General features: G+C 38.9%; 3 protein-coding genes and 1 pseudogene across 3 annotated transcripts; 2 read left to right on the top strand and 2 right to left on the bottom strand.

Moving 5' to 3' along the window:
* Positions 1–8,337: 8,337 nt before the first annotated feature.
* On the top strand, positions 8,338–11,891 carry LOC139718999 (alpha-ketoglutarate-dependent dioxygenase alkB homolog 7, mitochondrial-like). Its single transcript, XM_071630439.1, has 4 exons — positions 8,338–8,673; positions 9,896–10,069; positions 10,639–10,763; positions 11,762–11,891. The coding sequence occupies exons 1-4, from the start codon at positions 8,353–8,355 to the stop codon at positions 11,889–11,891; spliced, it is 750 nt and encodes a 249-aa protein (XP_071486540.1). The 5' UTR covers positions 8,338–8,352.
* Positions 11,892–17,775: 5,884 nt separating this feature from the next.
* Positions 17,776–33,746, bottom strand: LOC139718998 (dnaJ homolog subfamily C member 21-like). The gene is made up of 17 exons (XM_071630438.1): positions 33,641–33,746; positions 33,109–33,237; positions 28,680–28,768; positions 27,898–28,023; positions 26,284–26,457; positions 26,046–26,096; positions 25,343–25,422; positions 24,292–24,413; positions 23,864–23,945; positions 22,975–23,226; positions 21,956–22,087; positions 21,271–21,385; positions 20,876–20,885; positions 19,995–20,145; positions 19,100–19,261; positions 18,581–18,626; positions 17,776–17,973 (listed from the first exon to the last, which is right to left on the bottom strand). The coding sequence occupies exons 1-17, from the start codon at positions 33,744–33,746 to the stop codon at positions 17,776–17,778; spliced, it is 2,025 nt and encodes a 674-aa protein (XP_071486539.1).
* Positions 33,747–50,612: 16,866 nt separating this feature from the next.
* On the top strand, positions 50,613–60,040 carry LOC139718934 (uncharacterized). Its single transcript, XM_071630382.1, has 4 exons — positions 50,613–50,691; positions 55,040–55,462; positions 56,525–56,624; positions 58,395–60,040. Exons 1-4 carry the CDS (start codon positions 50,631–50,633, stop codon positions 58,429–58,431), a joined length of 621 nt encoding a protein of 206 aa, XP_071486483.1. The 5' UTR covers positions 50,613–50,630; the 3' UTR covers positions 58,432–60,040.
* Positions 60,041–64,977: 4,937 nt separating this feature from the next.
* Positions 64,978–110,693, bottom strand: LOC139718997 (zonadhesin-like; annotated as a pseudogene).
* Between the last annotated feature and the right edge of the window lie 17,295 nt (positions 110,694–127,988).

Genomic DNA, 127,988 nt, shown 5'->3' with positions numbered 1-127,988 from the left:
GGATGAGAAATAAGAATGATTTCAAATTTCATAACATATCACAGCAAACAGGGATGATGATTAAAAAGTGGCATTGTAGTGGAATTATACTACACTCCTGAAAAATGTCAGCGTGGTGCATCCTATACCCTTTTTCAGTGTAATATGTTTGGGGTTTTCCAGAATATTAGTTTGTCTGCTCAGGGACCGCAATAAATTCAACAAATCTATACATGGCACTATCAACTTACAAATGTACTACATAATGTAAAGTTATATTTATCTGGAATGTCCCTGAAATCAATAACATCTGCAGAATAGGCATAAAACTGAGGATGGTGCAGTTCCAGAATGTTCATTGCAAGGATATTCAAATGAAGTTTGAATACAGTCGACTATGATACATAAGCTGATCTTGACAGGACTGACCAAAAAGCATCACATATTGTGTAACAATGTACAGTACTATTTAAGCGATAATCTACCGTAAAACGGGGTGAATAGGGACAAATTTAAAGTTCTTATGATTGTATTTTTTTTTCATGCAGCCCAGAGACTCAATCTTATGTGGGGATTTTATGTCCACCTAAAATACCTTTAATTTGGTATTGTGAAAGAAAATAAATATTTGTGGGAAAAGTATGTTTTTTGATAAAATGATGCTGTCCCTATTGACCCCAAATTTGGGGTCAACAGGGACAACACTAATTTTGATTAAAAAAAAGCTGTTTGGAGGCATTTTTTTTTTATCCATCCAATGAATTGGATTAAGGGAACAACTACAGAGTTTAAAAAATGATATACAAACATTTAAGAGCAATCTATTCCATTGTTAAATCAATCTTTAACAAAAATTTCAACAGCCCAACAAAATGAGCTGATATAAAAAAATACGACCCATAAGGTCAAAGGTTAAGATTGAAAAGTAAGTCAAAACTTTACTAATCCATTGAATTGCACTCAAATATTAACCCACTTCTTCTTCAAGTGGCAAATCATGATGTACAATCTTATTCATACACTCTAAATTCAGTGTAACTTGACTCTTATGATGTCGGGGACATTTTGGGAGTTCTTACAGCAATTATAAGCTGGCACCTATTGTATGGGTCTGACCCAAACAGATGTGTTATTGGCATTAAAACATGCAGAAGACAGAGAAAAGGGTCATGAAATACAAGTGGAAAAGTCCTAGCCTGTCTTAGGCAGTGAAAAAAATTCCCAAGAGGGTGGGTGGGGCAGGGGTTCCCAGACCCTTCCTCCCCAAGTTAGGGTTAAGACAGCAAAGTTCACTCTCAATTATGTATACAAAAGTGAAGCCACATATCCAAAGATCTTATTGCTCTCTTGTCAAGAGATTTAGAATGAAAATTCACACTTTTGGAAATAGCCTGACATAACAAACATTTCAGAGTAATTTATGACATTATAATAGTTAATCATACAGAAAATTTAAAGGACCAATCAAACGACACCATGGTGTCCCTATTCACCCCAGTCTAACTGATTTTTTGCTCAAGGGAAGAAAAAATGTGCTGTCACAAATTCCTGTTGAAATAATTATTTCAAATTTAAAGGTGTGTTGTAGGACCTAATGGGCTAGATTCATGAACCTTTTTTAGCGACTTTCATTAACCAATGGCCACAGGAGCAGAAAAGTTTTGACCGCCCTGATTTTTTTGTGATTTTTTGAAAACTTATTATTTGGACCTCCAGTACCCTTTACAAAATTTTTCACATCAGGAGGACCAATTTCTGGACACTGTTGGATGGTCCTTCCATCCTGTGATAAAAATAAGAAAAAAAGTTCAAGCAAATTTGAAACATGAACATTCAAAAAACTTTTCTCGGTTTTGTCCCTATTCACCTCGCCGTCCCTTTTCACCCCGTTTTACGGTACTTATTGAGGAACAACACATGTAAGGCTATGAAAGCTACAAGGGTTTTTTTTTAAATTGACCTTTGGGAGTATGGATTATTTGAGTTTTGACACACTGAATGTGACATCAACTTGGAAAAGTGGATTTAAGTGTCAAGCTGTTACCTCTTGGTCTTTGCTTTTTACAGGAAGTTTAGGGTTGACTGGGAAGCAGAGCTGTTTCATGACTCAATTGCATTTTTTTTTTCAACCCGTTTGGACTAAAAATATTTATAAATACATTGCATTTACTGCTGTAAGTATAAGCTGTTATTTTCGCGATGGTGTAATTTTGCGGTTTTCAAGAATCACAGTTGGATTGCCAACATAGAAATGTCACCATGCACTAGGGTAATAATGCATACTACAATAGCGTCAGTGTCAAAGACGACATTTCGTGAAAATTTCTGTGACCTCCTCATTCGCAAAAATATCTGCATGCAAAAATAACAGCTTGGAAATAATCACAATCCCTAGATCCACCATTGACTCCCACAAGTATTCATTCTACCCAAGAGCCATAAGACTATGGAATCGCCTGCCGGGACCCATAGTAAGCACTGCCAACCCAACATTATTTCAAGGAGCTGCTTTAACCCATCCTCAGGGCAATGCAGCCTCCTGCTGGATCTGCCACTGTGTAAGAGGATGGACGCTGTTTTTACTTGCACTGAGCACCTATACTCACATTTTTTTTGTACGATAGTGAGACACTTGTACATACACTGAATGACACCCCCTCATGACACACAGCTCGAGTTCATCCCAGTATAGCTTCATGTACAAGCTGCTTCAAGGGATTACTACATCAAGGTATCAAGGTACAGTAAACATTACCACACCAGAGTCCCGTTTCATAAAACTTGCTATCAGTGATAACTGCCACATTTCTATGACAAATTTGCTCTCCGCCAATCATAAAAGATGCAAGGATTTCAGTAGCTTATAACAAATGTGACAACTTGTCACAGATAACAAGTTTTATGAAATGGGCACCAGGTACACGTGTACGACGTCTTGTAAATGTTGTCCGATTCTTTTTCTTCTTCTTCTTCTTCTTCTTCTTCTTCTTCTTCTTCTTCTTCTTCTGTGCTTCTGTGAATGTGCATCCTTTATAGTTATAATGTAGTTGAAAATAACTTGAATGAAGTTCAATGCACTAAAGACTGGTGTGCTGTCATGACTGTAATTTATCTAAACAGACTTTTAATTGCAAATCTTTCTGTTGAATAGATTTCTTTTCAATTGAATTCTATTCATTGAAAACCAAATAGTCACAGTAACGAATGAACATAAAAGAAAATGGATATCGAGTCCCCAAGAAGCAGAGCTTGGAAGTGGGGCCCATTATGAAGGGACTTCTCAATCCTAGCTGACCAGCAATGAGACCCACAACATGTAAACATGTAATAATAAAAAAATCCAACCACTGTGCAGAGTCCCAAGAATAAGCAGATAGATCCCAGGGCCAGCCAGCCAAAATTGAGAAGTACATATAGGCCCTACATGTACAACAACATGGAATAAACAAAGCTAAAAAATGGCAAGGTTTAATGTGCAGTGCAATCCAATACTAGAAAGGAAACTTCATAAAATTTCAAGATTTCTAGATGTCATGATCCACTCGCTGACATTTTAATATAAATACCATTACATTCTCCTCAATACATCTAGAAACGTTTTTAGATAGAAAAATCTGTCTGTCCTGAGGAGTCTTCTATCATTTTTATCTTTTTTTTCATCTTTTTTTACTTTTACGGCTCTCCTCTGTAAATCAAAGGGGACTCTGTGAAGCCAAACACAGTCTCCGAGCAAAACATGCATGTATCCCCGACAAGATACAGACCGATCTTTCGGTCAGAGGACATTGACATGATTTTACACTCTCTAATCACGCTATTCCATCACGATATTGACCAACTTACTACCCACAAGTATGTCTAATTCCGCGAAAAACTTCTCATTCACAATATTACGAAGTTAAATTTAGCGCTTGAACAACTTTACTTTAGTCAATAAACGTAAGTGTACCGATATAGTGGTTGTATGGAGCATTTGGCTTGCCATAGACGTTCGTGTGGTCATTTTTCAAACGAAGGCGGCGATGAATTGGGGGGCCCTGCAAAGAAGTGGAGGAAACAACCAGAAAACAGGAGGAAACGGTGCAGTGGAAGAGGTGAGTCAGAATGTTTACTGACAAATCCTGTATATATTTTTGAAAACCAAACTGAAAAAAAAAAATAATAACTATTTTTATGCGGGGGAACTGGGTCGAAGTTGCGTTTCAGCCAGAACGGTGGAAACCGTCGCAATGGCGTATATGTATCAATGGTGTCTGTCTAAGAAGCGAAAAACTGACCCAGCAAATGTCATTAGGGGTCTACTATAAATGAGAAGTTTTTCGCAGAATTAGACATACTTGTCAGTCAAATCATGACACTGCTCTGTACAGACAGCTATCTTGTGCAGGCCAGATGCAATCTGACATCTATGTTTACTAGATGATGATGGTTGACTAAGCTCAGGACTCAGGTGTGTCCTTGAATGAGAAGTGTTGGTGTCGACTGTTGTCAAAAATTATTGACCGAAGCTAGGTCTCGTGTAATTGTTTTGATCATGTAGAACCATTATTGGTTTTGATCCAGCCCATAATCACGAATCTGTTCGTATCCTGATATTATGAGAATAAACTAAGCGTTAACTTACCTTTTTATTCCGGATGCTCGCTGATGATGATGGATGGTGTGTGTGTGTGCGCGCCGCCTCCAGTAGTCCTACATCATCATGGCTGTGCTAACACAGGAGATTTATTCCGTCGTCGGCAAAGAGAGGAGGATCGAGTACTAGTACCTTGTCCTTGCTTGTCAGACGCGGCTGGTTGACTTGTTTATCGTCCATACGCACATTTCAGGCTATTGGAGCTGCTAGCTGTACTAGTACGATTCATATTGCGTTGGAAGTAGTCTTATCTAAATCTAGATCTATTTGACATGTATGAAAATATCGTATGTCTGATTAATGTACACTCTAGCTATGCCCTGTATAAAATGTATTATGTGTGTAGAGCATACACAACGGCCGCATATTACTGCACTGCATGCATACAGCACAGCAAGAACAGTACACGGTAATATTATGGCTTCTATGGTCGTGTAGGAGACGGAATTTTCTGTTCTGCGCAGATTGTACTGCGCATATAGATTTCTAGTACACAGTCGTAGACTACACTGGTATATACACCTGTGTCGGTAACGAGTGCACCCGTGTGTCCATCACACACAGGTAAGCACACAAAAGGTAAGATCACTGATTTCTGATTGCGTACGATAAAACGCGCGCGTTTTGCTTCTTGCTTTCTTTTCCTCTGTTACAGACAAGTTGTTTTTTTTTTTCTTCCCAGAGTGGCAAAATACAACAATTACAATAATGTAACACTGAGATCTTCTCTAAGTATGTAATTTCTGAAATGGCTGAACCTCTTGTGCATATATTTAACCCGTCACTAATCTTTGGTATTGTTCCTAACTAGATGAAAATTGCTAAAGTTATAAAAGCATTTACAAAGGACCATCCTGAAGAAATAACAAATTACAGACCAATCTCTCTCCTCCCACATTCTAAAACTTATTGAAAAAGGTGGTATGTTCTCATGTTGATGATTATATATATATATATATATATATATATATATATATATATATATAGGCCCTATATATATATATATATATATAATCATCAACATAAGAACATACCACCTTTTATGATATATATATATATATGTATATATATATATATATATATATATATATATATATATATATATATATATCTCGGTATTCATAGATATGTGAATCTCCATTTGGCTTTCAAAAGAAACATACAACTGCCCATGCCATTTTAAAATCAGTGAACACGACAGTTCAAGCCACAGATAAATTTTCTCATACAGCTGGAGCAAATAGATCTTTTTTAAAGCCTCTGATATCGTATATCACGATTGTTTATTACATATGTTATCTCGATACAGAATAAGAGGTGTCAGTCATTAAATTGGATCAGAAATTATTTGCATAACAGGAGATAATTTGTTGTTAATGTCTACAAACCTGACATAAAGTCTATAACGTGTGGTGTACCTCAGAGGTCACTCCTTTGTCCACTGTTGTTCTTGGCTCTTTTTAAAATGATTTTCCGAAACTGAGTTCTTGACTTTCCTTAACTCTTTTTTGCTGATGACACAATTGCGTGTTTTTATTCTCACCAGAACCGTAGGGCCTACTCTACTCTTCAATACTTTGAATTCTGAAGTGACAAATGTTATGAAGTGGTTATAAAAGCAAACAAAATGTCACTAAATATTTTCACATTCACATTGATTTTTATTTTTTTTATTTTTTTTAGTAAATGCAGCATCCATTTACCTTCTCCAGTATAAGTAGGCTATATTGATTGGACTGAACTAACCATAATTGATTCTACCAAATTTCTTAGAATAATCGTTGATAAAAATTTGTCCTGAAAGACATGCACACATAGGTGTCTTGACAAAGTTATTATCCAGGAACACTGGTACATGTAGCATTATCCATAAATTGAAGTCTTTTATCCCATCCAATATCTTAGTTAGGCTATTTTGAATTCATATTTATTTTTCGCCCGGCAACTTAGAGAATTAAGCACATCAGGGAATAATTAATATTTAATAATTTTGTATTTTTATATGAGCTCCCTCGTGGAGACTTTATGAACTCCTTTGCGGAGACGTTATGAGCTCCCCCGTGGAGACATCATGGTACATCTAATTAATATTCCTGTTAAATACTTTAAAGATTTATTATATTGTTTTATGTTAATATTGTTTGGAGCAAATTATTTGTTGCATAGGGCCCCCAATTTCTTTCTCTCTCTTCTATCTTTAAAACACAACATCAGGGAATCCCGATTTCTGTTATTTTACATATGTTATTTCATAATGTTGCAACTTCTGCAGTGTCATCTGGAAATGCCGATCAAATGAATAAAGATTATAATAACACTATTCTTAACTCTAGCCCTACTACTTCAGCATCATCTTCTCACTGTTCTTATACTCCGTCTATTTTCTTAAAATGTTCACTTTCCTGTTTTATTCTTGACCACATGGATATGTGGAGAATTTTATACGAATTAAAAAAAAAATAAGTCATCATGACAATGAACATCAACGCATAGATCAAAGTAATTTTCACTTATCATTTTTTCAAACGATAGGGCCAAACCGGTCTCACTCTCCTTTCCGAAAGCCTTTGAAAAGGTGAAATGAAATGAAATACTGAAGGCCCTAAAATAATTCTTGAGACGACATCACTCCATACACCAGTAATCTGTTCATGCCTAAGTTGCATTGTAGGATACCGCAAGATGGCGCTATAACATTTTACTCTGATTTTACTAATTGTTTTGCAAGTTGTATCAGCACCAGCACTCACAACGAGCAATGCATACTTCGCAGGGATCTTGACCAAAGCTCCCATCGACCCGCGGCCCGTAGCCGCCCGGTACGTAGTTAGTAGTGATATGAGATCCGGGACGATCCCACTCACCTGCCTGCTTTTCAACAGTATCGGTATGTAACTCCGATTAGAGAGTGGTTGTTTAGGCGTTTTGAATTAAATTTTGATAATGTTCCAATATTCACTCGACTCCATGATCATTGACAATGATTAAATTGATCGCACAAGCAGATTTAGGCGTATGATTAATCTACAAATGTACATAATGCACCCGGTTGTAGCTGAAGAAGTTGACCGAAAGATCGGTCTGTATCTGGTCGTCGGGGATATGTTCCGCGGAGACTGCGTCTGGCTCCACGGATCCCCTCCTATGTCTACGGAGGAGAGTGATAACGTCAAAATAAAAGACCCGGCACTCCTCCGGACAAACGGATCTAGTTTCTGTCTACTGAAGAAGGTGCACTAGTTGTGAGTGTATCACACAACTGCTGTGCTAGGAGGCTAACTGTATTGGTCTAATACAAATAGTCACACTTATCTTATGCTGTTATGATAGACAGAAAGATCCGTCTGTCCGGAGGAGTCTTTTATATTTCTGACGTTATCGCTCTCTAGTGGATCCGTGAAGCCAGACGCAGTCTCCGCGGAACATTCCCCGACGACCAGATACAGACCGATCTTTCGGTCAAGTGCTGTTAGTGTTATTGTTACTTTGTTGTCTTGGTATTCTTAATGTAGGAGTCTAGGACACCTTCTGGAGTATACTGGTAACCTGAGACGTTCCTTCACACAGTTATACTGTTCCTGAATGCTGTGGCCATTAAGTGTGGGTGCGGGCGGGCTTGCTGCATCAGTTACTTCTGAAGTTCTGGAGGAGACCTTCGCAAGTGCAAGCTTTCTTGTTCATCTTTCGTGGGAATTAAATTTCATGGTCGAGGAGAACCCATCACTGACACCGACACAATGTCCAGGCTTTGGTCGGGTGGCCTTCTGCAGCTAACTTTGAGAACACTATCTCCCGTCGCGAGATGTCCAAGATGTATGCATACGCTAGCAGTAAGCACCACTGGCACTGCTCGGTTTTCATCTACAGCGTCAAATTTGTCATCAGTGATTGAAAGCTCTGAATTGTTGGACTACAGTGACGAGGAAACGAAAGCTGTTGCTGGAAGAGACTTTAGGATCATACCAGATTTCATCACAGAGGAGGAAGAATCAGCGTTGCTGAAAGAGGTTGAGAGATTCCTCAAGAAAATACGCTACGAGTATGATCACTGGGACAATGTGAGTGCAATGGACAGCATGCAGCAACCTAAAAGTGTTAAAAGATATATTTTCCAAATCAATGATAATTAATCAATCTTCATAACAAGCCAGAAGAACTTTTTTTTTTCTTTCATGAAAATGCAACATTAGTGAACAAATTGAATTTTCAATTACCTTATATTAGGGGGAGAGGTGATAGATATTGTCAATTTTTATTATGCGCCGTTATCTAGTGGGCTAGTCATAGGACTGCATTCAGCCCCATATTCATGCATCCAAAGCTGCACTATAATTTTCCATAGCTGGAAAATGAATCGCATTCAACTTGAAACCTTTGGCTTTGCAAAAATGATTGCAGTTGAAATGGAATTTCAAAGCATATTTTTCTCTTCAAAAATTGAATTAAAAGTTAATGATTTCATGTTTGCCACTGTGATGAAAACAGCCTTTCTGCCCAACAAAAATTGTGTTGGAGATCAAGTCTACCATTGTAATTCAGAAACAAATGCAAGCTTTCTATGCATTGAGGCTGCTTGTTCAGTATGTCAATGAATTTTAAGGATTTGGGAATATCATGATGTGGTGTTGAGACCTATCTTGTATATGTCTTTGAAATTTATGCCTAAGCACTGCTGAAAAAAAAAAAATCTTTACATAAGGAAAAAAACTACTGTATACGCCGAATATTTCGTGAGATTTTTATTTTCGCGAATTTCGTGGGTCGGGTGCTATTCGCGAAATTAAAAACACGCGAGAATATTGACTCTTATCCTGATGTGGATGTGACGTACATGTACATTTCTCCGTTCAGTGCAGGACTCCACGATCGCGAATTTAACCACTCACAAAATCGTCGGGAATTGCCGATTTGCGAAAATTTAGACTCGCAAAATATATGGCGTATACAGTACATGTACATGTATATGAAAGAAAGCAATTTGAAGTGCTAAGGGAATCCACCAAGACTGCTGTTTCATCATGTATTATACATGTACATAGGTGTACTTAAGGTCAAATGTAACTGCAATGGCGACCCCAACATACAGTAACAGCGCCCCGTAACGGGGTTAGGTCAAATGCAGATGAAGCCAGTGGTTGGAGAAGTTAAATGAACTTTCACTTGGCAGAAGAACAGAGTATGTATAGTGTTGATTTGTTGAGGTTTGTTGACGTATTCTAGCTTGATAACACTTTGGAGGAGGAATCTGACTTGACTTGTCATCATCTTTTCATTTTAAAGGCGATTCATGGATTCAGAGAGACGGAGAAGTCCCAATGGTCCGAACTCAACAGTCCCGTCATTCAGAGGATCCGGGACACTGCGTTCTCATCAGAATCCTCACAGCTTAGTCTGGTGCACGTCTTAGACCTTGCGAAGAACGGCTACATCAAAGCTCATGTAGACAGTGTAAAGGTGAGGTAGTACATTGTACATGTATACATCCCTACAATATCTCCTGTCTGCAATCATCTGTACAAGCTTGTGTGTATTTCCCTCTTCTTCTTTTATCTTTTTCAAGGTATACAGACTTGTAGACTTGGCAGACAATATCATGCAGTAATTCTAAATTCTTCAATGCGGTGGTAAACTGTCTCTATATACTATAGGCTTGGTATTTTGCACGATTTTTATTTTCACAAGACAGGTGCTATTCACAAAATAAAAGATGCGCAAGAATATTAATTCTAATCCTGACATGAATGTGACATGCATGAATACGTTTCACTACTCAGTACTGTACTCTGTACACTCATAAAATTGTCGGAAGGTCTGGATTTGTGAAAACTTTAGACTCGCTAAATATATGGCCCATACAGTAATATTCTGTCAGCATCGTTCCACTTGCAATGGAGCTCTGCTTACCACTGAATATCATTGTACAGTAAAACAAAGTGTCCTGAGCTGAGCGAGATGATTACATTTGGTTTGACTCAAATGGTCAGTGATATGATTTCTGATGCTTCTTCCCCTCTGTCGTCCAGTTTTGTGGATCAACCATTGCTGGCCTGTGCCTGCTCTCTCCGGCGGTTATGAGGCTGGTCAACTGTGCGGACAATGCTCGATGGGTCAACGCACTCCTCCTTCCGCGGTCTCTCTATGTTATGAGGTAAAGGTGACTTCACAATCAAATGGACTTGTATTTAGCACTGAGAGCAGTATGATTTCTTCTCCTTGACTGCTAAAGGCTTTTAGGGGCATCATACGTACTGTACTGGTGCGGGCAAGTGTATAGTTTTAGTCCATATGGGCACTGTGATTTGCATAATATTGTCTATTTTTATTTCAAAAAGATTAGAATACAATGCACCAGTCATATTGTTTGACTTTTCAATATTTAAATCCTAATGACAAGCAAAATGCTGGTACTGCTGGAGTCCTGATGGGGATGAAAGCTGTACACAAACTTGTTCGTGACACTGGTCCATTTGCATTTCATTTTTCAACTTAGTCATGAAACACCTGGTACAGGTGTCCCATGCTGAAATTCTTGATGGAGATTTCTTCATATTTAGAATTTCCTTTTGCATATAATGTTTGCATTTTTTGTTGTTGTTGTGATTTTACTATTTCAAATATCAGTTGCAGTGGTGGTTGACTTCTCTGAATGCTTATTCAATCCATTAATCAAATGATGAATTGAAACCAATGTGTCGTGAAAACATGTTAAGATAGATTTCCTGTTTCAGTCAATAGTAAATGTGACATAATACTAATGATTTACTTCCAAGAAACAAGTTCATATTAATAAGCCAATTTACAGTTCCAATCTGAGCATGTGCAGATAAATGTCATTGCAGGCTTTCTCTTGAAATGGATTTGCAACTGAGGTATTCAAAACCTAGATAGGGCTTCATGACAACTGTGTTATAAATGAACCTAGTGCAGATTGGTATTTACAGGTGAATGTGCATTCTTTTCAGCAACATTGAACAAAAGCCATTCATGCAGCACTGGCATGTAAATTACCACTTCCTGCATGGCTGTTTTCAAGTGCTTGTCTTGAAGACTATTCTATGTTTTGCATAGTCTGTGGTTGGAGAGGTCATTGCAGACTTGTGCTAACTATGAACTGGCTTTACTGCATGTCACTCTTTTTCTCTTCAGAGACACCATACGGTATGACTACACCCATGAGGTTCTGAAGGAAGAGGATTCTATCTTCAGAGGCAAGCCTGTGCCCAGAGACAGGAGAATATCCATTATGTGTAGGAATGAAGTTTCCACTCCACAGTGAAGACCGCTGGATGATGCAATAGTTAATAGACTCCTATAAGTTGTATCATATAAATTGTATGTGCAAAGCAGTTGATGCCCCATCAATGCAGTAAGGTCATATTTTCATGCATAGAGACTACATCACGCTATCGTATGGTATTATGTGTTCTAAGAACTGATTATTATTATTATTACATTACTTTTATTATATTTTCTTAGTTTAGGGCAGCGAGGTGGCTTAGTCAGTAGCGTATCTGACTTCTGGTCGAATTACTCAGGTTCAGGGACGGGTTCGATTTTTTAAGTTAGCCTTACTAAGCAATATTATTATGTTGTGTGTTATGCTGTCTTCTCTAGTAGAGGCAAAACACTCTGTCTCTTGGATAGGACATAAAACGAAGGTGCAGTCTGTGAGAGAGTCACAACCCATGTACGGAAAAGATCCCGCTTCATTCATTCATTGCATAGAGCAGGATGCATAACCCTGTGAAATGGTCCACCTCAAGAAGGCCTACCCACAACCGCACCCAGTGGAAGACCGGCTGGTGCAGCTGAATATGGGCTCTCCAGCCATCTTGTACAGATGGAAAATGAAAACAAACAATTTTTTACAAGAAGAATAAAAAAAAAACCAGTATGTACAAGGTCTTTCTCTGATTGTCTTCCAACCTGAAATTTTGTGCTGATTGCATGTCACAGTAACACCAAATGTAGGCAAGACAATGATTACTATTTATATAGTGCTCTTACAAACTACGTATTTAGATGTTTCACTGTGCTTTACATCACATCATTGTCTGTGGTGCAATTACTGTGTCGTATATACTGTGTTATCTTTTGGTATTTTTGTGTACTTGTATTTTGTGTTCCTCAGAAGAGAGTGAAAGGAACATTCTAATTGCACTGCAAATCAAGTCCAGCAGATTAACTTGTACTGGAGGCATTGATTTATGTACTGAAGGCATCTGAGGTGAAGGCATATTTTGGTCATTCATTCAAGCAAAAGCTAGAAACAGGCTGAGCAAATGGAAACAAGTTTGTTGTAATCGTATGATTTACTGGTCATGTGTTATTTTCTGTGATGGGAATACATTTTTACACGTCACCATGTAAGACATACTAATGTTTTAACTGCCTCGTATCATTCAAGGTTTCATTAGCAAAGCGTGATGAAAGCTCTCAAAAAATATGTATCAACTCACTGTATCATAGAATAATGATCTTAAATGAAAGAAAGATATTATTCAGAGGGATGAAGGTTCAGGTGCGAGTTTCTTTATTTTGTCTCCCTCTACAAATTAAATTTGTTAAGATCCCAACTGCTGATCTGTAAATCAACAAACATGTCGGAAAAAGAACCAGTGGGACTCAAACCTGTCATCTACTGCTTTCCGGGCAGCGACACTACCACCAGGCTGTCCCTGGTTGCCGGCAGTGACATGATGAATTTACAGATCAGCAGTTGCGATCTTAACAAATTTAATTTTTAGAGGGAGACAAAGTGAAGAAACTCGCACCTGAATAATGATCTTGTTTAGACGCGCAACAGCCCTTGATTTGGGATCATATAACACACTGTTAAGAAAGCAAACTGAAAAGTTAAAGACGACTAGTAAATTGTAGACCAATAGATAAAACAAAGCTTTATAAAAACTCCCAGGAATATTCTTTTCTTCCCCCTTTCCTTGTACATGTGCAATGTATTTTATTGAAGCTCATATAATGCTTGCAGATGTTGTCTACAAAATCCCGGCATCAGAGTTTAAGGCTGTTGAGGTAATTGTAAATTGTTGAAATAGAGGCTGGTGCCCAACTCTTATCAGTGTGTTGTTATGAGCTGCAATGAATCTGGTGATTTTAAAGGGATGGTCAGTTGGAAGAATTTTTTTAAATCAAAATTTGCCGTATTTTCCAGCATGTCTTGATCCATTAGATTACTGTATACACCATGATATAATAGTGAGTCTTATTTTTCGCAAATTGTAGGGACTTTCCAGTAATTTTATGAGTGGCTTCATTTGCGATGGGGGAAGTACAGAAATGAACGGAGAACTGTATGCGTGCATGTTGCATTCATGACGGGTCAGATTTAATATTTTCGCTTGTTTCTAGATTTGCAAATAGCATGGGACTTGCAAAATTACAATAAAAACCTTTCAAAATATATGGTTTATAAAGTACTAGCTTGAAGCTGCTTCTATACATACAGTAGAACACAGCGATGTAAGGAGCTCATTTATTCCGTTTACTCAAATTGCTTATCTCAGTTCTATGTTAGCCTGTTGTTCCTTTCTCTTACTCTCTTTCTATTTCTTGTTTATTTAGTCTTCATAATTGGAAAATTGACCTAAAGATGTCATCGATTGCAGGGAATTGCATTTTGCATCAAGTAGTCGTTTTTGTTGTTTCTCTAAGGAAGAAAACAGATATACTTGGAATATAAGAGATATTATTTTGTCATATTTTGTTGCAACCATGAAAAGTGTTTGATCACACATACCATTTGGATCCTTTGAATCTCTTAATAGAAAATTTCCATTCTACATGTATAGGACAAAATAAATTAAACCCAGAAATTCAAAGCAGGAGGCCATCTGCTTACAGTTCATCTTGAGAATTGAAGGCGATACATAGGGGAAGTGGCAAAGAATGGGAAAAGTATGCATGCAGTTGCCTGCTGATAGTACACATGTAATGTCTTGCGCAAATTAGATGGTAATTTGTGGGACAGTGTCACTTACGGATGTAAGTCGAAAGAGCAATTTTGAACAACTGACCTATTTTAGTACATTGTACAATCTTTCATACTACATGTATGTATTATTATACATTGTCACTGATGTGATAAGTGACTTTTCATTAAAAATTATTCAGTGGGAGAAAATCGTCAACTGAAGTTATTTTGATGTGAGACTACACAGTTTCTGTGGCAGTGATTTAATGTTGACTGTTGCCATTAAGACCCTAGTTTTACAAAGCATCCATTCTACAGAACACTCATACATGTATACATACTTCCAGGATTGTTACAAATGTACAATTACACAAATTTGTAATGCTTGGTAAATTGACACCCCCTTTCTGTGCATTTGTCTACATGTATAGGTTGAATATACAGTACATACATTTTACTGTATACGCTATATATTTCGCGGGGGTTTTATTTTCGCGAATTTCGCGAGTCGGGAGCTATTCGCGAAATTAACAACACGCGAAAATATTACCTTCCAAAATGAATCCCTTGCTTTGATATACGAACATTTCAGTACTATACCATGTCACGGCTTACCGAACAGACCATACTGGCTAAGCTTGTTTACGCTCGTCCACGTCTACTTACGAATACTGTAGAGAGCCAATCCATTATTGCAAGGGGACCACTCGTCAGAAATCTAGCGCGATGGACTTAACCACTTCAAAAATGTTGAATTCTAACTTACTACTTTGCAGAGTTTGGTACCGGTAAGTTTTTTTTCATGCAGTGTATAACTAGTATCATTCTTATTTGCTAGTAAGTTGAAAATTCACACTTTCTTTGCCACTTCATATTTTCTCTGATCCCCCAATCGCGAATTTAACCACTCGCGAAAATGTGTGACAGCGGCAATTCGCGAAAATTTATGTACGCGAAAATTATAGCGTATACAGTATTTCTTTCACATTCTAAACAGATATTCATCCGGGAAACACACTTTCACTTTCACTCGACCATGACTGCCAGAATTTCATAAAACAATGATGCTACAATCGACATATCATACCTGAGGAAAAGTTCTTGTGAAGACAAATGTTTGTGTCATTTATTGGACTTTGTACCCGTATACATAGACCTACAGCATCATACACTGCTATAGTACAAGCACCTGTACACAGCATATTATTAATCTGTTGACGACGGGCTGATTTTGCTACAACATGCATTTCTCACAGACACTTGGCTGGAGTATACTTGGGATTCGTCCTCAACAGGTTACAGTGGTGGAGGACACAATATCCTGATGTTCGTAGTTACTTTCCAGGGCTGCCAACATTTAAACATAAAAATTGAGGATATCTCCAAAGCTTTATGGGAGACATTTTCTGTGTTACCTGCACCTTAATAGGGTAAAGTAATATCAAAAGGGTAGCTACTATGTTCTTTGTCACCACATAGACAGATATTTCAAGACATATGTATTCAGGGAGTGCCTGTAAAGAATCGGGAGACTTGGAAGCTCTGGGTTTGCCCATTTTGCCCAAAGGAGATGCTCAAACTACGCTGTAAGATCAAAATCAACAATACCAGAATGTGGACTACTGGTAGCATGCCAAAGAAAAATGCAGTGGAAACTCAATATAACAAGATCTTTGGGACCAAGACAATTTCATCTTTATATCAGATATTTTGTTATATCAGTAGTCAGTAATTAATACAAAACAAAGGAAATAAATTAATTGGACAGGAGAAATTAGCTTGTTATATCAGTTACAGTGTATTTTGTAACATCAGATCTCTTTATATCGAGTTTCCACTCTGCTGTGAAATTGAACAGAAGCTTTGACTTGTAAGACAACTAAAAACCAATCTGCCTCTGGCAGCCCCTCTCTTTGGCATGTTGATCAAATGACACAAGTGTATGATGGGAAAAAAAAATATATTCTTGAAACTGATTATTGCATAAATGTTGAATCGTCTCATCCTGTCCACATCCAGAAAAGCTTAACAGGATGTTTACAAACTGATCATAAGAGATTATTGTTCGTGTTTAATCTAATACATTGAATTCAATAGTCTTTGGAGGCCTTGGTGTCCTGAATCTCAACTTCCACGCAAGTCACTGCATACAGATCTTCACATGCAATAGTCCCTCATGTTCAAAATGATGCAGGATGTACTATGCCTTCAAGTTGACTGTGGTAATTATTACAATCAGGCTGGATACTGTAGTGACAGTTCATTATAATTGAAAAAAAAAAGTGTGCAGAATTTTGTTGAGATTTTCATGTGTTAGCACAAAACAGCCTGATATTTTGTCACCGTCACTGTGCAAATTAGACAGGATTTCACTGCATCATGATTTTCCCATTGATTGTTCCTACAGTATATATATATAAATCCGTGGCTTTCTCTGTACTTCAACAGATTTGCCTCCCTCACAACATAATCACTGCTCAAACCCCTACAACAATTTCATGTGGAGGACATAATTTCATCTTCTTGAATTCATTTTAAGCCGAATGGCATTTCAGTGAACATTTGTTGGCAGATCAAAGGGGAGCCCTCTGGGGCTATGATATCATCTCATCTAATTTGCATATATGACTGCCACTCCAGATACTGTTCCCAAAAGCATGGGAAGATTTGAAATTCCTTAACTGCCTTACTTTCCATTGTCCAAATTTTGTGAAAAATGTCTTATGTACTGTTTGTTTGAATTCACTTTTCATTGGGTCAACTTCCGTGGAGTGAACTTTCATTTGGATGTTTGGATTGAGGCATACAGGGGATGAGACTTCAAAGGGATGGTATAGTTTTGCTTGAGATGGGGATTCAGATTTCAACTTTTTGCAAAGTAATTAGAAACCACTTATATGAAATATTAAAGAGCACACAATTGTAAGAGGAATTAAATGCTTTCTTGATGAAAATCAGTTTTGAAATGGCTGAGATATCCAAAAACAAAGTAAAACAAAGTGTTCCTTATAAAGGTTGAGTCCTACCTTTAATTAGGACCATTTTGTTCTGCTTTGTTTCTCAACCAAAACTATTCCATCTCTTAAACTGCAGTGTGGCTGATGCTCTGCTGTTCTTTATCATAAATATTTGAAAGAGTTTGATGCTGCAGCAACCAAACTACCAGCTTGGCAAGTCAGCAGACACCAATTCAATATTTTGTATAAATATGGCAGGTTTGTGGCATCCATTATTCTAGTTCATATCTCCCTCTCTGTCTTTTCTTTTTCTTGGAGCCCTTTGGGGCAGAGGGGTGATTTGACGCGCCGACTTCGGTGGGTAGCCGGAGAGCGTGACCCGTGGCATTGACGTGCTTGAACAGCTTGTTCCGCGACGAAAAGTGTGAAGAGCACGTGTGGCAGGTGTGCTCGGCTGAAGATGTGGAAGCCTGTAGCGAAAAGTGGAGAGCAGGAAAAGGAGTAGTGAGGCGAAATATAAATGTAACCGGATCTTCTTTAAAGTTAATGATAGCACATCTCATATGTCATATATATGTACAGTGCACTCCCGTTATAACGAACACGATTATAACAAAATTCCGGTTGCAACAAAGTAAGAATTCAGGCCGCAACATTATCCACTATATGTATTTTCATTGTTTATTTGTTCAGTTACAACAAAATTTCAATACAACGAAAGAAAATTGCCGGTTCCGAGGATTTCATTATAACGGGAGTCCACTGTACATGAAGAAAATCATCTGAAGCCCGTGGCATTTTGTGGTGTAAACTCATCAGAAACAAAGTGGACTCTGTGTTGTTGACTTATTCGGACACCATCAACATTCAACAATACTTTATAGTGATCATCTGCACTTACAGTATATTGTGAGGAAAAATAACACAAACTGGTAAAACAAAGAAACACTGATGGAAAACATGCATGATCATACAACAGAATTGTGAACACTGTCAAGTTGTGAGGTGAAGAAAAAAAAATTCTCTCTTTCTCCCTATTAGTAATAGCTTCTGAAATGAAAGATTTGTGATGCTCACCTCTGTTGTCTTGTGAACTTGATTCCTCTCATGATTTGTTTGATGTCTGGTGGATTGAAAATTAATAAAACAAGAATCAAACATACAAGACAATAAAATGAACAATATATAACATCTGTAATAATCAATTATATCAAAAGTCAGTCACCTACATGTATGTTTATGAAATAAAGACCTGGGTGCAGTTTACCTCAGAGGGATAGAGAGAACTCAAAGTTCCTGGACAGAAGTATGTAAAGTAAGTTTCAACATTATCGCTACTTTATGACGCTTGCTTATATGTTCGTGCAAGATTACAATAGCCCTCATTTCCTTTAGACTGTTATGGACAGTGAGATACAAATATTAATGATTCATATGTTAATACTGCTTTTCTAATCTAATCCATGTGTTGATATTCATATACAGTGAAATCAGCCAACCATGTAATAACAGTAGGCATGGCTTCAATACTAAAATCATTCTGAACGGGGTAAATGGACTAATTTGGAGTGAAGATAAAGATGCATAGAATCCCACCTCGACTGTTGTTGACTTGGATCTCGGCAGCTTTCATCGGCAGGTTCCCCAATGTGCAACCTCTCTTGCACATCAGTCCCAAGACTGTCTGGATCCAGTGTCTCCTCTGGTATCTTCTCCATATCGTCATCTCTTTGATTGTCTTCTTCTACTTTCCCCTTCCTGGGACAAGAAAATTTTGAAGAAGAGAAAACGATCTAAAAATGTGACCCTCTCCTTGAAATATAATCACCACTGCTTGATCAGGGTGACTCATGGGTATTAGGTCTTTGTCCCAGTTAAGCAACTGTCTATGCTACACCTACAAGTGCTCGGCTAAAGTTTAGGTGTGGCTAAGTCCGGCATGCTGGTGGACTATGCAATGCATTGTCCAGTTATACAGTAGTTGTTGTAAATCCCATGTTCCATATCTCTATGTCTCTTTGCACGTAGATTGTGGGATGTAACTGGTCACATGTTTGTAAATACTATTGGCAACAGTGTGTCAAATCAATTGAACTTGATTCATTCAGTAATATGAATTTTATACAAAGTTTCTATTTTGTACGCGAGTTAGTGAATGCGTCCTGTTTAACCAATGTTTTATTCCAGTCAAGTGATTTCACACTCAGATTCAGTAAAATTTACATTTCACAAAGCAAATTTCATGCTGTCTCACTATATCATATAGTCACTGTTAGGGCCTTATTTGTGAAATCATGCATTAAATGAAGCTGAAGTTGCCTTTTGTTACTACTGCCATCAAGAGGCAATCAAATTGAAGAATTTATGAAACAGCTGCAGCTCATTATGACATAGAAATATGCTATTCTTGTAAGCCATCTCTTTCTGTTACTTGAAGCTATACAATTTTGCTTGAATACGATGAACATCTCACACGAATGTGCATGCTTACTTGTCGTCTTGCACATTGTTGAAAAGTTCCTCCCCATTTTCCTCCTCATCCTCATCTCCCGGCATCTCACGCTGTTGCCGCCTCTTCTTCTTCTGTTTCTTGGAAAGCCTTAAGATGACGAAAACGGACACTTTGGTAAAGAGTGAATTGTCTTCCAGGTCATCACACATTTTTCTTGGGTATGATTATATGTAATATACAGTGGACTCCTGTTATAACGAAGTCCTCGGGACCGCCAGTTTTCTTTTGTTATACCAAAATTTCACTATATCCGAACAAATAAACAATAAAAAGCATAGATCGGATAATGTTGACGCGCGAATTTTTATATCGTTGTAACCGAAATTTCGTTATAACTGTGCTTGTTAGAACTGGAGTGCACAGTATAATCATATTATATATCATTTTGGGGTATATTATACATATTTATAGACACATGCAAGGGAGCACCATGGTATTGCAGACAAGACCAAGGATTTGAAAACAGAAGGCCAGAATTTGAGTCCTGCCTGGTGCATTTACCTTTGGACAAAATGTTTTGTTGATAATTTTCCCTTAGACTTAGGTGTATAAATGGGTGCCTGACAATGCTGTCAGAGGGTAATAAAAGTGGTAGGATCTTCTGGAAGAGCAGTGTTAACACTGTAGAGGCTACCCTGGACAACTAAAAGACAATATCATTATCATCATTCTGGCAAACTCTTGATACTAGGTAAAGTATCACATAGACTTCAGGTGTTTGATATCATATCATGGTCCATGCTACAGTAGATACTGGAGTTTTGCCAAACATTCTGTACCTGTTTGACTTTGTACAGTATAACAACATTCCTTACATTAAAAACAAATAAACCATTATTAAACATCTTAATCTCAACAACCAACATGTTTCTTAGCAAAAGTGTAAAATTATCCATCTGATAGAGTTTTCCCCTATAAATGTTAACCCTTTCCTCCCGCAATTCTGCGAGAGCCTCCAATGCCCCCAAACGAGATCCTTTTTATAGGTCGACAGAGAACAGACAGGTGGTAATCCACTTGTGTGAAAGCAGTCAAGCGCTACATGTATTCTCTTTCCACAGTCAACTACATGTGTCATAAACAATGGACAAGTGTTTCATGGTAATTGGAATAAGCTTTCAAATCATTGCAAGTTTGGACAAAAAGGGCCCAGATTAAAAAGAACAATTATGTGTATTTCTTATCATAAACATAATATTTGTGAATACGCTAGTGGACATATGGGTGTATTCCTTGATTACTTGGCCTTGTCAACATTGTTAGCATCTTCTTTCTCGTCAATTTTTAAAGGTCCAGCCTTTTCATCCTCGTCCTCCTCCATTCCTGCCTTGGCCTGTTGCCTTCTCCTCTTCTTCTGCTTCTTAGACAACCTGAACAAAAAGAACAGAAACAAAATCAAACTTTGAAGAAAAAAAAAATGATCATAGAGATCTGTAAGTGACACAGTTTCTTACTTCATTACACCTGCTGGTGATGGGCAACAAGGAACATGATTACCTCTGAGATTCAAATTCAGATTTTGGACAGTAAGTTTCTGTCAAACCAGTATATTTGTAAGTGTTTAATGACAGATACATTTCTTCATGTTTAGTTCAATTTTACAACTGAATAGAAACATACATAAAGCACACAGACAAAATGCATAATACAAAAGCTATAGATGCACACACCTACAAACCTACAGTGGTTTGCTGTGCACTGCACTGTGCTGTTTGCTATTCTATCTTGGATGACTGCGCTCCTGAAAACAACCAACTCAGACCTGCCACAAAATGAGTAAGTCTTTTACAGGACCATACTCGGCCAAAAAAGAATACTGATGCACCTCAAGCCAACAAAGCAAGAACATCAAACATGCAAATTTTCAGAGAACACACACACATACAAACACCACAAATATACAACCACAACAACAAACAATGCGGTGAAACTAAACATACTTAGTTCTGGAGTTCTCCAGTTCTTCATCGGCCTCCTTGTCATTGTCAGGAGGGCAAAGGTCAGGTTCCACTTCCTCTGTCTCGTCTGCCTTAGCCTGCTGTCTCCTCTTTTTCTTCTGCTTCTTGGTCAGTCTGTGATGAGAGAGAATTATTGAGTAAAAACGATTGGGCTCGATCATATGAATATCTAAACAACAAAAGTCTTGTCTCAGAGGATTGACAAACAAGAACAAGAGTTTACATGAGTGCAACATTTCCAAACATTACATTGAGATACAACATAAAGTGAGAGACATCTAGTTAAATTATCTCAGCACTGCAATATTAATTTTTTCACGAAAATCAATCAATTACTTTTTAAAGAATAAAGTATACTTTACAAAAAAAGTGCCATGCCTGCATTTACATGAGAAATCAATATCATGTCCAACAGGATTTGATCTGTTACTTGTGACATGTATCTCGGCGATGCTCCATTAGTAAACGTCAACCATAATCAACATCAACTTGCCACAATTGCAGAAACTGCACTTCATTAAGAATCTTATTACACTTCTACAAGCCTAAAACAACAATTAGGAAAACCAACTGTGGAAAGCAACTCTTTTATGAAAACTTTATTGAAAAGTTGAATTCTCTCTCATCTTAAACTGGAAAGAAACCTTATCAAATTGATTTAGATGGTCCAGGTTGAATTAATCTCTGGAGGATTAAAAAATATATAGTATACACTTGACTCCCATTATAACAAAGTCCTCAGGACGGGAAGTTTAACTTCATTAAATCAAAATTCCATTATAGCTGAAGAGAATTTTACACCATAGACTTTAACCGGTTGGGGACGAGTCCCGAGTATACTCGGGCAAGCGTCTATGGGAAATGTGTGTTGTAGCAAAATCAAACCGTCCTCAACGGGTTAATGATGATAACTTTGGGACCTTAATTTTTACTGCGTTGTAACAAAATTTTGTAATAACCATGTTCGTCGTAGTGGGAGCGCCATTTATACAGCAACTCACTTTTTCCTCGGTTGTCCTGAGCCATTCACAGATATCTCTACCAGCTCCTCATCATCGCTGTGAAGTCTCTCCTCTGCTTCTTCCCCATCTCTTCCTTCCAAATCTTGCCCATCCCCTTCTTCTTCTCCTTCTTCCTCCCCAATCTCCACTTCCTGCTCCTCTCCGGCAAACGCCTCCTCCTCCGCCTCCATCTCAGCTTTCAGCAGGGCCATGTTCTCCCGGTGCTTCTTGGAGTTCTCGTGGTTAGAGAAACTGCAAGAAAGGAGTAAAAGAAAATGTGGTAAGAAAAGAGAAAAGAAATGAAAAGGGGGTTGAGGGCACCATTCCTTCAATGCCCAGAACATCCACAAACTGATGTCCAGGGGCCCGTTGCATTAAAGTTACAATTATGGTAACTTTGCCATCCAATGGTAACTTCATTGGAATTCTTGATTTTGATTGGCTGGTGAGTATTGTTGCCATGGTAGTTACCATTGGATAGCAAACTTACCATAATTGTAACTTTTATGCAACGGGCCCTAGATCTGTTAAAGTTAGCAGTCAATAGCTTTGGCACAGCTCTACAACTGACACACACCACTGCAACAGTACACTATCTTCGTATTCATACAATACCAAACCTTTTCAAAAACCTCACAATATACCTATGCTTCACTGTTGTCGTTTTTTTATAATGCACCAAATATATTTTGAGAATGAGAATTTTAGCTTTGATGTGAGATTAACTTAAAAAAGAAAAAGTTCATCACCATTGATAGAGCAGGATTAAACTAAAAACTGCCCAGATACTTAGTAAAAAATTTACATCTGTCTAACATATCTCCTATAACTAACATTACAAGTGTGACTGATAATTGAATGATGAATTTGCTTGATGACTTGAACTTACGCTTTGGGGCTTTTAAAACTCTTGTTGCACGCCACACAGAACAGGTCATCAAGATCCTCTTCAACCTCCTCTTCCTGTGAGTCTGTTTGTTGAAAATGATCATGAATAAAAATTAACTCGTGTATGGATGAAAAATAATAGAGTGATAAATAAATAAATAAATACACATATATCAATAGTCAATTAATACGAATTAATAACCAAATACATAAAATGATATTAGAAAAAAAAAGAATAGGAAATGTGTCACTTATAACAAAATTTTAGTAATTCTTGTTTCGAAGCAGAAATTGTAAATTTGAATGAACATGCAGTATTCATTGCCATGAGGGATCAGAACTATCACTGGCAATCGGGCCCAAGCTTGGTGGTGCAGTGGATGTGATGCCTGTCTAGCAATCAGGAGGTCGTGGGTTCAAAACTCGTACCTGTGCTCTGGTCCTCACTCTCTGCCCCAAATTCGTCGTCCAGCGTCGCTTCCATTGCCCTGAACTCCTCCTCCATCTCCTCCATAGCCTTCTGGCCCTCCGCAGCCAGCTGCTCATACTCCCTGTGTTGACAGGACACAAAAAATGCTACTGTTGGCATGTAGAGACCCAGACTCACAAACGGAGAAGGGGGGGGGGGGGGGGTGGGAGGACCCAAAGATAGAATCGAGGGCTTACTCAAACTGATTTATTTTCTTTATTTAACTAAGAAAGAAGAATTGAGGACTACCACTGACTGATTTTTTTTAAACTTAACAAAAAAAGATTTGAGGACTAACACTAGCTGATTTTTTTATTAACTGAAGAAAGAAAGGATTGAGGACTACCATTAACTTATCTAATAAGGATAGTAATGTGATTATCATTTCAATTTCAAAGAATTCTAATTCTATCCATTCTTGGTGTCGTATATACTGGAATTGTTTGGCTTTCTTTTGGTCTCCTCATCATTAGTTGACTCATTTGCAATTTGTTTCTTTTTTAAATACTGTACTGTACATATTTTTAACTTAAAATTTTTGTATTTCTACATTGTTCTTCGCAAGTAAGCCTATTGGCTGCCATGGCAGTAATATTAATAAACCTGATTGATTGATTGACTGACTGACTGACTGACTGACTGACTGACTGACTGACTGACTGACTGACTGACTGACGGACGGACGGACGGACGAACGAACGTACGAACGAATGAATGAATGGTCCCTTTCTTTGCGGGCTCAAATAATTTCTTGTATTTGATCTTCATACAAAAATTTGCAACAAAACGTCATGCTTGTCAACTTTTCATCAAAATGACGAAATGTCATCCAGATTCCCTCCATGTCTCCCACCCCCCCCCCCCCCCCACGAAAAACAAGATATCTATAGTTTATCATAAAATAAAGTCTTCATCTGCATCAAAGACAGATAGATACAGTATGACTGAAGTCTATTGACAGTGAATATGTCATCAATAGACACCATAATGAAATGAGAGAATGCAGCTCACTTTGCCCTCTGCTTCCGCTGTTTCTCTCTGCGTTCCTTCTCAAGTCGCTCTCTTTCTGCTGCTTTTTCTCCCATCAGTTTCTATCGAAAGACAGAAAAACCCAAAGAAGCATTAGCATAAAAAAGGCACAGTTGTGTAACCAAAGTTTAGCACATCATATGCAGATAAGATATCACATTTCACTTGCATACCTTATCATATCATTTTGTACATTTTGTAAAGCAATTCATAACATCATTTGTATTATTGAATTGAAAGTGAAATATGCTTCTATGTATTTATATTGGACTCCGATACAGATGGCTGTTGGGTATAATACACTTTCACTTTCACACCAAGTAATTCACACTTGTAATAGAAGCGATATCAAAGAAGTGAATGACATCTGTCCAACAATCATATCGTTTGGTTTATAGTCGGACTCGACCGAGGTTGTACAAAATACCCACATTCATAGTTCATAAAGGATGTGTGTTCATGCATCAAATTAGACAACTGATCGCACATGTACAGAACTTAACCTATGGAGAAGGGTGATGTGCGAATGATATGAGCAACACAAAGAAAGGCATACTTTTTCACAAATCTGCACCTCACGCACGCATGCACAAACACAGGTGGTTTATTCATTTTCACGAGAGGCAACATGGACTGGTTTGGGAGCTAAAGAGTTAAAGAATTTGTGACTGGGTACAGCGCTTACCTTGTGTGCTTGCACTCTCCTGTCCTTCTTCCGTATGTAGGACACAAGAAGCTGCAGAGATAAGAAAAATCAAAACTTTATACTTTTTATTGGCTCCTCTTTCCTCATCAAAAACAAAAAGGATGAAAGACTTTGTTACAAATACTTTAAATGCAAACATTTCTAAGGGCAAAAGGATGAATTTAGTGATGTCATACACACATGACGATGGTAATCTTTGCTTGCAAGAGTGTCTCACCTGAACCTGCTGATTCCATGCCTTCTTGGCCGCCTCTCGCTTCTTCTTGTTATCTTTCTCCATGAGGCGTGCTACGCGTCTGTTCGGAGCGTCACGCGTGTCATACTCTTCTGCCCACACAAAGGATCTCGCTGTACGGTAACTCTGCCAGTGGGCATAGAATGGACGGACAACCTGGCGGCAAAAAAGGCAACACCAACTGAATTCCCTGCGTAATTTGCTTAAATCTATAACAGATTGATACTCAAGAAAGTAAACTTCAATCAATATTTGATATGCTTACAAAAGAATCAGTACTGTCAGTTCATGGTCAGTTTGTAAGGGAAATGTGTGCTGACTAAAAATTTAGGAAATTTATTTGTGAACTGAATTTCACACATACTGTATACAGCTTCGTTCACAGGTACGAATGTTGAAAGAATCTACATCATGCTGCTCCTCTCATTATTGTTTGATGGACAGTGAAGAGAATGCAAGGCCATTTCTTTTTACCTCCAGCAACATAATGGGTGCAAGCCGTAAACCTCCATCCCAATATTTCATCATTTTTTTGTTTTTGTTTTTGTTTTAAAGGACAAGTTCACCTTCATAAACATAAGGATTGAGAAAATGCAACAATATTAGTAGAACACATCAGTGAAAGTTTGAGGAAAATTGGACAATCGATGCAAAAGTTATGAATTTTTTTAATTTTTGTGTTGGAACCGCTGTATGAGGAGACTACTACAGCTTGTGAGTCATATGCGTACAACAGTATAAAGAAAATGTAAAAGAAAATTCAACATATTTTCACTTTTTTGCATAATAAAAGAGCACTTGACTTGCCTCTTTCTAAAGGCAGGGGGAATAATATTACCCATACTATTTGTTGGTAACGAGTCAGGGGAATGTGTACTTTTTTCAAAAGATGGAATTTTGTGAAATTCTCTTTATATTTTCCTTATATTGTTGTACGCATGTGACATCTAAGTTATTCATACACTGCAGTAGTCTTCTCATCCAGCGGGTACTGCACAAAAACTTCAAAAATTCATAACTTTTGAACGGATTGTCTGATTTGCCTCAAACTTTCACTGATGTGTTCTACTAATATTGCTGCATTCTCTCAATCCTTATGTTTATGAAGGTGAACTTGTCCTTTAATCAAAGGTGTACATTGGCATTCAAACATCATTTGTCAAATCTTCAAACAAGTCCTGCCTGGTTTATTAAGAATCCAAAACACTTCATCCATGTTCTTATGTTTTTTGATGGCATCTTCAACCAAAAATGTGATGAATGAGTTTATAACAATTTTCCCAATACTGATGGTAATCCTTACATGATGGTAACTTGAGACTGTGCCATGCTACATAGACAGGTATTTGATTCTTGATAAAGCCATAATGAGCGGAGTCTTTTTTTAAAGACTACAAAATGTGTGCGAGTAAAGGCTACTTCAGGATAAACAGAAAGCCAACACTGGGGTGTTTACTTGCATGGGGGCCTCATCCTACACACTCTTTTGAAAACCAGAATGTTACCCAAAGTCTCACTGCACAAGGCACTTGCTACAAACGTACACAAGTGAAAATGCTAACATTCACAGCATCACATATAAATCATTGTCGCTACCTCATCATAGTCACTCTGAGAGTCACCGAAGCTCGGTGCATTAGCCTCTGGGTCACCCTCCTCCATGTATCGACGATCCTCTTCTGTAATCTTGAAGAAGATGTCACGGTATACTGCATAAAATCCCTGGGAAAAAAAACCAAACAGACAGAGAGCACGCTGATTGTTGAAGTCGGACACAACTCAAGAGAAATCATCCTCAAATGGAATTAAACTTTCATGTCTTTACGACGAAGAAAAGAACTGAAAAGGAACGTTTTTATTGTAGTCTGTTTAAGGTTTTACACTACCATGGGCAAGTATACCCTAATATCCCAAAGGACTTATTCCTACTGACATCAGTTACTACCTTGAGAGAATAGCAAAGTTTCAACTTCAATTGTCCGAAAGTACAATGTAAGCTAACTTTTAGTTTAACGGCATAATACAAATTTACATTGTTTCCTAGATACCTTTTTACTGATTAGGTAATGAAATGCCATTTCTCCCATTCCATCATCACTAGATATTAAAAATATATTTAAAAAAATAAAAAATCCATTCAAATGACACCACAATGCAAGAAAAATACTGCAACAGTGTACAACTTTTTTACCAGGATAGTGTCAATACGATGTCAATGTAACTTTAACAAAATGAAATCTCCCAGAAATGCCTTTATATCATAATAAGACATTGATGAACAGCTTGCAATTTATATGACTGCTTGGCAAAAAGATCCACCTATGCTAGTTTGAAACCCAAGCCTGCCATTGAGCTGGCATACGTCACAGTCCACTTACATCTTTGCCATCTCCGAAGCCAGTGTAGGCCGAAGGGTTCATGAACTCCATCACGTTAAGGAAGTCATCTTCATAGTCCTCACCAAATCCTATAACCAATAAGATGAAAGAAGAAGGGAAGAAGAGAGGGTAGAAAAGAAAAGATGAACGACTCTACAGACTGCTCAAAGCCAAAACAAGGAAATCAACTACATGTATGCCAATTTTAACAAGGAAAAGTAGAAATTATGCGATGTGTAATATATGTCCCCGCCGGAAGTTTAAATCTTTGGACTGGCATCAATGAGTTTGTTGCAGCGGAAATCGGGTTAGAAATGGCGAAGGAGTAGCATTTTGTAGTAAAATGTACAATAAGGTCAAAAATCAAGGTCAAAGGTCAAAGAAGTCAAAGGTCAAAATTCTGTGTAAAAGTTTTGAAGCCATCACATAAAGCAAACGGAATCGAAATCGGTTAGAAATGGCGAAGGAGTAGCATTTTGTAGCAAAATGTACAATAAGGTAAAAAATCATGGTCAAAGGTCAAAGAAGTCAAAGGTCGAAATTCTGTGTAGAAGTTTTGAAGCCCTCACCTAGTGCCATCACATAAAGCAAACGGAATCGAAATCGGGTTAGAAATGGCGAAGGAGTAGCATTTTGTAGCAAAATGTACAATAAGGTCAAAAATCAAGGTCAAAGGTCAAAGAAGTCAAAGGTCAAAATTCTGTGTAGAAGTTTTGAAGCCCTCACCTAGTGCCATCACATAAAGCAAACGGAATCGAAATCGGATTAGAAATGGCAAAGGAGTAGCATTTTGTAGCAAAATGTACAATACAGGTCAAAAATCAAGGTCAAAGGTCAAAGAAGTCAAAGGTCAAAATTCTGTGTAGAAGTTTTGAAGCCCTCACCTAGTGCCATCACATAAAGCAAACGGAATCGAAATCGGGTTAGAAATAGTGAAGGAGTAGCATTTTGTAGCAAAATGTACAATATAGGTCAAAGGTCAAGGTCAAAGGTCACAACTGAAATTCTGTGTACAAGTTTCAAAGCTCCCATGTGGTGCTATCATATAAAGCAAACAGAATCAAAATTGGCTCATAAATGAGAGAGAAGTAGCAAATTGAACATTTTGATCACACACGGACGCACACACATACACACACACACGTACGGAGCCCGTTTCATAGTCCCCTGCTCGAACTCGTTCGGCAGGGACAAATATGATCTTAACTCTTAATGTGCCAGGCCCAAAACCCCTAACGTGCCAGAGGTTTTTACCTAATGCCAGAACGTTTTGAAACTGGACTAACAATGAAATTTAAAACCGCCATATCTCTGAAACTATTGACTTTTTTGTCCCCGCCGAACGAGTTCGAGCAGGGGACTATGAAACGGGCTCCGTACGTGTGTGTGTCCGTGTGTCTGTCCGTCCGTCTGTCTGTCTGTCTGTGCGTCCGTGTGTGATCAAAATGTTCAATTTGCTACTTCTCTGTCATTTATGAGCCAATTTTAATTCTGTTTGCTTTATATGATAGCACTACATGGGAGCTTTGAAACTTCTACACAGAATTTCAGTTGTGACCTTTGACCTTGACCTTTGACCTATATTGTACATTTTGCTTCAAAATGCTACTCCTTCGCCATTTCTAACCCGATTTCGATTCCGTTTGCTTTATGTGATGGCACTAGGTGAGGGCTTCAAAACTTCTACACAGAATTTTGACCTTTGACTTCTTTGACCTTTGACCTTGATTTTTGACCTATATTGTACATTGGCTACAAAATGCTACTCCTTCGCCATTTCTAACCCGATTTCGATTCCGTTTGCTTTATGTGATGGCACTAGGTGAGGGCTTCAAAACTTCTACACAGAATTTTGACCTTTGACTTCTTTGACCTTTGACCTTGATTTTTGACCTATATTGTACATTGGCTACAAAATGCTACTCCTTCGCCATTTCTAACCCGATTTCGATTCCGTTTGCTTTATGTGATGGCACTAGGTGAGGGCTTCAAAACTTCTACACATAATTTTGACCTTTGACTTCTTTGACCTTCGACCTTGATTTTTGACCTATATTGTACATTGGCTACAAAATGCTACTCCTTCGCCATTTCTAACCCAATTTCGATTCCGTTTGCTTTATGTGATGGCACTAGGTGAGGGCTTCAAAACTTCTACACAGAATTTTGACCTTTGACTTCTTTGACCTTTGACCTTGATTTTTGACCTATATTGTACATTGGCTACAAAATGCTACTCCTTCGCCATTTCTAACCCGATTTCGATTCCGTTTGCTTTATGTGATGGCACTAGGTGAGGGCTTCAAAACTTCTACACAGAATTTTGACCTTTGACTTCTTTGACCTTTGACCTTGATTTTTGACCTATATTGTACATTGGCTACAAAATGCTACTCCTTCGCCATTTCTAACCCGATTTCGATTCCGTTTGCTTTATGTGATGGCACTAGGTGAGGGCTTCAAAACTTCTACACAGAATTTTGACCTTTGACTTCTTTGACCTTTGACCTTGATTTTTGACCTATATTGTACATTGGCTACAAAATGCTACTCCTTCGCCATTTCTAACCCGATTTCGATTCCGTTTGCTTTTTGTGATGGCACTAGGTGAGGGCTTCAAAACTCCTACACAGAATTTTGACCTTTGACTTCTTTGACCTTTGACCTTGATTTTTTACCGATATTGTACATTTTGCTACTAAATGCTACTTCCGGCGGGGACATATTTTACGCACCGCGTAATTTCTACTTTTCCTTGTTTAATTGAGTTCTACACAACATATATCAAGAAATGTTTGTTCTTTCGTGTCATGCAGTCAGTTTGCCACAATATCTATCTGAACCTGAAATATTGCAGAAATAATTGATACATCAAAAAAAATTATTGAAGATTTTCGTGTAGTATGGAAAAAAAGAGTCAGTCGTGTTTTTTCTTCAATGGAACGCTCCCTTGACTCTGTGAGAAAGTTTTAGAGCAACATCTCCTCTTTCAAATGATAACAAAATTGTCTTCTAGAATTGTATGATTCCAAAGATACTAGCAGTTTATTTTGTCTTGGCAATTTCTCTTTTTGCCTCAGTAATTCATTCCCAAATCTGAGTCCTTTAGTCCCAGATCCTGTATTTGCAACTAAAGCAATAGTCCCGGGTTCTGGAATAGTGTCTTTTGTCCACCTGAGAAGGAAGAACCTGCTAATCCTCCTTTTGTCTAAGCGGACTGCGGGCGGGCGTACTCTATTGAAATCGGCAGGCCTTTGTCCACGTGCAATTCCTTTACTAGTGTGGGGACGATTAGTTACATTCACCAAAACAAAAGGATGAAAGACTTGACTGACGAACCTAAGCTGACCCTCTGTGAGGGACAAAATCAAAGCAGCTTCCCGCAGGACAGCGTCCAAGCGGAACAATGCAAGTGGAACCGCATAGACAATACACGCAGATTCAATAGCACACACACGCGTGGTTTACCTATGAGACTTTTGACCCATACACATCTCGCAGAGGGTGCGCCCGCTGCGGATTTTCCCGACGCGAAAAAAAAATACAACTAGCTGAAAAATCGTGTATTTACTCAAAACTTTCCAATGTAAGCATGCTCATATTTTTAGTGGAAACGATGGCTATACTAATCAGCTACCAGTACATATCATTGGCAGTTGCTTGGTGTAACACATTACAGTACCACAAGAACTTCAATGATCAATGCTTTTCTTGTTCTTTTTAGTCGCCGATCGGCGACCATGGCACGTCAGGACTAAGGTCGCCGTTCGGCGACCATGGCACGTTAAGAGTTAAAACGGTAATGTCTCACACTGTTCCTGAGCTGCAACTGCTAGTATGATGTAATTTAGTCTAGTAGTAAATTTCACTTACAGTTGCCATATCAGTCATCACAAAAGATCACAATGAATGAGGATCGATATCCCTCATTTCATTTTGTTTCCTTTTTTGGACATCTACATTTAACAAAGTGTTAGAAAATGAATGGGAGCACCCTTTGTTTGATATCATGCCATACCATGATAACAATTGTATTCATATGAATCCAAGTGAGAAATGATAACCCAAGTTGGGTAGTTTGTTTTCACTTCATGTGTTTGTTTGTCTGCTTGTTTTTTCATTGCAAAGATGGGTAAATGGGCAAATGCAGCGATGTGCAACTTTCAAAACTGAAAACAAGAAGTGACGAACATTGACATTGAGATACTGTGAAATTTTTCTCACTGATGATTTGTAATTTTATCACAATACCACTGCCGAGGTAAACCTGCAAGTGCTTTTATCAAACACTTCTGGAGTTGTGGAAATGGATCACATATTACATGAGATTTCATGCGCATCAATTAGCCCTCCTATGGCCAAGGAAGGGAATTGTTTATTTCTATCCAACTGAGAAAGTCTTATTCGAAACATCAAAATGTAGTATTACCTCCTCTGATGATGGCCTCCCGATGTTTGTCATACCAGGCCCGCTCCTGCTTGTCTCCAAGTACATCGTAGGCTCTTTGGATGACAGCGAAATAGCGCGTGCACTCCTCCACATTGTCTGGATTCTTATCTATTGAGACAGTTGGAAGAAAATGAAGTGGCGTGACCTACTAGCACTACTATGCAGTACAAAGACTTCAAATACGGTAAAATTAAAAGGCGTACAGTTAAGCGCGAAGCGCAAGTCAAAATCATGTTACGTGTAAAATGAACATGATGAAAAACATCATAAGATAAGCAAGATAAGCAGAGCCAGAGGGTGACGATATGAGGTACGAGTTTTCTTCAATTTGTTGGCCCTCTCTGTACAAGTGAAATTTGTAAGATCGAAACTGCTAATCTAGCTTGGGCATTTGTTCCAAGTTTATCATGACACTTTCATACCACTTGTACGACATTTTATATTTCCAACATAAAATAACACGAGTGGGACTAGAATTTCGAATGACCGGTTTCTTGTTCAGCCAACATACCAGGATGCCATTTCAAAGCCAGTTTACGGTATGCCTTCTTCAGTTCATCATCTCCGGCGTCTCTGGAAACACCAAGAACCTCGTAATAACATTTTGTTTCAGGCATCTTTCCTTTATTTCCTCACAATAGAAAAAAGAACGAAATTCTGCAATCAAGTTTGCGGCGCACATACACAGTTCCGTGTGCCGTCGTCGTCTTGTAGTATAGTGAGCAGTCAGTACACATCGAAACTTACACTGCGTGCAGTGTACTTTTTCCCCCTTTGCTCGAACTGCGCACATGGCTTTGCGACATCGCAGAAATAGATTGCGAAATAATGATCTATCGAAATGCGATCACAGTATTTTTGAGTTGGACCTAGCTCCATTGTTGGATTTAGGTGTGGATTTGTAATACAATATAATAACCACACTGAGAGTATCGAGACACACGAGCAATCTTATTATGCTACCTGTTTAAAAATGTCAACAGGAGATATCATTTCCACCACTGTTACAAACGTTTTCTAAGATAATCATGTTTGTGAAGATATCGATATGAGTAAGAAAGAAAGAAAAAAAAAACACTTTGGCATGAAAATAAGAGAAAACATGGACGGGTAGACCTACAATCATTACATAAACCATGACGTTGGTAATAAGAATGATACTTATTGTAACATCAGCACACAAGTGTACTACCATAATACATTCCTAAGATATATGTCATATACCGCTGGATCAATACACCACTGGAATATTGCACTACAGAATATATCCCTAGAATATTGTGATCGGAATATACCACTAAAATTATATTACTATGATACTACTACAATGCACCACTAGAATATATAACCAGAATATACCACTGGTCACTGGAATATACCCGCCTATTGAATATACGACTGGAATATATCACTGGAATATACCACTTGGATATACCACGCGAATATACCAAGTGAATGTAGGCCTGCCAGCGTCCATACCACTTGATGCCACTGTTATACCACGTGGTTATCAGTACACTGCAAGTGAAAGCACCACCCTAAGACAACCAGAATATATACTATGATAGAATATATCACGAGAATGACTTACTTGACTTAAGTCGGGTAGTATTCCCGAGCAGTGGATGATGGATGATATCTAAGTGTTATAATCATGTCTAAGTGGAATCAGAATCACTATCACCTTATTATACCAATTGTAGTGGGGAGCTATACAATAGTCATGTATACCACTAAAATATAGCCCTTGGATACTACATATTGTATAGCATATCAATGAAATACAGGCCTATACCACGTGGATATATCACGTGATTGTTCCAATAGAATTTAACACCATGTGGATACACCGAGTGTATGTACTACTATAACACTCGACCAGAATACTAATACCACTTGTACCACTAATACACCACTATAGAATATGCCTATATCACTGGAATATATAAAAACCACTTGAATATTATACTACCAGTTGTATGTACATCGCGTGGACGTAGGTCTACAATTTAGGCCTATACCACTGAAACATCATAACACTTGGATACTGTGTCACTAGAATATAATACCATGAATATATCAATAGTAATATTCCACGTGGATACACCACGTGAATGCACCGCTAGAATATACCACTTAGACATACCAATTTTGCATACCACTTGCAGTTTTGCATACCACTTGATACCGTAGTATGTATCTGTAGACTATAGTATAACACTTGACTAGACCACTACAATATACCAAGCAGAATATACCACTTAAATAATTGGATATATACCGCTAGAATATACCACACGTATCTGTCATTAAAAAGTAACACTTGAATAAAAAATAAACCACTAGCACTATGACTAGATTATATCACTATAAGAAGATAATAACTTGAATAGCCCACTGATGGAATAGACTTCTGATAACACTTGAATATACACCTGTACCACCAGACCACTAGAACTCTTCACCAAAATATACCACTTGAATGTATCACTAGAATACATGTACTCCACTAAAACTATATCACTTAGGAGTGTCATTGTATCACTATGTACTCGGCAAATTATACAACTTGAATGCATCACTTAACCCTCTGTGTACCAGTGATACTACCTGCTCGTATAGGTTTACGTGCGAGAGTTGTGCACATTCGACTCGTTGGCACATAAAGGGGTTAACCCGTTGCAGCATGATTAGAATGACCTGTGCTTGTAACCCTTGAAATTTATGTTATTGCACACAGTTGATTATCACGCAGAACGTTTAAATCAAAAGCAGTATCGGGTTTCAAGCAAGGAAACCAGTACAAAAGCAAAACAACAGATAAACAAAGACAAGATCCGGTAAACAAATGGACAAGATAGAAGAAAACAGGGAGGTCCACCTCCCTGAAGAAACTTCAAGCATATTACTAGAATACAATCTGTTTGACAGTGTCTGCAATAACTATGTTTGCTGCCTCTTAGTGCCCTTTGAATGAACTATCGATATCATCAACACACAAGCAAGAAAAGAAAACAACAACAACAACAACATACAATTTCTTTAGTTGCTGTCACTAAACAGTACAAATAGCCTCATGCGTGAACCCTAACACTTCTGTGCTTACTCAGTAGACCAGAAAATGATTGATGGTCATGCTTTCATCTTGTTCTCTCTTTGTTACATTTATCATTTTCATGACGAAAAATTATTTGCCAACAAAGATACAATAATGAGAACGAACTATTTTACCATGATGGGAGTTAGAATGGTAGGATATGACATATGAAATGGCATCTTTCAAAAAAAAAAAACTGATGTTCGTAACTTGATAAACTAATTCACTTCTCGACAAATTCAAAAGAGTGCAACGTTTCAATTTAGTATTTACACTGTATCTTTTATTTCGTATGAAAAGAAACCAGAGTTACTATAATATACACTGAAGGCCGCCTTTTTGGACAACTTGGGTTGATTACATTGTGTGTGTTTGTTTGTGTGTGTGTGTGTGTTTGTGCATTTTTGTTTGGATATATGTTTTTTGCGGAGCTCTCGGGCTAAGGCATTTGACGTCCAGTTTTTGTTTTTGTTTAATCGTTATTGTAATTTTACTTCACTCTTCATGTTCTCTAGTCATAAAGCGTCATGGTGGAAAAAAAAGAAAAGAAAGGAGAAGACACAGGATCTTGCAGTTTTTACCACAGTCCGTGAACAGACAAGTGTTAGGCCAATATTATCTTTTACAAGGACTATATGCCATAAATATGCATCCTCACGTTAGTTTTTATTTTCCCCTCTCAAAAGGGATGCTCAGCGTTTATGAGATGTCGTCGATTAATCGTATTCCGCGTTACCAGGGAAATGCATATGACGTATATGGAGATAGTGAATTGGTATAATTACACAGACGGGAGGGAGTTATATTTGACAAACACGAACGGACGAGTGCACTAACAGCAAGGCTATGGAAAGACATTGAGAGAGTGAAGTGTTTCCTCAATGTCAATTTATGGAAGCCTTCCCCAATCTACTGATGGATGGAATACAGTCGGATAGATCAAGAGATTGATAGATAGATTTAATCTAATTTTATTATATTTCCTTCTCCTCCTTCCCCAGACCCACATAATTTAGCTTTCATACGTTACTGCCTTTGTAAGGTTGGTTCAGGGAGGTGGGACTTCTCTTCCCACCTCCCTGGTTGGTTGCAGACCATTTCAGCTCTGTGGACGCATCTTCATTTTTCCTCCTTTTATACGCTTCTTCTTGTCAATCTATCTTCTTGATTTAATCTTGAGCAGATAAATCCGAGTTGGAAAGGGAGCATACTAGTAACAAACGCCTGGAAAACCACGGACAACGGACTGTCAAAATTCAATTACTGCAAATCCTCACTTTTATAGCTATAAATGACTCCCCCAATCTCCTAAGCCACTGTTAGTACGGAAACTAAAAAATACTAATATTGTGTTGTGTTGATTGAAATCTATAAGTTGATCGTGAATAGAGATGGTTTAAGAGAAAGCAATTAAACGAACTCAAGGCAAAAACAAAAAACAAAAAACGGGGCACCACTAATAAGAAAAAATAAAACATAGATGACAGGAAAGTATGATCTAAATGATATACCAATTGAACTATGATTGACTTTTTATCGACAGAATTGAAAGAATAAAGAACGAGGAATTACACAGGACCATGGTGAAAGAGAATGGAATATAGTTATGACGAAAGACAGATTACAAGACATCCAGTGTATTTGCATAGATACGTTTAAAGACGGATGGATATAAGAGAGATTAATTATTGTATAGATAGAGAGGAAGAGATACAAGTGTAGTGTAGTAGTTGGACGAAGAAGATGAATGGGGATTGAGGGAATCCTGAGGGATATACAGACAGACAGATAGAAAGATAGATGGATAGATAGTTAGATAAATAAATATATATAGATAGATGGGTAGATAGATAGATAGATAGATAAATAGATGGATAGATGGTAGAAAGATAGATAGATAGATGGTAGATATATAGATAGATGTATAGATGTATTATATAGATAGAAAGATAGATAGATGAATATTTAGATAGGTATAGATATAGATAGATAGATAGATAGATAGATAGATAGATAGATAGATAGATAGAAAGATAGATAGATAGATAAATAAATAAATAAATAAATAGATAGATAGATAGATAGATGGATAGATGGTAGAACTATAGATAGAAAGATGGGTAGATATATAGATAGATGTATAGATGTATTATAGATAGAAAGATAGATAGATGAATATTTAGATAGGTATAGATATAGATAGATAGATAGATAGATAGATAGATAGATAGATAGATAGATAGATAGATACTGGATAGACAGACAGAGAGGGAGAGAGGGGAAAGTGCAATGGGAGGGAGAGAGAATAATGAATAAACTTTGAAGTTTTGTATGATATTTGAAGGTACTATAACAGCAACCAGAGACTGAGGAGTGAGGTCGTAATAGCATCATTAAACACTTCACTGTAATCATTTCCTTTAATCAAGTATGCTGTTCCTACAATATTGACCAGTGAGGGCTGTTCTTTCACCATTCAGTCTAATGAAGTTGAAAAAAAAATATACAAAATGGTTTTGTCCTAAGATTACATAAAATAAAAGTGTTTTCTTCTAAATCGTATATTCCGTCAATCATGATAACAATGCCAAGGTGGTTCTCTTTGCCAAGGGTATTAAGCCCCTAATTCAGTTTTATTACATCTTACCTTTTTTTTATAACGTCAGGTGATAAACATTTCTATGCTCAAAGCTAGAGTTACAGCTAATGAGTATAGCTACAAAAGTAAACATCCCCTCAGAATACGTTTGGGTCATACTTTCACTTTTAGAACTTGTAAGTGAAAGGATATGACGCAACTTTTTACAGGAAATTCGCGCGTTCTCACTGCAAAATCAACCGGTCTGCAACTTTGCTTTTGTTTCTACTTCTTCTTCTTCTTCTTCTTCTTCTTCCTCCTCCTCCCCCTCCTCATCGTCTTCTTCGATCTTCTTCTTCTTGAATGCTCCACTAATTTACTGAACTAAAACTTTCCAGGCCACTACATTTTTTTTTTTCAAACTCACGCACGCTGATTTAAAAAAAATGTGATTTTCTTTGTCTTGTTTGACGAGAAACGAAACAAACCGATTGAAGGAACTCGTGGCTTCAATTTGGAGCCCTTCTTTGAGATGCATGAATAGGTTTTATGAAAGGACTTTTCCGACTTTTCTATTCATACGCGCCATTGTATTCGAAACGATTGGATCATGAAAAAACCGCGTGTGAGAGCATGGATGTGGGAGGAAGACCCTACAGTCAATGTACAGAGCGCGAGCGGGCGTACTGAAAGCGCTGTGCTAGAGAACACGGGAACCGCGTGTTTTCGCCGTGTGCACAATCAGGCTCAATTGATCTTCAGCATTACCAGCGTGCGGTTGTATCCTGTAGCACAGGCGTGGTGATCTATACCAATTTCAGCATTCCTCTGCATGCACCTGTCCTAAGTACGTGTAAAGGTACGTAGACTATCTCTTCTTTCTCTAGTCGATTTCAAAAATGTAGAACGAGATGTAAGCATTCCATTCCATTGTTACTCATTCAAAAACGAAGTGAAAATCGACCATGGTTTTATGGTATAAAATGTGAAAATCATTGCGTTGCATTTTGTGCATATATACAAGAGGCAGTGTCTTTTATACCATTGTATGCGCACTTGTAGTGTCAGGATGTGTAATGGTAGTGGAATATTACCAGGGGGTCGCGACCGGTCGTATACTGATTCGCCGGTTCACTTTTTCTCTCATCGGAAACTCCCCACTTGCGTCTATATATACTCGTGATGCAACCGTTGATGTCCGGCAATATTTATGAATGAATTCGTCCATTTTCGCTGTCTACATTCGTGGTGAATTAATCCTATGATTGCGATTACATTATAGCACCAAACGTTATTATTCCCCGTAAGAGTATATCTATATATCTGTCAAGCTTTTAAAAGCAACTGCAGTATATTCCACAAGGGACGGCGGGGAATCCCTTAGGAAACAGCAGTTGTTACACTATAAATGACTGAAGCTAGTCTTCAGTAATCGGAAGTGCGTCTGTTCGCCAATAAGAATATACTGAATCACCATGATCACTGTGTGTGTATGTATATGCAGCTACCTTTCCCTGCAGTCTGTCTGTCCGTCTGGAAGTTTAGTTTTAAATGATGCGAATTGGTATACCACAGATGCCTTGATGAATCTGTTCGTATTGCCAAGGAGCTATTACACTCGTAATAGCTCCTTGGTTTTGCATTGCCTATGTATGATACACGGTTCTCTTTACACATACAATGCAGTGTACTTCAGTGTCGTGTCCATCTCTGCCGCCCCGCTGATTATATGAATGCGTATGATGTCATGGACGGACGGCTCCATTGCTGGTCTTTACTATCTAAAATTATGTGCAAAAATTATCTACGTTACATACGAGTTACGTTTAAGTGCATCATTGCCATCAATTCCATAGGCCTATAGCTATACCGACGATCTTCGTGCTTTTCTCACACAGTGAATCTCATCTCATTATCGTTATCGTTCATCGAAGAACCCGTGCATATCATTCATTGAATAGCGCTATACTCGCTATCATGTGTACATCACTATAGCAGAATGCATCATTGGTATATATACTGATGCTGCTAGTGATGTTAGGATGAGATGGCTTCTAATCAGATGACGCTAAGAAGCATGACGCGTATTTACAGAGGAATTTTCCACTCCGGTGATGATTTTGCCTTCTAAGATTAAGAAATGGAATCCTATTTTCTTTGCTCATTTTTCCACTAAAGATTAAGAAAGAGTAAGATCGTGAGAGTATCACAGAAAACATTTTGATAAAAATATTAGGGATCGACGCCATGGTAATTACTGCTCATTTCACAGTTGATATGAATATGCAAATGAGTGCACTGATAACCTCACAATTCTCACTATTTGTCGAGTAAGTTGTGAGGGGATGATCATCACTACATTATTTGCGTATTCATAACGACTGCTAAATTGCTGTTTCCTGAAAAGTAAGTGAAACTTCAAAATGTCATTTATAACTTCCTTATTTTCATCCGATTTTGATCACATTGTCATTGTCGCCCTAAGGAAATGTTATTCCTTCTTTCCAGACTAAGTTGCGACTGCACTTTAATCCCCCTTTAATGACCTATACAATCATGTACGTCAGACTGTGTTGTAGACTGTCGTAGTGGAGGATGCATGAGTTGCACTCTCTCATTATGACGTCAGCTTCCGCGAATGACCCTAACCAATTATCCGCAGCACAGGCGGATGTGATTTTTTTCCTCTGACCATGTCCAAGTGTGACCTTTTTACTCTTGTCTACGTATACAGCGGGGAGATCTTGTTTGCCGAAAATAGAGACATGTATTTTACAAAGACTGTAATGAAAGACACCGAGTCGATTCTAAACGGAAATTGTTTCATGCATGATGTCATTCAGGTAATAATAGCCTTTTAATCGAATGTATTCGATATACTAATCAAATTAAAGGGTGACTCGAGCTAGGATTTACCAACTCAAATTTTACGTAAACGTATGATGAGACATAGTGATATTTGAGGAGAGCAGAGTAACTTTAATGTTTGACTTCGCTAGCGTACACTGACATACATGTACGTACGATTTATATAGGTAAAACTCATTTAGTATTGTTTAATGTTTAATGTTTTTATTCTATGTCCAACTTTGGTGAACCCTCACCCTTCTATTCGTCCGATTTTCCGCCATACACTGTGACTGCAAAACCAGGAACTTTCGCGAATTTCGAGAGGAGCCAAGATTCGTGAAAGCATAAAATACAGGCAGATGTGTTTGTCTTGCAAAATACAGTGCATTTAATACCAGTGACAATTCGCGAAAGTTTCGTTCCGCGAAAAATGCCGTGGGCTCCAAGTCGCGAAAGATTCATGCCACGAATATATCTGGTTTTACCAAGGACGGGAGAACATGTCACCTCCCTGGTTTTACAGTAACAGTATACTAAACATAACATGGAGTTACACTTTATACGGACCTATTATGATACCCAGGGATTCTATCCCTCCACTTCCCCGTCTACGTCTAGTATTCCAACCCTTCTAATTATATTTGTATATTCATTAAACAGTAATCAATCGATGATATGCACCTGTGTGTATCCATTATTTATTATGTATACGTACATATCTCTTTCTGTCCATATATCATTCTTTCTGTTGACATCTACCTATCTTTCTTTCTATTCATTTATCACACTATCAAATTATAACAAGTTACAAATGTAAATGTAAATCCCTTTTTTATAGTTCCTTAAACTATGTCTATCAATCTTGTTTTCCTCTTATTCATTGAGTTCACCTAATATCCTTGTTATGCAGTATAGGCCCTATATGTATGTAGGATCCTATATGTGTGTATCTGTCTTTCTGCAGACTGTTAACCTGAAGCAAAGCCTATACACACAAAATATTGTTCCTAATGTGTTCCTTTTTATGACTTATATCTTGCATAGCATGATGTCCACTTCATCCGAGTATATGCGTTTCATGCTATCGCTAGATATCACTGTCCCTTCGCTGGAGTAGTAAATAATTGCTGAATATTGATAGGATATTAGTATTATACGATGAAAACTTCCAAATTCACTGGCGCCTTTTAAGTCTCATTTTCCACTGATAACCTTAAATGAGATATCAACGGCGGAGGGCATGTACTCAGACGTGGCTGTACTTCATACTATAGGACACATAGGACTGTCTGCGTGGCCAATTATCCGAATCCCGTCGCGTCTAATTAAAAGCCCAACGTACCACGCTATATAGGCTATCCCCTCTGCAATATGGCAACACACATTTGCGCACATGTCTCCTTTGTGATTTGTGGCTTTCTTTGATGTGTGCACCTATTATCTCATTGTGATGGCACTATATACTGCGGAGACAGAGAGACGTATAATGCCAAGGAGAAAAGATCCGAGACATTTTCAAGCTGTGCGTGCATGCTTTCTAGGGGGTCTCTATCTGTGATACAATATGGCACTAGTATAGGTTTAATCCTTGCCAAAGCCTCATAGATGAGTGCACTTGATCAGTGCAGTAAATAGATAACCCTCGGTAAGGGCAAGGAGTTGGTTAGGGGTGATGTTGTTCGCGGTACGACATATAATTATGTTGTAGGACTCGAGCCATGCTCAACGTGAATTCAGCTTTGGCATTGCGTAATTCATAGAAGCTATGCTATTAAAAGTTCTGAGAATATCTTGTAAAAAAAAACACGATGTCGTGATTTATCTAGGGCCTAATCTGTTTATGATAATTACAAAATTGTTCATCAAGTATAGTGAAATACTGAGGTGAGTTTCGTGCATCTTTTACACACACGCATGAATGCCAACATTTTTTCTTCAATTCCTGCAAAGCTCAATTTTTCATCACGGTTTAAAGGGATGGTATACTGGTACATTGGTTGAGGTGAGGATTCGGCTTTTAACGTTTTGCGAGATACTTAGAAACCGCTTTCTAAGGAATTCAAAGTTTTAGTTGAGGAAAATCAGTTTTGAAATGGCTGGAATACAAACTAGGTAAAACAAGTGATTCTTGTAAAAGATGGGTCCGCCCTTTTATTAGGATCGTTTTGTTTTGTATAGCTATTTCAAAACCAATTTTCATCAAATAATCTTTGAATTCCTTTTAGAATTATATGTTCTTTCATATTTTATCATGTAAAGGTTTCTCATCATTTAAAAAAATCTTCGTCAAAAAACGTTGGAAACCTGAAGCCCCATCTCAACAAAAACTGTATCTTCCCTTTGACTGTTCAAGCATGCACTCGATCAGACAAATGACGTTATGATTGTCACTGTACAGAAGCTGCAAGGGCCTGTATAACTTTCTTCTTTTCTGGGTGCATAATCAGGGAACTTAAAATTTGAGCATGTTGCAAGCTCTGAATGTGAGAATATTGTGGAAGTTGTACGTGTGCAGAGCTGACATCACAAGCACGTAGACCGTTCATGTGATATTTTGCGACTTACTTCTCGTTGTCCCGCGTATGTTTGATGTTCTGTCTCACGTTTTGCGCACATATAGTTTGATGTTTCTCAAGTTTTGCACGTGTTTCACATGTTTGAATACATGTTATTTTGAGCATGTAAGAGGATGTTGCAGAGCTTGTTGCTGCATGGTTTTTGAGGATGTTGCGCAAGAATTCGAGCATAACTCATAACTACAGAGACATGCTCAAACCCCTCATGGACCTCCTTGCATACAGTACTGTAAATATGATCAAAAACTGTATGATGATTATAGGGCCTATAGCTTTTGCGCCATGACATTCATGCTCGAAAAAAAGAATAACAGGAACTACAAGGGCCTTTTCGGTTGGAGGCATATTCATTCATTCATTCATGTATTTCCATATCAAAACATAACATTTACAAATATCAAAACACAATTGCCTTGGTACATTTATTTTGAATGGAGGGATCATAGATGAGAAAGCACACATGAGGCTTGTTGGAAATGATCCCCTAAAAACAATTATTAATACATTTCAACGAAACAATTATCATACAAATTCAATTGATGAAACAAAGGTGGAAGATACAATGAAAAGAGAAGAGAAGATGCAGAGGTGGAAACAATGCATACTTCTACTTACAGTTTCAGATACATTTCATCAAAAATATATATTTTTTTTATACAGCCTTTTAAATTGACGTAAAGTCTTACTACTCTTGACTGTTGGAGGAAGAGTATTCCAAAGAATAGGGCCATGGTAAAATATGGAGGAATGAGTTTTTGAAATCCGGTTTAATGGTGTGTGAATATACGATCTGCATGATGATTACATATCTTTGTCGCGATTACATGTCTTTTGCGCCATGGCACTCATGCTTAAAAAAAACACCAGGAACTGCAAGTGTCTGTGCACCTTTCTTCATTTTGGGAAGGGTGGGGGGGGGGGGGGCTTATATGAACTGCATGATAATCTTCTGTTTCATGACATTCATGCTGAAAAAGTCGTAGATTCAAATTCACAAAGATTCGGGTTCCTCGAAATAATATGACGCCCTCATGAGACTCGTTATACTAGGCAAACTGTTCTCGAATGACAGAATATATTATTTCACTTTTTTTTTTTCAGCAGCAGCTGTGTATAAACCTCACATTGCTGAATTCTCAAGAGGTAGTGCGTATGAACGGCTAGACTCTTTCATTATTTCATTTTTTTTCCTGTTCTTTTCATGTGAATGTTGAGAAAATCTTGGAAAAGCGTTGAGATAATGGTTTTTAAGGAGAAATATATTTATTGAAACTGGCATGCATTTGTATCTAGCATTTTCAATAGCCTTTGTGTTCTCCAATTATCATACACTGCAAAAAGTCCGGTGTTAAATAGTGAACACCTAGCTGGTTTTAAATTTTCGGTGCTCATTTATGGTGTTAAATTAACACCTCCGGGTGTCATTTTCAAATATAAAACTGTTTTTTGAAGAGTTTCTTAGTAACTGCACTTCTTGTTGATTTTTAATTTAAACAAGACGATCAAGAATTTTACATTAAAATACTAGATTTTTGAAAAAATGTGAAAATAAATTTACACCACAGTAACACCAGCTGGTGTGGTCTCTTATTGAAGCTGGACGGGTGTTAAACCATTGATATTAACACCAACAAATATCAAATCAACACCATGTGTTGTCATTTTTGAATTAACACCAGTACAGTGTCAAAATATCACCAGGTACAGTGTCAACTTAACACCACGAAGTGTCAGGTGAACACTTTTCAACACCATCACAGTGCAATTTTCTACACCTGTGGGTGTGGTCCTCTATTAACACTTGATCGGTGTTAAATTTAACACCCGTGGTGTTAAATCTAACACCGATGTTTTTACAGTGTACATAATAACAAAAAGATGAGCGAAACCTTCTTGTATTAATATTGTTTTATATTGGTGTTGAGACACTCCCTCCTTTGCAGGTTGTAGGTCCTATATATAGGCTGTGACTAACTCGAATTTCTTCACGTTTTTCCGGCAGGACCTATGATATAAGTTGGCCATCAATGAGTGATTCGTTTGTTGTAAGTTTCGCAACGGATTTCTTAACCTAGTCATCAATCCATAATGACCATGTAACAAAAGACTCTACAGACATACATAACATCCGCCGCGTTCAGATTTGATAATATGAATAGTGCACGAAAATATGCCCTACATTCACCAACATGAACGCGTGATCAAAGAAATGACGACGAAATAATGGTTGTGTTTCCTCATCAAACACATCACGTCTCTTCTGTGTTTTACACATCATTGACTGAATAGAGTATAATACGTTTATCAGTCTGTGTGTATTGGGGGGGGGATGGTGGGAAGTAAATAGTGATACAGTTGAAGTGTACTATCAACGAGGTACTAGTCATAGTGCCGTCTCGGTACACTCGTTTAAAGGGATGGTATAGTTTCTTTTAAGACCTGTCTTCAGGTTTCTAACCTTTTTTTTTTGTGAAATAATGAGAAATATGAAAGAGGATGTAATTCCAAGAGGAATTCAACGTTTATTTGATGAAAATCGGTTTTGAAATGGCTGAGATATCCAAAACAAGCAATATTGATCAAAGATGGGACCAATCTTTTAAATGTTTAGGATCTTCCCGAGTCACTGTTTTTGTTTCTTTTTTTAATGTGTCAGCCATTTCAAAACCAATTTTCATCAAAAAAAAACTCTGAATTCCTCTTAGAATGGTATATGCTCTGTAAAATTTCATAAGTAGTTTCTTAGGACATGTATCTTGCAAAAAAATCAATCAAAAGTCAATTCTCATCTCCACCAATGCCATACATCCCTTTAAGCCTTACCTCGCCGTTTTCCACCATGACAAATTAGTCTATAAGAGGTCATGCGGTGTGGACTATAAACTAGTCTGGCTTCAGACCCTCTGCCCTTACTATTTCGCTATTCATGATATTGACGCCCTCAACGTCGAAAACTAGTATAGTTTAAGTTGATTTTGTCGCTTGCATTCGGCAAAGGCAGCGACTTCGTCGCGTGGCGGCGACTTCGTCGCCGCGGAGTCCAGTTGGCAAAGGGTCTGGAAACCAGACTAACTATAAACCTGACCCAGGAGGCCTGACCAGAGGCAAGGTGCTCATAAGAGGCCAGCTGTAAACGAGTATCCTGTCGACCGTCGATGAACTTGGACAGTTTCTTTACAATGGATAAAAACACACGAACAGGAGGTGCAATATTGACTGTGACATCACTAGTCTCATCTGACTGTTAGAATCCTATCATCTTCCCCTCTCAGTATCATGCGAATTTTACTTGATGCAGCCTCTTATCCCTTCATGTGCCAATGAGTCAAACATGCACAAATTTCACACTTGTTGTTCTATTTTAAAGGAAAAAGAAAGAGAGAAGAAATTGAGGCCCAACACAACAACTAATTTGCCCCACACTTAGTGCAGACATTATAATAATGACAGACGAAAAATTAATGTGGTATGCAGACCTTATTTCATTCACACGCTCACACACACACTCACAAAGAGACAGACAGACAGACAGAACAGCAACAACAACAACCATTTGATATCATCATCGCTCAACATCGTAGATATTTCGTGATGGAAGGTGGAACGAGACAGAAAAGAGTTAATGCCACTTTAAAAGCGACCAATTTACAGAAGCTTTGTTGACCGTTGCATCAAATAAGTTCAGCCAAAACCTATGTATGGCTAGGCAATAGGTGATCATTATTTTTGAAGGGGTAGCTGCTTAGCTGACCAAATAGCGCTCTAATACATAGTCGTATTTATGTGTCCATGTCTCATGCATGCGAGTATCTGGATGTTTGCAGATAAAGCATTATATCGTAGATACGCTGTGCACGTGTAATAAAAAGAATAATAGATACCACCCCCCCCCCCCCCCCCTGTTATCACTATGGCCACAGCATGGAACCTGTCTACAACGACCACGGCACCACATTTTGGCGTTTCCTTTGAACAGTCTATCGATGTAGACAAGTTTAACTGTATTTAATATCACAGTGTATGATGAACCTGTGTGGGTCATCGTGTGTTATATTCTACAGCGTATTGGACATAGTTACAACAAAATAGAATGACCTTGTGTGAATGGAAACATTGGTCACGTGATCTTTTTTCCTTCCTCAACTTGTAAATTCTGATTAAAGCGGAGATAATCATTTAGGATCTCTCTTCAATGCCCCAAATGACATACCATGTTTACCGTGATGTTTTACAAAGCATTTATAAACAGACTAGAGAGAAAATTGTAGTGTAGCTTGTGGAACAATGAAAGTGTTTTCCTTATTAGCACACATGATGGGTAGGGTATTTCATTTTGCGGTTATCATTATTTAACCATTCATGAAGCAGAGCCCAAGGTTGCGAATAGGCTATACTAGTCACAATTTCCATTATTTTCCTTTCTTCCTAAGTGTAAATACAAATGAGTGCTATGTGAATGCCGCTTTTACGTCTTCATGTTTTGCCTGAGTTTGCCTGCCAGTTTGTCTGAAGAAAAATAAAATCGCAAACAAGAAACGAGATGTAATATAGCTTTAGTATGTCGCGTAAGAAAAAAAGAAACACGGGATTCTATTTTGAATATTGAAATCTGAACTGCCACGTAAAATGTGTGAGAGTTTAACTGTCTCAGAAGAGAGCAATTTCAAGATGTTTTCTAGTATGCATGGAGATATAAACGACTCGTTTATGGCATCACGTTTTCCAGTTTCTCCCCCAGGAGTTCAAGTTAGCAGATACGAACACAAACGAAACCACGGAAAAGGTTGTTCTTTTTTTTTTCGTGTTTTTTTTTTATTGCGAGTTATCGTCTCACTCCGCTTTCAACTCTTCCAGCTGACAACATGAATTATCCACTTTCTTTTTCTTCTAAAACTGTCTCAAGCAGAACCTGCGGAGAGTATAGACCTATACCCTCTCAGGAAATGATACAGTGTATAAGTTTATCGTCAGCCTATCATTTCTTATTTACCCGGAACTCCAGTAGAAACTCATCTCCACATAGCATCAAATATCAGTCTTATTCGGAGAAGACATATTCATTTTCTTGTCTTCGTCGTTATTTGTTATGTGGTTAGAGTACGGATTATGACGTCTATATGACGTGATGTTTAGAGAGACTCGGATATGAGCAAGGAATGAAAATAAACAGAAGTGTTGGCACACGGAACTACGGATATGAACATGATCGGTGTAAGGGGAATTCTCAATTGGCTTTTCAGTATATATACTGTATAACGAGATTACCTTGCCACAGTATTACGCATGTATGATCGTGGATGCTGCGAGAGTACGGTATACCGTGTGAAAGGAAGAAACTCATGTATGATGTATTTTGTTGTCCGACAAAATGAACGTAGAATTTGCTTTCGATTTACATCAGCGCCTGTATTTGCTTCACACACTCACACGCAGAAGCTGAACGGTGCATATTCGCCAGATGTGTGATTTCTGAATCTGCAAGACATCGTGTCTGTGAAGGGATAGGCCATAGGGCAGTAAATTTCAGAATTTGTTCAGGCTAAAAGAATGGATTAATACATACATTACTGCATCATGGGGCTGTTCTTGCCATTATCTCTCCTCTGCTTTGACTATAGCCCGACCAGACGCCGTGCAGCGACTAGGCTGTGTATATAGTCAGAGAGGTGACCTCCCTGGTATAGTATGCTTTGACCTGGCTGTTTATACTGTCTTCAGAAAACATGTAAAATTTAGCTGAGGCTATCACCCACAAAAACCAACTGAAAAGTGAAGTGCATTACATTATACATGCATTCTATCCAAGGAAAGGTTTGTTTTAATTGGAGCGCGTGATGTGATCGTTATTATGACAGAAAGCTGTAATGTGTTTGTACAGTCTATGACAGAAACGATCAGTAATATTATGATCCACTCTGCTTTTCCATCTTCCAACGTGAAATACTATAGTTTGGAAGTATGTAATGTTTTCTCTTATTCGTGAAAACTATAGCCACTATTTTGTAGATGAGATAAAATGGTGGTGAGGAAGCACCATTACAACAGTGAATATTATGTACTGTTCAGCCGACGTGTTTCACCCGCCTGCTTTCAGCGATTCAAATTTGGGACGAGGTGCCAGGACATATCAGGCATGATTTTAGTTGAAGAGCCTGTACCACATGTTTAGCACCCCTGAACCCATCGCGCTCCCCCGTGGAGGTCGCAAGGTCATTTATGAATCTACAAAAATAAGCAAGCACAACGACTGTCTGTATGTCTATCTGAAGAATATATAACTGTATATGATTTGTATACACGTACAATGCCTTGTATTTGATACTTACGTTCATGTTTGTTTGTTTGTTTGTTTGTTTTTCTCATATTTCCGTCATTCAGGTTGAATTATCTTGAGTCAAAGATGGCGTTTCATCATGTGGCCGTCCTCGTCGTCTGCTTGGCATCATTAGCAGCCTCTCAAAGTACGTATTGTTTGATGATTCTTGTAACAAGTACACGTATATACTGTCTGGTGCACATTATCAAGTGGTGTTTACCAAGATAGCTATACGACACTCTCTCATGACATTTTGTGGGACCCCGATTTCTAAGATGACGACTATGGGCGAATGGTATGAGACCCTTGCGTATCATCCATCTTGTCCTATATTGACGAAATCTACACGAAGTTATCATTATTTTGTAAAAGTTGACTTCCAATTTACAGTACTAATACCAGGGAAACAACGTCAACTCCTGATGATCCCCCCCCCCCACCTTTCAAACAATAATCTTGTGGCGCGTGCACTGGCCTCCATCGTTGTTGTATTTACCATGATTCAATGTGATCCGTTCTTATTGCACTGAGCTCATGCCACAATTTTATGAATTTGTTTCTTTGATTTATCTTTTTTATGGGGATGGGAATAATATCGGTACGTTCTCAAGATAAACCCTTCGTGTTTGAATTTACAAGTAAAGATTTCAGGTGTAGCTATATAGCTTTCCCTTTGTTCGTCTGTGTATTCCCCTATACCATGATGTATTTCATTCACGCACTTTTTTTTTAATGTGAGAAACTCCGACTGTGACAGGTGTCACCATGATGGAATAATAGTGAATGAAAGAATTGTGTCAAAATTCCCAATAGCTGTTTGTTTTTTTTTTTTTGATAATATCCTTACCATGTATCATTTCTTGCATCAGAAGAGTCAAAGATTGTCGAATTCACAATAAACTGTGGACCCTCGCAAATGAAAACTGAAAGAAGGTGTTTTAAAAGTAGCACTGGTCAGGGATAATCATGCGCAAGAATGCAAAGTGTGGTATCGGTAAAGTCATATACATTGATTAGATAAACGCCGGTTTGACCGCTGTAATACGGGTAATGTTACCAGGCACATCTAAGAAGTTACGTAATGAGCCGTTTGTATTCTTTGCTACAACTCTTATCTGAAATTCGACTTGAAGTATTGGTCTAGTTTCCCTTGTGTATTCCCATTCAATCCTGCTCACAGATGTGTTAAAATGCGATTCCGGTCACACGCTTTTTTTTAATGGAGGGGGGGGGGGGGGGATGTGAAATTCTGTAAAGTGTACATGAACAAGTTTAATACTCTCGCTTCGGATGTACTGAAGTCATCAATTTCCTTGCTGGCGCTACAGAGTCTGCTGTAGTTTACTATCAATGTATTTTCAAAGAAGATGGCGGGAAGGGAGGATGAAGATAGTCAAGGCTACTTCGAGGCTTCTAAGAAGGAAGAGGTGTATCAGTAGTCTTTTTCTCTCATGACTTAATTTTACGGCTATGATGGACAGCAGTATTGTTCCGTAATTTGAGACGAATGACTGGTAATTAGCTGATCAATTTTCGTCACTTTTGGTCTTGAGGAATTTAAAAAAAAGTAACGCAATTCGACCTTTCTCCTTGTCGCTACGTTAAGAACTAACTTATATAGGTTATATACGATATATGGGCCACCTATAATCCCAATACCACCTATTTTTCATGGACAGTGCTGCTGTAAAAAAATAAAACAAAGCAAAACACGTCGGTCACCCGATGTGGTGTTTTACAAATTCTGTGGGGATTTCAGAATTTCGGAGGAAAACGAGTTGATCACCAAAAGCATCAACTTACAGATTTAGAATATCGGTTGGAGTCTTCTCATCCATGCAGCGATGGCGGCACCGAAACTTAAAAGAAATTCACAACTTTTCAACAGATTGTCGGATTGTCCTCAAACTTTCACTCATGTGTTCTACTGTTACTGCTGCATTCACTCGATCCACATAAATATTTTGGCTTCACATCCCATTTCATCAAAGTTATATACAGACAAGTGATATAATTAATACTCAGCTATTCCAATCGTGGATGCAGATCACGATGAATTCGCCCCCCCCCCCCATTAGAAAGAGAGAGAAAAAACAAAAACGTACACACATGGATTTTTGTTGCCTGTTTCATAAAGACTTGCGATTGATCTTACGCCTGATTTATTGAGAGTAACTCAGATAATCGAGCATAAGATGCAATCAATACTGATCGTAAGTCTGTTCTATAAAGATACTTCAGCTGGATTTACAGCACAGATTTCATAGCAGTTCGAGCGTAACTTTTTTTTTTTTAATCGCATCAATCGTAAGATAAATCCTACGATCAATCTTTATGAAACGGCCCCTGCAGATCTGCCAATGCGAGATGACTGCGTATGTCGATCTTTATACGGGACATGCTTGATCACTTCGAATTGACTTCGGCACCTTTTTGGTCACATTCTTTTGAAAACCTAACCGAGTGGACAATGGTATAGCGCGGGGGGCTATTCACCGGGTACAAAGTCCAATCAAACGACTTGGACGTTGGTGCAAGAAGGCATGGCGATTTCAAGATATCAATGGCTTTGATAATCGGCGTTTGCTAATTCTTTCAGCACACAACCGAACAATGTAGCCTACGCTGATAAATTGAAGGGCAGGGATGCACACATAGCCTTTTCAAGAGCATCCGCAAGAGTAAACTGTGCGGTTAGAGTGCTCGAGGGACACGTGGGTTGACTTGAAGAATTTTTCAGAGTCAGATTTGAAAACTCTTTTGATACAGTGACGTCATGTTGCTGAAGTGAAGTCAGATTTGAAAACCCTTTTGATACAGTGACTTCATTTTGCTAGAGTGAAGACTTAGGAAAAAATTGATTATTTCATTCTGAACATGTTTTTCAGAAAGTCTTCATTTGTCAACTTCTATGTTCTGGGAAAAGTGTTATGGAATCAAGTCGCATATAGTTCATTAATATCATTTACACCAAAATATGATGATTAAATCGTACGGCGACAGCAGGACGGCCTATAGATATTTACAAGATATAACATCACGAAACACTGCTCATTTGATTAGTCAATAATTGACGTTGCGATAATCGAACTGCATTGAGGGACATTTTGAAAATATGAAACTTGAATTCTACATTTCTTTTAAGTTGATAATGATATCAAGTGCCATAAGGGAGGATGGGGAGGGGTGCTCAACTTTTCAAGAGAACTCACACAATATAGGCCTAATTACAAAGGCGTAATCGGTCACAAGTAACGTATTTCGGGAAATCAAAGTCAGGAACTAATATACGTATCAACACCTTATAGAAAGTTGATTATCATGTACCTCCTCCCCCCCCCCTCCCCCCCCAAAAAAAAAAGCAAAAACAAAAAAGCAAAAACAAAAACAAAAACAAACAAACAAACAACCAAAACAAAACAAAAAGATAACGAAATCGGGAAGATTTGAATGTAGTAAGGAGGTGTAGTGTCATACCTCATTTCGTCACCCTGTCTGTTGTAGAAATTTTACGAACCTGGTATCGTATAAGACGTTTAATCACCTTAAAGGTGTACGGTCGAGGATCATTCTATAAATATTGTGTGGATAATTGGGTTCTACCTCAGAGCATGGATATAGTACAGTACGTCCATGCTCGGAGCAAGCCAACGGCCAAGGTTTTCCCTCAACCACCTGACCAACATTTGACCTTCAAACAAGGTTAATGATTAAATTCATTGTATAGTTTGGGTGACGGGAAACATCCTAACTTCATGAGAAGGTTCCACTACTGTTTGAGATGCTGAACGTTCTTATTCTTGTACATTCTTCATACTGATCCGTGCTCTGTGTCAGAGATTCTCTTGAACTATTCTTCATTCTGATCCGGGGAGAGAATAAATGACGAAAAAGTACCCCAAAATAGAAATAATATCTCTGACGGGAAATATATTTCTGCTGTATAAGCAGATAATGTTCCCTTCAACAAACTCGATCGTTGTATGAGGAAGAGACCATCACCAAGCATCCTCCTCCATAATTATTATATAGACCTTGTTTGGAATGTCTGAAAATGTTTAATGATTAAACTTTCATGAAGATAGTTCGTTATGATTTGTAATTTGTAAACCAGATGAATTGTGATCTACCCATGCAGTCTCGGGGTCTAATGTACTAGTTTTAGGTACGTCACTGTTGCTCTTTGTATGTAGATTGCCCATTATTATTCTATTTCTAATGTACTTGTGTATTATTGCACACCAATATTACTATATACTGTATCATATTTATATATTGATGTATATTGTTGCTGAAATAATTTGCTGAATGAAATCTTACATTGATAGAGGTGCGAGAATCGAGTGTTGATAATTTTCTGGCTCTTTTCTCTTCCTTCTTATGTTCATGCAATGAACATTATGTGTTGATTCTTTATTTTGTATACTGGTAATAAAGTTCAGATTCAATTTAAGTTGAAGTACTGAAAGACCCTTTGCCTATTTCTTCTGCAGCAACTACGCAACAGCCGGCGAACTGCCCCGCCCTAGTTCCCCCTGCAGACGGATCCTTGGATGTTGTCGAGACGACAGCCACGTACAGCTGCGACCCAGGTTTCACCCTCAGTGGCAGTGAAGTGCGCACCTGCGAGTCCGGCACGTGGACGGGGACCGAGGGAAGATGCGACCCCACACCTACCTCAACTCCTGCCGCTGCGACGCAGAGTATGGCCCCCACCCAGAGCCCGTCGATGCCGATGGATGGTACCAATGCCCCGACCATGGGCGGTGGCGGTTCGACAGCCATGATGGGAAGCGAGGGCCCGGCCACCACTCCAATGGGAGACGGTGACGGTCACGAAGGCGATAACGAAGGTGGTGATAACGATACACACATGGGAGGTGATGATGATAAAGATGAAGATGTTGTAGATGAAGGTACGTCTATCTGTCTGTCTGTATGTATGTATGAATGTATACTTTCAGACAACTCTCCTATGGTTTCTTGGTTATATTCTGTCCCTCTCTAATTGATTTGTTTAGATTTCTTTTTTTTCCCAACCTGCATCTTTTACAACTATTGCTACTACTGCTTTACCACTACTACCACTACTACTACTACTACTACTACTACTGCTACTACTACTACTACTACTACTACTACTACTACTACTACTACTACTACTACTAGTACTAGTACTACTAGTACTAGTGCTACTAGTACTACTATTACTATTACTACTACTACTACTGCTACTACTGCTACTACTACTACTACTACTACTACTACTACTATTACCACTACTTCTGCTGCTACTACTACTACTGTTACTCCTACTTCTATTTATACTTTTAATACTACTGCTGCTGTTGCTACTACTACTATTATTCATACCACTACTACTACTACCACTACTACTACTACTACTTGTAGTACTACTTGCGCTACCGTACTACTAGTTCTGTTACTATTGATATTGTGCCACGACTTATTCTTTTTCTTTTTCTTCCTCTTGTAGCATTTTAACACAACACTTATACGTCATTTTTTTTCTTCTTTATTCTTTTCTATGCTTTCTCCTCCTCCTCATCTTTGTATTTTTTTTTTTTTTTTGGGGGGGGGGGGTACTTTTTACGGTTTTGTCTCATGTCTTTGTCTTTCCGAGTATGTCATTTCTTTCCATTTTGTGTGTGTGTGTATCTGAGCTCCGAGTATGGTAATAAGATGGTTAATAAAATGTACAATTATTATTAAATTATCTCATTATCTCATCACTTTAGACGTATATAGACCTTTGTTTCTCCTTTCCCCGCCCTTTTCCCAACGGTCTCATCCTCCCGCACCTTCCTAGCTCCCAGGAACGCGTTTATATATAGCCACTTTCGTCACCCGTTTCAGGTTGACACTCAATCCCTATTGGGGTTATTTCTTGTTCAAAGTCTTTGCTATTCATTATGAAAAAGGTCCATTATCTTAACTTTGTTCGTTTCCCACTCCAGGTTTGTCCCGCGGTCAAGTGGCACTGACCATTCTGGCCACGCTGCTTATATTGATGACCATCACCGCCTTCGGAGCTCTTCTCTGGTGGAAGTACCACGGGTGAGGAATAACTTCCGGGTCACTAGTTTTCACCCGGACCTTCTGTTGATATGCATTCCCTCTGTCATTTCCCCTCCCCCACGTTAAAATTTGATGAGATCCCAGCCCCCGTGATTATAAAGTAGCCCTTAAATACAGTTAGCAAGTTATTTTCACCTCAAGGCATCGAGTAAGTGTATATGCTTACCAAAATGGTAGAAGAAGCTCTTTTGTCAGCAGATCTTTAACACATCACAGCCGCTGATTGGTATTATTTTGCCGCAAGGTTTAGGTAGTCAAATATCAATGCGTTTGTCTTGCGCTGAAATTGTCAGAAGTATTTTTTTTTCACGGAGCTAATTCAAGAATAATCATATCTTTCTTTTTTCTAAAAACCTGCAAGATCGCAATGTCCTTCACATCTTGAGCAAAGTCCTAGAGATTTATAAAAAAAAAAACCACAAACAAACTGGGTATTAATGACGTTTACTGACAAAAGGTATGTAGCGCAGTTCAAAACGGAACTCCATATCATGATAATATAGGTGAAATTACTTTTGTATATTCGGCAGAAAATATCATTTGAAAGTAATCGGAAATTTGCAAGTATAACTCTTGAAAAGCCCACGTACATGTAAACTGTACATGTTTCTTGATTTTACTTCTACGATTGGCAACGCTTATGGCTGTCTTCGATGTGTGTAGAGACTGATGATTATCCCATAAGAGATTCGCCGTAATTGGCACATAAATAGGATTTACTTAAACGAATAAGGAACCCATCTCCTGATCATTTGATTCCCGTTAATGGTGGTGCCGTTTTGAGAAAAAAGAAATGACAATGTAATTTTGAGTGATTCGTAGCATAACGCGTCAGTAGCCCAACAATGACTGCCGGAAAGAAAACTAACATAATTACATAATTACAGTAATATAATTTATGGATGACGGGGCGTTTTGTTTTGTTTTAATCTCATTCTGCCACGTGCGTACATAATTATCTGCGGATTTTGGCCAGTATTCACGTAGATATCAATGTGTTTGAAAGTGATGCCAAAGTTACGGTAAAGCAACGTATCAAGTCTACGTTGCGGTTTGTTTCTTCAGGAAGTATTAACTCTAGATGCAATACTGTCATTTGAGGAAGTGATGTTGCAAAAAATGGCAAAACAGTTTGGTTGCTGGATTGTAGTTACGAGCTGACACTTTTTTGGTGTGTCATTTCACTTTTGTGAAAATGTACCAGTATGTACAACCGTCAATATCGAATGTGCGCACGGTCTCATTTTCATTTACATGAAACGGGCAGATAAGTTGGGGGCATTCCAAGGAAAATATAAATTGCTGTGTTAATGTCTAGCCAAGTAACCATCAGTGCTATTTCGAGAGAAGGAGCGAAGTACAGGGGCGGATCCAGGAATTCCGTAAAGAGGGGGCGCCTTAAAAAATTAGAGGGGGGCTCACGCACCCCTCCCCCAATTTTTTCCTTTTATTTCTTGTGTTTTAACAAAAAATAAAGGGGGGGGGGGGCGCCCGGTGCACTCCCCACGGATCCGCCACTGAAGTATAATGCATGAATAAAATGAGTAGGTAAAATGTATTCATTATTTGAATATTTTCATGATGATGAAGATGATTTTCATTTTCACGAATGTCTATTGTGATTTTTATTAATTATTGTTATTGCCCCCATCATCACGTTGAGCGTTACATTCCTAAGAGGAGTTGCCGATGAAATCGTGATATCAGAATATGAAGTTTGTATTTTTGTTTTTCCTTTCCTTTCGACAGAACATCTTACGTGGAGGTTGACGTCAGTCATGCGTAACGCTGCTCGGTCACGTGACACAAATCAATCGGCGTCGTCTGCTGTGGCCGTCTTTCAACGGGGAATTTCTCAGGATTACCATCGAGTCTATACTTCCTGTAAACTGTTGCTATGGAAAAAAAAAATAGAGAGCAAAATAATGTGTGAATGGGCAGACGACAACGATAGAAAGAAAGAAAAAACCTCACAAACACTCTGTAAGGGGACGCACGAATTAGTCGGAGCAAGCGCGCCAACGAGTGAAAGAGCGTGTGTGTGAGTGTGTGTGCGTGTGTGTGAGTGTTAGAGAGAGAGAGAGAGAAAAAAAAAGAAAGAGAGAGAGAGAGAGAGAGAAAAAAAAGAAGCGAAATGGATATAGCTTGAAATGAGTTATGGCCAATAATCGGGATTTGTCTGCATTTCGCGCCAAAAAAAAAAAAAAGCAACACAATACATACCGCTGAGGTGTCCAGGAAGGTTTAGAGCGACAATCCTTTCGCGACTTACACACATACACACAAGCAAAACATCCAAAATTACGCGGTTATTTCTTTCATTGTCACTGTTTTTGCGAGAGTGAAATTGGCCGTTTCAAATAGTTTTGGACAAACTAATCGATAATTTGGGAGCAACCTTGCATTCAACATGTACTTATACTTTTATTGTATAAAAAAAAAGTATGCGGTGGAAGATTATGCTTTCTCATGATTTGATGTATATTAATAAGGTTAAAAAAATAGAATTCCTGGTTAAAATCATTTAAAAAGAGTACAGTATGTGTGTGAGAAACATTGTAGCATAGAAGTGAAAGTTGAGCAGGTCCGTGTGATTAAGATGGCAAAGAGGTATAATACTCTTTCATGGTGGAATCACGAGTCTTGTCAAACGAAATGCACAACAAAAATATCATCTGCACAATTTTCTCAAATAATGTGAAATACTTGTGAAAATACCTACAAGGACCAAAGTTCGAATAAGTTTTTACAGTTTGTATGATTGCGCACCCAAACAGCAATTTTCTGAGACACTTATAAGCTAGAAAAAAAATGGAAAACAATATAATTTTTGTTTCCGCAGATGCCTCATTTGCGAGTATTATGATAGAGAGAAGAGGAATAAGCACGAAAAAGTACCGTGATTTTTCGGTTTTATTTACTGTGCCAAGATCCCAAGGTAAACTAAACACGACTTGTGAATGGTTAGCCGATTTTTCATCGCTTAGAGAACATCAATTATTTTGGAGTTAAAGCTGACCCCATTCTAAACTCTGTATGAGGAAGAAAACAACAAACTCGTCTGAATAATTGTGTCTTCTTTTTGTGATAGTGTGTGGCCTAGTTTCATATTATTTAGCCGTAGATATTTTGTAGATATATATTGAGGAATTTCTCATCTACAACAGAAGTTTCGACCTTGGTAGCTACACTGTATCTTATCTGATTGTTGCTGTTTTGATTGGAATTTGTCTTCACAAATGAGAGATATACGTTACACTGTATTTTGTAACATCCCGACAATAGTACTCTTGAGTTATTGAAAAAGAGACAAGATATGTGTGAAAAGGGAAAGCGGAAATATAGTTTGTGAGTTGCTCAAAAATGTGTGTTTAATAAAAAAAGCATATGCTTTTAAATGATGGAATTATGAATAGAGGTCACAATTTGATATTCAGTGATAAAAATGAAGAAAAAAATTCACGAAAGCACGCTTTGTAGATAACAAAAACTCCCTGACTTCTGTACATTGTATGTAAGTATATTTTCATTAGGACTATATTGTAGCACACTTTAGCATTCAGAAAAATTTGAAAAAAAAAACCAATCTGGCAGGGTATGTAAATTCCTCACATAAATAATGACTGGCTTGTCATATCGCACATGTGAGTCCTCTTGCCAAGATGAAAGTTCACCCATGATCTGGAAAGAAAAAAATCTCTGGTCTGCGATTTGGAATCCACAATTCTATTTGAAACATATTCATGTAAATGAATAAATATCGATTCGAAGCTGATACAAAAAGCACAAACAGGGTAAGTTTACATTATGCATTTTTTTTTACTCTTGTATTGTACGCAGAGAAAACATTTACAATGTGACAAAGTGTATGTCCGTGAATATTTATTCGCTCTCGTCTCGCCGTAAAATATAACTTTATATCAAATGGTGAGGCGGTTTGGGCATTCCTTACAGAAATTGATAACCGTCCCACACCCACCGTTGGCGTGAAAAAGAATATTCTGAAGTGTCACTGGGCTCGAGCAATGGGAAATGTAACTCTACTCGTAGTCCTTGAATCAAGTACATGTATCAAGTTTTAACACTAGGGTATTCCCCATGTTTGTGAATCATATTCTGCCTATCACTTCTTGTTTCTTGCACAAAATTTAATACGTACTAATGTGTGCTCCGACGTGTCGCATTGATATGCGCCCAAGGCTGATGAAAAGCTGTGGAGTAACCTCTCTGCAGGGTGCTTCGTTGAATTTGGATATCATTGTATGTTCTGGCAAGGAAATGCAGACATCTTTGTACTGCAGGAATATTCTTCGCCCATTGAGATGGTTGTAAAGCACACGCGTTCTTCCCGATCGGTCTGTGTGAGTGTTGGCAGCCACGCTGTTGTCATTCTAACTTCAAAACTTTAAAAAACTGTTTCCGTGAAGGTAACTCGAGAGATACCGGAAGTGCCTATACATTCGCCTCACTAAAACGGGAGGCAAAGCAAGCAAATAATACAAAGTGTGAGCCAACTTCCTCTCAGAGATGGTGTGTGCATATCGGTTTGGGATGTTTTCATGTAGGAGCGTGTGTCTGCGTGCGTTAACAACTATAGTTGTTCACTTCTTGTTGAGCTCCGGCTCAAAATGAATCCCTGTATACATTTCTTTTTTCTCCAGCAGTATATAGGTAATGGTACATGTAGAAAGAGAGTATATCGATGATTATAGAGTGTTCTCAATTATTTCACTGTTTTTTTCTCCTTTGTCGTTCGTCCAGTGCCATGTCGTTCAGGAGTTTATGCGTAGTACTATGTGTAAGATTATCACTTGATATTACGATTTTAATCATAAATAAAACATGGTATGTATTCCCATATTTTAGATCACTGCTTCCCCCTTCTTTCTCAGTCTTTCAAATTTATAGATCTTGTAACTATAGTGATAATTAAAATAGTGAATAAAAGCCCGAAGGTAGCTTTTGGGAGAATGCTAAAAAAAGAAAAGAAAAAAACATTTTTATAATCAATTTCCCCTTCATACTTACATAACAAATACCATTAGATTATTATACGTTCCCGAGTACGGGCTACGCCCAAACATGGTTGCATAACCAAAATTGATGGTCTAGAATAATCATGTTGGTCCAATCACTTTGGGTCCACAAGGGAATCATTTTCCTCTCGAATTTCAAATACATGTCCATACAGACATATAGGTTGGTGTATGCATGTAATATTTGAAGATACCAGACAATATCTGGGCTTTTATTAAATTCTGATGATAGTAGAAAACTCTTTCGCATGAAGTACATTATGTATCTTCTATGTATTTTCATTGATCTTTATTCATAAGTGCACATGTTCAATTGTATTTGACCTTTCACCCTCTTGAGCATGGCAGTACTATAGTGAATATGTTTGTTGATTAAATTTTGAGAGTAAGTTACAGACGTTCTCAATGTTTGTGTTTTTATGGAATGTGGTTGTCTCATAAGTGATCATTGGTGCTTGAGTAATTGGTTGGGCCTATGTCCTTTAACAAATCAGCGGCGATAATAGTTACCTGCAATCAGTATTACAGTGCATTCCCGTTATAACGGATATGGTAATAACAAAACTTCGGTTACAACGCAGTAAAAATTCAGGCCGCAATGTCATCCACTATATGTATTTCTATTGTTTATTTGTTCGGTTATAACAAAATTTCCATATAACAAAAGAAAAGTGCCGGTCCTGAGGACTTTGTTATAATGGGAGACCACTGTACCTAGTACTAGGCCTATGCTGTATTTGTACTAGTAGTTACTCACAGGTAACTATTATTACATGTACCTGGTACCATTGGTAAGAACAGTTACTTGCAACTATCATATTCTTTTACTGATTTCTTTGTTTTTATGCTGGCAGATTAACACACACAGACACACACAGACACAGAGAGACAGACACACACACAGTCACACACACAGACAACACACAAATACAGTAACACACCTACCAAGTCTCACACATTAGGTTGAGACTCACACCTCAGGGTCTTTCTCAAGCCCACATGTCTGACAGGCTGTTTCCCACAATAAAAAAAAAAAAAAACCCTCAAAAAACAAAAACAAACAAAACTGGATTTTCAACCATAAAAAAGTCACATTTAGAGATGGACAGTTGTATCAGAATAAACCACAATATCAATCAGTATGCACATATTACTGCATGATTGGAGCTTAAAAGCACTTTAGCTCTTTTACCGCTTTATTTTGCCTGCCTAGTTTTCTTCCTTGTGTTTCTGCCTTTGTTTCGCTTCTGAACTCATACTCTTTCTCATCACAACTTTGCATCAATAATCAACAGTGACTCATGAGTCACAAGTGAATTGACCTTGGGATTTCAAGTTTTCAAGTTTTTGTTTCTATCTGAATGTGGATATGGCAAGAAATAAATGCCACATGGGATTGGTGTATGTATGTGTGTGTGTGTGTATCAGTGTATGCATGTTGGATGGGGGGGGGGGAAGGGATTGTTTAATAATCTAAACAAAACCTGATCAGCCTGATGTTGGCGAGTCACATTACAATGGGTGGAGAGAGAGAGAGAGAGAGAGAGAGAGAGAGAGAGAGAGAGGGGGGGGGGGAAGAGGCAGAGAGAGAGAGGGGTAAAAGAAAACATATTAAATATCATAACATTATACTGAGTTTATGATTTATAGCGAAGAGCCAAACACTGAACCATATATCCGTTTGAACCAATATGCACTGTGGCATATTTCTTTATTGCACAATGTACCTCAATTGATTATACAATTACTACTAGTGTTGATATAGAAGCAGATGTTACACAGTTCAACATGGAGGTATCTTACTAGGAGTGGGGGAATATCAACGAGTCATAGAAAGACGTTTACTGCGAGCAAACATAATTGCAGAAATGGGGATTTGAAGTTTTATCCCGCAAAGGCGTTTTACTCTCTGGAAACTTTTATTTAACTTAGCGATTTCTCCTTCCTACTTTCCAGCTCTCCAGTATGTTAACAATGTCAGTGCACTTTCTTTGCCTGCACAAGTTGTCTGATAGACTTCATGTTACTGTGAAGAGATAAAATATTCATGTACCCAGGCTCCTAAAGTCTTGGTTACATGTACCCCAAGTGACTTAAAAAGTACACACACACAACGTGTCTATGATTCTGAATGATCATTATGTAGGTATACTGAGAGGTCCAAGTATTGCGGGGTCAAATGTACTAGTTACACACAAGGGCCAAAAAGCTCTCTTTATGTGATACATAAAATATGATATTGATGGATGAGGTTGAGAAAATTGTTTGGATATCATTCTACTTTAGTTCCTATCAATCCTTTTTTGCCCTCTAATTCAAAGCTCAAATCGTATGTTCCCCCCACCCTTGCATGGCTGATTAATCTGCAAGTCGAACCCTGCCATCTGCGATCTACCCGTCAGATGGGTTTCTCCAAACTGCAAGCAGCCATTAAACAAGGCCTAAGGATCTCCGCGCATGATGACACTGCGCTCGGGGCAGATAGATCAGGTACTATGCATGGTGATGGGGTGAATCCCTGACAAATCTAACACACGTAGAAAACTATATTTGAAGTGTGCGAAACTGGATATACAGATGGAAGTAAGTTTAGAATTACTCAATGACTCATGGCATTTCATAATTGATAGCGAGCAAAGAGACTTGGCCATATGAGAGGCGAATCACTCAAAGGTACTCATAAATCTCTATAAAAAGAAAGATGGAAAACAGATTTGAAATATTAATGGCAATTGCCTATTGAAACCATGTTAGGATTATAGAATTCATTGGTGGCTCTGAATTTAGCACATCAGTCACATATGTGAGAATTAAATGCTCGTTTAATTGATCAAGTGAAATGTGAAACACACTAGTCTGCATGCAATGTGAGATATACAACTGATAATAGGAAAGAAGAAAATGGATACTGTGAAAGCTGTTATTTTCATGAGGATTTTAATATTCATCATGCATTTTGTGAATCATCGCTGGACCATAAATTCAACAACACAAGACAATATCATGAACAGACAGGCATTAGTGCCCTTGCAAGATAGCCTTGACGTCAAATTGCACGAATAACAGCTCTTACAGTTTACATTATGACATGAGATATCAGTAGGAACAGCTTCTCTTGAAAGATGGAATGGAAGACTTCACTTTGGGGGAAATCATACACAAGAAGCGAAGCCGCCTACAGACATAGAGATTTGCCAAGTAGTGATGGGTCGTATATGTTTATTTTTTTGTGCTTTTTACAGGATGATGAAAGGGGAGGGTAGGAGTGTGGTTTGTTGGAGCGAATCCGCTGGCATCTAGGCACCAGTGTAGTACAGGAGTTTGGAGTCAAGACACTCGTACTGCACCTCCAGGTACTTGTAGGTGTTGGGGCAGGGGTCAGGGGAAGGTCCGTGCATTGGCCCAGATCTCACACTTCTCGTGACCCTGGCAGAGCTTCATGACGACCGCCCTCGAGGTTGGCTCGTGGCACGACTGATCGGCAATGTTGTCATGGGCACATATCTATTGCAGAAAGAGAGAGACAGAGATTAATGAATGTACGTACATCATCTGTCATGAATACTGGTAGGTCAAGATCGTATGTCCTTTAACAAAAAAGGATTCCTCATGTAAAATGCTGCCACAAATCACAATGCAGAAAAAAAAAAAAAAGCTGCTGAGACCTTTTTATCCAGTGGGAAAGTAGCAAGCCATTTGACTACAATTGAGTCAAAGGGGGCCTGAGATCTCAATCCTTGTAGAATCTTAATCAGAGGTATGATGACGAATATAATGGTAAAATGTAAAGGTTAACTTTTTAGCTTTTGCCTCTAACAAGGATTCAACCAAGATCAAAAGTTTGGACCTTTTTAATCGACATCATAACTAGAACAAAACTATCTCTATACTGAAAGAATGTTTCTTTTCCTATTATTAGAGTATGTCCAAAACCTTTCCTAGTATGTTCTCAATGTGTGCAAAGCATTAGAAACTTCAAAATTCCCTCATGTACTGGTCTTTTCTTGGATTTCGGAGATTCATATTAATGTCTCCAGTATAGGATGACATGTTTGATTTATTGCGATTACCAGTAGACTCCCAGCTTTCTGTACATTCACTCGTCTTTGCTGATTTGGGCACACAAATCCTTGTGATCATTCGTTCAGCACAACTTTGTCTCTGAATATGAATTTTGTGCTCTGACTGCAGGATCTTGTGTCAAAAAAAAAAAAAATACACAGGTACTGTGCCCCGACTACAGTCAAGTTATTATTTCTGATCCTAAGCACCTAACCCAGATTTGATAATTGTTTATATTCATTGGTGACTTGAATAAGGATCATATATTGATGGCATTTGCAGCCTCTATCGATCCTGCTTTAATTCTTGTCGAAATTGTGATGATATCACTGGCTGTTATACAAATGGAACTAATTTGATCAAAACCTTCATGAGATGTTTCCATGACAACAGTTTCTGTAAGTTCCCTTACTTGAACCCTGTTTCCAACATCAAAAAGATAACTTCAAAATCCCCGCCCCCCTGTCAAGACCCAGATCCTTGCCCTTTCTCACCTCTCGTCCAGCTGACCGTCCGTAGCTAGGCGGTCAAGACGTTGATGTAGCCGCCCCTGCAGTTGAGCATGACCGGATGGTCCTGGCAGATAACCTTCCTGTATGGCAGGCGGGGGTGCTTGACTGCTGGCTGGGTGCCGCCGACAGGTGTAGTAGACAGAGAGGTAATTGGCGCCGGGTGAAGCAGGGGTCGCCGAAGAGACGGTCACAGGCTGGTATCTGGGACAGGATGTGGGCAAGCATTGTGGGAAGGGGAGATGGAGGTTGGGAATGAGGAATTTTCGGGAAGGAAAGGGGAGAGAAAAAATGAAGAAATCGTCACTTTCCAAGAATCCTGAGCACTATTCTATACAACCTCCATTATACCATGGTCACAGCTGAATCTTCTTCAACCCATGATACTTTTCATGGCCTTCATAACATACATGCCTGGCATAGACACTGTCGTGAAAATAACAGGAACCAGCCGGAGATGATCTGGAAATATTGACTGAAAAGAATTCAGAGAAAAAGGATAAGGAGACAATGGTTAAAAACATCAACCACCATGCAATATCACAAAATCCAACATTAGGTCTCTGCTAGATCATTGGGTAAACTCAGCTCCATCTTTCCAATACCTCTCTGACATTTAATTCAATCTTTGGGTCTATTCCAGTAAGCACTGAAACGGCATATAACATGCCATCATTTGTCTGAATACATTGACTGATATAAACCTCATTCATTAAGATATGTTTTGATATAGCTGCTCGCTCAAATTCATTTTTGTGCATCTGAAATCAACTAATCCCTCTCACCTTAAACGTGAACCTCATTAGATATTCAGAGCACTAGCCTATCACTCCCCTGGACAGCAAGCCACACCCCTTGGGTGTGGCTTGCTGTCCAGGGAGACACGCCCACAAATGTTGATAACTCTTTGTGCTTCTTGCCAAGGCATTTACATGCAAGCTTACAGTTAGGCAGTTTGTTCCTGCACAATGAATGGTTGTTAGAAGTGTATGCATGTCTCTAAATGTACTGAATGCCACAGTGTCTGGTGGTTGTACGTTGTTAGAGTAAAGGCTTTTAAAAGTTGTCTACCCCCCCCCCCCCCCCTTACATGTGATGTGTGGCCGAGTCTCCTCTTGATCTAAGTTTCACTTAACCTAGCTGTTGAAGATGAGTCCCGAGAATACTCAGGCAGGCGTCTATGGGAAATGTGTGTTACAGCAAAATCAGTCCATCCTCAACGGGTTAATAAATTCCCAAGCAGCAATTCAGCAGCACTACCCCTCTTCCCCCCCCCCCCCCACTCCACAAGTACAAAGTCAGAGACTTGATGGGCACCTTCATGGTACTGAAATCCACACTTTTAACAGTGAAACTTCTGCTTAACATCACTCTCTAGAAGTCATTCCAGGGAAAAGGAGGTCCATAATAATGGGGTGGGGAGTTTTGCCACCTTTGACCTAAAATCCAGACCATTTTTTTTCCTAGCAGTCACGGTCTCCTCTCATATATCCTGACTTGCAGAAGAATCTGTAGGGGGGGGGGGGGGATTTCTCTGGTCGATCCTCATGTGCCAGAATTTCTCCAGAATTTCCTTAATGGACTCCACACTTTCCTATAGACATCATTCCAGGCCAGCTTGCAGTAGGGAAAATCCCTTCCCCTTCAAAGTGTGATTCCAAAACCATACGGATAGAGTGAAACCAGATGAATAAAACTGAAGAAGTTTTATCAAAACCGGATACAAGCAAAAAAATAAAATTGTAAAAAAGAATTTTAAATGTCATAGGTGTTTACCAAATACACATACCAGGGGCGGATCCAGGAATTCCGCAAAGAGGGGGCGTGTTTACAAAATTAAAGGGGGGCGCACGCACCCCTCCCCCATTTTTTTCTTTTTATTTCTTTTGTTTCAACAAAAAGTAAAGGGGGGCGTGCTCCGGTTGCGGTCCTCCCTGGATCCGCCCCTGCATACAGTGGGACAAGAGATAATGTTATTGCATCTAATTTGTTCATACACAAAAGTAATATCAAAATACAGATTTTTTTTTCTGTTGATGATTTTACAACTGCAACCTCTTACCTCTTAAATGTCATTATCGCACGGTAAATTATACAAAACTACATCAATTTGATGCGAAGGATACACCATACTCTTATATTTCATGTCAAGACGGAAAATCTATTGAAGATTTGCGCACAGTCCAATGAAAGACTTGAGACGTGATGACATCATCACTGCTGTCAATTTGAGTACTTGTATGTGGTTGTGACTGTTACCATTGTTTTGTGAAAACATGGTACACCTAAAATTCCACAACTTTCTTATCTTAGATCCAATTTTTATAAGCCCTCTGCAATTTGGTTTGTCTGATTTTATCCTAAAATTCTCATCTTTTTTACATACAAAATCTCAGAAAAACTTAGTTGTCGATGTTGTTTTTTCTGTATGACTTGTAGCTCTAAACTCAGAAATACTGTATACTATTGCTTCTCTTCCTTCAACTTTTTCCTGTTTACACAGGTACATATCCCCTTCTTTGTCCCTTCAGATTTGTTTCTGTCTTGTTATATATTCCCCTGAGTTGTCCTTCTCAATCAAATGATGTTGAAAATACTCAGAAGTTCAAATTGTTTATCTGTTTGTATGCATTTGTTCCTTCAGTTAAAAGTAAGAAAGAATTGTAAGAAACCAATTGGGGATTAAATCTGCCTCACCTAGATATAACACAGCTACATTAAAAATCCAAGTCAGATTATGGTTAAGATATGATGAAATATATGTATATATATTATACACATGATTATATCTATTTCTTTTGAGTACTCTCATTTACATTTTAATGTGAAAATTGCTGATTTTGTCAGAATAATTTCATTTGTACAAGTGGAGAAATAAAACTAGATATATCGCTACGGCGACTGATATGCCTCCGCCATAATGCATGGTTCTCCTAATAGGTCTACAGTACATTGGGCCGGATGCATAAACGCTAGCAATTGCTTGTGCTAGCCTTTTACTCGAATCCGTATGCATAAAAACAAGCAATTGCTTGTGAGCAGAAGCTTTTGCTAACAAGCACAAGCAATTGCTTGCTGCCTGCAAGCAATTGCTTAGAGACCAAGCATTTGCTTGAAAACGTATGCATAAAACATACCTTTCGCTTGTTCTTGCTAGCAATTGCTTACGATTTTCCAAGCTCTGTGAAATGAGCTTGAGCTTTTGCTTATCTGAGACGTTCCCTTTTAAGTATCATTTTCATATTCATGGAAGAAAGACCACACTTGGGAAGAAGTGGTATAAAATCTACAAGAAATTACTCATAAGAAGAGTAACAAATTTTTCATGTCAATAACGGGAATGTCCAGTGGTAAGCACGCAAAATGTGATGAAAAACAGGTAGGATGTCTGACTTCGGTGGAGAGCAAGACGCCTCTCCACGTGCGATCTGGCAGATCCGGGCTACTGTAAGCAGTGATGGGAATCAGCCAGTAATACGTGTGTGTGTGTGTGTGTGTGTGTGTGTGTGTGTGTGTGTGTGTGTGTGTGCGTGCGTGTGTGTGTGTGTATAGTTGTGTGTGTGCGTCTGTGTGTACATTTATGAGTGTCATTTAATAGCTCTTCTGCTATGTCAGGAAATGTTTCTGCACACAGATGCCCTTTCAAATACATGCTGCCACACTCGCCTTTGTTCTTGTGTTCGCACACGCGTGACGTCCCTTTTGTTGAAAACGAAAGCAATTGCTTGTGCGGGACAAGCAAAAGGTATAAGCACTAGCAAAAGGTTATGCATATGGATTTGAGCAATTGATTGAGCTAGCCCTTTTGCTAGACGAGCTTGTGCTTTTGCTTGAAGCAATTGCTTACAAGCAATTGCTTGTTTTATGCATTCGGCCCAGTGTCTTGACAATGTGTGATGACAGTTTCACACAATTGGCAAAATATTAAAATGACAGGTTGGACACAAATGTGCTGAATGTTCACTTTCCTAGAACTAGGTTCAATTGGATGAATGATTAAAATGTCAGAGTGCAGGTATTTGGGGAACTGATGATTTTTACTTGACTTTTGACCCTTTTATAAGTTTATGCATTGAGTAATTTTCAAGGTATTGAGAAAAAGTATAATTTCAGTATCAAATGGGAAAATAGCATTATCTACACCTGGCCTTTGACCTTTGACCTCACAGTTCCAAAGAGAATCACTATTAGGTTGAACATGCATAAATATGTAGGTTTCATGATGACACCTTGAGTTACTTTTGAGATATGGAGGAAAAAGTGCAATTCAGCACTTTCACTTGACCTTTGGGCAAGAAACTTCCCACAGAATATATATTGGGTAATACATGTATACATCAAGTTTAAAAAAAAAAACCTTCAGGCATTGCATAAATATAAGGAAAGTAGTGATATTTTGAGGAGTTGACCTTGACCTTTGACCCCCTGACCTTTGAACCATGACCCCCAACTTCCCTAGATAATCACTGCCCATTGGAACAAGCATATATACTAAGTTCCATGAAGATACCTTGAACCATTTGCGAGATATGGAGAAAAACATGAATTTTCAACCTTTTTTTTTCACAAAATAACCTGTGACCTTTGACCCTGTGACCCTAAAATCCAAACAAAGTATTATCCCCCCAGGATATACCCTCATACCAAGTTTGATGTAAAACCACCACACGGTTCTTGAGATATCGACAAAAACAAAACGGGACGGACGGACGGACGGACGGACGGACGGACGACCCGAAAACATAATGCCTCCGGCCACTTCGTTGGCGGAGGCATAAAAACAACAACTGAAACTGAAAACTAACACTTGACTATTTACAAGCCAACTTGAACACGGTCTGAAATTGCACTTCCAGTGGGAGGGGGTTTCCCTACTCCAAGTTGGTCTAGTTGACAATGTCTAGAAAAGTGTTGAATCCATCAATGGAACTCTGGATACTATGACGGTTCCGGAGTAGTCCACCTCAACTGTTGGCACAGGAACAGGTATCGTCGGACCTATGGGAGATGTGCTGTACCTGCACATTGTCTGTTCTTTTGGAGGTTTCGGGGACAGCCCCGCCTCACATGTGATTGTAGCTACTAATACAGACCACTTTAACCACATCCTCCTTGTGGCAAGATGATTATTTGTATCTGGTTGCATGGTTAGGAAATCTAAATCAACAGCATCTAATATGGGTTGGCTGAATCTTAAAGATGATATCGTAAGAGCCCATTTCTTGATAAAATATTTGCAATAATATTCCCTACTCTTGAAATAGTTATCTCTATTTTTTAAATTATTTTCCTCTGCACATAATCACACATGAGGTATACTTAATGACATCAAAAACATCTACCTAGTATTGAACATATTATGGGAGCACATTTTTATCTAGGCAGTAAAGAATCTGAAAATCTGAGAAAAAGCTGATGTCGCCCTCACTTCACTGGAGCGACGTCTGCAAGTATGTTGCACTATACAGCTTTGTAGTGACACGACACACATACTCAAGCTCCAACTGCCAACACAAATTATGCTATCCAATCACTTTCCAACAGCAAACGAAAAGCAGTTATATCAGTCAAACGTTATGTTTTAGAATTTCTTGCAGGATACAAAAAACAAGTAAATTGTAATACAATACAAAGCATGTCACCACTTTGCAACAGCCATGACCTTCATTTATCTCTCATATGTCAGATTAATCTTGCAAAGGACATGCTGGAGACACAACATGAACACAGCAAGAATTATACCAGTATATATATATATATATATATATATATATATATATATATATATATATATGTGTGTTTGTATGTATATGTTTGTATGTATATGTATATGTATATATATATATATATATATATATATATATATATATATATATATGTGTGTGTGTGTTTGTATGTATATGTTTGTATGTATATGTATATGTATATATATATATATATATATATATATATATATATATACATATACATATACATACAAACATATACATACAAACACACATATATATATATATATATATATATATATATATATATATATATATATACATATACATATACATACAAACACACATACACACACAAACACATATCATATAAATATGATACACTAGAAAATGTGCTATCTTTTTGCAACAGTCATAATGCACACAATTTCCAAACAAAGGTCTGGTCAATTCTGATGAAGGCACAACAACACCACAGCAAGAGAAATACATGTGCAAATGAATTTCACTTAATATCATTCATAATTGTAGGACTGCCGTAGCACAGGGAATATAGAATACTCCAAACTCATCAACTGAGATTCTAAATGAAGTTCATGCATGCCCGGGTATCCCACTTGGCTCTCGTGTGAAAATGCATCCCTTGAAAAGCACAGGGTAACAAACGAAATAATGGTTCTCCACTCTAGAAGATCAGTATCAATAGAGGAAAGTGGAGCCTAATACAATGTACACTGCTGGTAGTGAGACCATATTACAGTACTATCACAGTGTAATTACCTACAGAGCTGCCAACCTTTGTGGATCTATTAAGACACTGATGCACAATTAAAAAGGTATCTTAGAGGCAAAATCATGTCATGGCTCAAAAGTGTGGAAAACTGTACATATCTAGCAGTTTGAATCAAATTTAAATAACAATATGTCATTTCAAAAACATACATGAATATGTATTTTTTCCAGTTTCTGATAAAGAAAATCTGCATTACATATTCTAGTTAATGTTTACTACTGGTAGTTTACAGCTTTCAATATTTGTAATCACGATTTAACTTTGCAACATTGCAGTGTGATGGGTAGAAACAGTTATAGGAGAATCAACTGCACCCCCTTTTCTGGGCTCCTACTCACCGCACACTTCTGGTACCCCTGGCACATCTCCAGGACCATGGCCTGGGAGCTCAGTGCGTCGCAGACCTCGTCCTCCCCCTCGCACACCAGCTCCAGGCTGCCGTAGCCGACGTCCAGGATGTCCAACATGTAGTCGCCACAGTCCAGCTTCATCACCTGGCCCTCGGTCACCACGGCATGCATTCTTGGATACTCAATCACTTCCTCTGCAGGGGGGGGGGGGGGGAGAGTTTCACACCAATATGATAACAAGATCATATTCAATCACGCTTTAGTGCATGATACACACAATATCTTTCTAGGTGTTTTTATTTTTGGGAATTTTGCAAGCCAACTACTGGAAAAGATATTCAGAACACAAATTTGTTAATTGCTGCACTTCTCAGCCTTTTTGAACCAGAGGCCCGCTTTAATTGGCCCCTACTAAAGTTGAGGCCCAGTTAGATTGAATGTAAATAATTTTTATTCTGTTTTTGGCTGACATTGCAGCCCACCTGTGACAGGTTTACATCCCACCAGTTGAAAAACGCCAGTGAACTGTTAAAGTCTCCTGGTATCAGTGGCTGTGCCCCTAGGCTAGGCTCTTTATCCTCATTGTGTAATCTTTCCGAGGGGACTCACAGCCAATGGTCCATATGGTTACTTGCTGTTCCAAAGTATTCATGACTTTTTCAGCAGTGGCAGAAAACAACAACAGCAAATCAATTAAAGGGACTGTACAGCACTGGTTGAGGTAAGGATTATTCAGCTTGTAATGTTTTGCAAGATATTCAGAAACCACTCTATGAAATGATAAAGAGCATACAATTCTAAGGGGACTCAAAAGTTTATTTGATGAAAAATCGGTTTTGAAATGACTGAGATATCTAAAAACAAGGTAAAACAAAGAGATCCTAATAAAGATCGTGGCCAGTCAATTTCATTAGGATCGCTTTCTTGGATATCTCCGCCATTTAAAGACCAATTTTCATCAAATAAACGGTTGAATACTTCTTGAAATTACATGCTCTTTCATATTTCATAGAGATTTCTCATTATCTCACCAAAAAATGTTATAGACCTGAATCCTCACCTCAACCAGAACTGTATAGTCCCTTTAAAATCACTTCAATCAATATCCCAGGGTTTGGTTCTCACATAAAATCTGAACTATACATGTATCAATGCAAATTTACTGCTCACCCCTTCCCTATCCCAATGTTATTCCTATTAAACACTTGGAGGTGGGGGGGGGGGGGTTATTATAGATGTCTTACTTTGGCAGTAGTGTCCGTTGCCGGAGTAACCGCTCATGCAGTGGCAGCCGTAGCGGAGGTCCTTGCCCGCCCCACAGGTGCCTTGGTCACTGCAGCGATAATCTTGACACTCCAGGGTATTGCCAGCCGAACACTCGCAGTACTTCTGGCAACCGTACTGGGTAATGGTCATACCAGGCTGATGGAGGTGGGGGTGGGTGGGAGGAAATGTGTTTTGATAATAAAGTGGTTACCATGGTTACACAATAAAGGTTTCTTTTGAGTGATGTTCAACATTCACACAGAAGATAAGATGATTTAATGAGTTATCCTGTTTGCCAGGTGTATTTTGAAGTGAGATTTTGTGTTTCTCTGAAAAAGTAGCAACATTATTTCCAGTTTTTATCACAAGAACCAAAACAATCTAGAGGCACCTTGGATGGAATATCTGCATCTGGCAGTCCTGACTCTATACTGTAGCTTTTAGCTTTGTGTTTTTGCAGTAATCACATGAAATTAACTTTTTTTTTTTTTTTGCGGGTATCAAATTGTCTTTGAAAATTGAACAAATCAAACTATAAACAACAACAAAAAAATGTGTGGCGGGGGTATAATTATGATACATTTCAAGTTCAGTACAGTCGGGTCAGTTACATTGTAAAGAGTTACTGAGACTAACCGACGCGTAGAAGCGGTCTTGGTCATGTGACATGGTGCAGCCGCATTCGTGAGGATTCACGCACTGGCCGCGGCCCGACAGAACCTTGCCCAGCCGGCACTCGCAGCCCTCGTAGCAACGGTTGCTGCACGTTGTCTCCAACTCGTCCAGGCCACAGTGGCGGACAAATCCGTCTGAACAGGATGTGTAGACCATGTCTGGTGGACAGCTAAAGCCTGCAATGATGCGATATGATATCGAACATCAACCAATGTTGCGCTAAACAGGCCCATTCATACACTCCGAAAACGTGAGATTCAAATCATTTTTCCAGCATTTTTATTCACATGTGTATGGGGAAAAAAAATGCAATTCAAATTACACCACTTCACAAAGAAAAAAAAGAAAGCAATGGTACACTGGTTCAAGAGACGTGCTTGCGTGAGTCTCGAAGTTTGACCTGACATTGACCTACCTGTCCTATTGTGACTGAAAAAAATATGGATTTGGCTCATAACTAGGAAATGAAAGAGTAGTTCCCATAGAGGAGTGTGTAGTGAAATTACCCCAAGAATAGGAAACTTCTCCTTAAACAAAAGCTGGAGGTCTGCAAATATGACACATACTCTTTGATGAATGAAAGTTGCAGGGTATGGTGTCTTCAAATCACATCTCTCTAAGAGAGGAAGGAAAAGAAAACCTTTATACAAACTCACCACATCCAGTTGCCACTCTCCAGCTGGGAAGCTTGATCCCTTGACCCAGGCAGGTGTCTGCATAGGCCTCCAGGTCGGCACACACCAAGTCTGTGGCGGGTAGAATGGAGCACTGATCCTGCATGCAGGCATTGAAGAAGGGTTCCGGGTCCACAGCGGCATGGCAGGCCGAGAAAGGACCTGGTAGCGACGAATGAGATGATGATGCTCGATGTTGAAGCTATTTTTGGGTGTCACGGCAGTGTCTAGTTCACAGAATTCTCAGAGGTGACTCGTATCTAACTACCAGTTATGCACTGCTGATTTAGACTATGGTTTGGATTCAAGTTTCCTTCGTGCAGGGATGCCAGTTGGAATGAAAGAGAAGGCCTGAAATACATCTACATGAAGCTCCTTTGTACACAAAAAAGCCTGAATTTTGAAAATACCAGGGCCTGAATTCAGGCTTTTGCCTGAAAACTGGCATCCTTGCTTCGTGAACACACCAAGCTGATTGTAATACACACACTAAAGACTGGCATCTGAATATCATCCCTCCGCACTCCCCATTCAGTCTTGGGTCCACTTAACATTCTAGTTTTAAAAGGACTGCTCTCACTTTACATCTGACCCTTTAATTCAAACAAGGATCAATTCATCATTTTGATTTGTGTTGACAGTCACCTTACTCAAGTCCTTTTTCTTTTCTTTACTTTTTTGTTTCTAGGGGTCAAGAGTTTACTTACCATTCTTGTCTGTTAGGACAGAGCAGATTTCAAAGGCCTGCTGGTTGTATGAGGCACGGCGGACGCACGGATCTTGGTTCTGGCAAGTGGCACAACCATTGCAGTCAGTTCCGTGAGACCAGGCTTCAGCCAACTGACCAGTGGTGGCCACCTGATTTTTTTTTTTTTTTTTTTTTTTTGGGGGGGGGGATGGGATGGGATGGGAGGGGAGGGGAGGGGAGGGTCAGATTGAAACCAGTGGTACTGTGATGCGCCAAGCTACATGTAGCTACTGCATATTTAAGACAACACATGGTTTCCACGTGCCCACAGAAACTGTCTACTTTTGCTCTAAAATGGAAACATATATGCATAAGAAATGAGTGAAATAATGTGGCATATAAATGATTTCAGTTCAGTAACAGCAGAAATGAGTAATATCAGCCAAAAAGGCACATTGGAAGTATCACAATCTCAGAGCATACCCGATCATGGTAATCAAGTAACATTTTACGATCACTTACGAATGAGGCCACAGCAGTATCAACCAATCTTTCATACAACTGAGAATATTTTGCAGCTTGATGGGAAATATTACTGCTAGGGTATGATCAATCATCACGTAACATTCTACCTATCTACTACAGAGCGGGGAGGGCGCTTCAGGAATGAAAGTTGTGTAATGTGATTGAAATCTCTCTACACTTTTGATCTCAAAATACTTAAAAAAAACAATTCACTATAAAGGCAGATCATATTAACAAGACTTGGTAGATCCTTTTACAATATTAAACTCAAATTCCAAATGGTGGAAAATGAATTCTACGTCTTCTGATTGGCATACACTTCTATCAAGCCTGGTAATTTCTATATAAAAGGTGAACACTATTTACCCATATGAGTTCATATCTAATGATGATAGTCAACAAACAGTTTATGAAATTACCATATTTCAACAGATACAAACAAGGAAAAGTAGAAATTATGCGGTGCGTAATATATGTCCCCGCCGGAAGTAGCATTTTGTAGCAAAATGTACAATACAGGTAAAAACTAAAGGTCAAGGCCAAAGAAGTCAAAGGTCAAAATTCTGTGTAGAAGTTTTGAAGCCCTCACCTAGTGCCATCACATAAAGCAAATGGAATCAAAATTGGATTAGAAATGGCGAAAGGGTAGCATTTTGTAGCCAATGTACAATACAGGTTAAAAAATCAAGGTCAAAGGTCAAAGAAGTCAAAGGTCAAAATTCTGTGTAGAAGTTTTGAAGCCCTCACCTAGTGCCATCACATAAAGCAAACGGAATCGAAATTGGGTTAGAAATGGCGAAGGAGTAGCATTTTGTAGCCAATGTACAATATAGGTAAAAACTAGAGGTCAAAGGTCAAAGAAGTCAAAGGTCAAAATTCTGTGTAGCAGTTTTGAAGTCCTCACCTAGTGCCATCACACAAAGCAAATGGAAGTGAAATCGGGTTAGAAATGGCGAAGGAGTAGCATTTTGTAGCAAAATGTACAATACAGGCCAAAAATCAAGGTCAAAGGTCAAAATTCTGTGTAGAAGTTTTGAAGCCCTCACCTAGTGCCATCACATAAAGCAAATGGAATTGAAATTGGGTTAGAAATGGCGAAGGAGTAGCATTTTGTAGCAAAATGTACAATACAGGTCAAAAATCAAGGTCAAGGGTCAAAATTCTGTGTAGAAGTTTTGAAGCCCTCACCTAGTGCCATCACACAAAGCAAACATAATCGAAATCGGGTTAGAAATGGCGAAGGAGTAGCATTTTGTAGTCAATGTACAATATAGGTCAAAAATCAAGGTCAAAGGTCAAAGAAGTCAAAGGTCAAAATTCTGTGAAGAAGTTTTGAAGCCCTCACCTAGTGCCATCACATAAAGCAAACAGAATCGAAATCGGGTTAGAAATGGCGAAGGAGTAGCATTTTGAAGCAAAATGTACAATATAGGTCAAAGGTCAAGGTCAAAGGTCACAACTGAAATTCTGTGTAGAAGTTTCAAAGCTCCTATGTAGTGCTATCATATAAAGCAAACAGAATTAAAATTGGCTCATAAATGACAGAGAAGTAGCAAATTCAACATTTTCATCACACACGGACGCACACACAGACAGACAGACGGACGGACACACGGACACACACACGTACGGAGTCCATAGTCCCCTGCTCTAAACAGAATTGAAATTGGCTCACAAATGACAGAGAAGTAGCAAATTGAACATTTTGATCACACACGGACGCACACACAGACAGACAGACAGACAGGCGGACGGACACACACACATACGGAGCCCGTTTCATAGTCCCCTGCTCGAACTCGTTCGGCGGGGACAACAAATCAGAATCCCTCTCACCTCTGAAAATAGAATCTACAGATACAATTGTACTCTATTTTGATAGAAAATAATGTCTCAAGCCATCGAGGACGAGTTTATTTTGCTACAACATGCTTTTCCCATAGACACCTACCAAAGTATACTCGGGACTAGTCTTCAACAGTTGAACGCAATACTCGCCTACATAGTACTCTTACATAAATTTACAGTGTTTTACAAGGAGAAGGAGCAGGACAAATTCATGAAATCAATCCTGCTGTTGGGCCTTAATGATGGCAATGCCCTGTATTAGTGGGATTATACCTACTAGAGCTCTGGTAGAACATGCAGAGAAGAAGGTTGCAAGGCATACTGGCAAAATACTGGATCTATTGATAGCAATACTAAGAGGACAAAGCATGCTCCATTTTCAAGAAGTAGCTGAAGTGATTGATCATCTGTACCTGTTGCCCATTTTGGTCCTGGGCATCATTGTCTGGGTTGTCGTCAAAGTTTCCACACATACCGCATGGCTTGTAGGCCCCCTTGGCAACGCTAACCACAACGTGCCGCTTGCCGTCCCACTGGACAGAAACCCCGCGATTAGTGGAGGCCACCTATGAGGGCATCAAACAAAATGTGCTGATCGAGGTAAGATTATTTCCAAGCATATCACTAAAGAGGAATGAAATCAAAATTATGTGGATTGAGTGAATGCAGGAATATAGAATATAGACTAGTACAACACATCAGTGAAGTTTGACGAAAATTGGACAATCCATTCAAAAGTTATGAACATTAACCCACTGAGGATGGAGACATTTTGCTACAACACACATTTCCCATAGACACCTGCCCGAGTATACTCGGGACTCATCCTCAACAGGTTAAAGTTACGGTGAAGCCATAGCTAGATGAGACTACTTCATCAGTCCATGGCATCACTGCAGGACAATTATACTGAAAAAATATAAAGAAAATTCTACAAAACTTAATATTTTTTTTTGGTGAAAGTACTCATTCCCTCCACTTGTTACTTACATATGTTGAGGGTATAATATGTGACCCGCTACAACAAAAGGATCCGAAAGTCGGGGGAGGACAATTTTCTGAAAGTGACATGCCATTATTCCCTTACTCTTCCACTTTCATTTCATATATAACACGACTCATAAAAGTACTTGGTTGCGGAGATATCGATGATTTTATTAGCGCATGCTGAGTGGTTTAGGAAATCAGCATATCGAGAAAACCGCCTTCGAAGTTTTCCTTTCGACGCCATCAAGATCAAGGGGAGGCAAGAGAGTTTTCACCGCGATAAAAGGTATGCTCCTAGCAACCTCCGCAATGTTCATTCAAGCTTCTGAAAGAGGTAAGGTAGCTCTTTCATTATGCAAGAAAACTAATATGTTGACTTCCTACTGAATTTTCTTTGCATGGTTTTCCATCAAGTCTTCTTCAAGTGTTGATCAAGTCTTCTTTTAGAGAAGAACACTATATTCTCATTATTAGAAAGTTTCCAACATTGCCATGTGTTGGATATACATCAAGAATGATTAACAGACAAGTGCCCCAAGTTAGGTGGGGGAAAAAAAGTAATCATTTCCACTTCTTTTGGTGCAGAGACATTGTTGCAAGAAACTCTCTGGGGGCAGACACAAATGCACTATGGTGCAACAGGTGACCCTGTTCACACGTAACAGAAGACATAGAACACACATATGGCTATTCTAGATTTGGGAGTCATAAATGCTGATACCTGTATCAGATGGATACCAAACAGTGTTTGGATGTTTCAGCCATAACTTCAACCCCTCCCCCACTAATTGTGACTTTTAATTTGGTTTAAAACACACATGCAGTGAAAAGAGAGACTTTATACCGTACTTACCTCTAAACAATGACATACTAGCAGCAGAAGCCCACTTTCATAATGCGACATATATGGGTTCATCCTTTCCACAAAACGGTGTCTTTTGAACAATATTATGTTCATTATTTGCTTACCGTTCACATGAGAAACTTAATACTGTCATTTGAAGGTAACTAAACATGTTATTAGTATTTGGAGGACCAGAACCATCTGCCAGAATGCATCATCCAAAGTGATACTAACTTTAGTTGAAGCAGCATGCCTGAAAATGGAAGTAAGACATTTACAGCTGCTCTTTCTCATCATACGTTTACAAGAAGGAATCAACAATTATACAAAATCCTGAAGGCATTTGTTTTTTACTTATCACAGAGACTGCAAAGAATTTTGTGAAGATGAGAAGATGGAAGTACTTTTGAGGGAAATAAATAATATATGAAATGAAGCTCTGGACATACGTACCAAGGTGTTGCCAGCTCGCCTGACGGACAGGGTGATATTGTCGTGGGCGACGGTGAATGGAAGCTCAGTCAAGAATCCATCAACGATATACTCATTACCATGGGTCAGTGACACTTTCTGGATGGGGAAGAGAAGCGGTGGGAGGTCAAAGATCAATGTAACCTTAAAGTCCCACTATCCCTTTGGTAGTTCAGTGGAAAACTACTCTAAAAGTGGAAAATTTTGCTGTGTAGAAATGTTCATGCATTTTGCACAACAAGAAGCTAGCGCAAAAACAAAAGCACACGAATATTTCTGCATGTCATGTTTCCCAGTAGTTAATCTCCTCATTCCGCAAAACTTCATCTCACCTGGCCGAGTGTGAAAAATGATCGACTTTCACAAAAATATACACTTTTACAGTACATATAATTCTAGAGAAAAAGAAAATAGTTGAAGTAATTTCCATTCAAAATGTTGGACCAGAAACGTACTTCCTGACATTTCTAGGTCCAAACAATCCTCTTTTCTGCACTTTTTTTTTTTTTGCAGACAGTTGCTTCATAGGATCTTCAGTGCTGTGCTCACTGTATGTTAAGCAAGCTGCAAACTTCCTTATTCCTTTGGCGAACCAACTTTCACTGATTCACTTCAACTTTCCACACTTCTACATGAAAACGACAAAAATCTAGAGTCTTACTTGGCATCACACAAAAAAGAAAGAATATCTCTCGATCCTGCGCCTCACCCTATCTCCGAGTAGAACCTGAACCTCTGTGACAAAGGAGATCCTCATCAGACCCTGGAACTTCTGACCCTTGACCCGGACTTCAACTGGCAACTTGCCTGCACCCTCCGTGCAGTCCTTGAATAGGGTGTAGTAGCAGTCGCCGTAGAAACGGTAGTGGTCATTGTCGAAAGTGATGACTTGCGATCCGCCGAAGACCCGACAGTGTCCCTCGACTAAAAGATTGAGATACGAGCCAGGACATTCTTTATATACATATATATATATTTTTTTTTTTTCTTGCTTTTTTCCGGCACAAATCTGCGTTAAAAACAAAAACTTTGGTAGTTCCCAAACTTGAAAACTGAGAATGGTTGGCAAGGTAAAAGATTATAAGTAAATGTGATGCAGAAAAGAAGGTAAGGGAACACCCTAGGACATTTATAACACCATTTTCTATGTACTTGTTTTCTATTCCATATGATTAATAAGGATAAGAAGTCACAAGGTCCCATAACATTTTGCACTTCAGTAAGAAGAAGAGGACAAATAACAGAGCAAATACTTTTGAATAGAGTTAAAAGCTTACTAAAAAAACCCCCCAAATCCATGATGATGATGATGATGATGGGTAAAATGAAATGTTTATCAGAGCTGACTTTATTTTTTCTGATTGATTACAGACTTCACCATGCATGTCAAACTGCACCTACACCGACTTTGTATAGATGAAAAAGCTCTGTGGCAATGTAAGTTTCAAATTCTCAGGTAACTTCTGATTGGACTTAACCATATCTAGCATTACAGGACATTTATTGTTACTTGAAAATTCTATTATTTGCATGTGATTTCAAACATAAGCCACAGGTGAAAAGGTGTAGAAAAAGAAACCTATTTGTATCAAGCTTTTTATACACATCAAGCACACCCATTACCATTTCACACATCAAATATAATAATATGACAATGACAGAGAAACATATAATATATATGGTATATATTCTTCTGCATCATTCCTCTCATGGACTCTGAGAGTCAACCAATATTCTAAAAATTACCAACTTGCAGAACATATTGCCTCTGGAAACAGATAAGCAATCAGTATTGTCTCCAGAGAGAAAAATTAATAGTTTTTCACTTGTAAAGGATAAGTACATGTACCTATCACTCATTTTTGTCATCATGGCAGTTCTTAAACCTAAATTCCACCACTTGCAAAATGTTTGACCAATTAAGATTCACAAGATATCATTACATACCTTACATCTCCACTACCTTAAAAGGAATTTTTACAATTTTTTTATTTAAACGTATAGATATTTTCGCGATTGAGGAGGTCCTGGACATTTTCGCAAGATGTTGTTTTCATGATTTGACACCAGGGCTATTTTAAGCGTATTAGTGCCTGTCTGTAAATTCATTGCGATCAGGATCAGGTGGTGACATTTTCATGCGTTGTTAACTCTGTGGTCCAACAGTGATTTGCAAATTGCGAAAATGAAACCCCAACAAAAATAACAGCTTTTACAGTATTCCATGACATACCTCGGTCACAGAATTGTCCAGTGAAACCCTCGTGGCAGCAACACCTGAATCCCGCCTTGTCATTGGTGGCGATGCAGTGACCATTGTTACATGGCTGCGTATTACAGGGATGTACCTCAATGTCGGGATCAACTGGCTGCGACGTACACTTGGATGCCACCTGCAAACAGCAAAGTAAGGACAAAAGTGAGGGAAAGAGGCGGATTATTATGTGGCAGAACACATTACAGTACTGGATTATTCTGACTTTATGGATGAAAAGAAGGATGATGTGTGTATACCTTCAATCTGCTTGGCGACTCCTTGCAAGGTCGGCCAAAGACTTCACTGGTCACCGGCAGCTGGCAAGCCACCTTCCCATGGCAAGCCTCTTTGACGATCACTTCCGCCGTCGCTTCAAAGCAGTCCTCCGAGGAGCGACCATAGCGGACAGCTTCAATGATGAGTACGGTTCCATTGGGGCACCTTAGGTTCAGCGTGCTGCCTTCTTCCACCCCCCTGGCCACAGCTTGGTCCGGAACACTGTGTGCCAGCACTGTCTCGGAACAGTGGTGCTCGGTCCGCACGTACTTGGCGATGCCCACGCAGGGCTCGCCGAACGTGGCCATGCCGGCGACGAAGGTGCATGTCCTGCGGCCCTGACAGAGGGCTTGGACACTGAGCGCAGCGGCCTCTGTAGAGCAGGTCTCGCCAGCGAGGGGCGACGTCGGCTGGCAAGCACTGCTGGCACCGTCCTGGCCGTAGAAGACGGACAGGATGTCGATGGTGCCATTCTCACAGGAAAGGGTGACGGTAGCATCTTGGCACTCCAAGGTGTCAACAGGGTTATTAATGGCTGGAGGGAAGGATCATAAGACATCCTTTACAATGGTATAAAACTTCACTTTTTTCTTCAAAAGACAAATGAATAAGCTTCTACTACTAACAATAACAATCATATTATACATTATATATTAGGGTATATAACAAAGTTACAAGTGTATATACCCTAAACTAAGCTAGCGCGAGTTCCCTTACTCTCCCCTCTGATTTGTCTCAGAAACATATTAATCTCTTTCCTCTATCTCAAAGTCTCTACACTGAAAGCTGAGGCTTATGAAGTCAATTTCAGTGATTAACTTCATGCAGCCTTTGCTTTTTTGAGGGGCAGGGGGTCACAACCCTTCATCCCCCAACCTCAAAAAAAAGAAAAAAAAGACCCACAATATCAAGAAGTAATAAACACATTCATATCTAAATGATCGACAGATGAAGTCAAGAAAATAAAGTTTAGATCACACCTACCCAGGAAATTTTGTAAGTGCAGAAATTTTATAGTTACTTAAAATGCATCAAGAGATCTCAGTCATCATGATCTGTAAAACACGTTTATTGTGGAATTATAAGTTACTCCAATAACATTTTACATAATAATGACAGTAGAACAAGATGACACTTTCACCGCAAATTGCCAACACCATCCTGTGCCCCCCCCCATCCCCTCAGATGACAAAAGCCGGCACACTGCTGGTGAAGATGGGACTCACCGACACACTCTTGACCATCGCCAGAGAAATCGTCCTTACAGTGGCAGCCGTAAACGCCTTCGTGGACGCCGCACGTCGCATCCTCGTGGCACGTTATCTGTCGGCAGGATTCCTTTCCGTCTTTCTGGCATGTGCAGAGGAGGTTGCAGCCACGCTTCGTAAACGTCTCCCCAACCTGAGGTTTAACAACACAAGTAGGAAAAGGAAAAGTCAAAAGAGATGCGTAGAATGATTGAACATCAGGAAATTAAATAATCGCCTCATTCATCGAAGATCCATCATTTGATTTGACTAGGTGTACTACCAGTTAACAGTAAAATTTGAATATACTGCTGCTATGTTTTTCAGTTTCCTTATCCCTCTGGTTCCCATCGAGTAGAGTTAGTGTACTATAGGCAGGGCTCAACACTAACGGTGGCCCGGTGGCCCGGGGCCACCAAAAATGAAAGTCGGGCTACCAAATTTTAAAAAAGGGCAAATTTGGTGGCCCGCCTCGGGCCACCAAAATTGTTTTAAAAGTATGTCAATAAAGTCGTAACTTTTTGCGCCGGAAACGCATAAATGCATGCAGTGAGTTAATGTTTTTTATTGTTTTTTTTTCGGGCCGCCAAATTTTTCTCTCGGGCCACCAAAAATTTGAAATTAATGATTTTGGTGGCCCCATCGGGCCACCAAAAAAACTAGAAATATCACTGAAGGTGATTAATACCCCCGCCCCGTGACGACAGTCTTACCCAAGGAATGATCTTTCCTTGATCTTCTGCCATTTAAATGCCGTTACCATGGCAACGCAGCTTCCGACACGTCCGAAAAATATGTCTTACACATCTTCCCACCAAGACTATTGTGTGTGCCACATTTCATAAGCTTTTGTCAAAAACTGAGGAAGTAGTTCAATCCACAAGATCTTTCCTTGATCTTCCGCCATTAATATGCCGTTACCATGGCAACGCAGCTTCCGACACGTCCAAAAAATATGTCTTGCACATCTTCCCACCAAGACCAATGTGTGTGCCACATTTCATGAGCTTCAGTCGAATACAGAGGAAGTAGTTCAATCCGCAAGATCTTTCCTTGATCTTCTGCCATTTATATGCCGTTACCATGGCAACGCAGCTTCCGATACGTCCGAAAAATATGTCTTCCACATCTTCCCACCAAGATCAAGGTGTGTGCCACATTTCATAAGCTTTGGTCAAAAAACTGAGGAAGTAGTTAAATCCGCAAGATCTTTCCTTGATCTTCTGCCATTAATATGCCGTTACCATGGCAACGTACTTTCGGGTACTGTCGAAAAATGCGTCTTGCACATCTACAACCAAAGGCACACATCTGTACCAAGTTTCATGGAAATTGGGCAAAAACTGAGGAAGTAGTTTGCAACACAAAATTTTCCATCATTTTGGCTCATAATATGTGAGCTGTTACCATGGCAACATACTTTTTGTCACTGTCAAGAAATGTGTCATGCTGACCTATATCCTAAGACAAACATTCAATATGAATTCCATGAGAATTGGAAGAACACTGATGAAGCAGTTTTGCCATGAAGCATTTTGCCCTATATTTTACCAATAACATGCCGTTACCATGGCAACGCACTTTTTGCCACTGCAGAAATATGTGTCTTGCACATTAACATATTCAGATGAACATCTGTACCTAATTTCATAAAAATTGATCAAAAACTGTGGGAGGAGTTCGCGACGCAAGATTTGTACCCATTTTTGCCATAATATGCCGTTACCATGGCAACATACTTTTGGGTACTGTCAAAAAATACGTCTTGCACATCTACAACCCAAGGCACACATCTGTGCCAAGTTTTATGGGAATCGGTTGAAAACTGAGGAAGTAGTTCGCGACGCAAGATTTGCAACGGACCGACCGCCCGACCGCCCGACCGCCCGACCGCCCAAACGTCCGCTGATTCCTATATACCCCCTTCAAACTTTGTTTGGCGGGGGTTTAAAAAGTTAGTGTGGAGCCCTGCTATAGGTGTGGGTGTGATTCCAGTGAGTGGGGAAATATTATTCTGTATAGTACGTCGAGCACTACACAATGTGTTAACCCTAACTAGGCCGGGCTATTTAGGTAGTTGATAGAGCCGGGGGGGCTGGGAGGCCCCCCCTCCAGATCTCGGCCGTCGACCGCGCGATCGCGACGAAAATTGGCACACACATTGCCTATGACGTAATCTAGAATACCACGAAGTTAATTTTTCAAAAAATCATCATTTATGCTAAATTATGCTAATTTATGCATGATGATGCATAAAATCAGACTATTTGGTATAAATCACAAAAAAAAGCTCAAAACAGGCAAATTTTTAGTGTAAATATTCTTTTTAGTGTCCTTAGCAAATGTAGTAAAAAAAATTGTGATATCAGAAAAAATTCTTAAGTATTTTATTGTTTTTTTGAATTTCTTATGTATTTCTTTGTTTTTTCGACTTTATGTTTTTCATTGTTTTTTCGATGAAATTTGTCCGCGACATCGCTCCGAACAAGAAAATATGTTATTCATTGATTTTCATCTATAAAACACCAAAATAATCATGCTTTTATGAAATTTGCCAGTAAGCACAGTTTGCATTGAAATTGTATACGAATTAACGTTTTTGAGCAATTTTTGGTCTGACATGCATGTACATATTTATGCGTAACTTCGGAACCGCGCGCCCGGGCGTCGCAAATTTGGTGTCAAAAGATGCGGGAGACTCGAAAAAAAAAAGTCATGAAATGTCGCGGCGATAGCTTTTTGCGATTGCGATACATCGCGCGGAACGTGTCCGAGGCCCCCCCCGGCCTAGTTAGGGTTAAAGGTATAATGTAATATAAACTACAACTGCAGATGTACTATTACAATATTAGTTTTAATCTCATGAATTTTGCAAGAGCCAAGATTCACAAAATTAAAATGCATATGAAGGCTCTTGTCTACACTATATGCATTGAATGCCAGAGGCACTTCGCAAAAATGTCATGCCGCTAAATATTATGTTTTGCGGTAAATTGGCCTGGTAAGGAGAGTTTCGCATGTTTTTAATTCTGTGGAATCAAGACAGTACAGTGTAAGTGCAGGACCATATGGCAATCAAATATATTCGCGTGCTTTTATTTTCGTGCTAGTTTCTGGTTGCGCGAAATGCGCAAAAATTTCAACACCGCAAAAATTTCCACTTTCAAAGTATGGGATTCATGAATGATTATTATTATGCATCACCTTTCCCTGATCCAACAAATCATCTATAACACTTTCTACATGCAAGCACTTGAGACCTGTGTTAATGAGACACTGTTATCTTTCTGAGTTCAAATTCAAACACCTGCATCCCCCTCTATCCGCCAGGGCATGCTTCCATGTTAAAACTCCAGCTGGAAATATTCCAGCTAGGATTCCAACAGGCGACCACAGACCCCCTTCCTCCTACCACTCACTTCATACTGCCTCCCGTCGTCAAGGCAACCGCACTGGTCGTGCCTGACGCAGGTCTCCCCGTTGAAGACCAGCCCCGGGGAGCAGGCCAGGCCCGGCACGCAGGTAAGAATGTCACAGTTGTCTTCGGCGCGGGGCGCGACACAAGTTGGAGTACAGGGGAGGAGGCAGGGCTCGAAGGTGGTGCCTGGCAACGGAGTACCAACTGCATAGAAATGGGGTTTGGACACCATAACTCTACTGTCTTCCATCTTTATAAATGCAATCGCATGTTTTCAAACCAATGTGCTTCATTAAAAATGAAAAACACAGGCAAAATATATGCATATCCCATCATTGGAATAGAATAATGGCTTAACAACATTCACTGAAGTCGATGATCTTCTTTCGTTTCTCTTTTTCTTTTTCTTTTTCTTTGTAATTGGAGGTTCTTCAATGCAAGTGTGACGTCCCTTTCATTATATCAAAAGTTGCAAAAAAAAAATGTAAGCTTCCAGAGTCGGCCTTGAATCTTTGAACGTGTGAGATGTTTCTAATAATCAAAGATGTGAACTGCCATGAAAATTTTGTCACCGCTCCTATAATTTGGCTGAATTTCACTGAATGCACTTTGTGATTTTTGACTGACACAGGAAATTCTGACAATAGATCTCTAACAATGACCTTTAACTCATCACTCAAAATATAAATGCTTTAACTTAGTATGAACACCAAAACAAACAGTAAGTACCACGTCTTCCTAAGCTGAAGTTACCATGCATGATTTAAAAACATATATATATATATATTGATAGAGTATTCTCTCCTCGAAGGGTTGACAAAAGTAACTTTTACCCAATGACAGAAGCCACAGCTCTAAATTGAGAGGTCACATTCATAAAAAGTGTTTATTAAAAAATCTTACATATCTAAAAAGAGCATGCCCCATGAGGTAGTACCCCATTCTACAGAAATTACTGGCAAAATGCATAGATGCAAGAATGGAATCTTAAAAGAATCAAAAGACCTCTCCAGCAGAATGTTATAAGTGTAAAGAAATCAATAAGAGTGTCCAAGGAATAATTTTCCAATTCAAATCTGATAACCAATTTCAGCTGATGAACAATATCTAAAATGGAATCCTTTACGCTTCTACGAAAGAAAACTGATACGCAAAAGTTAGTTTGTGTAGCAGTGGTGTAAAAATGCATAGCAAATTGCGATGCAATACCAGGAAAATTATTCCCCGGTACCGGTTATGGTCATTATGCTGAGAAGGAAGGGAAAGCTCGAAATCTCACCGCAGCTACTGAAGAGGTCGCGCACGTCGCTGACCGCCGCTGACCGACTGCGGCACTCCTGGTCCAGGGCATCCAGTGTCTCGCACAGGATCTCGTCGCCCGGCGCGGCACACACGTCGGTCACGCAGTAAATGTAGAGCATCTCCCTCTCGGTTGCCTGCAGACAGCCGGAGAATGGCCCTGGGAGACGGGTCAGATGCGTCACCATGGTAACAGAGATGACATAGATGGATTCATTGGTCAGAGAACATATTCGTGAAGATAGAATACATGGGTAAAAGAACAGTTTGACATAGCTGACACAGAATTAAGGTTCAATTACTGCAACATACCGTCAAACCACTGAAACTACTGAAGCTACTCGAATTCAGAAAATGCCCTCCTCCCCCTGAAAAGCTGAACACTTTGGAAAGTGATGATCTTAAGAAAAGTGATGATGATATTAGTAATCATACAATGATTACAAAGCTAATGCAACCATGATGTTATCTGAAATATTCATCCTGGTCAAAATAATGACAATCGTGTTTAATAATGAAAGTGATGAGCATTATGGAGACCCATCCCCACACGCATCTACTTTCTGTAGATTCTTCCAATTTTCCAATATAAATATGACTTACTCTGGAACGATTTGACATACATCGTCTTACTTCAAACTCAGTCTGTACACACTGAATACTAAAAATGTGTTACTATACTCATTGAACTCGAGATATATGTCACAAATATAATTTGTATGAAAACATGATAAAAAAATGATCAATGAGTGAATGAATGTTAAATAGTGATGCAATGATAGCCATAGTGAAAACTACTACTACTACTACATTGTACCACTATTGCTACTGTGTGATATGATAACAATAAATAGTGAAATTGCATAGACTTTACAAGTAACAAGAATTTTGTATCATATTTGATTAGTGATCAAAACATTTCCAAAGCTGCCAGTGTGATCAAGAGCAGTTATAACCAAGTTTGCCCTCACCGTTTTCATCGTTCAGCACAGCACACTGCGATGCTGCGTGGCTTGCATCGCTACACACCGGCTCGTTGTCACACAACGGGCAACGTTTGCAGTCACTAGAGACTGCCCAGCTGAGGCCAAATTCCGTTGCAGAGGCAGTCTGGAAAGAAAGAAAGAAAGAAAGAAAGAAAGAAAGAAAGAAACAGGATATCTCAAGACTACTACTGTAAAAGTGGATATTTTCGCGCGACTAATTTTTCGCGCTCGGCGAGGTAAGAAGAGTTTCGCGTGTTTTTAATTCCGCGGTATCAAGACATCAACTACGGGAACATATGGCAAGCAAAAATATTCGCATGCTTTTATTTTCGCGCTAGTTCCTGATTGCGCGAAATGCGCGAAAATTTCAACACCGCGAAAATTTCCACTTTTACAGTAGTTGGTTCACTCCTAATATGTGCTTTGGTGACGAAACAAGACAAACTTACAGTATAATACATTGAAGTGCTTAGCATCCAGCCAGCGAAAGCTTGGGTTTGAATTCATTCATATACGTACATGCCATACCTCAAATGTCAATGTTGCTCCAGGCAACTTGACTAAAAGTTACCATAAGGCCCTTCTGCCGGCTATGATACAGTGAAACAAAAAAGATCTTACCAAACTGCCACCTCTTTCCATCAAGTCGTCTTCTCCTTTCCCATTGAAGTTGCCGCACAACCCACACAGCTTGCCCTGGAAGTGGTCCGGCACCTCGACCCGGACACTGCTCTCTCCGTCCCACCACACGCGTAGACCAAAGGGTGTCTTCATGACCTTTGACCCAACATAAAATAACCCTGTATTAGGCCATTGCTTCTAACTACTCTAATAAAAACTTTTTCTCAAATGTAAGTAATATTCTTATTAATCCTATGGTGGGCCAAAAAAGTTCTGAAGATGTGACAAATTGACAGGAGGAAAATTATTTGTATCAAATTGTGGGGATGAATGATCAACGTACTGAAGCATAGGTCTACTAAACTTGTCCTACATATTTGGTGACAAATGTCCAAAAGCAAGGGATATGATATCCCAGGTAACATGCCCATATGGGAACCATGTGGGCATACTCTGGGAAAGCTGAGCCATTTTGACATAGCAGAATCCCATATGTATAGCTATAATGGGATCCATATGGGTTAACCCATACAAGTTTCACACGGGAATGAAATGAGCAATTTTAAGATGTGTTAATGTCCACACGGGTAAAATATGGGAATAAAATGGGCAAACTTATATTTCTAAAATGTGCAAATGTCCACATGATGGGAATGATATAGATAGATTTATATTTCTAAGATGTGCAGATATCCACAAGGGTAAAATATGGGAATAAAATGGGCAGACCCATGTGGACAAATGAAAATGCACTCATGGGTGTCATATGGAAATGAACTGGGCAACCCATACGGGCAAGATATGTAAATATCTATATGGGTGCAGCAGGTACAGTATCATCTGGGTAAGATAAGAAAATGTCAATACAGGTACATGTATCACATTAAAATGCAATGCGCAAACCTACAGTACATACAACATGTGTATGTGTAAGATAGAAATGCCCTATGTTTACCATAAGGGAATAAAATCAGCAAACCATGATGGTATTAGAAAGGTAAATGTCCATATGGGTACCATATTGGCATCACGTATCTAGCCCATGTGGGTAAGATATGTTAATGCATGTATGGGTATCACAAGAGGATGAACTGGGTAAACCCATTTGGGTAAGATATGTAGAATTCCTTTGTACATGTAGTTGTCATATGACAATGATCTGGGTAAACCTATCCTGGTAGATGTGTAAACATCCATATGGGTAACATATGGGAAATTGCCGGGCAAACTCATCAAGATAAGATATGAAAATGTTCATCTTGGCATTACACAAGCAAAAACATCCTGGTTATACTATGGACAATGGAAATGCCCATATGGGTACCATACAGGACTTATATGAGCTTATCGTCGCTGGGGTGACAAGACCTTGTATTTGCAATTTTGGTGAAAATGACTTTTTTAGATTAATGGTCTGATAATCAATTAAGTGATGTCCTGTCCAAATCCTAGATGTCTTACCCCAAAACTGAAGCCACCACGGCATGTCAAAGGAATGTCTATCCCATTGGATACAGTGCTTTGGCTGCCATGTTTTTTTGCTCTCCTGAACATTTGACATTTTGTACATACGAGGTCTTGTCACCCCAGTGACGTTATATGGATACCATACAGGACTTAAATGGGCTTACATGTATGTGGGTACCATACGAGACTTAAATGGGCTACCATAGCACGAGAGGTGACCCTATATATCTGGTTGGAAGGAAAACAAATTTACAAATATTTTAAGAAAAAATAATGAAAATTCAATAGCCACTGCACTTCAGCCATAGGGTCAATGAGAAAAGTTGAATGTGAATGTTTTGCTTTGTTTGCAAATGGGCGTGTCCGCTGGAATTTTTTTTTGTTTTGCCTTGTTCTGATTAGCACAAATGTCTCAAAACTATCTGCCAATACAATATATAGATCCCCTAATCACATTAATCCATACTGTACACCATGGTCTTTCTGTTAGACATATGATTCTAGTGTGCTGACTAACTTAAAAAAGACCACTTAATTACTGTATTCAAATTTACAAACACACTTCCTCCAAGGACCTGGTAGTAAGCTATTAAAACTACCTGTGTACATTCACAGCTTAAATTAACTTATTTGTTGCTATGCCGGGCAAGCCTCAGGTACAACTTAAGTTATTTGGGCTGTAAGGAAATATTTTTGTGGTAAAGTTATGCATAGAATTTTAATATATGCATAAAATTTGTATATGTTAGTACACTGATTTATCAGGCAAAGTTCGGAGGAAACCAGGTGAAGTTCGGAGGAATCAACAAAATGTTGACAAATCACAGCTAAGAGCTTGGGAACATAAAGGGTGAACAGTACTTACTGGCTTCCTATTACCAGCAAGAATGATCTGAATGTCATGAGTGATGTACGGTATCCGTATCTTCTCCCCATCCACATAGAGTTCTTTGTCTCCACGCAACTCGTAGGTCTGAGAACAGAAAACAGAAGCATGAGGCGTCCATTAGCCTACAGTAGGATTGATTCACAGTTAACAACACTGTAAAAGAAAAGTAGCTATCTGATTGGTTGATTGCCCATCATGTGACATTCAGTTAAAAGTACCATCGCACGCTGCAGCTGTCAGCCGTGCAATTTTGTACAGGCTCTGATTTCACAATTAACGAACATTTGACGCATGCACTCAACAATTACAAGTGCGCTTACAAGCAAATTTTTGTCACTCAGTTTTGTAAACAACTTCAACTGATCAATTTCACTACGTATGTATGTGTACACAGCTGACTGTGACTGTGTTACTCAGTCGACTTCCAAGGAAAATGGTTGCCATTTCTGTGCTAAATGCAAGGATCTATGTGGAGCAAATATGTTGATGCCCGAGGTGTTGTATAAAACAAATAGTGTATGGTCAAAGTGCAATGGGACAAGATTTCGCACTCGGTGAAAAATGAGGCACACTTTCCAACTTGGCTTCGCCTCGTTGAATAGAGCGCCTCTTTCTTTCATGTTGTGTGAAATCTTGTACCATTGCACCTTTGACCATTCACTATTTGCATGCTAAAAACAAACACTTATTGTAACTCATCTGGAATAAAAGAAAAATTGCAGGTTGCTGAATCTGCATTCTAAGACTTATACAAGTTATGAATTCCACTAATAGCTGATGCATGCATTTCGACAAGGTATAAAAAGAGATAGACTGTCTCTGTGATTACTATGATACTGTATATGCTGCTATTTTTGCGTACAAATATTTTCGCGAATGAGGTCATAGACATTTTCGCGAGATTTTGTCATCGCGAATTGATGCCGACGCTAACGTAAATGCACTATTACCCTTGCGTAAGGAGACATTTTCGCATATTGTTAAATTCGCGATCGAACTGTGATTCACAAAATTCACAAAAATTAAAAACTCGCGAAAATAACAGCTCATACAGTATTAAACTGAATGAAATTTCTGACAAGATAGTAACAGAAAAAAACTAGAGAGGGGCCGTCAAAGGCGGCAGACCCACGCCTTGTACAAAGTCGGGGTAAACATACTGTGCATTCGGTCATCTACCAGAATTCGGTCACTTAATTGCCAGTGTCCTTTATCACCAGCCAGTGCGTTCTACCAAAGATCGTACACTGAAGTGTACGATCTTTGGTTCTACAGTCACATCACACGCAAATCACATCATTTCACATACGGTAACACTCATTCACCACAGGAAAGTCCTTTAGTCTCCTCCAAAAATCCATCGAAAATCCCAAATTCCACCGTCAAAAGTGCAGATTCGGAACTTTTCCAAGCGCGCGAATTAAGTCCAGTTTTAAGAGTATTGTCTACGCGACGGGTCGCCGAAAAAGCGCTAAAAATCGAGAAATACGCCGTTTTCTTGCGGGATATTTTGCTTATAGCAAGCCGAGAGTGTGTTGATATCAAAGGTCGTATGAGTGTACGATCTTTGATGGTATCCACAAAAGCGCAAAAGAAAAACAAAATTTACGTACCCCCTAGGCAATTACCCCTATGATTAGTGTCTACGGGAATTATTCAATGCAAGGGTTAAATGCAAATGTCTACTGCACCAGTATTCGGTCACCAACGAGCGCCGCAACGTCCCCGATGCTATTTTGCACCAACAGGGTACAGCGCGATGCATTTTCAGCGGCCTTGCACACGCATTGACATTGAGCGCGCATATCGTGCAGTGTGACTGCGACCGAGCAAATGCTCCTCCAACGAAAAAAACAATCAATTTTAATTTGAAAAATCATCAAAATACGGGCCAGTTTGTGACGACGGAGAACGAACTTTCATAAATCCAGAAGGACATAGTCCTCCAAATAGGCCTAAACGTAAATTTCGGAATTCTTACGAACATTTGAGCAGCGAAGTCCGATCGTTTGGGAGTTTATGTTTTCGTATGGTAGCGGAAAATCGCAAAGTGAGAAACGGGAAATTTTCGGAGTGGTCACTATACCATGGGGTCAAAACTTAAAGGTCGCACAGAATTTGCAAGGGTCAACCGATTATCACCAAAATCTAATCGATTCTTTCCTGTTATTATCCAGACATCCCCTGAACATTTCGTGCAAATCCGTTTACCCGTTCTCTTGTTATCTTGTACACAAACAAACAAACAAACAAACAAACAAACAAACAAACAAACAAACAAACAAACACACAAACAAACAAACAAACAAACAAACAAACATACGGAACCCTTTACATAACCCCCTGCCGATTTTCATCGGCGTGGGTAATAATCTTGTGGCAGGGCACTTTTGATCAATACTCTTTTTTACTTGACCCAACAGAAAAGACTGCAAGTACTTCAAGCAAAGGGTCTTGTTTTGCCTCATATGTTTTAGTTTCCCTCGACCTGATGGGCAATGGGATTGTAGCAGACTGAGGGAGTTTATGGTCTTTACTCCCTTCTGCCTCTGACTTCTAAAACAATACCTTGCCTCCCAGAGTAAGCTTGACTTCCCTCCTCTCGGGGACGTGGGATGAATTTTTCAATGAAGGAATGGTTGTCACGGAGACGGAGAAATTTTGCTGGGCGTCGCCGGCGCAGGTCTGCGACAGCACGTACTCGCACTCCCCTGGGAAGCGGTAATATCGCAGGTCGTAGGTCCTGATGGTAGATGCAGGGTACACCAGACAAGTTCCAATGGCTGGGGGTTGGGGGAGAGGGTGATGAAAGGAGAAAGATATTTAAACAAAGTACATGATTTACTACTTCCTACTATCAAAATATTTACATCTTTGACCTTTATATGACATTGCAACTGAAAAGTAAAGTATGTGTACATGATATGAGATGATGGAGAGTGCCAGATATTAAAATCATTTCTTTAATATTGAGATACATATTTAAGGAGAGATGCAATATACTTGCTTAAACGGGGTTCAGTCCAGCCCACAGATGATGAATGTGGAATACCGCAGGGGTCTAACCTCGGGCCACGGTTATTTTTGTTGAATATTTTATAATGATCTGCCTGTATGTTTGAATACATGCAAAATACCGCTATATGACGATGACTCTTGTCTTTATCATTGATCTTCAAACACTTGAATACTTTTCGGCTAGGAAATCTCCACTCGACTTTGAGGACCTCTTTTATAATGAGGTTACCTTCATCACAGTTCTGACCACTGTAGGCCTCCGGGCAGCGGCAGACGTGTGTGTTGCGTATCTCATCGTGGATGCAGCTTCCTCCGTTCTGACAGGGGTTAGATGCACACGGGTTGCTGTCTGGAATCGGTAAGGAAACGAGAGACTTAAAACATACTGCTCTATCTAGAGGGATAACTGACATAAGTTAGTCTGTGTATGTGTATAAGTGTGATGAAATCCCCCCAAATCATGACAAAAAAAGTGGCAACAGAAGATATATACATTGTGTGTATATATATATATATATATATATATATATATATATATGCACTAGAGAGATGACAAATACAATGTACAAAGAAAAAAATATAAAAGAATAAAACATGAACTGTGACAGAAAGAAAACTGAAGAAAGAGAAAAATGTACAGAATCGTAGACAGATAGGCAGACTACATACATACTTGAAAACATATACTATATAAATAATGAATGTTTATGAGCACAATGGACAGAATAAAATATCTCCTGAGCTGAAAGATGAAATAATTCATTCAACAGGGCACAGCCGAGTTGAATGACTTAATAACTTTATCTTTCATCAATGAAATATTCTGTCCATTTCACACATGAAAAACATTCACTATTTGTTCTATATACATAACACCTAAAAATAGATCCTTGTCATTTCATATTTGATGAATTTAGACACTAGAGAGAATGTGCGAGATCTGAGATTGAGAGAGTGCTGAGCGCTATATGCTACAATGTAGCTTGTTGTCGGTCAATATGCTTGATCACATGCACATTGCAAACACAAGCATTTTACATGTATGTAGGTAGAGTGCCGGGCTCTCTGCATGCATGCAAATGGAGCATATCGCATTGATCCAAAATTGCACGGTAAATGGAGCCTCAATTGTATGAATGACGTATGAAGTAAAATAGGACAAATGATCAATATCAAACAACCAATCAAATGACAAGCATCTATTTAGGTGTTGTTTATATTTATATACATACATTTGTATATGTATACATGTATATGAATTTGTGTGTGTGTGTGTGTGTGTGTGTGCATGTGTGCATGTGTGCATGTGTATACCCACATATATATTACAGATTGAGTAAAAAATATACATATATATATGCACGGATGAGAGATAAAGAAACTAGCGAGTGAGAGATAGCACTTAGAGAAAGGACCTTTTAACCAAAGGGAGTGGCAGAAGATAAGGAAAGATATAGAAATATATTATAAGAAGGAGAGAATGAATCTCATCAGAATCACCTCGACATCCCAGCAGCTCAAAGCGGAGGGCTATCCTTCTGTTCCACGTCTTGGGCTGTATCCTTATCAGCTCAGCTTCGACAGGTTGAGCAAAGTAGTTTGTCTTGATGGTATTCTTATCACTGTTGCCCTCAAATGTCTAAATGGCACAGAAAGAGAGAGAGAGAGAAAAAAAAAAGAGAGTGACAGGAAAAGAACTGTCACTGGTGTTCCACTCTATTAAAACTCAACAAAAAACAAACAAACAAACAAACAAACAAACAAAAAACAACCTAGTATGAAGGAGTGCTTCCCTCTTCAATGCACACAAATAAATCATTGAACATAAACGCAATGCATTCATGTTCTATTAGATTTCTAGCGACAAGTGAAAGTCAACTGTGACATAGAAAGCTTGTTAGACCAGGATTTGAATAACAACATAAAGAAATACATTTCAAGCTGTGGGCTAAGAAAAACATTACTTTTTTACAACAAGAGTTTTGTTTTGCTTTGGTTTTTTTAAACTAAAGTGTTTGTATATAATAACAGCGACTGTATCCTACTCTCAATAGTTTCATACAATTTTTTTTTCCCCAGGAATAATAACAATCGGATATGAAAAACTTTCATGTGTGAACCCACTTTGAAAACAAAAATTTGTAAGAGAAATACAATACATGAATATATGAATACATACTCATGGGAGAAAATGATATGAATATATAAAATATGTGTATAATTATGTATTTGTAGCTAATGTTATTGTGCTTGAATGAAAGCTATTCACCGACCTGGGCAATTCCGTCGGCATTGTTGATGTATTGCAAGACAGGACCCTCCCGCCGGTACCGGACATCGAAGGATGACACCCACTCTTCATTCTGGTCTCCCCCTCGCCCCTGTGTCTGCACCCCGACGATGGTCGTCGGGCGGGGCAGCTGCACCTCGATCCACTGGTCCCGGTCGGACACTTGCGCCACCCACGCGCCGCCGGTCGCATCAAAGGTCAGCGCGGCGTTGGAGTCAAGCCTGCCCTCTTGTGCTCCGTGCTCGGGGAGAGAGCTTGAGGCTGTGAGGGCGCCATCTGGGATACTCCCGCTCTCCATTCCCAGAGGGTCGTTGCACGCAACTTTGAAAGAAGAACAAGGAAAAGTTATTTGACACACACAATGATGCAGTACCTTCACTCTTATCCATGAATTTTTTGTTGTTGTTGTTGAAAGCATGTGAACAGAACAAATATACATGATATGGACAATAAATGATTGATATGAAACAAGGAAAAGTAGAAATTACGCGGTGCGTAATATATGTCCCCGCCGGAAGTAGCATTTAGTAGCAAAATGTACAATATAGGTAAAAAGATGAAGGTCAAAGGTCAAAGAAGTCAAAGGTTAAAATTCTATGTAGAAGTTTTGAAGCCCTCACCTAGTGCCATCACATAAAGCAAACGGAATCGAAATCGGGTTAGAAATGGCGAAGGAGTAGCATTTTGTAGCCAATGTACAATATAGGTAAAAAAATCAAGGTCAAAGGTCAAAGAAGTCAAAGGTCAAAATTCTGTGTAGAAGTTTTGAAGCCCTCACCTAGTGCCATCACATAAAGCAAACGGAATTGAAATCGGGTTACAAATGGCAAAGGAGTAGCATTTTGTAGCAAAATGTACAATATAGGTCAAAAATCAAGGTCAAAGGTCAAAGAAGTCAAAGGTCAAAATTCTGTGTAGAAGTTTTGAAGCCCTCACCTAGTGCCATCACATAAAGCAAACGGAATCAAAATCGGGTTAGAAATGGCGAAGGAGTAGCATTTTGTAGGCAATGTACAATATAGGTCAAAAATCAAGGTCAAAGGTCAAAGAAGTCAAAGGTCAAAATTCTGTGTAGAAGTTTTGAAGCCCTCACCTAGTGCCATCACTTAAAGCAAACGGAATTGAAATCGGGTTACAAATGGCAAAGGAGTAGCATTTTGTAGCAAAATGTACAATATAGGTCAAAAATCAAGGTCAAAGGTCAAAGAAGTCAAAGGTCAAAATTCTGTGTAGAAGTTTTGAAGCCCTCACCTAGTGCCATCACATAAAGCAAACGGAATTGAAATCGGGTTAGAAATGGCGAAGGAGTAGCATTTTGTAGCCAATGTACAATATAGGTAAAAAAATCAAGGTCAAAGGTCAAAGAAGTCAAAGGTCAAAATTCTGTGTAGAAGTTTTGAAGCCCTCACCTAGTGCCATCACATAAAGCAAACGGAATTGAAATCGGGTTACAAATGGCAAAGGAGTAGCATTTTGTAGCAAAATGTACAATATAGGTCAAAAATCAAGGTCAAAGGTCAAAGAAGTCAAAGGTCAAAATTCTGTGTAGAAGTTTTGAAGCCCTCACCTAGTGCCATCACATAAAGCAAACGGAATCAAAATCGGGTTAGAAATGGCGAAGGAGTAGCATTTTGTAGGCAATGTACAATATAGGTCAAAAATCAAGGTCAAAGGTCAAAGAAGTCAAAGGTCAAAATTCTGTGTAGAAGTTTTGAAGCCCTCACCTAGTGCCATCACTTAAAGCAAACGGAATTGAAATCGGGTTACAAATGGCAAAGGAGTAGCATTTTGTAGCAAAATGTACAATATAGGTCAAAAATCAAGGTCAAAGGTCAAAGAAGTCAAAGGTCAAAATTCTGTGTAGAAGTTTTGAAGCCCTCACCTAGTGCCATCACATAAAGCAAACGGAATCAAAATCGGGTTAGAAATGGCGAAGGAGTAGCATTTTGTAGGCAATGTACAATATAGGTCAAAAATCAAGGTCAAAGGTCAAAGAAGTCAAAGGTCAAAATTCTGTGTAGAAGTTTTGCAGCCCTCACCTAGTGCCATCACATAAAGCAAACAGAATCAAAATCGGGTTAGAAATGGCGAAGGAGTAGCATTTTGTAGGCAATGTACAATATAGGTCAAAAATCAAGGTCAAAGGTCCAAGAAGTCAAAGGTCAAAATTCTGTGTAGAAGTTTTGAAGCCCTCACCTAGTGCCATCACATAAAGCAAACAGAATCAAAATCGGGTTAGAAATGGCGAAGGAGTAGCATTTTGTAGGCAATGTACAATATAGGTCAAAAATCAAGGTCAAAGGTCCAAGAAGTCAAAGGTCAAAATTCTGTGTAGAAGTTTTGAAGCCCTCACCTAGTGCCATCATATAAAGCAAACGGAATCAAAATCGGGTTAGAAATGGCGAAGGAGTAGCATTTTGAAGCAAAATGTACAATATAGGTCAAAGGTCAAGGTCAAAGGTCACAATTGAAATTCTGTATAGAAGTTTCAAAGCTCCCATGTAGTGCTATCATATAAAGCAAACAGAATCAAAATCGGGTTAGAAATGGCGAAGGAGTAGCATTTTGAACATTTTGATCACACACGGACGCACACACGGACGCACACACGGACGGACGCACGGACACACGGACGCACGGACGGACACACACACGTACGGAGCCCGTTTCATAGTCCCCTGCTCGAACTCGTTCGGCGGGGACAATTAATGAAATGAAATGACATAAACTGTCGGGTTTTTTGGTGGCTCCGTTCTCCGTTGAATTTTTTTTTCATACGTTGACGGGCTCTAGTGCTTTTAAATCTAATAATAACTGCATACAATTTTTTTTTTTTTAAATCCCCGTCATCAATGATCTGAATGAGACAGAGATTAGGGACGCAAATCTATAAACTGATGACAACTTGTTTGGAGATTTGCTAACAAGTTACAATGAAACACAACATAAGTAATGAAGAAAGTAAAGAATTAATTGAAGTTACAAAACCAAGTTACTGTGACATTTTTTTCTCTTCTGAACTTACTTGGAGGCCCTTCAGGTTCCCCATCTGTGTAAATAAAAAAAAACAAAGAAGTGTCAAATGAAATCAGAGTTGACCAAAGCACAAATGTTATAATGGGGCGTACCTGAAATATGTGGTGATACGAAAACAGAGTTGATAAAACAAAGATTACGATGAGGAAGTGATGTTGAGGGAGAGATAAGCTGCTGGGATTGTCGATGCTCTTCTGTGCTTTTTGATGATGAAAATAATCCTCAATTTTGCATACTTGTCACTTTCATACAAATTGTATGTCAAGGGTTAACTTTGCTGTCATTTATAATGTAAAAAAAAAAATAAAGATGTTATTTTTCATGAAGGATACTGAAACCTATCTCATATATCAGAATCTCTGTATGAGACTCGAGTCATAAAAACTGAAATTTGCATACACCTCATGGCATTTGACAAGCCTTTTTTGTGTGCTCCTCATATGATAATGGTATCTCTTCCTTGCATTCTTGCTCATCGCACTCACCATACTTAGTGTCTTGACTCAGACAAACACAATCATATGCATACATACACACAAACGGCTCACGCGAGCACTAACCCTTTAGCAACTCAAAATGGCAAAATTGCTGTTTGGTTTTTCTTGATAATCTTATGCTTTACCATTTTGAATTTTCATACAGAATATATAATTATGTTCTTTGAAAAAGGTCCAAGGTCAACAAAAGTATGTCAGAATTATTTCTGTGACACACCATTCTCTTGGTAAAGTCTTAATAGGCTTTTAAATGAACAGAACTTAAAACAGACAAAAATAAACATGCAGTGAGCTTTTTTACACTATTTACAAAGTTGTCGAAATGAGAGCATTATTGCTGTACACTCCAGAATCTTCAATCGCTAAAGGGTTCATTCACAATAAATTCTACAGTGTGAATGCCTCCTAATTCTCAACATGACATATGACATGATAATGTTTTTTTTTTTTCCAGGAAGGGGGGAGGGAGGAGGAAGAGGGAGAGGAAAGTGATGAAAGTAGAATCTTATCTCACCACAAGAGCAACTGAGCAGGGCTGATAAGGAGTATTCCCGCTTCTTCACTGGCTCATAAACGCGGGCCAGCGTTCCCGGTCGGACGGACGCAATCTCCGGGTTGTCTACGTTCTTGACCACCACCACATCGCCGCTGGTCGGCCCTCCGTGGGTGAACGAGATTGTGCTCCTCTCCGAGCTGATGGCGAGGATGTCGCCGCGGCGATACGGGATGGGCGTGGCCTGGCCCAGGAGATGGACCTCGGCCCTCCCTGGGGACGTGGGCGTGATGGTCTCGCTACCCACCAGCAGGAGTTGAGTGGACTTCACCGGCCTGTAAAAGCGCACGTCGAATGGCTCTGCCGTCTCTGCCCGGAAGTTGACCTTGGCTGTCATGCCATGGCACTTCAGGACATCGCTGACATAGAGGACAGTGACCCCGTCACTGTCCAACTCTGGTCGCTCGAAGACGTCAAAGCCATATTCCTTGTCACATTCTTGAGACGAGGCGGGTGGCGGATGATGGCCTTGTAGTAAATTTTCAGGTAACACCATTTAGCCTTGTATTTCTAAGAATTGTCATCTGATATATTTCACTGTTTCCATGCATCATAAATGTATGTTTATCTGCAACACTTAATACAAACACTTAACACCTGCATAGTATTTTTCTAGCAAAATCTCCAGAGTAAACTTACAGTAGCATGCTGTTCTGCTGGGGCAGCATGGCTTGCTTGTCTATTAATTAATGTGACAAAATTAAACATTTATAGTTGTATGTTGTGAATGTAAGGAGAACAACGACTGCAGGATTGCAAATATCAAATCTCACCTAGGTTCGATGATGGCTGACTCACAAAACCTGTATTGAAGAGGAAAAAATCCTTTAATCAGGGGTTGAAATGTCACTATACAGCTGGTCCACAAATGTGCACTGAACTTGGATTTCTGTTACGACTTAAAAAAGCATCCTAGGAACATCAAACATAGAAATAGGCTGAAATGCATATTGTTAACAGAAGGTGTATAACAACCACTTATGCTATAATTTAGTAAGATCTGTACCCAGAATGTTTATGGTGGGGATGGGGGTTGTGGGAGGGGGGTAAAAGTCGAAATAGTTCTGTTGCATTTGATGCTTTGGAGAAAAACTTTCAAGTTCTGTTTGGGTTTCTGTTCTGCTCAAATGGACCCTGCTTGCAAAATGGCCGAGATCATTCTCCCTCCCCCTCCTTGTTACAGGCCTGGGCCCTGTTTTATGATGAGTTAAAATTGATTATATACTGTAGTTGATTTCAACTGTAAGTCTATGGCAGCCTTTGTGGTAAGGAAATTTAAAATCGATTCTATCTTTTGGTAAAACGGGGCCCTGGATTATAATGAACAATTCAAACACTGCACCTGTGTTTGATTGCTGAGTGGGAACTACAAAAAAAAGCAACAACAACAAGAAAGAGAGAAAAAACAAGAACATAAAAAATGACTCACAACATTCCGTCTGCTCTTTCCACGACGGAAGGCTGACGAGTTGTTCCTGACACTCCCGGGCATACATCTCGATCCACCAGCAGTGACGGTCCTCGCCCTGGTAGCACACACTGGACTTGCAGAGTTGGTAGTAAGACGCAGGGTCCACCTTGGACTCACATTCCTGGAACACGCCTCCTGGAGGAAGGGGGGGGGGGAGGGAAGGAGGGGGAGGAAAAAGATGGACAGAGGTATGTGATTGACCTGCTGTTTATGGGAAGTTTAATACCATCTCCATGAAAATTCTAACCTTCCAACGGGCAACATACAAGAGTACAGGAGAATGCAAATGAAGCTGATGGTCAATAATTTTGTAAAATCATTGCCAGGCAGATTAACCCGTTGAGGACGGTTTGATTTTGCTACAACACGTATTTCCAGTAGACCATTGCCTGAGTATACTCGAGATTGTCCTCAATGGGTTAAGAAATCTCAACAGGCTCAGTACAACTCTCATCAATGTCCCTTATGTATGTTTAATGTATTATTCAAAATTAAGTCACTCAGCATTGTTCTTTTCATATACACAGAAAGGTGTAATTCACAATTTTGCACAATGATGGAAGAAGAAATAGTGTAAACATGAACTTAAGCAATATGACTACAGTGCACAATGGACTGGGATGCCCACGATGTTTTTTATTGGAAATAAGCTTCTAAGCCAGACTCCAGTTACCCTCCATCTTTAGACCTTTGGTGATCTTACCCACAACCCAATCAGCCCATTTTTTTCTTCAGTCATTTTAAGACGGGTAAGGCACATGGACAGAAGACCAGAATACATGGAAATGTAATGCCTCCAGCCTCCTTTCAGATGTTGCGGCATAGAATAGTTCTTTCTTTAAATTTTTATGTGCCCTAATGTAAACCTCCTGTATACCACATTATTCTGAAACAGCAACATAGTCATGCTTTAGGGAAACATTCTGCTTTTCATATCTTTGTAAGTTAAATAAATTTTTGTCACCCTGGACATGTAATGAGCAAAGTTATAGAGAAAATGCTAAGCTTTGCTCTGATGTAAATTGTATGACAAATCCTGATTGTTTTTCTTTCAAATGACCAGTTGCTACATTATTGTAGAGGCATGACTTTTTGCACACAAAACAGTGCCAGAAACTCAGAATTTATTCGCAATTCCAGTAGGGAACACTAGCTGCTTGATAGCCAATCACCACATAAAACGCAAGCTACATGTGACAGGAATGGAATCACAATAAACGCTTTCATCACAATGTGGCTTTATGTGTTTGAGCAAAATATGCGAAGTTGGCATGTCGTCAACTGAGTCGGGCGTGCGAATGTGACACATAAAGAGTTAAGCAATAGCATAACTCTACAGTATTGATGGTAAGGATGATAACAAGTAGGCCATACACGTGTAGATCTAACAGAAATTGGTCATTATTTGTACTTACTATATTTTGGGGAATCCTTTAAAAGAAACTGACAGGTTTGCTCTGCCTGTTCCATGGTCGCACTGTCAGCCGTCGCGCAGGATGAGGTGGTCGATGAAGTGAAAGTTGAGCATCCCATGGGGAATACTGAGTCCTTCCAAAGAGACAAAATTGGGGGGAGGGGTGGGTTAAGACCTTGTCAGACTGGGCATCTAATAGCTCCAATTAAAAAGAAAAAGTAATTCTTAAAGGAGAGGAATTAATAAAGAAACTGTGTACCAGGGTATGACTTATTGTCATCAGGGTTTAGCTAATTACTTGACAAGTACACACAACCAAAAAGATATTCAAATATTGATTAATCTAAGGGCTGCTTGAAAAATTTGATCCCTTAACAAACAAAAAAAGAAAGAAAAGGCATCCTATAAGTGAATGTCTGGCAAAAATATGTTGTTTATAAAAGTATAGAAAAACTAGAAATGTCGCGATGGCGACTGATGCCTCCGCCATAATGCATGATTCTCCCAATAGGCGTATAGTACAATGTCTTCACAATGTGTGATCCATGACAGTTTCACATAACTGGCAAAATATTGAAATGACAGGTTTGTCAGAAATGTCTTGAACTGGGTTTGCTATAATTTTCTAAGAGTGCAGGTACACATATTTGGGGAATTGAGAATTTTTACTTGAATTCTGGCAGACCTTTTTATAAGTTTATGCATTGAGTAATTTGCAAGGTATGAAGAAAGAGTGTAATGACAGTACAAAATAGATTTTTTTTTTTTTTTTTTTTTTTGGGGGGGGGGCATTGAAACCTAGCCCTTGACCCTTAACCTTTGACCTTTGACCTTCTGGCTGGAAATTTCCAAGAGAATCTCCATTAGGTAATGCATGTACATGTATTAAGTTTTGAAACTAATAATGCAAGCATTGCATATACTAGTATATGAGGGAAATTGTACAATTTTTTAGTTGACCTTAACCTTTGACCCCTACTATTGACCCATGACCCCTAACTTCCCTAGATAATCCCTGCCAGTCAGTACATGCATATGTACCAAGTTCCACGAAGATATACATTGAACCATTTGCGAGAAAAGTGATATTGCAGCATTTTCACCTAACCTTTGACCTTTTGACCTTTGACCTTATGACATGAAACTCTCTCTGGAGAATTTTTACGCAGTAGTACATATCCACACTAAGTTTCAAGAAAATACCTTTGGGCATTGCATAGATATGGGGGAAATTGCAACATTTGTAGCATTTGACCTTGACCTTTTGACCTTTGACCTCTTGCCAATGTCACTAAAGTCTACTCAACTAATTGTCCCATCGTACATCATCCTTGGACTAAGTTTGGTGAAAGCTGCTTCATCCAGTTTTGAGTAATCACGTAAACAGATAAATTTTAGGATTTGACCTTGATCTTTGACCTTTGACCTCTGTCCGATTTCACTGAAAAACTAATCAAGTAATTGTCCCATCATACGTCATCCTCCAATATAGTTTGGTGAAATTTGCTACATCCAGTCTTGAGTTATCGCGTAAACGGATACAATTTCATGATTTGACCTTGACCTTTGACCTTTAGCTGATTTCACCCAAAATCTAATCAAATAATTGCCCCATCATACTTCATACTTGGACCAAGTTTGGTAAAATTCCAGTCAATATTACTCAAGTTATCGCATAAACAAAAGCGGACGGACGGACGGACGTACGGACAACCCAAAAACATAATGCCTCCGGCACCACTTCGTGGCGGAGGCATAAAAAATGTTGAAAGAATAAAGAGAGAAATTGACTGATAATAAAGTGAGTAAACATTGATCATTTCGGAGTGAGAATCCACTGTCAGTTTAAAGAAAGCTCTTTTTAATCCATGGACAACTTTGACATTAATGAACAGATGAAACCTTGCAATCGCCAGAGGTGTCCTCTTCCAAAAGTCCCAGAAATCACATGTTTTGTTGTGTATTTCTTTTTCCAATTCTGTAGCAAGAAAAGCTGCTGAAAACTGCTTATTCAATAGTGGTGAGCCAATGGAGCAGAATGGAGTCAAGAGGGGCCTTATTCCGATTTTTACGGTTCTAGCATTTCATAAAGTAGAGCAAAAAGCAATCATGTTCCTGTATACACCAAATATTTCACAGGGTTTTTATTATTGCAAAATTTGTGAGTCAGACCATGCTATTCCCGATATTAAAGACACGCGAAAATAACGACTCTGATCTCGATACAAATGTGATGCACATGTACACGTTTCTTAGTTCAGTACAGTACTCAAAGACCGCGAATTTAACCACTCGCGAAATCATCGGGAAGTCACAATTCATGAAAATTTAGACTCGCTACATGTGACGTGTACAGTAATGTACAATACCTGGTCTGCACTTGGCTGGTCATTGGCCACATTGCCGTCCATGTTTCCGCACAGTCCACTGACCGCCAGTCCCTTTTTCAACTCGACCCGCAAGAGACCAGCCCTGGTCAGCTCAACTGTACCTCCAAAGTCCAATTCCACAATCTGTATCGCAAGAATGAAACAAAATGTTTTAATGACCATGGTTCATTCTTGACCATTATCTTTTTCCTTTGCCTTATGTCATTAAACTGATATGTATTACCAGTGTATTTCAGTATACATGTGTAATCATGACTAACAATTCAGAACAGTTTTGCCGTAATCTGCCATGTCTCACTTTTCAAAGGTAAAAGATTGTGACACTGACCATGCATAAACTTTTTTCATCACAGGCAGTCTTAAACTTACAATTCCCGGTACATGTATTAAGTGCTCATTTCACCCCTTCATTCAATTCTTTTCTTAAACACTTTCTATATTTGGAAGCAGAATGCACTTACGATACCACTCAAGAAACATAAGAGCCGGGGGGGGGGGGGGGGGGGGGGGTGTTTCATAAAGCTGTTCGTAAAGTTACGAATGACTTACGAGCGACTGGTGATCAGTTCTTGTGCTGAATTATTGAAATTCTGATAAGTATAGCACATCAGATCTGATAACCAGTCGCTCGTAAGTTGTTCGTAACTTCACGAACAGCTTTATGAAACAGGGCCCAGGTGACACAAAACTTATAGAGATGTCTTTGTGGTGTCTCAGAGTACATCTCATCAGCTTCCTGCATGCTGTACAATTTGTACCTTGAGAATGCATTCAGTGCTTATATTCACACCTCAAATACACACAGCTTGAATCTCTCATTTGTCGGTCTTCTTTGCCAATGATAATTCTTGAATTTTAAAAAAAAGTTCCTGGATCCACACGGCAATCCAGATCACTAGCAAAATGTAATCATCTGTTCCTTTTGTCATTATCAACTTATCCTGTAAGATTCATCTAGATCCGCTGGCAATATTTTGAGTTAGCTCGCAAACTGACAGATCTAGAAACCAATGCCAGCAAAAACAAAACCTCCATGGGAGAAGTAATAGTAAAAATTGCTAGTCTCACACCAGTCCATTTTGTATTCAATGACAATGTGTCATACTGCTTGACGATTCTTGTAACCTAAAGTAACAATTCTACCATATACAAGTGCTCCAGCCATGATGATGATGATGATGATGATGATGATGATAATAATAATAATAATAACAATAATAATAATAATAATAATAATAATAATAATAATAATAATAATAATAGTGATGATGTTGGTGATAATAATAATAATAATAATAATAATAATAATAATAATTATAATAATAACAATAATGATAATAATGATGATGATGATAACAATAATAAAAATAACAATAATGGTCATAATGATAATGATAACAACCATATTAATAATAGCAAAAACAATAACAACATCAACCAAATCAGGAGTAGATGTGAAACTAGTAGCAAAAAATAATTGTTTTTGTTGTTGTTGTTGCTTAAATTCTACCTGAGCCTTTGTGTTCTGAACATCATATCCTGCAGATTAGCTCCACAGAAATCAAATGAGAGCACAGTAAATTGCTATCCTGCCAACAATGAGGGCGCTATGCTTACCACTTCATTGCCGGATGTCTCCTCTGGATACCATCAGGTAAATCTGATCTCGAGAACGTGGCCTGGTCCAGTGTAATCGGGTCCTGAAGGCAGCAAACAGAAATTTTGGCTTCAAGTGGCAATTAAGCAGTCTGGACGGGCTCAAGCACTTATGGGTTGCATATTCGTCCACTTACATTTTGTACATTTGTACCTACATTGTAACACATGGGTGGGACTAAACTGTGTGAGGATTCAGATTCAAAGCGGAGAAAAAGTACTCAAAGACAGAGGAAATGATGACAAATTGTCAGTGATCTTAATGTAAGCTTACACAGAAAAAAGATTTGACCTATACTTTATTTTCAAACTTTACTAATTTCAAGGATTTTGTTTCTAACACTTACACAGCTGGTTGGAATCAGTATAGGAGGGGTCACATACACCAAGATCCCTAAAGGGAGTAGCTAACCCTGTATGTACTTTAACTGTCAAAAAGTATCAAATTTTCATTAATAGTAACTCCTTGCAGTTAAGTAAAACTAAAGGCCCAAAGTAAACACAATTTCCCAAAAGTCATAGAGAGTAAAGAAGGATTGGGCTTAATTCTCCAGGTGTTGATCTCTGCCGGACAGTGTGTCTACTTCTGAGCATAAACATAGAAAGATTACTGTATACGCCAATATTTTCGCGATCAGCCCGAAGCTCGCAAAATTCGCGAAAATGAAACCCTCACGAAAATAACGGCGTATACAGTATTGACTTCTGACCTTTGACCCCTGCTGGATCATGACCTCTCCATCCTTGGACAGCACTTTCAGGATCTCTCCCCGAGAGACGGCTGATGCTGCACGACGACCTTCTCGCATGTCTCGCTGCCTGGCATGACGTAGTGTTTACCATCGAACGTCACGACGTGCACGCCATCCCAGTACAGACAAGTCGTCATGTCGTCCTCTGCAAAATGTAATCGTGGATCGTAAAGGTCGTGACGCGGGCCGGGTTACTAAATCTAGTAACTCTTCTTTATGTGAGACCCTTCACTAGTGTCACTGTGCTAAAATCACTCAGCTTTGTGTTGCCAAAGTCAAACATACAGTCACAATAAATGCACACTTCTTCAGCTAGTGAATTCTATTTTTCCGTACGCAATGAGTCCTTATTTTCCCAAAACTACCAACCTTCAAACTCGTCTCTCTCTGCATCTTATCTCTGTAATTGACATTTACCTATTTGACACACACAAAAAAATACAGGCAACACTAACTTGTTATACATTGTCAAGTAAAGAGAGCATATTAAGAAACTCAACACTTCTCTTTTGGTATTGTATACACAAAATCAGACATACTTCTAAATACTGCATATCATGGGTACTTTACCAAGGCAAGAATATCTGGATTAAAAAGAAAAAGCCAAAAAAAACAAACAAACATCCAAATTCAACAAAAACTGTAGTTCACAAATAGAAAAGAAACTCTGAACTTCCCTTCGGCTCATTGCGAGAATTGACAAATCACATATTAGGATTTGTTCCCCCCCCCCCCCAAACTCTGCATCAAGTACTGCATATTGTGCCATAAAGGGTTTACATTATATTGAGTGAGTCTAAATTTTAGTCAATCAGGACTTCCCGACGATTTTGCAAGTGGCTGAATTTGCGATTGTGGAGTCCTGTACTGAACTCGGAAACGTGTACATGCATATCACATTCATATCAGGATCAGAGTCAATATTTTTGTGCATCTTTAAATTCGTGAATAGCACCTAAATTTGTGAAAGTAAAAACCTTGTGAGTATGTGACCAATCACAACAAAATGATCCTAAAGCCACTGATAGCTGAGTCGAGAAAATTTAGTTTGAAATATAGGTCAGATCAAAATCAGTCAAAATGTTTTTGGCATAATTTTCTAGTCTTACATATCGTCCACCATCTGCCAAAATTTCAAGCTAAATGATCAAAGGAAAGGCAAGAAATTAGCGTTTTTCTGGGCCATGATTTTCCAACCTTCAATGGAACAGAAACATGTCCGAAGATTTGGATTTAGCGCCGCAGATAGACGCCGCCCCTAGCAACGAGGGAGTGATCTTATTGGTCAGTGCATGGCACCCTGGTTACTGATTGGTCATATGAGCCCACTGGCGCTAAGCTTGAATGAACATCATGGAGGTTGCTAGGAGCATACATGTACCTTCTATTGTCAAGAGGTGAAAACTTTCTTGCCTACCATTGATCGTGATAGCAGCTGAAGAAAAGGCGGTTTTCTCATAATGCTGATTTCGTAAACCACTCAACATGCGCTAATAAAATCATCTACAGTGTATATTTCTGCAACCGAGTACTTTTAGGAGTCGTGTTACATATATAATCAAAGTGGAAGAGTAAGGGAATAATATGATGTTATTATCTGAAAGTCGTCCTCTGCCGACTTTTGGATCCTTTTGTTGTAGCTGGTCACATATGCAGTATTTGGTGAAACTTATCATCCACTCCATCCCTGATTCTCCTGTCATGTGACCTTACCTGTTTGGCAGGAATCCCCTGTCCATCCCTTTGGACATACGCAAACTGCTGAGTCACCACTGTGGATGCAGCGCCCTCCATTCTTACAATCCTTTGTCAGACACGGTCCTGTTGGGGTTCTTTTCTGCACCCTGGTGTCACTGCACATATACCTGTGTGAGTAATGAGGGTGTTGCTTTATTGCATTATGCCAAACATGTATTTGTTTGTGCATGAAAACAATAGAGCCTACACGTAATCCTTCTTCTCTTTTAACATGTAAAAAGGGTGGTCCACAATTTGAAATTTGAACATTCTTGCAAACTCGAAATGTTTGAATATTGTAAAAATTGCATGCACGCGGAGTGTACATCATGAGAGTGTAGTGTGCAATAATGCACAACTTTTTTCCTGTTGTGCTGCTTATGTTCAATGTTCTGCCTCATGTACTGTGGACAAATTTTCTAGGGAGTTTGCATTTCTCACGTTTTGCACATACAAAAATGTTATTCCGATGTTGAGCATTTCATTTTGAGCATATTGCTGACTTTTGAGGATGTTGCACAAAAATTTGAGCATGTTGCAGTGACACGCTCAAACCCTTTATGGACCACATGCCCTGCACATGTGCATCAATTTCGAAAGCAGTTGGATTTGCACTCAGGATTCTTATTGATAGATTAAGATATAGTATTCCTCATTGTGCACTCTAAGGAAAGATACAGACATTTACCATCTTTGCAAAATAACCTGAACTTTAATCAATCAAGGAATTCTTGTGATGAGTAGTTATAACTGAAAGTGATTGTCAATTAGTTGCAGAAGTTACCACAAACTCTATCAACATAATACAAAACACAGTGGAGGATCCAGTGAGGGCTCACTGCCCGCGCGCCCTCTCTTTATTTTTTGCTAAAACAAAAGAAATAAAAAGAAAAAATTGAGGGGGGGGGGGGGATTGCGCGCCCCTTTAATTTTGTGAAGGCACCTCCCTTTTACAGAATTCCTGGATCGGCCCCTGAAACAAAAAAGTTGCTAGTTGTCCAGCACCGCTGCTTTGCCATTTTTAATCTGCTAGTATTCATTCTGAGACCAAGCACAGAGGCCGTTGTTTAGGACACCAGTTTTTCACACAAACATTTACACACAGAGACACAAAGAGGTGCTAGAGAGCTTGAGAGCTGAAGAGATGTTTACAGTACAGAAGTGGGGTACAGCTATACCTCGGTTGCATGCATCACGGTGTAAGCACATTGTCAATTTGCTTGAAAGTATGACAATAAGGCATTCTGTAAAAGTGGATATTTTCGTGTGACTACTTTTTCGTGCTTGGCGGGGTAAGAGAAGTTTTGCATGTTTTTTATTCCACAGAATCAAGACATGAACTACTAGATCATACGTCAAGCAAAAATATTTGCGTGCTTTTATTTCCGTGCTAGAGTCTGAATGCGCAAAATGCGCGAAAATTTCAACACCGCGAAAATTTCTACTTTTACAGTATTTTGCAAAGCTATGTGAGGGTACATACAATAACACTTGGATCACTGGTCGAATTTGTATGAAATTTTCAATGCTTTGTCTACTTGAGTTTGGTGGTACCGGTACTCAAAAATCTTTTTGACCACAGAGCAGATTTTCTTTTTTCCCCGCTCTACGCCAATCTTAGAGGAGTGGGCATCTTCTAAATACTGTGTACGAATGAAAAGACAGCTCAAGTAAAGTGTGCTCATGCTGCTTACTTCACATGCAGATATCTTGGAGTGCCCGGACAGGGATTCCCGAAGATATCTGGGCTAGCCATCAGGGTGCAGGATTGTTTCTCCTGGCAGAGCTCGACGACCTTGTCGTAGCTCATGTCCGAGTGGCACTCCTCTGTTTCCTCCGTGATCGTGCCCGAGCACCGACCGTCAAAGTGCTGGCCAAAGCTGGCGTACACGACGTTGATGTACCCGTTGTTGGGGCACGCCAGGTCCAGGGCTTCATTTTCACAGGCGAATGAATCTGGAATCACAAATTGGATTAAGGTTAGAGAATGGGAAAAATGTAACAATGAGTATTGTCTAGTGTGATGCCACCACAGGTGCTGGTAGTATTTTTTTCCACAAAAATACAATAAACTATGCTCAAATATTTTTTTATAAGTTATAATTTCAACTCAAGTGTAATAATGATGTAACAAGCAATCGCAAAAAGAAAAATGGTTGACTGAAGAGTACAAGTGATGAAAAAATAAGAAAATGCATCATATACAACCAGAAGATTGGTAAATTACCTGTAGCTGAAAGGAAGGGGAAAGTCCATCTTCCTCTGACACTGGGGGCTGTTGTCCCAAAACCGACGTAGATGTCGTCCAAGGACTCTGGTGATGCAAAATCAACAGCACCAATGACCTCATCGCCTGATGCTGTTGGCTTCGTCAGCTGGAGCATGCCATTCCTGAAGCCCGTGCGGAAGCGGGTGGGGCCATCCGAGTTCAGGATCCTCGGACTCCTGAACCGTTCGCGCTCCCTGCCTTCCGTATAGATGACGGTGTCCTCATTACCATTGGCACCAAACACTGTTCGAGAAAGAAGAACGATTTTACTTTTCTATCATGGAGAGGGTAGTCTGAGCGGTAGCCCGCAAGGAAACATCTTCTAACATTGTACGTCAATGGCAAAACTCTGGATGCTGAACATCGCGCAGCTCTCTTCAACACAAGCAAAGGAATCGATTCTGAACTCTACTAATTCAATCTTGGCTAAAATATACTATGATGCCTGGGGCTGAGAGAGTCACATTCTCATTTTGCTCTGATGGAGTATTTTTTGTTCTTACCGTGACACATGATATACAAATGGTGAATGGTCACGGGTGCGATGGTACAAGATTTCACATGAGGTGAAAGATAGAGGCGCTCTATTAAACGAGGCGAAGCCGAGTTGAATAGTGCTCCTCATCTTTCACCGAGTGCGAAATCTTGTTCCATTGCATCAAAGACCATACACTATATGTTTTATACAACACATCGAACGTCAACAGATTTGGTCCACACAGATTCTTGAATTTAGCACAGAAATGGCAACCATTTTCTGTGAAAGATGAATGAGTAGCCGCACAGTTGCAGTCACTGTGTACGTAAGTAGTACACGAAACGAAGTTGTTTACAAAAATGAGTGAGAGAAGTACGAGCTTGTAAGTGCCCTTGTAATTGTTGAGTGTGTGCGGCAAATGTTAAATGTTTGTTTATTGCGACATCAGAGCCGTGCGACGGGGAACAAAAAACTTTGGGGCCAATCTTGAGTTTAGCATGGGAGTCAATGGAAATGGGTGACGTAGTCAGCCATGCGCTATCCATTTTTGCTCAAACAAAATTGCATGGCTGACAGCCACAGCGTGCGATGGCAACTTTTAACTAAATGTCATGTGATGGGCAATCAACCAATCGGATAGCTACATTCTAATTATCTAATTAGGTGTTGTATGAACTGTGATGGCAGACAATGCATGACAATTTGAGAGTCAGAATCACATGGGAGATTCAAAGCAAAGAGCTCACAACAAAACTTGCCTATTGTATATTCTGGATCCACCACGCCCGGTTCGCTGGACAGCGAGAGGGTGGCATTTTCTGTCGCCTCCACGGTAAACTCCAGCCAATCCATGCCAAAGGGTAATGGGGGGAGGGGGTAGAGAAGCTCGTCGAAGATGCCTTCAGTCTGGTACGTCTCACCTTAAAAATTAAAGATAAATGCTTTATGAAGCCAATGTACATCGCAAAGTCTACATGTCACATGCTCTTGTGGTCCTCTGGCTGTGCCACTTGTTTTGAATCTGAGTTGTAAGCTTCAGTCTCTCTAGAATCAAACCTTGTTGCATGATCATAATAAAATACATTAAACAAGAAACTGTGCAGATCTGGATTCAAGGCTGCATACAGGTGTATATAATATATATCAACATAATACCGATGATTCAGCTGTGATTCAGTTACCTTGCATGACATTCAATGGGTGTCTTCAAAAAATGTGTAAAGTCCCTATCAACAGAGATTCTTTTTTTAACCTTTAGAATCTGCTTGAACTTCAGTCACAAATGAACCACTCGTTAAGATTTTGAGAGTGGTCTGGGTATAGTGCTAAGTTTTAAAGAATGTTATTAATCAAATGTTTCAATTTGAGGCATTGTTTTTTCTCTTATGTTTTTTATGTTCATACTATTTGAAGCTCTGCATGAGACAAAAGATCAGATGCTGTTCATATCAAAATTGGTTTTTCAATCGTTGCTGGTTGCTGGTCTTCACATCCCACTAAAGGATTTTAAGACTTTGACAAATGGTTTGGTCAGTGCTGATTAATTCTCCAGCTGCATCTCGTGTAACATGACGATTTCTCACCTTCAAATCCAGTAACTGTGGCTCCTGTATTGTACAAAAAAGGTGAAAAAATCAAATCAACTGATTAAACTCTATAGTTCCTTCTCCCGTAAAAACTGCTCTTACCTATAGGCTAATGCAGTGGTCTACACAAATCTACTCAGTACATTCCACTTCTTTGGTGCAAAATGAATTGCAAAGATTTGCCCTTCAATGAAAAATTTATGCCAGATTTTCAATACTGTTGACTTCTCTTTTCGTCAAAGGCAAATGAGGAACCACTTTGGGCTAGTCATCTGGCAGAAAACACCCCTGATGCATTTATTCACCTATCGACTGTAAGCATTCACAGCATAATGTTGCAGTTCTTCAATTGCTGGGAGACAATATATTTTCTTTTTTCTAAAAGCTGGATGCATCAATATTCCAGCCGATGCAATATTTTCTACATAATACAGATACATATCTTCACATTATATGATTTGATGAGTACCTCCACCAAGGAGGTTATGCCTTCATCTGCATCACTTGTTTGTTGTTTGTCTGTTTGTTAAAATAATTCAAAAAGTTGTGTATGGATTTTGATGAAACTTCCAGGAAAAGTCAATAAGGAATAGATGACCAAATTCTCGCAGTGATCCGGGACGTTTTATGAATTCATGAAGGATTGTTATTCTGTAAGTGTGAATGGAGCTATAGGGAAATTGGACGATTTTCAGTATGAGTGTATATTGTGGAAACGAGCTTCTTGGTGGAGGTCTGCGCTCTCTGAGTGCTTTTCTAGTTTTCTGTGCTTTTCATAGATTTTTTTTTTCTTTCAATTCCTCAATTCAAAGATCAAACAATACCACCATTATCATTTACACAATATCGTACTATAACATGAGGATAAAAGTGTGCAATATGTCAAAATAAAGTCCAACTGCTGAAGTGAGGAAAGACTACTGCGAGCTATACACTCACCAATTTTCCCGCGGCAAACCAGAGGGGATAGTTCGTAAAATCCCCTCTCCTTCCCCTCCTCCTCGACAGCTGAAACGTCTCCAACGCGCACCGTCCAGACGGGGAGGTGGGCCTTGTCGCTAAGGAGACCCATGTCTATCAGCGCGGTCTCCTTGTTAGCGTCACAGTTGCATAAAGTGCCATTCACCTCACAGCCTAGGAGCCAGCGAAAGTGTGATGACAAAAAGGATGACAATGTTAATGATGACGATGACGATGCATGGCAATGATGGTGAAGACAATGATGATGACGGTGATAATGCAACAGCGATGATGATGGCCATGATAATGGTGCCATGGGATGATGATGACGATGACGATGATGATGATGATGTCGATGAAGGTGATGCCATGCGGATCACAATGATAATGATGATATGGTAATGATCAGAAGAATCAGTAGTGATTCTCTATGCTATTCTTACAAATAGCATACTTTTGAGAGACAGGCAGCCAGTTGTATTGAATGTAGATAATGGCGACAATGATGCCAAGGAGTGGTGATGATGATGATGATGATGATGATGATAATGATATTGTGATGGATATAATGACAATGATGTATGATTCTTCCTCATTTACATCATGGACTTTTGTCCTGGGGTAACTCAGGTAAACTTCTGACTGATAGAATCTATTTATTACAAAAGTTTTTCCATATTATTTGTAACACCAACTTTTATTCACACACACTCCTTTGTCTTATGAACATAAGATTCTCAAAATCAATGATCTATAGGATTTTCATTTAGGGCAGGTGATGCAGACTATATAATGAACTTTCAAGAATATTATCTGAAATATTCATTACAAAAGGTAAATAAGGTTAAATATAGTTTGGTTCACAATTACCCAAAAAAGATGGTCTAAACCCCCACATTTACCTTTACATAGAATGTTATCTGCCAATGAAATTTTTACACTCCCTTGGTCTTAAACACTGGAATTCCTTTAATATACACATGCAATTTTATAAACATTTTACCTCTGCTGCTTGTTGCAGCATTCAGTGAATGAATGCCAAACTATAACTAAACTTTCATTACTACAACCACACAAGACTGCCGCACACAAACTGACCTTCTCGAGAGTAATGACAGGCGCAACCTTGCTGGTCTGATGGCACATCGCCCCAGTTGGGCATCCTCTCTCCCCGGCGGTTATTCCACCAGGTGACCTGCTGGTCACCCTTCCACATGGCCGCGCCCTTGCAGTGGAAGGCAATGCCCTGCTCGCATTCCTCCGAGAGCGCCACCAGGCCTCTAAGCTGGACGATGGATGCGTCGTGCTTGTACAGGATCTCCTCGTAGTAGCCCCCGATGTTGTCCCCTTCGCTGTCAACGGGCACGCGACCGTTCGTCTCGTGGGTGACGATAGTATCAACTGGTGCCAACATTCAAGGACATGATCAACATGATAGTATCAATGTTTCACAAGTTTGCAGACATGCCCCTATGGCCCTCATAAGCCTTACAAATGTATGTTTCTATTTCATCAAAAGAGTCAAGATTTCTATACTATAATGAGATATTTTGCTAGGATTTCTGCTCTAAGTCTTTTCTGTTACTGCTTTCAATTAAAGAGTTGCAGGCAAATTCCAAACCACTTTTCAGTTACATGTACATATATTAAAAATCAAGTGATAGTGTGATGAATATGCTATTACCGGGGTGACAATAACTTGTACCTTAAATTTTGGTGAAAATCAATCATTTTTTTTTAACCATTGTCAGACAATCCCAGTTAAATAACATCCTGTAAAAATCCCAGCTGTCTTACCCAATAAAATGCAGCCACCACAGCATGTCAGAAGAAAGGCAACCCCATTTTGTGCTTTGGCTGCCATGTTTTGCTTTGTTTTTTTGCTCTCTTGAGCATTTGATGTTTTTGAGACATGAGATAATGTCGCCCCAATAGCGACTTACAGTGAATATCCCGGTATCTTTATACACATACACAAACAGGATGACAGAAACAAAGCTCTGACTCCTTATGGTCGGGGGGGTTCTATGGCTCCCTTCCATGTTACATCATGTTATCTCCAATGGTCGTTTTCTTGCAGTTATGCTAATCATGCTAATTTACGCATGTTTTTGTGCATCAGTTGTAAGCACTCAATCCCTAAAGAAAGCTTCAAATGGGCTTCTTTTTCTCTAAATATTTTATCTTTGTAGTGCCATCCACAAATGAATGTGGAAAATCTTGTATTAAATCAATTTCAGTATTTTATTAGTTTTTAAATTCCTTATGTATTTCTTTTAATAATTTCAATTTGTTATGTATTTCTATGAATGGAACAGTTGATGATAACCAAACAGGATGCTATCTGAGAAAATACAGGGAAAGACACTGATCTAACACTACCAGTAAATCTGATACATCGTACAATTTGTACAGATTCTGTACAGTCACATAAAGTCAGTGGAAACTGCCATTTTCGGTGACATTGGTCACAAATATGTGCCATATATCTTGGCAAGCATACCTCTGATTTTTTGCTAATTGGGTCTCAAAATGTGTGCAAGATGTGAAAGAAAAAAGGCATGAAATTTCAGCAAAAAACAATATTGCTTAAAGAAAATAATCGCGAATAATATAGTGGGGGTGCTTTTGTAGCCCCCGCTCTGTAGGATTAAAATGAGCAAGAGGCTGCTTTTGAACCAATCTCCTAAAACTTTCCAAATTAGTCCTGTATCAAATGCCATGACAACGTTCCTCACCATCTGCCACACCTGTAAGAAAACAAAGACAGTGAAGCAATTCAGAGGCTGAAGAGTCAACTGATAAACCTTTAACAGGTGCAAGATGCAACTAATAATGACAAACTTACAAGGTGGATTGCTTCAAGTGGTAACTGTACAAGAGTGATATGATTTTTTTCTTCTAGTCACTACCTTCATGTTTTAGCTCTAAAACACAAATAACAACAGAGAATATATATATATATATATATATATATATATGCATTTTTTTTTATAGATACACAAACATACATTCTGTCATTTATATCTTTCATTCAAATTTTGTTCGATATCATGATTTCATGTAGATTCATACACAAACAAACAAACAAACAAAAAAAATACCATACAAGAGTCTGCAAACAGCATTGTTAAAATACAAGCTAAGACATACAATTTGAAACTGAGTCTAACAATACATAATTCACCTTCATCAATTCAATCAAAGTCAAAACTTTTGCTTTATGGCACAAAATACACAAATGAAAGGACAGCATAACATGGAAGTCTCCAGTGAGGTAAAATCCCTTCAAGCATACTGTATACGCTATAATTTTCGCGTACATAAATTTTCACGAATTGCCGCTGTCACACATTTTCGCGAGTGCTTAAATTCGCGATTGGGGGACCAGAGAAAATATGAAGTGGCAAAGAAAGTGTGAATTTTCAACTTACTAGCAAATAAGAATGATACTAGTTATACACTGCATAAAAAAACTTACCAAACTCTGCTAACTAGTAAGTTAGAATTCAACATTTTTGAAGTGGTTAAGTCCATCGCGCTAGATTTCTGACGAGTGGTCCCCTTGCGATAATGGATTGGCTTTCGTAACTAGACGTGGACGTGCTATATGTACGTAAACAAGCTTAGCCAGTACAGTAGATTATGGTCTGTTCGGTAAGCCATGACATGGTATACTACTAGTACTGAAATTTTCGTATCATCAAGGCAAGGGATTCATTTTGGAAGGTAATATTTTCGCGTGATGTTAAATTCGCGAATAGCTCCCGACTCGCGAAATTCGCGAAAATAAAACCCCCACGAAATATATAGCGTATACAGCACTTCAATTGATCAAATGAAATCCCTTTTTATCATTATTATATCAAAAAAACATGGCATTTTGATAGAAACTCTCTTCTGTGACAGCTAACCAATACGGATACAGGCTTATACCCTTACCGTTTTCGTAAGTGAAATTGCAGAAGACGACGAATGGATCTAGTCCGCTGCTGAGACCGTCCGGATCAATGATATAGTATCCGGACGGCAGATTGTAAGGTACCAGATCCTCACAGGTGGGCACCACTGAGGCAGAAAGGAGAAAGATAACGATGACGATGATGATGATGATGATGATAACAACAAAAACAGCATCAATAATAATAATAATAATAATAGTGGTACTACTACTACTACTACTAATAATAATAATAATGATAATGATAATGATAATGATAATGATAATGATGATGATGATGATGATGATAATAATAATAATAATAATAATAATAAGGATAATAATAATAATGATAATAATGATAATATCAATATTAATTATAATAACCATATTAATAACAAAAACAACAACATCAACCAAAATCAGAAGATGTGAAGCTAACAGCAAGAAATCAATCTTTTTTTTGTTGTTGTTGCTTAAATTCTACCTGATGATGACGATGATGGTAATAATAATAATAATAATAATAAAAATGATAATAATAACATTAATAATTATGATAATAATGCCTTCTTTATCCAGGGTAGCCTCTTCAGAGTTACCACCAAAGAGTATAGAAGCACTTTTGTATAGCACTCGGCACTCTCTAGATCTCAGATCTCACACATTCTCTTGTGTCTTAATTTATCAACATCAAATGACAAGGATCTATTTTTCGTTGTTATATAAAACACACAGTTTTCGTTCATTTGTGCAATGGACGGAATATTTCTGTAGGTGAAAGATGAAATTACTGATCCCTGTAACTCGGCTCCACTTGATTAATTGGATCATTTCATCTTTATCCCATGAAATAATCTGTTCACTGCACTCATAAACATTAATTACTTGTGTACTATTTTTCATGGAAGGTGAATGATTATGTGCAGTAATTGTGACATACCTCACAGTTGTACATTGAAACGAGCGTTTGAAATCATGCACAGAAAAGCGCGACAGAGTGCACGCTAGTAACTGATTGAGTACATGCAACAAAAGTATGTACAGTATATTGAGATATTAGACATATGAAATTGTGCAAAATCTATACAAGTTGATACGGAGCATATCATGGGAGTAAATGTAAATGGGTGAAGTCAGTGTTCAATATCCAGTACTGCTTGAAAAAAATTGCATGCTGATTGCTATTTGAGAGTGCAATGTTATTTTTGTTCTGCAGGTCAAGTGATGACCTATAAACCAATCAGTTACGTGCTAATCTTTCTACGAGTGTAGGTGTTGAATAATGTTGGCTGTATGAGTATGAACAAGGAAGCCAGATTATTTGCTCAACTCTTGACATGGTTTTTGTTGGGTCCCCCCCCCCATATGCTGGTCTTTGTGTTAAAACAATTGTTTAGTGTTATTTGTTGTACAGAACAGCTCTTTCCCTCAGAGAAATGCACCCTACTCACACTCAACTCCATTCAGAGTTCTCAAGTTAACAGAGTTAGACATCTACATTGTATTTCTGATGCTGTAACATCTCTAGCGATAAAATGAATACTCCTCTAATATTGGTCCCGTCAGCCATTAACTAATCTCTAGGCTGCTTGATGAGTATAATCATTATTGCTACCTGATGATGGCACTTATTCCTATTAGAACGCAGGAGTAGACGAAGTATCTTTTGAGTCTTCTTTGAAAGAAAAAAAAATGATAATGACATACCTGGAATGCTTGGAAGTTCTCCTGAAAGCAGTGACAGAAATGCAAAATACAGAAAAATTCATTAATGGAACATAAGATTATTAATGAAGGGCATGGCAAATTACATCTACTGCCTATTCAAGATCTGGAAAACCATAAAACATGGAAAGAACCAAACTAATAAAACAAAAGAACTCAAAAAATATTTCTTTGTACTTCAGGCACATTGATTTACATCAAATAGAGTTGAAGCAAAACCTCTGAAGTATGCTACTTTGAACAATGACCATTGACTGATATACACGTACTATACCACCAGGTGAATTTAGCATTGCATATACACATACATTTAATCACAGATTACAGAAATGAAACCCATAAGAGGTTTTCAATTAACCATGGTAACCAATAAACAAAAGCTTGATGAAGAGCCTAAACACTCACTGTTCTCAGCAATACTACTTGTCGGAGGGACAAAGAAGCAGCATATGAATATAACACTTTGTAAAACTTTTGAAACTGTGCAACCAAAACAAGCAATACTTTCGGAGAGCAAGTCCACCCAGATTATCTTCTGATGCTACCTACTGAAACAATAACAGTACATATATCAAAAGTACAAAACATTGTGAGATAAAACAAAAAAAGAAAAAGAAAAAAAGATAGAGCTCTATACAATTGAATTGATACTTGATATGGATTAAATATCTCAAGTGAAAAGTTGATATATTTGCAGTTTCCTGGCTGTTTTCCCCTCCCCCCCCCCCATTTTTCTTGAAAACTACAATGGTGGTTCTGTATCGTACCTCCACTAGACCGTGAACCTTTGCACTCAAACCCTCTGATCTCCAGTTTGTTGCCTGTCCCCACCACGTTTTTGAAAAAGAACTTGACGGCAGGCACTGGCAGCGTCAGCTGGTCGATCGCTTCGTGTCCGTCAGCATTGTCACAGTTGCACAAGTTCTGCATCAAAAAAGATCGAGGTATCATGAAAACTTGTGAGCTTCAAGATGTCAGCTACCAAAAACAGAATAAGAGTGTCTGCCTCCTCCCTCCATGATTTAAAAGCATAATTCACCATACGCAGGTGAAACAAAAACCTGGCCAGCATTAGTGCTTCAAAATAGTTCTAAAATGGGAGTTAGGGATAGAAACAACGATTGTTAAAATTTGAATCCGTATGATTGATGTTAATGTTGTTAAATACATAAAATGTGAACAATAGTTATAATAAAATGTCTCCAGACTAAACCCTTTACAGTTACGGTTCATTGAGAAAAACACTGATATCTCCTGATATTTCAAACTTTATTACAAAAATTTTATATGGAAGCATGTTTTGTGATACAATAGACCTACACATACGCATCAAATGTGGTATCTTGAATATTCTTGAAATCACTGCTCCCAAAGGTAAACTGGACCATAAACTTGAAATGAAATGGTATGAAGAAGGCCTGCAAGAATACTGAGATATATGGTTTATAATGACTCATGGTCATGGTAATTCAAGATTACTCATTTCCTTTTACAGGCAAGCAAAGAGAGCATTTTTTCATTTAAAACTCCTTGTTTATGTGCCAGAGCATATTTTGTTGTCACAGATTATTATGCATATTGATAAACTAGAAATGTCAAGAAGATGCCAAAAGAAAACTTTGTTGAGAGAGGGAGTCACCATAACAAGATGCTAAAAGAAAACTTTGTTTAAAAAGAAAGTCATGAAAAGAAAATGTCAAAGAAAACTTTGTTGAAAGGAGTAACCATAAGAAAAAAAAAACTTTTTTGAAAGGGGGAGTCACCTCAAGAATATGCCAAAAAAACTTTGTTGAAAGACAGAATCCAAAGATCCCCCCCCCAAAAAAAAAACCCTGCATCTTTTCTAAAAGAAGGATTCACCATAACAAAATGTCATAAGGAGACCTTCCTGAAAGAGAGAGTCACCAAAATAAGATGGTAAACTAGAGAAGCTCTCTGAGAGCACAGACCTCCACCAATCAGCTAATTTGCATGCTGAAAATTGTCCGATTCCCCAAAATAGAAGTCTCTTGTTACATCATCAACCCTTAGCTGCGTGGCCCGCCTCGCCCTGGCAAAAACTACAGCACACAATTTAAAGCGCGTATGAAAACCTCAAAATGCGCAGCTTGAACTCCCAAGTTCATTGACCCTACCTGCCAAAATATTGAAAATTCTCCATAAAATCTGTAAATATTTCTGGATCACTACCAAAATTTAATCATCTGTTTCTTGTGTCATTTTAAATCTTTCCTGCATGTCCCATCCAAATCCATTCACAACTTTTTAAGTTATTTTGCACACAGACAGATAAACAAACCAATGGTAATGAAAACATAACCTCCTTCCTCCCTTGGTGGAGGTAATGAGCTTTGGTGAAATAGGGAGTAACTACGAGATACAAAAAGAAAATCTGCTAAAAGTGTTACTATGACAAGATGTCAAAGGAAATTTTTGCTGAAAGGAGTGAGAATAAGAGGTAATGATGGAAAAGTTTGCTGACAGAATGAGTCAGAATATATATGCTCATGAAAGACTTTGCTTAAAGAGGCAGTCACCACAAGCTTTAAAGAGAAAACTTTACTAAAAGAGGAATTAAGTCACTTTTAAAAAATAGATGCTTAAAGAAAACATTGCTGGAGTTGAACGGATGACCCCCAGAGTATAATGCTTCCATCTCCCGTAGAGGGTGGATGCATACATTACACTTTCTAACTTGTCAAGCAGCCTGACAACCTAACATTGGCAATGTAATGAATGTATTGATGGCAGGCTGAAGAACAGATACCAGGATGGCAGAACCATAATTTGAATGGCTAAATCACAGGATAGGTGCACTACATGTACTTTGCTTGGGTGTTAAACATCTAGTTGGTGATCTATGCCACACTTCCCTAACTTTAATCTAGTGTAAAAGTGGATATCTTCATTGCGCAATCGGCCGGGTAATAATAGTTTCGTGTGTTTCATTTCTGTGAAATCAAGACATCAACTACTGGAACATACGGCAAGCGAAAATATACTTATGTTTTTATTTTTGCGCTAGTTTCTGGTCGTAACAAATGTGCAACAAATTTCAACACACTGAAAATTTCCACTCTTACAGTATTAAGACACAGTTGATTAACTTTGATGCTAGAGAAGGCTACTTTTAGCAATCCCGTCAATGGAATTCATTATAGTCAACCAATAAAAAGCTGGGGAGACAATAATAACAACAAGAACGGTTGAGGTTAGCACATGCACAGGGCAATAGGAATGCATACCCCTTTGGTGTCACAGCCTGCTGTGCGATGATCAAAATTGAGAAATTGTTCAGAGAAAAAGCACATGAGAAATAAATACTAAAGGTGGACAGACATCATTCACTACTGATGAAATTACCAGCTTGTTAAAGGGAACAAACTGGCAAAGACTCTATTTATGCTACAGGACAGATACACAGAACAAAAAATGAATTTTAAAACTATTTCCTTTAAAAAAAAATTATCTAGACTCTTATGAAGGAAAACAATCTCTTGCCTTGTTGACCCATGTTAACGTCTGTTAATTTCACTGCATCACTGATTAAGAGGAATTCTCCTGAACATTTTTAACATCTCTCCAATATATGAATATCTATATCAGAGTCGATATCTGTCCATCTACATGTGAGACGGCCTATATGTCTGCATTCAGACATCAAAGTCTCTTAGAAACAACCAAAAAAAAAAAGAAGAATATATCAAAACCCCCAAACAAGTCATAATATGTAAAACATCAGGTTAGAATAAAGGCATAACACATCATGCAAAAGAAATAAGGCATAGGACATTTGTATATGCCACGACATAAAGGCATAGGACATTGGGCACAAGACGTGCATAGGATCAAAGACACAGAGCATGGACATGGAAACTTAAGTATTACTGTTGAAGTGGATATTTTCGCACAAGTAATTTTTCACTCTCGGCCTGGTGAGATAACTTTCACATGTTTTTCATTACGTGGAATCAGGACATTAACTACAGGAAGATATGACATGCAAAAATATTTGCGTGCTTTTATTTTCGTGCTAGTTTCGGGTTGTGCAAAACGGGCGATAATTTCCGAACTGCAAAAATTTCCACTTTTACAGTAAGTGGTAATTTTGCATTTTTTTTTTTATACCATCCCTGATGGAGCATGGGCACCCTTGTCGGCCCTCCGCCTCGTTTCCCACAAACCAGCGGTACATCTCGGTGTCGTTAAATGGCGTCCAGTAAGCCACGGCCTCCTGGCCATTGAAGAAGGGCATGTTGAAACAGGAGGCGGTGAGCTGCAGGTGGCAGGTTTGGGACACCTGTATCAGGTCCAGCATCAGCTTCATCGAGGCGTCGTACGCGAGCTCCATCGAGACGTCGGCTCCTGCAGGCACCGTGTTTGTGCCCATCCGGTCATGGCCGATGATTGTGGTTCCTGTATGCACACACACACACACACACACACACATTAACACATACATGTAGAATTGAGCATAAAATATGAGAATACAGTTTTTTTTCGCATTTGCTGTCCATTACATGAACATCACTTAAAATTATAAAAAAATTTGTGTAGTGATATTATGTTCCACGAGCAGAAGTATCAAGGTGAACACATGGTATGTGTTGCGATGAAATCATTTACACAGTGTAAAACTAGAAATTTTGACAAT

The sequence above is a fragment of the Diadema antillarum genome, unplaced genomic scaffold (genome assembly GCF_040938485.1).
Source record: "Diadema antillarum isolate AM-2024a unplaced genomic scaffold, OU_Dant_1.0 scf00000103, whole genome shotgun sequence".
Taxonomy (NCBI): Eukaryota; Metazoa; Echinodermata; class Echinoidea; order Diadematoida; family Diadematidae; genus Diadema; species Diadema antillarum.
The sequence above is the reverse complement of the archived record's forward strand: the minus strand, read 5'-3'. Positions and strand labels throughout refer to the sequence as shown.

What these genes read in the sequence shown, in the direction of transcription:
- LOC139718934 (XM_071630382.1), top strand. Translation starts at nt 50,631, where the DNA reads ATGGCGTTTCATCATGTGGCCGTCCTCGTCGTCTGCTTGGCATCATTA. An exon ending in ATCATTAGCAGCCTCTCAAA is followed by an intron (nt 50,692 to 55,039) that starts GTACGTATTGTT and finishes TTTCTTCTGCAG; the next exon opens with CAACTACGCAACAGCCGGCG. An exon ending in TGAAGATGTTGTAGATGAAG is followed by an intron (nt 55,463 to 56,524) that starts GTACGTCTATCT and finishes TTCCCACTCCAG; the next exon opens with GTTTGTCCCGCGGTCAAGTG.
- LOC139718998 (XM_071630438.1), bottom strand. Translation starts at nt 33,746, where the DNA reads ATGCCTGAAACAAAATGTTATTACGAGGTTCTTGGTGTTTCCAGAGAC. An exon ending in CTCAGAGTGACTATGATGAG is followed by an intron (nt 26,458 to 27,897) that starts GTAGCGACAATG and finishes TTTTGCCGCCAG; the next exon opens with GTTGTCCGTCCATTCTATGC. An exon ending in AAGTTCACAAGACAACAGAG is followed by an intron (nt 17,974 to 18,580) that starts GTGAGCATCACA and finishes TTTTCGCTACAG; the next exon opens with GCTTCCACATCTTCAGCCGA.
- LOC139718999 (XM_071630439.1), top strand. Translation starts at nt 8,353, where the DNA reads ATGTCCAGGCTTTGGTCGGGTGGCCTTCTGCAGCTAACTTTGAGAACA. An exon ending in AGTATGATCACTGGGACAAT is followed by an intron (nt 8,674 to 9,895) that starts GTGAGTGCAATG and finishes TTCATTTTAAAG; the next exon opens with GCGATTCATGGATTCAGAGA. An exon ending in CGGTCTCTCTATGTTATGAG is followed by an intron (nt 10,764 to 11,761) that starts GTAAAGGTGACT and finishes TTTTCTCTTCAG; the next exon opens with AGACACCATACGGTATGACT.